The following is a 144179-nucleotide window of genomic DNA, read 5'->3' as shown; positions in this document are numbered from 1 at the left end:
GGTAAATGGCATATGATACATTCAATAGTGTGGTGTAAGTAATTCTCAAATAAACCCTTTTTTAAAAAAATCATCATGTGGAAGTCATGAAATAAAACAATGTACTTAGACATTGCTCTTTAAATTTTTTAACCTTAAGTTTTTAAAGAATCTAAGAAAACCAAAAAATCCCTTCTGGAGAAAAGTATACTTTGAAGAAAACTTTTGTATTGTAATGAATAGATTATTAAATAGTATTTATAAAGAATTATGTCTCTATAATTATTCGTTTTTTATAAAAATGAATATTCAACTTTTCAAATCAAATTTAAGCTAATAAGAAGAGGAAATTTAAATGTGATTAAAAAGTAAGTTTCAATGAACTGTGTTTGGTCATCAGGCAAGTTGATGTTTATTCATTCAGCAGGTATTGATGGAGTGTCTAATATGTGCTACTGTTCTAGGCACTAGAGCACTAGGCTCTAGGAGTGAACAAATAAATCTTTTCTTTATGGATCTTATGTTCCAGTGGAAGGAGACCACCATAAATACATAAATATAGCATGTTAGTTAGTGGAAGGACCATGAAGGAGCAGCGTAATGATGCAAGGTTTAGGGCAAGTATATAGGGTGGTCAGGGGACATTTGAGCAGAGATTTGAAAGAAGTGTGGGAGCAAACCGTATGAATACACTGAAAAAGAGGCTTGGTGTATGCAGGTGGTTGGGCTTATACTTTATGTGTTCCAGAGACTAGGAGGTTAGTTTGTTTGTAGTGAAATGATCAAAGGGGAAATTGTTAGAAGATATGGTTAGAAAGCTAGGTTAGCGAAAAATCACTTAGGGTCTTTTAGGTAATGGTCAAGAGAGAACTTCAGAGGATTAAGAATTTGTTTTTGGACATACTAAATTTGTGATGGCATATGTGGACATGTGAAGTAGACAACTGGATATACTAGTCTGAAATTCAGCAGCAAGAGATTATCATGGCTGTAGATGAAAATCGGTAAATCATCATGGTATTTAAAGTCTTTAGATTTAAAGATGAAATCACTTTATAAGTAGGTGTAGGCAGAGAATACATGACGTTGAGGACTGAGCCAGGAGACACTGCATTATCTAGAGGATTTGGCAAAGGATATAAGAAATGAGCAGGGAGATAAGAGGAATTGTCTCATGAGCCAAGTGGTAGGTGTTAGAAGGAAGAAGGAGTTATTATTAATCCTACTAGTAGATTAAGATGAGAACTGATAATTTAATATAGGACTTGGCAACATATAATAGATATCACTAATAACCTTTAGAAGAATAGTTTCTATGATGTGGAGAGGACAAAAATAGGTAAGTGGGAGATAAAGAAATGAAACATTAAGTAGAGCTATATTTTTTGAGTAGTTTTGCTATAAAGAGGAGCAGAGCAATGGGGCAAAGATTAGAATTGGATATGGGAAGAAATTTTCCCTTTAAGATGGGAGGTATTAGATCTTTGCATGATAATGAGAGCATCTGGTAGAGAGCAAATAATGGAAGATACAGGGAAGAGGAGACACAGTAGAAGAGAAATCCCTGATTAGGCAAGAGGGGAGGTATCCAGTGCAGAGTAGAGGGTTCGGCCTTAGAACAGAGGACAAACATTTCTTCTGCCAAAGGAAGAAGGAAGGAAGAACATGTGGTTTCAGATAGATCCAGGTAGGATGGTAGACTTGGTGTTTGGAGTTCGCGGATATTCTATTTTGATCCCTCCTGTATTCTCAGTGAAATAGGAAGCAGCTGAGAATTTAGAGGAAGACATGTTATAGATGTAAAGAAAGGGGAGTTATGAAATTGTTCTCTAGGACAGAAGAAAAGAGAATTGACTAAGCGATCAGTTTTCTAGTAAGTACTAAGAGTTCACATGGGGTAAAATGATTATGAATTTAAATGAGGCAAATTAGAAAGGTTGCTCGTTTTTTTCTCCAGCCATGTTTAGTTGTTTGGCCCAGATGCTGAATTGGCATAAGTTCTATTTCACTAGGGCTGGCATTTTGTACCGCCAATATGACTGAGAGTGAGGGCCAAGGGACTTCACAGTGTCTATGCAAGAGTGATTCTAATGACAGACCATGAGCTCTAATCAGGGTAAGCAGAGAACTGAGGAATTACTCCTTGAGCACTGCACTTGATTTTAACTGTATGTTGGAACACAAAACTGAAAATCTTGACTGATAATGGTATAGTAAGAGCAAACACAGCTAGAACCTCCACATTTCACTCTGTTACACAGGAATTCTCCATGTTTCTTTCAGCTGAATTCCTGTCTGTAATTTCTTGATCCTTAATTCAGTGACATTATCTGAGGTGACGTATGCATTTTTGATAAAGTCTTTCAGAAATGCATTTTACAAGACTACTTTTAATTTTAAAGTTGTTAGACTAGAAATAAGTTTAACAGAGCTTGCAATGTTTTCAAGTGCTTTGCTTTTCTCTAAAGAGACATTTGTTTGACTATTACACCTAGCTCCATCCTTCAGGTGTCCTTCCTCTAGCATTGAAAATAGGAGTAAAATGTAAAAATTAAACAAACATATTATCTTCAAACAGATATGTATCACTGTTTTCTTTCTAATATGGGCCAAATCTTGCTATTGACACCATGTCCATTTTTTTCCCAGTGTAACTAGTTTATTACTAGTTTTCCCTTCATTGTGTGTATGAGACATGTTTGCCCCCTCATGGATGAATCTGGAACTGTCACCATGAATTTTTTCTTGTGTTTATTAGGGAAAAATAGACTGAAAAGTGTAGATATAGTGGTCAATGGGAATTATTTTTGAAGAAATGTTGAGGCTGACCAAAAGAGGTTGAAATCACTAGATGTTTAACCTTCTTCCATTAGCTTCAAAACTTGGGATTATGTTAAGAACCACACTTTAACTGAATCTGGAAGAAGATGATAGTCAAAAAAGTTTAAATTTTGACATCCTTTTAAAATATGAGAACACAGAATTGTGAAGAAAGCTAGTCTCACTCTTATTTAAATATTAGAATGCTTAATGTTTGTAACTTAACTCAGAAGGATGAGATGGCTTTTCTTAAATTAGTTTAAGATTATATAAATATAAATAAAGGAAAACCTGCCATTGATTAATCTTCACTTGCTACATACAGAATTATACAAGTTATGAGAAAATCCATTCTTAGGACTGTGTGAACAACAATGAATCTGACTTTCCCTTAAGTGTTTTCCCTAACATTCTAGAAAAAATAACTTCAATGTGCTGAACTAGACATTTATGACTTATGTGCTTGGCGCTGTTTTAGTTTCTAGGAATAAGACCCAGTTTCTTTCCTCAAAAGAGTTGCAAGTTGATATAGAGAGAAAAATTGCAATAAAGCGTAATAAATTCCACTGCAGAAGTTTGTACTTGATATAAATTAGTATAAGTGCAAGCAATGTATTTTAAGTTCATTCTAGAGGAGTAGTTCAGAATAGCTTCATAGAGGAGAAGACCTGAGCTATCTTGGGAGATGTTTAAACAGATGAGGAGTGGAGCTGGAGTTGGGAAGGCAAAGGCAGTGTAGCCTTAGAATGCAAATGTTCACAGACATGATCTTGTGGCTTATTCACCATTCTTACCGACCTAATAAGGACATCTGCTGGTAGCTTCATCATCATCATCATCACCATCATCATCATCACCATCATGTTAATAAAGAATGGATATTTTTGCCAGGTAGTCAAACAAGCTCTTTACATGTAGCACCTAGATGTTTTCTACCATCCACCTTATGAGTTCAATCATTGTAATTATTCTCATTTTTCACATACAAAAATGAAGACTTAGAGAGATTAAGTTATTTGTTCAAATCTTGGTGTGTGCCCTTTCAACTCCATGCTCTGTACCTCTGTGCTTAACAGGTTAGGATGATTTGCCCATATTAAGGACTCAAATATTGGTTGATAAGTATAATAATCTCATAAAAGGTAAAGTGAAGTAATCTGCTTTGATGTTTATGATGCAGTTTGGTGAATGCACTTAAGTGCCAATAGATGAATAATAAAAGTGAGAAACAAACAAAAAATAGAGAATAAAGATTCATATATGTATGTCTGTTGGGAACAAAAAATCCTCTTGAATGTCTAACTTCTTAGTAAATATCAGGATATCACATACACATCATTAGGCAGCATCAATGGAGTATCCTCTGTACCTTGCAAGAGGGCAATGTTATAGATGCACAGAAAGAAAATTCATATTTCCTGCACATTATAAATAAGTATATACTATGATCACTCTTTAAGAATGAAGTAATTTGAATTTTTAAATTTTCCTTATCAATTGGTGTATATGAATCATGTTAGGTGAAGAATTATTGGTTGATTGGACATTTTATGTTTTAATTCTTTACAGAAAACAGTAAACAAATCCTTTTGGGCTTAAAGTATCACATTCAGCAAAAGAGTTATTATACTGAAGAAAGTGATGAATTCAGTAAAGTGTCTGGAATCTAAAATATTGTTATATAAGAAGTAACTGAAGGAACTGGGAATAGATGAGATGAAGCAAGACCAGGAGAGAAGTAGGTGGTCGTTCTAAACTATTTTAGGAGTTGTCCTATGAAAAAGGGATTAGACTGTCCCACACTGAAGATTTTAGACCAAGTAGACAGGCTTAGGTTGATAAAAGGATGACTATTTTGACAAGTAGAACCTTTCAACTATAAAATGGACCGACTGCATTTTAAACTCAAGGACTCCCTGTTACTGAAGTGCTTTAACAGAGGTTGAAGTTAAGCAGTTGGAAAAGTAAGAGCCTTTACAGTGAGAAAATTCTATGATTCTATGGTTTTTCAACTCATAAATTTGTGTAGTTCATCCATTTTACTCATTGTATACACTTAAGTATATAGTTCCTTGAAATGGCCATTCAAAGCTGTTTCCTGTGCCACACACTATGAATGTTAGGGTTGGTCCTGTGTAAATCTTACCCCCATTGAATTAGTATTAACCCTAAACAAGCAGCTTTCTTCCATAAGGAAACAAAAAAGAGGTTCAGAAATGCCCAAACTAAGTTTTTATAAAACTGTGTTATCAAATCTTATTTATCAAAAAACTTCAAACATAGCAGTATGAGTTCCCATATACCCTTTACTCAGCTTCCCCAAATGTTAACATTTTATATTACTAGAGTATAATTATTGAAACCAGAAAGTTTACATTGTCACAATGCTACTAACAATTTATAGACTCGTATTCAAATATTGCCTATTGTCTTGTGGTCCAGATTCAAATCTAGGATCCCTTGTTGCATTTGCTTGTCATATCTACCCATTCTTCTCTAATCTAGGGTAATTCCTCAGTCTTTTTTTGTCTTTTATGACCTTGAACTAATGGAAAATCCTAGCCAGTCATTTTGTAGAATTTTTCTCAAATAGGTTTGTTTGATATTTTCTCATGGTTAGACTGAGGATATGTATTTCTTGACAAGAACACTTCAGGAGAGATGTTATGCCATTTTCGGTACATATTAGAGTTACAAAAAAATCTGTATGTCTCACTACTGGTGATGCTAACTTTGATGACTTAGTTATAATGATAGCGGCAAAACTACTATTTTTCCCTTTGTAATTATTTGAGATTGTTCAAATATTCTGCTTCTTGTTTAATTTTCCCATACTAATTTTAGCAACCATCAATAATTTTTGGCTCCACCAATTACTGTGGTGTTTGATGATTGTTCATTTTCTATTCCCATCATTGCCTCTACATTTATTAACTATAATTTGACTATAAGAAAGAGCTGTTCTTCTCCTTCATTTATGTATTTATCTGGTTATTTTTTTATATATATACATATATCAGTGTGAACTTGTGGATATTTATTTTATTCTATGGGTTAAAATTTATTACTATCATTAATTATTTTGTTTCTCAAAGTGTTCCATATTTGGTCATTGGTTTTCCTTCAAGCTGTCTCCTATATTTTTCCTACATGGCCATACAATTTTTGGAGTAATATCTTACTTTCTGGCACCACAAAATGCTCCAGACCCATCTTTTACTTTCCTCTGTCTCAGCCTTGAATCAGTCATTTCTCCATGGAGTTCTTGTTCCTTGCATTAATAATGGTATTCAAAAACCAGAATCTTGGTATGAGGTGGACCCATTGCTATCCAAGCTACCTCATTGCGTTTTCAGCAGAGAGAGCTAAAAATATATATACCAATACATACAAATATACAAATATCTCTATTTTCGTATTATCTATCTGTGTGTGTGTGTATACATACACACACGTGTGCACACACACATTATCTATCATCTATCTATCTATCTACATATATATATAACTCCAAATTGATATATGAATTCAAATTGATACCTTGATTCCAATCCAACACCACAGGGTTTATTCTAGCCTCCCTTACCCTTTCCTTATTTGTAACTCTTTTCTTTAACAATTAGAAACCTGATTCTCATTATTTGCAGTCTATTTATTCATTTGCTCAATTCTGGAATACACATAAAATATTTAAAAATCATTAACCTGTACACGTGTGAAAAATAAATTTACTAACAAGTTCAATATTTGTGTACATTTCTTTTTGTCTTTAGCTTTTCAGTATATATTGTGCATGGTTAATTACAGTATATTAAAATACTGTTTTCCAAAGTGACTTAAGTTAGCTCTTTCCCACCTCCTTCAGTGTGGTTTTTTTCTTCTGCAGTGTGAGAAAATCCAGTACTTTGTGTTCAACTCAGACTACCGAACCAGAATTTCTAGGAGAAAAGGTGATAATCCATATGTGCAATAAGATCCCCAGGTGATTCTTTTCATTGGAGAAATTTGAGGAACACTGCTTGACGTCTCTACAATTAAGATGTCTAAAATGAAACTTCAATTATTCCTTCTTCCAAACTGTTCCATCCTGCAAATCTTTTCTTCCTCAGTGAATGGTGCCATGATTCGCACAATAACTAACTCAATGCAAAAACCTGGGAATGATCCTCAATTCCTTACTTTTCTTCACTTTCTGCATAGACTGCATCATTAGGTCCTCTGGAATCTCATCTCTCTCTCTCTCTCTCTCATCACATATATAATGTTTCTCTTCATCTTCATTTCCACCATCTTAACCACTACCATTTCTCCTTTGTTCTACTTGAACAGCCTAGTATCTACACAACTATCTTTTAAATGAAACTATCTTTTCATTTAATTGCTTTCTCTTGCATCTAAGATAAAGTCAAAATCCTTAGCCTTATGGATTCTGGCCTTGCCTTTTCTTGTAAGTTGTATTTTCATACTTATAAGTACATGCACACTCACACACACACACACACGTACATTTGGTATTGTTAGTTTAGGCTTTGTTTGCCCTCCCATCCTAGCATGAGAAAATTAAGAAACAAAGTCAAACCGAAAAAAAAATTTTTTTTTAAAATAAATTTGAATAATATCCTTTCCCTCCAGAATATTTCTCTAAAGTAGTATTATCATTAATGGCAGTACAGACCAGATTTTTTCCCTTAGACATAAAGGCATGGTGAAGAAGTCTCATTAGAAACTGGAATCTAAGCTTTCAATGTCAAATTCTGTCTCTAATCTTCTGCAGTATGCCATAATGATTAAAGTATAGGAATCTGAATCAGAGGTCTGGTTTAATATAATCTTGTTTTTTATAAGCTTTGTACCTTAGACAAGTCATTTATCTCTCCATTCCTTAATTTCTTCATTTATAAATGGAGATGTTAAGAGTATTGATATTCAAGGCTAATGAAAAAAGAATGCATCTAAATACTGTATCAAACACTTTAAAAAGTGACCAGTTTAGGTTCTCTGCCCATTTTTAAATTGGAATATTTGGGGGTTTTTGATATTAAATTGTATGATTTCTTTAGTTAATTTGGATATTAACCCCTTATCAGATATATCATTTGCAAAAATCTTCCATTCAGTAAGTTACCTTTTCATTTTGTGATGGTTTTCTCCTCTCTGCAAAAGCTTTTCAGTTTGCTATAATCACACTTGTTTAATTTTACTTTTGTTGGCCTTGCCTGAGGAGATAGACCCAAAAAAAATATTGCTAAGACCGATGCCAATGTATTTTTCCTAAGGGTTTTATGGTTTCAGGTCTTAAATGTGAGTCTTTAATCCATTTTAAATTTATTTTTATGTATGGTATAAGGAAATAATTTAGTTTCATACTTTTGCAAGTAGTTGTCCAGTTTTTCCAACACCATTTATTAAAGAGGCTTTTTTTCATTGTATGTACTTGCCTCCTTTGTTGTAGATTAATTGATCACATAACTGTGGGTTTATTTCTGGGCTCTCTATTCTATTCCATTGACCTATGTGTCTGTTGTTATGCTAATACCATACTGTTTTAATTACTATAGCTTTGTAGTATAGTCTGAGATCAGTGCATGTGATACCACCAGCTTTGTTTTTCTTTCTCAATATAGCTTTGGCTATTGGAGGTTTTTTGTTTGTTTGGATGATTCTATACAAATTTTAGGATTATTTGTTCTAATTCTGTGAAAAATACCATTGGTATTTTGATAGGGGTTACATTGCTTTGGGAATACATACAAATGACCAAAAGACACATGAAAAGATGCTCAATATCACTAATCATCTGGGAAATGCAAATCAAAACCACAATGAAATATCACCTTACACCTGTCAGAATGGGTATCATCAAAAAGACAACAAGTAACACGTGTTGAAAAGAATGTGAAAGAAAGGGAACCCTTGTACACTGTTAGTGGGAATGTAAATTGGTGCAGCCACTATGGAAAACAGTACAGAGGTTCCCCCAAAAGTTAAAAATAGAATTACCATATGATCCAACAATTCAACTTCTGGGTATCTATCCAAAGAAAATAAAAACATTAATAAGACAGGATTATGCACCCCTCTGTTCATTGGAGCATTACTTATCATAGCCAAGATATGGAAGAAACTAGTGTCCATAACTAGATGAATGGATAAAGAAGATGTGGTATATATATATACACATATATATAATGAAATATTACTTAGTCATAAAAAAGAATGAAATATCTTCACTTGCAACAACATGGATTGACCTAGAGTACTAGGTGTGCTAAGTGAAATAAGTCAGACAGAGAAGAATAAATACTGTATGATTTCACTTGTATGTGAAATCTAAAAAATAAAACAAAGAAAACAAAACAGAAACAAACTTGTAGTTACAGAGAACAAACTGGTGATTACTAGAGGGGAAGGGGGATAGGGGATTGGGAGAAATAGATGAAGGGGATTAAGTGGTACAAATTTCCAGTTATAAAATTAATGTCATGGGGATGCAATATACCGCATAAGGAATATAGTCAATAATACTGTAATAATTTTGTATGGTGATATATGGTTACTAGACTTATCGTGGCAACCAATTCAAATGTATTTAGATGTTGGATCACTATGGTGAACACTTGAAACTAACATAATATTGTATGTCAACTATACTTCAATAAAAAAGTGACCAGTTAACATTAATTGGTATTATAATTACATTTTCTCTGCATAAAGGCACATTTTATTGATTTTTTCATTATAAAGTATAAAAGTACCTTTTACCTTCAAGATGAGTTCTAAGATTAATTTTTAATGTTAATATGGTAATTTAAAATATGTCTAGATATAATTTAATTTTAATTGCCTAACACAAATATGTCTGATATTCACCATTATGAATTAAAACCTATTAGTAAAGATGTCAAATGAGTCACCAAAACATTTTTGTTTATTGCCTCTCATTGAACCCTAAATGCTAAGAAGACTTTTTGTTGGAATAAGGGATCAAAATTTTATACTCTTTAAGAACTAATGCCATAGCTGTTTTATTTTTATAAATAAAGCTATTTCCATTTACTTTGTAGTGTACAATTTTTGAATGGCCTGGAAAGAGAAAAATTATTCTTTGGGCTGACAAAAATGATAAAGAGACTCATTGCTGATGAAGGGAAGAAGACAAAGAAGAATAGAGAAAGAAGGATTAGTTCCTCTTTCAAAAGAGGGGCAAGATACTAGAGCTTTCTGTAGGGAAACTGAAGCACACCTTTCTTTCTGAGATTTGAAAGGAAGAGATGCCCTACATTTAAATATCTAGAGTATATCTTCCATTTAAAAATGAACCTAGCTAATCATCCAGTGAGGAAGAAGAGAGTAAAATAGCCTTTGATCAAGTCCTTTTTGTGGTGTTAAATGAAACTAATTATAATGAATATCACATATCTAATGAGTTCAAGATTTCCCCTTGGAAGAATTGGTCTGTCCTTTACAAAAAAGAGAGTTCAAGTGAGTTATTTGCATTTGGTAGGGAAGCTCTACTGTCTAAATCATACTCATTTAAAGGTCCAGTTCAAAGTCTGCCATAATTTGTTATTATATATGTAATTTTTGAATGTAATGTACAGTTATATATGTATATAACATCAACAAGAAATCTTATCTATACTTCTTTGATTAGGCTCCCTGTAGTGACATATTTCTCCTTCCTTTCCAAATACTGAGTGGTGATAGTCATTTTTAATTGAAGTGAAATAAATGATTGTGCATATCACAATACGGTGGAGGAACTTAGAGGAATATTAGAAAATTAGAATTTAGGATCATGATTACTCATTGACTTTCTTCATGAAGTTGTCAAAATTACTTATTACTAAAACTCCTATTTTCTGAGTATTGACAAGGTTCTTGTGACATTTATGTAGATTACATTAATGATTTTATAATTTTAACAGAAGTTGATGCTCTTTCCCATTATTTGCAGATATTTATTTTTCAAAACGCTTCAGTAAACAATAGTTTTATTTTAAATATATGAAACTTTTGAAATTATATTTTAAGTAAATAAGGCCATTAGGTTTGAGGATTGACCTAATTTTTCACTAATCTTTTCAGTTAGTGCTGTTTGTTCCAAATCATCCCCTTTATGCTAAAAAGCAAGGGCTCTTTGTTTTCTATTTTTAAGGAGACTGTGTAGAAAGTTTCTATGGGAAGGGTGGAAATTCTCTGAAAAACATGAAGTCTAGGCACCTATTTGCAGAAGTATTTCCCATCAGTATCCCTCATGTTCGTCTGTGCCCAATAGTCAGTTATCAGAACTTAATTTACAACCTGTTATGAGCATTGGACACAATCACTCCCTCCTTGAAGCACTTGCTTTGATACAACCCCCATTCCTAGTTTTCCTCTGGCCTCACTAATCATTTTATCTGAGTCTCCTATACTAGACATTCTTCCTCTTCCAGACGTTAAGACCTCTTCTCTTTACCCGGCAATCCTGCTCTGTGTAACCCGTGCGGTCTCCTGGAGAGTTGGTAAGATTTGCTATGCTGAGACAACGTTCTCAGTAAAACTATTGCTACCCATATTTTGAAGGGCAGCCATGGACCGGCTTAACCCGCATTTCCTATATGGAAGGAAATTTCAGAATGCTGTTGTATTGCTGTTTCTTGCTGCTATCAGTATAGTCTTTAGAAGAGAGATGAACTCAGGCTAGAGTTAACCAACCTGCAAACAGAGATGAAAGGAAATGTTGCTTTAATAATGGAGGTGCTATTTCCTGTGGCCTGTAATCTAAACTGATTGAGACTATGGTAAATTAGGACCATGCAGGGTAGAAAAATCCAACTGTTTCTCTGCTTGAAACGGAAGTGGTGACAAGACATGGCTGCCAAACAGCAGCCATTGCAGGAGATTTGACTGTGACCGCAAGTCTCTTTCAAGCATCTTTCTTTATGTTTTATTATATTTTAGACAGTGGAAGCCACTCCAGCGTCAAAGACTAGGTTAAGGACAATACATTCCCACGTGCCCAGTCATCTCCTATACTTTGCCTTACCTCCTCTGAACTTCACCTCTGACTATAGCCAAAGCTATAGTGAAAAATCCTGTGCAGGCTTTAACTCTCTTTGCCTGACAGTACCCTACCTCAAAGCATGTACAGGGTATTTTTCTTTTCCTGCCCCAGGGCTTTTCTAACTCTTTGGCATGAGACCCCAGTGGCAACCCCTTCAGCCTTACAGCTTGGGGAAATTCGGGTGACCTTAAACTAATAGGAGATGTGAGCCAGTTGCTGAATGCTTCTCCATGTCTCCTCAGACTGAAAAGTTTTGAGAATCATTTCATGAGGTTCTTTAGAAAGTCACACATAAAACCAGTCATCGGCCTTGCCTCTAGTGAAACCACTTTCTTTTCTCCCCTGTTCAGTCTCCAATCCCTCATGTCTGCTCCTTGCCAACAGACCTCCCAAATAAACTACTGGCACAAGAAGAATCTTGTGGGCTCTGTGTTAAGTATAAGGGCGACCTCATCTAAAACACCACCCAAACCCGTACCCTGAGAGGGCTCCCCGAGAGTTGAGATAGGATGGAATGAGCACCACACAGAGATCAGTCAGTGCACAACCACAGCTGTGAGGCTGAATAGTTACAACTAGATGAAAACTTTGGCAGTGGTAACTCACACATGGGGCTGGCAGGAAACAAACCTCAACTCTACCGAGTTTTTGATGGGCTTGTTTCACAAAGAACCCCCAAGCCTGACTTGAAATACTGTCTGGTCCCTAAACTTGCACCAGCAGGAAATGGCCCATGAAAGTCTCTAGGATACCCTTCTCTTTAAAGTTCATGTCAAGTAGGACTATGGAGGATAATGAACAAAAAGTTCTTTGCAGAGAAAGGAGTCAATGAAGGAATTGATTCTACTTACAGAGAGGAGCATGTTTGTTATCACTGCCCAGCAGGGTTAAAATTACTGTGGAACTTTTCCAAATGTGAACTTTTACTGTGCATTATTTGTTTTGGCAGCAGATAGCTTTAGTTTACAGATTACTGGCCCGTGAGGAGTTACATTTGCACTTTGTGGAGATGACTGAATCACGAAGGGATCCTGGATTTCTTGGTGAATGCACTACTGTCATAGGGCTTGGTGCTTGTTTCTCTCAGGAAAAGAATGAAAATGTTCTTTCCTTTTTTTTTTTTTAAACAGGTTCTGTTCTATGTTTATTTATTTATTTTATTTATGGCTGTGTTGGGTCTTCGTTTCTGTGCGAGGGCTTTCTCTCTAGTTGTGGCAAGCGGGGGCCACACTTCATCGTGGTGCGCGGGCCTCTCACTATCGAGGCCTCTCTTGTTGTGGAGCACATGCTCCAGACGCGCAGGCTCAGTAATTGTGGCTCACGGGCCCAGTTGCTCCGCGGCATGTGGGATCCTCCCAGACCAAGGCTCAAACCCGTGTCCCCTGCATTGGCAGGCAGACTCTCAACCACTGCGCCACCAGGGAAGCCCTGAAAATGTTCTTTTTGGTAGAAAGAAGGATGCATATTGATATTTGAATGGCTAAAGAGGAAGATTGACTGAGACTAATAGTTTTCCTGCAATATCTATTCTCTTCTTATACCTTAATAGAATTCCCCATTTTTACCCAGGCACAAATATACTCATAATAAAGATCTTTTCCTATGTTCTGGCCAATAGCGCATAAGCAGAAATGACTTGTGCAAGTTCTGGGATGTGTCCTTAAAGTGAGGATGATGCTCTTTCCTCTCCACTTCCTCTATCCTGGTGCAATATGGTTATGAAGTTTGGAGTGTCATCTCAGATTATGACGATCAGAGTCACATCCTAGGCACAGTGAAGTAAGAAGCTGAACTAGAGTCTGTCTTGTACAACATCAGAGCCATCAGAGTCTTGAACTGTCCACATCTGAATGCTTAAGTGAGAGAGAGAAAAAAACTACCTATAGAGACATATTATGTATTTTGGGTCTGTTATATGAAGCATAATTTACTCTCACACAGCTTGAGACTCAGTACAGTCCAGTGTGTCATGAAGGGCCATCTGGTATGAATATTCTAGGAAAAAGGTCCTCACTCCTAAGATCCTAAGAGAGCTGCAGGAATAGCTTTTTTTTTTTTTTTTTTTTAACTGTGAAGATTGTCATATCCGGAGTGATGCCTGGAACTGCTCTCATCATCTTGCTGCAGCCTAAGGACAAAGTCATCCCTGAAGCTGGCTCTGTGAATCAGAGTCCAGTCAGGAAAACGGAAGTGACTCAAGGTGTTCAAACAGAGGAGGATTTAATGCAGGAAATTAATTAGCAAGTCATCGGAAAGACTGGAATAGCAAAGAAAGAAAGAGCAAGGCTGGAGGAGCAAAAGGAAGAAGAAAGTGGGAACGCATATCAGAATGCTGCTCTCACCCTTTGGCTGAAGCCCTCGACCCTACACCTCCCAGCCATTTGCTGAAGGCAGTGCTAGTGCCACAGAGCAGTAACACAGGAGCCTGTGCTGTTGACCTCACTGCTGAAAACCCCACAAATGCCAATAAAGCCTGGAATTCTCTGCACTGGTCAGTTGTCTTCAAAGCACACTCACGGATGTTGCTACAGCAAAAAGCAACATCAGAAGACACATAAATTTCCTTCTCTTCCCATTTTACAATCTCCCATCAGGGGCTCCAATTGACATAGGTACCTTAGAAATGTAGTTTGAGACCTCCAGGCCCCTGCAACACAGAGTGGAGTACAAAGGTAGTGCAGAGGTCTGCTGACAGTCAACAGATAAAAACTGGCTGAATGACAGAGTCAAAAAATGGAAATAACTACATTCTTCGATCACATTGTTAATCCAATATGTCAATCAAATTAGAAGGCTGCCATATTTCTGGATTTCCTCTTATGTAAAGTAATTAATTTCATTATAATTTAAGATAGTTTGAGTTGAGGTTTCTACAATTTGTGGCTGAATCTATACTAAATTTTATACAGAAATATATGAAAATATATGAGGTTATGTTGCCTCTGTAGTTTCCCTAATATTTTCAGCTGATATTATGCATTTTTCACACCACTAAAATTATTTGTACTATGTTATTATATTTTAAAGGGCTTTGATATCTTTTGGAGACAAGTATTTTTAAAAAGCATATTATATGAATCTCATTTATTAAAATCTTATATTCATCTGAATAATTTTATTCTTTTTCCTCCTCTTTTCTAGTTCTAGAGGGTTACCACAATGTGATTTTAGGGCATGTTAGGATATGTCAACAAATTTTATATTGAATGCATTTCTACACTGCAGGGTTCCACAGTGTCTTTAACAGGACTTGACACATAATAGGCACTCTATAAACACCTGTGAATAAATAAATAAGTACATGAATGGATGATAAAAAGAATGAATGACTATGAATACAAGAGAGAATGGACTCTCTACTTTAAAATATTTGAGTCATGCTGTATCCTCATTAATGAAAAGGAACCGTGCCTGTTAGGTGACTACTATCAATCAGGTGTTTGATATATATTATGTATTTTAATCACCAATCTTTTAAGGTTGGAGTGATTAATATCACTGTATGGATGATGAAAATAAATAAAGTTAAGAAAAGTTTATTGTTTTGCCCAAGGGATGTTTAACTATATGTCCTGATGGATTCAAATTCATGTTTATTCAATTTCCAATCATTAAAATTTTTTGGTATAGAACAGACTCTATATGATAAATTTGTATGATGTTAAATTTTTATGAGGTTTATATTATACTTTGTTTATATTCTTATTTATATTTTTATTATCTATATTGCCATCTGGGGTTTACATTAAGATTGTTTTCTTGTATTGACTTGCTTTTTAAACAAACTTAAAAACTTTAAAACACTTTCCTATTCAACATGAAACAATTAATGGAAAATAAAACTCATAGTATTATTGTAGACAAATAATTTTTACCATCTTTTATCTATCTTTCCTTTATTATGCTGTTTCAAACTGTGCTCATCTATATAAAATATATATGATTTAATTGTGAATATTTGCATATGATATTATATTTTATTCCTACTTATCCTAATGGACAAGCACAGTATCATTTAGATGGATATGTGTGCTGACCTTAAGATCATTGAAAATAAGTTTAAATTTTAACCTGAAATAGCTTATTTTTCTTTGTCAAATCAAAATATAAATTTTAGAGGACAATTCTTACTTTACGTTTAAAAGCTTGTCAATAGAGCAGAAAAGCATACATGTGTTTGTTAATGAATCCTTCACAGGAAATGTGCTTTACATCCTGAAGCAATAAGGGAATTCATTACTGTCTTGATAAATAGATGAATAAAAATCTCTTGTTTACTGTTTCTCTGCCAAATTCACTGGACCAGCAAAGTAAACAATACAACAAACAATTGTACAAATCTTTGTTGATTCAAAAGAAAACAGAGTTTAACATTTTTATCAAACGTCTTATCATGCCCTTTGATTGTCTATAGTTTTACTGTAATTTAAATACTTCTTGGGGCTTCCCTGGTGGTGCAGTGGTTGAGAATCCTCCTGCCAATGCAGGGGACACCGGTTCGATCCCTGGTCTGGGAAGATCCCACATGCGGAGGAGCAACTAAGCCCGTGCACCACAACGACTGAGCCTGCGCTCTAGAGCCCATGAGCCACAACTACTGAGCCCACGTGTCAAAACTACTGAAGCCCGCGCACCTAGAGCCCGTGATCCACAACAAAGAGAAGCCACTGCAATGAGAAGCCCGCGCACCGAAACAAAGTGTAGCCCCCGCTCGCTGCAACTAGAGAAAGCCCGCACGCAGCAACGAAGACCCAACACAGCCCCAAATAAATAAGTACTTCCTGATGACCTTGTGAAATAGGTTTGCAAAATTTTATTGACTCTGTTATAATTAAGAATCTTTTGAAGACACATGGAGGAATCTAATATACCCACAAAGAGTAAGACATTCAGTAATAGTATGATATATTGGCTCTCTAATCTGATTAGATGCTAATGACTCTATCTCCAGTAGTAGAGAGCACTGAGAGTCCTTGGCTTGAATTGTTTAGAGATATGCAAAATATCTGCTTTGGTTACTCCTAATCAACCACTTATAAGAAGCAAGGAGCTAAGTAACTCCATATATGATACTTTTGAGCATTTTGGAAAACTAAGTAATATAGTGACATTTGTTGGTTGCTACTAATGCCACTGGACAAAGTGGTGAAACAAAAGAATGAGTTCAGGTATTTGACTTCCCAACTCAAGCCACAGAAATGACCTAAGAGCTTCCATGAGTGCTCTGAAGGAGACCCTTATCTCCTACAACCACAGGGCTGAAATTGCTGAAATTCAAGTTGAGCTCCCAGCCTCCTAAGGCACCTACTGTTAAAGTTAGGGCATTGATTGGGAAAAAATGGGATTCTTCAAGTTCTGTTGGGGATCTGTGGGAAGACCCTCATGAAGCTGAGCCCTAAATTATGATTAGTCTTCTGTGCCAGTGGGAGAGGTCTCCCCATCCTCAACGGCAAGGGGCATCCCTACCCCAGTGGTTTGCATCTTTCCACCTCTGTCTGAGGGGATTAATTCTGCATTGTCTGAGGGAACGTAATGGCCTCCCTGAGGCAGTTGCCATCCAAGACAATGCTGATTCTCCTCAGAACCCACCCTCACCATCCCTCTTTGCTTCTAGACCTATAACTAGACTCGAGTCCCAGCAGGCCCTTAGTGGTGAAGTAGAGTGTGACCCACGAAAAGGTAGCTACGCTCCAAAACAACTACTTGAGTTTTCTAATTTATACAAGTGGAAATCTGGGGAAAATGTGTGGGAATGTGTGTAAGGGTAGGGGCAACATCTGTCTTGTTTATTGTTTAATTGCAAATATCTAGTACTGTCTCTAGCACATAAAAGGTACTCAGTAAATATTCTGGAATAATTGAGTGGTTGCTAAAAATTAAATCCATTTCTCTTTTTTACACTTTTCATTTTTATACTATATAAATACTTATAAATAATATAGATGCCTCTATAGAGTCATATACATGTATATATGTATATATTTTTCACTGGTTCATATATATGTATATACATATGTGTATATATATATACACACACACACTGGCATCAAAGAAAGGAGGAAATACTGGAGCTTTCGTATCTGTTTGCCCAGATGTGGGACATAAAGGGAAGAGGAAGTGGTCGTCTTGAAAGCTGCCAGCAATCAAACATCAAAAATGGAGTCAGACTCTTTATTACATGTATTTACTTTTATGATAATTATTTTGGTATCTATCTGTTTCCCTCACTTGACCTGCATTACTATAAGGGTGAACACCACTTCTCTGTTTCTACCTGAACACCAAGCACCAATTGCAATATGTAGCATAGAGTAGGTTCTCAATAATGTCAAATAAATGAATAAAAAAAACTATTTTATAGTCAGAGGTATACACCTTCTAATAGCAGAAATGGCTTTAAAGCAATTTTAGAGGAACTTTTGAAGAGCAATTAATAAAATAATTCCATGGCAAGTGAAGCTTTTTATCACTGGTGAAGGAATTGTTGTGAATGTATGAAAAATATATATACAAGTCAAGAAAAAACACACAAGCAAATATAAGTTAAAAAAAACCAAATTTGTTATTTATTTATTTATTGTAAAAGAGGTTTTTGTGGAGAGGAAACCCAGAAAAAGTAAAACGTGCTTGCCCGGAAACTGAGAGACTTGCAGTCTGATTCCATTCTATCACTAATTATTTAGCAGAACTGAACAAGTGGCTTAATTTCTTGGATACTGTTTACTTATCTATGAAATGAAATGGCTGGAATTAATGATTTCTAAGATGTGTTGAAATTCTCAATTCCTATGAATTTATCTGACTCAGGTTTTTACCCTCACTTATAGTGGAAGAAATAGAAGGGCCTTGAGCTGTGTAGGGTCAGTAAAAATGTTTTTATTGCATTCAGGTATAAGTGGTTCTTATTACTGAACTGTGCTGGGGCTGTCTCATGGGGCAGAGAGTCTATGATGGTTTATGAATTTATCCTGTCTGGGAAGATTTACCACTGTGTATTTTATTGATTTTTCAATTCAGTAAACCTGATAAAGCAGGCTATTGCCCACTCAGAATTGGATAAAGTAAGACAAACTCACAGGTTGAAAACCGAGACTAAAAGGAATATGGAGTTAGAATGAATAAGCCAAAACTTCATGGTGAAGAGACAAGCTTGATGAAAAGCAAGATCTCACTTCAAAATTCTTGTCATATTAAAAAAAAGCTTTTGAAATTGAATATATCTTGAATTGAATAAAGTGTTAGAGTTTGGTTAGGCAGTGGGAAGTAGTTTGTGTTCTAGCTGCTACCTTAGTTCTCAGCTTTCAAAACGAGGACTATTTAAAAGTGTGGGCTAAAAACTGGTGGGGTAGGAATTTCTACCACTCATTTACCTGTCCCCATCCCTCCAAAGTTCCCCTCTCCTCTGACAGAAACATCAGTTTGAATAACTATCTGCTCAAGAAAATACCTTCACAAGAGCCAAGGATTCCAGGTAAGGGATTACAGCACCTGGGTGAAGCACAGAAATATGAAAGGATACAATGAAGATGGTAGGAAAGATAGGTTCACGACTCACGTTACCTCTCTCTCAAGTCCCAGCAGCCAGCGAGGAGAGAGATACCATCCACAGAAGAAGAGTGAAGTGAGTGCCAGACATTACCCTGAGCCCCAGAACTGGCTGCCCAGCACCAGGCTGACTCCTGCCAGAGTCCACCAATTCCACTTCTGGGCATATAGCTGAAGGAAATGAAAACACTGTCTTGAAGAGACATCTGCAACCCCATGTTCAGTGCAACATTATTCACAATAGCCAAGAGAGGGAAACTACCTACATGTCATCTAGAAGGATAGAGAAAATGTGAATATCATTCAGCCATCAAAAAGAAGGAAGTCCTGCCTTTTGTGACATCATGGATGGACCTTGAGGGTATTATGAGAACTGAAATAAGACAGAGAAAGACAAATACTGTATGATATCACTTATATGCAGAATCTAAAAGGTGGAAATCACAAATAAATAGAGGGTAGAATAGTGGTTGCTAGGGGCTTGGTGTGGGGTGGAAATGGAAAGATATTGGTGGAAGGGTACAAACTTCCAGTTATTTCTGGGGATCTAATTACAACATGGTGACTATAATGAACAGTACTGTATTATATACTTGAAACTTAAGAGAGTAGAACTTAAATGTTATCACCACACACACATATACACACACACAAAAAATGGTAATTATGTGAGGGGATAGAGGTGTTAACCTTATTGTGGTAATCATTTTGCCATATATACATGCATCAAATCACATTTCACATCTTAAATTTGCTTATGCTATATGTCAATAATATCTCAATAAACCTGGAAAAAGACTATGGGCCATTTAAATGTCACTATTATATTAAACCTATAAAAGGTTGTTATAAATAAAAATTGGTTACATATCTCAAAGAACACATTTGAAAAGTCATCAAACAAAGTAAAAAAAAAAAAGAGGTAATTCTGATTTTATTTTGTTTTAATTGTTTTTTTCTATTGTCTAATGTTCTTAATACTGATTAGGCATCAGTTTTGAATTGGGAATGATATTAGTTAATGTACATTGAGCGCTTACTCTGTACCAGGCTCCTTTATTTTTCACAATAAAGCTATGAACTGGAAGCTACTATTATTAAACCTTTTTATAGATAAGGACACTAAGACACAGAGAGGTTAATTTGCCTAAGTTTTAAAGTAAACAACCTAGTGTTATATGTCTAATATAAAAATTTAACATATATTTATGAGCACCTATCTTTGTGTCAGAAACTTTAGGAGACATTGATTATTGAATAGTAAACATGGAGTATTTGAAATTGAATATTTTAGTGAACAGCAATTAGAATTTTATTATTGGAATCTCAATGTTGAGATAATATGCTTTCAGCAGACATGTGAGTAATCATCATCGTGCTATTCCTTACAACAGATTTTTAAGTCAGTCAGGCCTGCATTTAAATCTTGCCCACATCATTAATTATATAACCTAGTGTACTAGAGCTCAACCTTTGAGTCTCAATATCTTCATCTGTAAAAATCATACCAGTCTTGTTGGGTTATTGTTAGGATTATAAAATATGCACATTAAATACAGTAGAATAATGGGTTCATAGGGGTTCCTCACTAATGACAGGGTGGCAGGCAGAGTTTGCTGTCAATCTCCCCCTTCCTGGATAAGAGAGTGTTCATTTTGCTCAGTTGACGGCAGGCCATGTGCTTCAGGACCTTTCTCCAGCCCTAGGAGTGAAGCTCTGTTAGTCCTAGCCAATTGTAATGATTCTGTTTTCTCTCTAGAGATTGGTTCAGCAATGGACTTGTGACATGATTTTGATCAGTAAGCCTGAGGGGGTTGTCTTCTGAGTGGTGGAAGGATTTCTTGAAAAGTTCTTTCTTGCTCCTTAAGTAAGAGCAAAAAGCAAGAGTTTTCTTTTTTCAACCTTTAATATTATTATATAAATATATATGTCTTGTTTTTCCTGGTGCCATCTCATCAGGCAAAAAGCTAACTCCCTGAATAGGACTGAATGAAAGATAGAACAATTCCAGGGCTTGATGATATTTCAAAACCACTATATTAACTGTGAAAATTCCCTAATTTTTGCTTTGTGAAATAATTCTTTCTACATTTTAGACTATTTTAGTTGGGTTTTGGGGGTAACTTTCAGGCAAGAACACCCCAACAGATGAGAATTATCATCATAATAATTATTATTAAAGAGAAGAATGTGCATTCCACTCAAAAATTTACATCATCCTAAAAAAGAAGGAAACTGCACAAATTTAGCACCTAGCTCCAAGCGCATACTTAATCCTCTCTGAGAGAGCAGTATGTAATTGGTCCGAGATTGATTTTTTTTGAACTATTGAGTTAGTGGTGGGATCCTTGTACCTAAGGGTTTTCAGGAAATGTCACCTTGCTTTTTTTCTTTCATTTCTGCCTCAGGTTTGGCAGATAGTCTTGTTTCCTGTTATCTGGTATGTCTATGTATTATTTATATATTTATTCAACAAATATTTATTGAGTGCTTACCATATACTATGCCTAATATAGGGTGCTAGTATCAGAGTAGACTTTCCTGAGAAGGGACAAGTGAAATAAGGTAAGAAGGATGAGTTGAAGCTGACTGGGTGAAGTGGGAGGAAATATCTGTGAAACAACAGGGATAATGGTGCACTTGAAAAGTGGAAAGCCCAAGGTTTTGAAACATAAATGGTAAGGGGCTTATAGGCACAAGATGAGGTTAGAGAAGTAGGTAGAGGGGATGTTAAGTACTTTGATTTTTACCCTAAGAGTAAGAGGAAGTCTTTGAAAACAGGTTTTAGTAATGAGAAACATGGTTAGGTTTTTATTTTGAAAATATCGCTTGGGTGCAACATGAAAAACAAATTGAAAGTAGGCAAAAGTGGATGTGGGGAGATGAGTTAAGAGGTTTCTGCAGTTTTCTGGGTGAGAGGTGTGTGGGTGACTTCAATTAGGGTAAGAGCAGTGGAAATAGATGAGTACAGATTTGAGAGTAATTTGGAGGTAAAATTGACCAGACTTCTATGGGGAATGAGATAGACTGAGATGCGCTGCTAGATATTTGGCTTGCTGAATAGTAGTTATGGTGATTTACTGAAAGAAAACTGTAGTAGTGGATTTGATTTGGCACGTAAAAATGTTATGGCTTTGGTTTTGAACATGTTTAGTTAAGCATCTTACCAGAGTGGAGGTGTTGAATAAGCAGCTGGATATAGGTATATGGAACTTAGAGAACAAATCTGTGCTAGAGGTGTACATTTCGGAGTTATCACTAAACAGGACAATTGAAATCATGAGGGTGGCTGAAATCATATGGGAGAAAGACTGGAGCATGAGATGATATCCTAGGACTGAGACCTGAGAAGCTGCAATATTTATTGATTTGGTAAAGAAAGATGAGCCTGAAAAGAAGATGAAGAAGAAAGATCCAGAATGGAAAAAAATCAAGAGAACTGGTATTACAAAAGAAAAATAAAAGATGGCTGCTGTAAGCAGAAGAGAGAGGAAAACCAGTGGTGAGTTTTCTGAGATTTAGGACTGACAGAAGTCTATAGGGTTCAGTTCCTTTAACAAGATCTCCTTTGATGGAGGGAAAGGGGTTTAAACCAGATTAGAGTATGTGGAGGAATAAGGAGAAGGAAATAGAGACAGTGAATAAAATTAATTGTTTAGGAGCTTGACTGTTAAGGAGAAAAAAAAAGATGGAATGGAGTTTGTAAGAAGGAATATGTGAGTAAAATAGTTTATTTATTTATTTTTTAAAATATTGAATAGAATTGAACATATTGGATTTGGGAAAGATCTAGCAGAAATGACTGAAAATATTATATAAAACACAGACCAGTTAAATGATGAAGTAAGTCTCTTTGGGAAACCAAATGGAGAGAGATTCAAATCACAACCTGAGTCATTTACTTGAGAAGGAACACCTTGTCTACTTTAAGAAGGAGGTAGGTGTAGAAAATGTATATAGATATGGGGAAAGTTACAGATCCGGTAAAAGATTTTGAGAGAGTTTCTGTCATATGGATTCTATTTCTCTATAAATTAGGAAGTGAAGTCATCTTCTGAAAGTAAGTTTGGAGTTGGGGTATGTTACATGTTTGAAGAGAGAATGAGATGTTTGAAATTGACATGGCTTACTTTGGCAGAAACCGACAGTCTCCTTCAATATGCTGGTTATTGGGTACGTGAGGTGTGTGTGTATGGACTTTGCTCTACCAACACAATCATCATTTAAAAACAGTTAGGGGGACTTCCCTGGTGGTCCAGGGGTTAAGACTCCACGCTCCCAATGCAGGAGGCCTGGGTTTGATCCCTGGTCAGGGAACTAGATTCCGCATGCTGCAACTAAGAGCCTGTATGCCGCAACTAAATGATTCCCGCATGATGCAACTAAAGATCCTGAACGCCACAACTAAAGATCCCACACGATGCAACTAAAGATCCTGCACATGGCAACGAAGATCCCAGGTGCTGCAACTAAGACCCGGCACAGCCAAATAAATAAATAACAAAACAAAAAAACCACCTAGGAATGTGGGTCTCAACACATAGAGTCAGAGCTGTAGGTATGAGAACTCCACCTTAGCCTCTTAACCAAGCCATATTCTCCAATGTAGTTTTTCTCAGAGTCCTAGGTTATCAGTTTTAGAATGCTCATTCAAGTCTTTAATGACTCATGCTTTGGTCCAAGTTACATCAATGATTCTTGTATTTTTCCTCCTCAACAAGGAACTCAGAAGGGAAAAGGGGTAACTTCCATCCTGAAATCCTAATCATCATACTAGCCAAAGGATTTTTTGTAGACAAGAACAAAATATCACGTGAAACATAAATGGATCATGTTTATTTTTGTCTAAGTTTATGTTGAATATGAGTCTATGTAAGTTTTTAAGTCTACTGTGTTCACTTTGTTACAGAATAACCTTAATTCTTTCATTTATTCAACAAATGTTTATTGAGCACCTACTTTGCCCTAGGCATTACCCTGGGCCCTAGAGATACAGTGATGAACCGCAAAATCAACAATACCTTCATACCTTCATGGAACTCATATTCTAGAAGATGGATTAGATTTTTAAAAAATAAACAAATATATAATATAATATCACTTCAACAGCAGGGTAAGAGGCTAAAAAGTGATGGAATATATGAAGAGAAAAGGCTGTGGATAATATAGATAGGGCCAGGAAGGGTCTATTTGTGGAGATGACATATGAACAGGAGCCTGAAAAAAATAATTGAATAAGTCATGAAAAATCTAGGGCAAAAGTTTCCAAGCAAGGAGAACAGTAAGCACAATACCCCTGAGATTGGAACAAGTTTGGTTCATTTTTGAAAGAATTAAGAACGTGGCTAAAGAAGGCTAAATCAGGAGAGAGTAGTAGGAGATAAGTTAGAGAAGTAGGAAATAGTAGAAGAGTTCAGTGAAGGTGGACATCAGGACCATGGTGAATTATTTAAATTTTATTCTAAAGAGGATGGAGAATGATTGAAGGTTTTGAGTAGATGAATGCTGTATTTTATTTTATTTATTTATTTATATTTATTTATTTTCGCTGCATTGTGTCTTCGTTGCTGCACGTGGGCTTTCTCTAGTTGTGGCAAGCGGGGCTACTCTTCGTTGCGATGAGCAGGCTTCTCATTGCAGTGGCTTCTCTTGTTGCGGAGCACGAGCTCTAGGCTTGCGGACTCAGTAGTTGTGGCTCGCGGGCTCTAGAGCGCAAGCTCAGTAGTTGTGACGCACGGGCTTAGTTGCTCCATGCGGCATGTGGGATCTTCCCGGACCAGGGCTCGAACCCGTGTCCCTTGCATTGGCAGGCGGATTCTTAACCACTGCGCCACCAGGGAAGTCCCGAATGGTGTATTTTAATTTTCCTTTTGCAAAGATCACTCTGGCACCTGTCTGAAGGTTTGACTTCAAATGTTTAGATTAGTTGGAGCTATTTTATTCATCTGGGCAAGAGTGGAAAGTGGTTTAGGCTAGGGTGGTAATGAGTAAGACGATGAGGAAATGTTGAGTAGGGTTATGCTTAGAAGATAGAGTTATGCTCTCTTATTCATTTGTCTTTGTAGAAATACGTATGCTTTATGTTGTAAATTCTCAAAGGACAACAGTTGGGCTAAGAAATCATTAAAACTTTTTTTTATCTTATTAAAGGAACTAAGTGCTTTAAAGTCTAATAACAGGTATAACATACCAAGATAATTAATGTCTTTGAGAGTATACTGAGCGCAAGAGCAGATAAGTCCACACGGGTTTGCGGTAGTCAGTGAACGTATACTGCTCTCCTTCCCATGTGAAGGTAAATGCAAACTTCTTTGATTATTTTTGTTGTTGTTGTTCATGGGGATTAAACAGAGCACATTCACCAGATTATTGGTCACATATCAAGTATCAGAGACTGTGTTGTTTTGTTCCAAAAACAATGACATATCCACTCAACAGCTGTGATTAGAGCTACCTCATGATCAAGTTTATGGTGGGCTATTGTCATTCTCCTCAGTCCAGCTCATTTTGCAGCAGAGGTACAGTTGTATTGAAAGAGCATATGAAGGGGATCACTACCCCAGAAACCTATAAATCTTTAGAAGTTCAGTATATGTCTGCAATTCCATCTGGATACCATATAGTTTGTGACAATATTTTTCCTGAGCAAGGGGAAGTTCTATGGACTTCCCTTTGACCATTTTTAGTACCATACCGGAGGACTAACCTGAGGTATATGTCATCCAGTAAGTATATCTCTCCCAATTTTGAATCCAGGAACCAGAAAAATGCCCACAGTGTAGGTCCACAGACCAATTAGTAATATTGTAAGGTCAGAATTCCATTTATTATCTGTCTCCATAAGCCACACTCTAACCTGAAGACTATAATGACATTTCAGTTCTCTCACTATCAGTTAGTCTATTGTATTCAGTAGACCTTAAAAGATCTTGGTATTCTTCTTCTCCTGCGTGCAATTACTACCAGTCACTTTGAAAATAAAGACTGAACATGCTATTGTTTATATTTGCCACAGCTTTACAGAATCCTTTCTCAAGAGACTCTAGACTCCTTTCAATTGATGAGCACTGAGTATGAGAAATGACAGATCTGGAAGCTAGGTGAATGGTTTTCATATTTTATTTGGATAACAGCAAACTTTTGCTTGCCAACTCTTGATTTTCTTTGTTATATAAATCGTGAAATATTGTATTCTGCTTCCCATCTATCTCACATCTAGGAACATGATGTTTTATTAGTAAATACCAAAGAAGTCTTCAGCCAAAGTACTATTCTGGCTTTGTTTCCTGTTATGGTAATTATAGCCATGTTGCCTCTGATATTTACATGCCTCTTACACTGGGCCTCTGACTATTCCAAGAATCTATCATCCTTATTCACATTAAGGACCCAGTAATGTGGCAGTATCATCAACTGTCAACCCTAGTATGAAAAGACAAGCTGCACTGGGTTTCTCAGCGATGACCATGCCCCTTTCACTGGTGCACTCTTTACTGCCTTAGTGGAGGAAACACATTTTGGGCCCTTCTGGTGATCATGGTCCCATGGTGGATTTTCTGTTCTTGTGTAACACATTTATTTTAATTTACCCACCGTCTTGACACTTCTGACACTTTCCTCAATTCTCTGCCAAGGCAGATCTACCATCTCGTGTCATTTACTTCACATTACCATCATCTTTAAGCTTGAAGAAGCCTTTCTCACATTGTATTAAGCTCAACTTCAGGTTAAATTCTGAGATATAAAAGAGTATTACCATGTCTATAAACTCTTCACTACTCAGTCTTATTATCTTCTCATTTCCTCCTGGTTTCTGACTGTATATATATTAACCAAGACATGCAATAATTTGTTGACTAAACTGTTTTTTTCCCCTAGTAAGGAAATGATTTCCCTGCTCTGCTGTAATGCTAAATATTGCCTGGAAGCTCTGAAGGGAGCTAGGGTGGTTTAAGAAAATAACAAGCATCTTTTGGTAAGGTATTCGACTCATGTGCGGTCTTTACTTATTTTCTAGGAAAAAGGAGGCTGTTCTCCTCTAGCAAGTGGAAAAGTATTCCACAAGGTTAAAAAAGAGAATTCTGGGTTCAAGATTCTCAGACATATCCTCCCAGTTTTCATCATGTCAGGTCTCTGCGTTCTACTATTTTCCTAGCAGTGTTCGGATTTCATTATAGGACACCTGTTGAGGCAACCTTCCTCATATCTGTTATTTAAGCCAAGATATAAGGCTATGCAAAAGCCAACAAGTACTTTGTCATGGATGACAATGCATATAGGTGATGTTGGTCTTGAAGATTTACATTAATCATTGCACATAAAAATCAACTCAATGGGCTTCCTTGGTGGCGCAGTGGTTGAGAATCTGCCTGCCAATGCAGGGGACACGGGTTCGAGCCCTGGTCTGGGAAGATCCCACATGCCGCGGAGCAACTAGGCCCATGAGCCACAACTACTGAGCCTGTGCGTCTGGAGCTTGTGCTCCACAACAAGAGAGGCCGCGATAGTGAGAGGCCCGCGCACCGCGATGAAGAGTGGCCCCCGCTTGCCGCAACTAGAAAGAAAAGCCCTCGCACAGAAACGAAGACCCAACACAGACAAAAATAAATAAATAAATAATTTAAAAAAAAATCAACTCAAAATTTTTTTCCAAAATACTTATGTCCAAACTCTTCCCCCAGATATTTTGTACCAATTGATCAAGAATGAGGCCTGGACATGAGCATATTTTGAAAGGCACTTAGAGATTTGGTATGCAACAAGGATCAAGAAGTTCTAATTTAGTTTATAAAACTGTATCCTACCTACCATGCTGAAGAAGAATATCTGAATATATAAGGACTGATTCTAAATTTGAAGGAAAGAAATTGGAGTGGACAACTATTTACACGTATAGAATTGATCAGATTTCTATTAAATAAATAAGTAAGCATGTAAACAAGTTTAAAATTCACATAAAAAACAAAACCTTGTACTTTTAAAAAGTGGGAAGAACAATAAAATATACGTCTGTAAAGAAAAAATGATGTTCCTAAATACAGAAAATTATTCAGTCCATCTTATTTTATTGTTCTGTAGCCCTAACCAATTTTAAGTGATGTCTTTCATCTTGTGGATTTTCTGTGTTCTTTATTTTTAATTAACTTTAAAAAATGACTTAGTGATTTGTATCCAGATTGCCTAGGGAAATCCTAGAACTGTATTCTCCTCTTGTCTATATTGTAAAGTGCTCAAGTTCAAATCATGTCAAATGCTATTTTGGCTAGTAAAGCCACAAATAAAGGTTGAATAGTAGGGGATTATATATTTTTCTCTCATAGAGGTGATTGGAAAATAGATTCCTCCCTTCTTATAGGTGATGATTCTGTGAAACTATGCGATAATAGATGACCTGGAAAAATATGTATATAACTCAGGAACCATTATTACTTCAGGCTTAATATATTGGAAGCTTTGATCCTGCCCTTGCCCCCCAAAATCAATTAGTCAGAGTAGAACTTTTTCTGTCTTTCTGTATCTCTGTCTTGCTGTCCCTCTCCAATTCCTCCTTTTCTGTCTGATTTTATGTCTTTTGATAGCACTATTTAAGGTGGCACCTTCTGAGATTTTACTACCTCTTGTCTGACATTCCTCTCTTTCTAAGTTTGCAAGAGCTAGATTTTGATTGACAAAAAAAGCTTATCATGTAAATAAATCAGTGTTTGAGGGTGGATATTATTGATTTTGACTTGAATATACAATCTGGGTTAATTTGTTCATTAATAACTATTAATGAACTATCATAATTTGGAAACAAAATTGTTGCACTCAATCATCACATGACTCACTTCATCATGTATTCAGCCATCATATGAAAGTATGTTTCTGTTTGTATTTTGTTAACAAATCTCTTTGTAAACTCACTGTCTTTTCTCATCCTCTGACAATGTGTGTATTGTCAAGACACTGCATTTGTGCTCCTTCAATGTGCACATTGTAGTCACTCTGAATTTTTGCATATTGTTATCACTTAGAATTCCTCCTTTGACACTAATTTATATTGAAAATTGAAAAGTGATTTTAGCACAGTTCCAGGATAAAAGATTAATACATAGACAATGAATAACTGGATATCAAAATATTCAAAAAATGCAGCATCATTTGAGATGGCATGATAACCAGGAAATTCTTAGGGGTACATGTGACAAAAGATATGAAAGAATTTTATCCTGAAAACTACAAAATATTGCTGGATAAATGAAAGGTGACATAAATAGAGAGATGTACCATGTTAATGGATAGGATAACATGGGTATAGTTAATATGTCAATTCTATACAAATTGATCTACGGATTCATCTCAATTCCAATCAAACTGCCAGCGGGCATTTTTTCCCCTAGAAATTGACAAGCAGATCCTAAAATGCCTATAGAAAGGCAAAGGATCTAGAATAACAAAATGACCTTTGTAAAAAAAAAAGTTGGAGTGCTTATATCACCTGACTTCAAGACTTAGTAAGTTACAACAAACAGGATAGAATTAAGTTAGACAAATACATTAGTGGAACAGAATAGAGTCCAAAAATAGACCTGCATATATATGGTCAAATGATGTGTGACAAAGTTGCAAAGGCAGTTCCATGGAGAAAGGATAGTCTTTTCCAAAAAAATATTGTTTCAGCAAATGTATATCCACATGTAGTGAACTTTGGTTAATACCTTGAACTGTATGCAAAAATTTATTCCAAATTGATCATGGATCTAAGCATAAAACCAAAACTTGTTAAACTTCTAAACTAAACAGAGGAGAAAGTGAAATTAGGTTAGGCAAAGATTTCTTAGATAAGACACCAAAAACATAATCCGTAAAAGAAAAAAATGTAAATTGGACTTTATAAAAATGAAGACATTTCATTCTTTGAAAGACATTGATAAGGACATGGAAAGATAATCACAGCCTGGAAGAAAATATTTTCAAATTAAATATATTATAAAAAAGTACCTTTGTCATATGTATGTCCTCATTATTTACAGTAGTTATAGTCTATAATATTATGTTTCTGTGAGCACTGAATTAGTCAATTCTGAGCCATTGCCCCCAGAAGAAACATAGGGTTAGGTTCCTGTGAGCCTCCAGTCACAATATATCCATCATCTAATGAGTACAAACCTTGTTTTGAGTGTGTTTCTGTTAAAGATGCCTCATTTAATATACATTGTTTATTCATTAATATTGAATTCATGGCCAACAGCACCTAAATTCATGACAAAACAGAGCTTATCTAACACACTATAAGGCACATCACAGCCTTCTTACACTTAGGAACAGTAAACAGCACTTGAGCACTGTGCTTGTGGTCATTTTAAATAGCAAAATTATCAAGGAAAAACCCCCAAATGTGAAAATATGATACTGAGCAGATCATGAAATGGACACTTGTTTACAGTATAAGAGTTGAAACAAGAAGGCAGAGTTTCACCTTGTTCAGCTTCAGATGGGAACACACACACTAGGGAACTCAAAATGTCCATCTCTTTGCACATGTAGATAACCAATTATATATATGTTACATGACAACATTTCTTTTTTGTCATGTTTAACTCATTTTGGGGAAGAAAAAGTTAGTATTGGGAGAAGTAGAACATTTGGGAGAAGTAATGTATTTTGGCTGTGGCAGACACAATTAAGATATGTTGTCTTTGTCTTTTGCTTGAGGGGACACATTTTTGCTTTTTGTTTCATATTCATTTTTTTAATTAAAAATATTTTATTGAGGTAAAATTGGTATATAACTTTAAATAAGTTTCAGGTGTACAACATTATAATTCGACATCTGTAAACACTACAAAGTGACTACCACCAGAAGTCTAGTTAACCATTCATCACCATAAAATTGACCCCCTTCACCCATTTTGCCCACCCAAATGGCAGTGTGATTTCACTCTCTTTTGTGGCTTAGTAGTGTTCCATGGATTATTATTTATTTATTTATTTATTTATTTACCACATCTTCTTTATACACTCATCCATCGATTGACACTTAGGTTGTTTCTTTACTTTAGCTTTTGTAAATAATGCTGCAATAATCATAGGAGTGCATGTATCTTTTCCAATTGGTTTTGTTTTTGTATTTTTCAGGTAAATATTCAGAAGTGGAATAGCTAGATTATGTGGTAGTTCTATTCTTATTTTTTAAAAGAATCTTCATACTGTTTCTTATAGTGGTGCATCAATTTACATTCCCACAGTGTAGGGTCTTCCCTTTTCTCCACATCCTCTCCAACACTTGTGATTTCTTGTATTTTTGATAATAGCCATTCTAACAGCTGTGAGGTGATATCTCATTGTGGTTGTCTCATTATGGACTTGCATTTCCATAATAATGAGTGATGTTGAACATCTTTTCGTGTGCCTGTTGGCCATCTGTATGTTTTCTTTGGAAAAATATCTGTTCAGATCCTCTGTCCATTTTTGGATTTTATTGTTTGTATTTTTGTTGTTGAGTACATGAGTTCTTTATATATTTTGGATATTAACCCCTTGTCAGAAATCATTTACAAATATCTTCTCCCATTCAGTAGGTTGACTTTTCACTTTCCTGATGTTTTCCTTTGCTGTGCAAGAAAATGTTTGGTTTGGTGTAGTCTCATTCATTTATTTTTGCTTTAGTTTCCCTTGCCTTTGGAGTCAGATCTACAAAAATATCGCTAAGAGAGATATCAAGGAGCTTACTGTCTATATTTTCTTCTAGGAATTTTATGGTTTCAGGTCTTATATTCTAGTCTTTAATCCATTTTGAGTTAATATTGGTGTATGGTGTAAAAAGTGGTTTAGTTTCATTCTTTAGCATGTGGCTGTCCAGTTTTACCAACACCATTTATTGAAGAGACTGTCCTTTCACCATTATATATTATTGGCTCCTTTGTCATAAGTTAATTATTTGTATATGCATGGGTTTATTTCTGGGCTCTCAATTCTGTTCCATTTATCTGTGTGTCCTTTTTTTAATATTTTATATTGTTTAATTACTATAGCTTTGTAGTATAGTTTGAAATCAGAGAGTTTGATACATCCAGCTTTGTTCTTTCTCAAGATTGCTCTGGCTATTTGGGATCTTTTGTGATTCCAGATAAATTTTAGAATTATTTGTTCTAGTTCTGTGAAAAATGGCATTGGAATTTTGATAGAAATTGTACTGAATCTATATATTGCTTTGGGAAGTATGGACATTTTAACAAGATTGTTTATTCTGATCCATGAGGCCAGACTATCTTCCATTTATTTATGTTGTCTTCAATTTCTTTCATCAGTATCTTGTAGTTTTCTGTGTATAGGTTTTTTACCTCCTTGGTTAAATTTATTCTTGGGTATTTTATGATTTTTGATGCAATTGTAAATGGGATTGCTTTCTTAATTTTTATTTCTGAAAGTTTGTTATTAATGTATAGAAATACTACAAATTTATGTATATTGATTTTGTGTCCTGCAACTTTACTAAAGTAATTTATTAGTTCTACAGTTTTTTTTTTTTTTTTTTTTTGGTACAGTCTTTAGGGCTCTCTCTATATAGTATCATGTCATCTGCAAATAGTGATGGTATTACTTCTTCCTTTTTTGATTTGGATGCCTAATTGCTGTGGCTATGTCCAATACTGTGTTGGATAAAAGTGGCAAAATTGGGCATCCTTGTCATGTTCTCGATCTTAGAGGAAAAGCTTTCAGGTTTTCACTGTTGAGTATGATGTCAACTGTGAGATTTTTATATATTGCCTTTATTATGTTGGGGTACTTTTCCTCTGTACCCACTTTGTTGAAAGTTTTTATCACAAATGGATGTTGAATTTTGTCACATGCTTTTTTTTGCATCTATTGAGATGATCATATGATTTTTATCCTTCATTTAGTTAATATGGTGCATCTTGCTGATTGATTGATTTGTGGATATTGAACCATCCTTGCTTCATTGAAATAAATTCCACTTAATCATGGTGTATGATCGTTTTAATATATTGTTGAATTTGGTTTGCTAATATTTTGTTGAGGATTTTTGAATCTATACTCATCAAGGATATTGGCCTATAATTTTCTTTTTTGTGGTATTCTTTTCTGATTTTGGTATTAAGATAATGTTGTCCTCATAAAATGAGTTTGGAAGTGTCCCCTCCTCTTCAATTTTTTTGGAAGAGTTTGAGAAGGACAGTTATTAAATCTTTTGTGAATGTTTGGTATAATTCACCAGTGAAACTGTCTGGTCCTAGACTTTAGCTAGTTGGGAGTTTTTAACTTACTGCTTCAATCTCCTTATTTGTTATTGGTCTGTTTAGATTTTATATTTCTTCATGATTTCCTTGGTAGGTTGTAAGTTTCTAGGAGTGTATCCATTTCGTTTAGGTTGCCCAATTTGTTGTCATATATTTGTTGATAATGGTCTCTTATGATCTTTTGTATCTCTGTGGTATCATTTGTAACTTCTCTTTCATTATCAATTCTGTTTATTTGAGGCATCACTCTTTTTCCTTGACTTGTCTAGCTAAAATTTTGTCAATTTTGTTAATCCTTTCAGAGAACCTGCTCTTAGTTTCATTGATCTTTTCTATTGTCTTTTTAGTCTCTATTTCATTTATTTCCACTCTTATCTTTATTATTTCCTCCCTTCTACTAACTTTGGGCTTCACTTGTTATTCTTTTTCTAGTTTTTTAAAGATGAAAATCTAAATTTTATTTGATGTTTTTCTTGTTTCTCAAGGTAGGCTGTATTGCTGTGAACTTCTCTCTTAGAACCGCTATCACTGTATCCCATAGATTTTGGTATGTTTACTTCTGTTTTCACTTGTCTCTAGGTATTTTTTGATCAATGACCCATTGGTTGTTCAGTAGCATGTTGCTTAATTTTGTGTTTTTTCCAGTTTTCTTCTTGTAATCAATTTCTAGTTTCACTTCTTTGTAGTGGGAGAAGATGCTTGATATGATTTCAATCTTTTTGAATTTATTGAGACTTGTTTTGTGGTGTAACATGTGATTTACACTGGAAATGTTCCATGTACATTTGAAAAAAATGTGTATTCTGCAGTTTTTGGATGTAACGTTCTCTCTCTATATATATCTGTTAAGTCTATTAGAGCTAATATGTCATTTAAGGCTGATATTTTCTTATTGATGTTCTGTCTGAATTTTCTATACATTGATGCACGTGGGTTGTTAAAGTCCCCTACTATTATTGTATTGCTTTTAATTCCTCCCTTTAAGTCTGTTAACATTTGCTCTTTATATTTTGGTGCTCCTCTGTTGGATGCATATACATTTATAAATATTATATCTTCTTCCTGGATTGACTCCTTTATCATTATGTAGCGCCCTTCTTTTTTTTTTATTACATTCTTTGTTTTAAAGTCTATTTTGTCAACTATGAGTATAGCTATACCAGTTTCTTTTTGTTTTCATTTGCATGAAATATCTTTCTTCAATCCTTCACTTTCAGGCTGTGTATGTTCTAAATTTTGAAGTGAGTCTCTTGTAGGCAGCATATAAATGCATCCTGTTTTTTTAATCTATTCAGCCACTCTATGTCTGTTGATTGCATAATCTACTCCATTTACATTTAAAGTAATTATTGATAGTATGTACTTAATGCCATTTTATTAATTATTTTCTGGCTGTTTTTATAGTTCCTCTCTGTTTCCTTCTTCTTCTTTTCTTTCTTTCCTTGTGGTTTGATGACTTTCTTTAGCATCATGTTTAGATTCCTTTCTCATTTTCTTTTTTGTATTTACTATAAGCTTTTGCTTTGTGGTTACTGTGAGGTTCACATATTACACCCTATATGTATAATGATTTGTTTTGAGTTGATAGCAACTTAAGTTTGAACACTTCCAAAACTTTACATTTTTAATCCACCCCCCCACGTTTTATATTTTTGATGTCACATTTTACATCTTTTTATTTTATGTATTCCTTAACTAATTATTGTAACTTTAGTTAATTTTAATACTTTTGCCTTTTAACCTTCATACTTGCTTTATAAGTGATAGTTCTACTACCTTTACTATGTATTTACATTTTGCAGTGAGATTTTGCTTTTGTATGTTTTCTTGTTAATTTGTGCAATTTCTTTTCAGTTTAGAGAGATTCTCTTTAACATTTCTTTTTCTTTAAATTGAAGTATAGTTGATGTACAATATTATATAAGTTACATGTATACAATATAGTGATTCACAATTTTTAAATGTTATACTCCATTTATAGTTCTTATAAAATATTGACTGTATTCCCCGTGTTGTACAATATATCCTAGTAGCTTATTTTATGCATAGTAGTTTGTACCTCATAATCCCCTACTCCTATATTGTCCCTCCCCTTTTCCTTCTCCTCACTGGTAACCACCAGTGTGTTCTCTATATCTGTGAGTCTGTTTCTTTTTTGTTATATTCAGTAGTTTGTTGTATTTTTTAGATTCCACACATAAGTGATATCATACAGTATTTGTCTTTCTCTGTCTGACTTATTTCACTTAGCATAATGCCCTCCAAGTCCATCCACGTTGCTGCAAATGGCAAATTTTCATTCTTTTTTTATGGTTGAGTAGTATTCCATTGTATATGTATACCATATATTCTTTATTCATTCATCTGTTGATGGACATTTAGGTTGCTTCCATATCTTGGCAACTGTAAATAATGCTGCTATGAATATTGGGGTGCATGTATATTTTTGACTTAGTGTTTTCATTTTTTTTCAGATATACATCCTGAAGTGAAATTGCTGAGTCGTATGGTAGTTCTGTTTTTAGTCTTTTGAGAAACCTCCATACTGTTTTCCATAGTGGCTATACCAATCTAAATCCCCACCAACAGTGCACCAGGGTTTCCTTTTCTCCACATCCACACCAACATTTGTTATTTGTGTTTTTAATTTTTTTGATGATTCTGACAGGTGCGGGGTGATATCTCATTGTGGGTTTGATTTGCGTTTCCCTGATGATTAGTGATGATGAGCATCTTTTCACGTGTCTGTTGGCCATCTGCACTTCCTCTTTGGAAAACTGTCTGTTCAGTTCTTCTGCCCATTTTTTAATTGAGTTTGTTTCTTTGATGTCAAGTTGTATGAGCCATTTATATATTTTAGAGATAAACCTCTTATCAATCATTTCATTTGAAAATCTTTACTCCCATTCAGTAAGTTGTCTTTTCATTTTGTCAATGATTTCCTTTGCTGTGCAAAAGCTTTTAAGTTTAATTAGGTCCCATTTGTTTATTTTTGCTTTTATTTTCTTTGCTTTAGGAAACAGATCCAAAAAATATTTCAATGATTTATGCCATAGAATGTTTTTTAACATTTCTTCTAAGGCTTGTTTAGTGGTGACGAACTCCTTCAGCTTTTGCTTATCTGGAAAACTCTCAATTTCTCCTTCAATTCTGAATGATAACTTTGCTGTGTAGAGAATTCTTTTCATAGTTTTTTCCTTTCAGCACTTTGAATATGTCATGCCACTCTCTTCTGGCCTGTAAACTTTCTGATGAAAAATCTGCCAAAATCCTTATGGGGTTTCCCTTGTATGTAACAAGTTGTTTTTCTCTTGCTGCTTTTAAAATTCTCTTTTTATCTTTAACTTTTATTATTTTGAATATAATGTGTCTTAGTGTGGATCTCTTTGGGTTCATCTCATTTGAAACTCTCTGGGTTCCATGAACCTAGATGTCTATTTTCCTCTCCAGATTAGGGAAATTTTCAGCCATTATTTCGTGAAATAAGTTCTTTGGCCCTTTCTCTCCCTTTTTTCCTTCTGGGACCCCTATAATGTGAATGTTATTCTACTTGATACTGTCCCAAAGGTCCCTTAAGTATCTTCACCTTTTAAAGTTTTTTTTGTTGTTGTTGTTGCTTTATCTGGTTGAGTTCCATTGTTTTGTCTTCCAGCTTGTGGATCCATTCTTCTGCTTCATCTACTCTGTTGTTGAACCCCTATAGTGTATTTTTCAGTTCAGTAATTATATTCTTTTGTTCTGTAACTTCTGTTTGGTACTTTCTTATATTTTCTCTTTCTTTATTGAGGCTCTTACTGTGCTCATCCATTCTTCTCCCAAGTTTGGTGAACATCTTTATGACCATTACTTTAACTCTTTATCAAGTAGGTTGCTTATCTCCATTTCATTAAGATCTTTTTCTGGGGTTTTGTCTTGTTCTTTCATTTGGAACATATTCCTCTGCCTGATCATTTTGCCTGACTCTCTGTGTTTGTTTCTTTGTATTAAGCAAATCAACTCCCTCTCCCAGTCTTGGAGGAGTGGCCTTGTGTAGATGTCCTGTGGGGTTCAGAAGTGCAATCCCCTCTGGCCACCAGAGCTAGGCACTCAAACGGTATTCCCTGAATGGGCTGCATGTGCTCATCTGCTATGGTGGGGCCATGGCTCCAGTGCAGCATTGGGCAGAGCCTTTGCCCAGCCAAGCTGGGCATGCATGTCTGTGGCCATAGTGGTGGCCAGGTCCTTGTCTGGCCTGGCTATGGTACATAGCTGCAACATAGGAGTGGGTGGGACTTCTAGCAAGGTGCACCCACTTGGCTCTAGCAGGTTAGAGAGATAGCTCCAAAATGGCACCTGTCAGCACTAGCTTAGCTGAATAGGCTGAGACTGCAAAAATGGTATCTACCTGTGTCTCTATCCCTGGAGAGGGTCCCAACAGTTTCCTGCCTCACTGGTAGATACCTTAAGATTAATAAACTGGTCTCCTTCACCTATGGTCTAAGTGCTTTTCAAACTGCTGTTTTTGTCCTGGGTCCCAGGGCAAGTGTGTCTGTGTGTGAGCCTTTAAGAGTGGGTTCTCTGGTCCCTACAGTTTCATGGTTTTTCTGAACATAATTGGTTTTCAGAGACAGGCATTTAGGGGGTCTCATCTCTCTTGTGCAGTATCTAAGGGTTGAGGTGCCTGATATGGAGTACAAACCCCTTGCTCCTCAGGGAAAAGTTCTGTATTTCAAGATCTCTCTTGATTGAGAATTTCTGTGGCTGGGATGATTGTTTGTTTTTTGTTTTGTTTTGTTTTTGTTTAGTGAGACTGTGTCTCTGCCTCTCCTACCCATCTTGTTGCTGCCTTTCTATCCTTTGTTGTGGAGGCTCTGTTCATTCAGTTTTTAGGTCTCTTCAAAAGAAATTATTCCATTAGTAGTTGTAGATTTATTGTGACTGTGGAGGAGGAGAGTTCAAGATCTTACTATATTGCCATCTGGAACCTCTTTCCCACATTCACTCTTGAGTTGAGATGAGGAGGAGGTCTCCTTTATCACTTTTATGGGACTATTTAGAATTTATATTTTCATTCAATAGACATTAATTAACAACTGCCAATCTGAGTCCCTGAAACATTCTTTCTTCTGGATTTCTACTCTTCTTTCTTCTTGCAATGTGGATGTGACTTCAAGTTTCTTCCTTTTTAAGCCCTCAAGTCCCTTCCTTTTCAAGCCACTCTGTCATGGGGAACATGTTTCAGAAATTATTCCATGGCCTGCCCACACCACTAGAGATCCCTATTCCAAATCAATCCAAGTTATAATTCCATGTAATGTCCAGACGTTTTCAACTAGGAGTAGCAGGCTTAAACACTGATTGAGTTGAAATAGTTTATGTGTTTCCCATGTCTTAAGTGTGCTTTCCTGCTCAAATTGTGGTTAAAGTAATTAAAGATAGTGTTTTCTAGGTCTGTGCCTTCCAATTTCAGACAAGTCCGTCCTTCGAGTGAATTCAGCTGAGATTTGCATATGTTCTTGGCATCCTCTCTCAATCTGGAATTAGTTGCACTGTATTTGGCAGCTATTATTCATAGATTATGTTGTAGGGTTAGGACTGTCTTTTAGTTTCATTACAAAAGGTGCATCTTGTCTATTTTCCTTTTTAATTGTGTTTTTATGTAGAAATATAACAGTAGACTTTATTGTTTTAATATTTATTTATTTATTTGGCTGCGTCAGGCCTTCATTGTTGTTCACAGGCTCTTCATTGCAGAGCACGTGTTTCTCTCTAGTTGTGGTGTGTGAGTTTTCTCTTCTCCAGTTGTGGCACGGGCTCCGGAGCACATGGGCTCTGTAGTTTGTGGCATGTGGGCTCGCTAGTTGAGGCTCACTGAGCTCAGTAGTTGTGGCGCACTGGCTTAGTTGCCCCATGGCATGTGGGATCTTAGTTCCTCGACCAGGGATTGAACCCACATCCCCTGCCTTGGAAGGCAGATTCTTTACCACTGGGCCACCAGGGAAGTCTCCTTCTTATTTGTTTTTAGTTGGCACAGATTAAAAGAAGAAAGACATCTTGCCTCAGACACCTTTGTGTGGAAATCACCAAGATTTCAATAATCTTTTTTTTAAATGAAAACAGATATGATATATTTTTATATATTTATTTGAAGTAGGGGAGGAGTATATTAGCCTTGTGTTTAGATTTATTATTTGTTCTACATTACTAACCTATAATTTTCCTTTCATTGTAATAGATATATCTACTAGATATCTAGCAGAATACTCCAGCTTCAGAATTAAATTTGCTTTATTCTTATTAGATTTCAGATTTGGAAGTGAATAAGCATCTGTATATCATATATGTGTTGGTGACTTAAATGAGAGTTTTTTTAAAAAAATTTTTATTAAAACATGGTTTTAAACATGTTCAGTAAAGTTTAAATTCTTCCTCTAGGAATTCAAAGCAAAGTTATTTTATTTGTAGTAGCTTGGAATTTTTAATTGCATCAGGAATCAGATTGTGAATACTCTTTGGATGAATTATTCTCAAGTTTATTCTTCAGAGAGTTCTGCAAGTTGGCTCTGATGTTCCAAATCCTAAACAGAATTGTATTGTAATTTCAGATAAATATTTATGTAATTATCAGTATTCTAACAAGTAAAACACACGTAGCTATTCACATTTGTGTGGGAACATTTTAAATCACTGCCAATATTAAACCCAGTCCTAAATATAATAAACAGATTATTAGGTCTACTGCTGAGAGCTTTGCCTGACTTTCAGAGCATTTGTCCAGAAGAACAGCCAATTTAAGCAACAAAGAGCAACATTCCCTTGTTGCCATCACTCCAGCTACTCTCTTGCTAAAATGCTAAAATGGTGATCCCTTTTCTATCTTACTTTTTTCTTTCTTATTTCCCTTTTGTACCAAGTCTATTGTGTATATGTTTTTGTGTGCATTTGTCTTTGGCCTCATACCTAAACAGCTGTTACTATTGATACTTAGTGAATACTAATAGTATGCTGACTGGTAACAGTCTATCTAAAGAGGAAGCATGATGTAGTCTGGTTGGTTCCACCCACCTGTTCGATTGGACAATTCAATTATTTAAATTTTCTGAACCTCAATTTTATAATCTGTAAAACTGGGAGATCAGATAATCTCTAATATCCATTGCAGTTTTGTCACCTATACTTCTGTAGTAATTTTCATGATATAGTCTTGTTTGAGTCTTACATAAAGGCAACGGAAGGTTACTTATGACCTGGTAAATAAGGAACAGAGGAGTGAATAGAAAAGCACTCTCCTGCTATATTCATAAAGAATCCTTTATACCCCTATTTTTTACCCTATAGTTCATGTGTAAATGATATCCATTACTTAAAATTTCAAAAGCAAAGACCATCTGGTCTTTATAAATTCTGTTTCTGCTTTACCAAATATTGATAAATTGTTCAGCTTTGTGCTGCCAAATACTTAGGTCTCATTGTCATGGCTTCATACCAATTTCGAAATGAATATTGAATATAATTATTTAGGGATGAAAGAGTCATAGTAAATAAAACCATACGCTTACTATTAAAGCCTTTTATTTGAATAACTCTTAGTAGCATATTTTCAAAACTTGGTCCACTTGTAATACTGGAAGAGTCCATTTTCTTTTGATTCCTGAAACTATAACTCTTGGGCAATAAGCCCATCTGTATTAATGGTCCACGCTGAATTGAGCTTGATTAGTATTTGAAATTGATTGTGTCCAGATACCAGATGGCCCAAGTTGGTATTTGATTTGTCACTTTCAAAGGAAAAACACTTTTTTTTTCTACCAGGAATGAACAGATTCAAGATGTTGACTGTTCTCCCCTAGTTTTACAAACAATTATTGAACATTAGTGCCTGCATAGATTGTTCCAACAGGACTCATAGTTAACTGATGACTCTACTCCAGCTATTTACGCACTGATTTGTTCTCTCAGTCGTGTCTCTTCTTTAGATTTTACCTTTTACTCTTACCTCTAAAATACTACAGCAAGTCCATGCTATGACTGTATTAATAACCTGTCTTTTAGAGAACACAGTGAAGAGTCAACTGGCTTATTGACTAGAGTGGAGGATTTATAAAATGGATGGTAGGAAGTAAGATGAGGACAGCTAATGGCAAGTTTTTGAAACTAAGCTAAAGAATCTAGATTTTTTTTCAATGTAGGAAATAGCAATTCTTCAAAAATTGTTTTCAACAGGAAAGTGGGAGAGAAGAGCAGGAAGTAGGGGTGGAGAGATGGGGGGTGATCAGGATTTCTGATTGGCAGTTGACTGTGGCAAAGCAAAGGAAGGAATGAATAAAAGCTCCTTTGGAAGAACTAGTGACAGATATGATATAGATGATGAGGGGGCTGTGCTGCCATCTTGGCTCCTCAGCTTCTCACACCCCCAGCAAAAATATCCAAAACTTGGACCCCCTTTTCCACAAGTTCCTGCAGGCATTTTGAAGGAAGTGTAGAACACTTTTAACAGTGAAAGTTGAAACTTAAGACACATTTTCTTTCCAACTCCAAATAAAAATATTCAAGTGGGAGCAGAGAGCTGGAATTCTCTCTTTCAAGCAAGGAGAGATTCAAATTCATGATTTACCCAATAATGTCTTCTATTTCATTTTATAAAATTCTCAAATCCTCCTAAAATAAAATAATAAAATAAAATAAAATAAAACAAATAAAATGCACAAATGAGGAAATATATTTGGATATAGTCTGAAAAATTCCAGAACATACATTTTGCCCCTCCTACCACTTCCTCACTCTGTTGAAATACCACTGCATAGGGCTTGGGATCTGTTTTACCCAGTAGTCACATGAAGGGATCTGATGTACAGGAGAGGTAATGGACCATGGGGTCAACATTAACAAATGAGGAAAAGTAAATGAAATTGGAAGACCTGTGAGCAGAGAACAGGAGAATACACAGAAGAATGGATATTGAGAGTCTTAAGATACTGATGGGAATGTGCAACATAAGACTGGACAGGGAGAATTCATTGATATGGGCTACTCATCATTAATTCAAGATTAAATGTATCAGTAAGAATATCTGGAGTTGTTTTTAATTGTTTCCTGAGATGACTCCTTGAATATAGGGATTAATGGCCTATATTAATAGAGATGTTAGAACTTTCTGGAAAATTATTGTAGAAGTGGACAGAAAGTGCAGAGAAGGTGGGAATATTGGAATGCATTTGTTGTGTAAGAGCTAAGAAACCTTTGAAAAGTCAGTGTAAAATACACACTAGATTTTGAAGACTTAATATGAAAAAAAAGAAAAAAAGACATAGGTTTCTTTCAAACCTAAAATTTCAAGAACAAAGAAGATAAAGAAAAAACACATTTAGTCCAGGTGTCTTACTGTCCTCTAGTGGTCATATATGGTATATGTGCACAGAGAGGAGAATGCCAGAGTTATTTACAGCAGAAAAGAATCTTTGGGAATATTTAGTTCAATGTTTCTAACATTAGGTGATTTATGAAATTCTTAAAAGGAGCAAAAAAAAATTCTTATGATTTCTTTGGTGTTGACAAACTATTTTTATTATCACATTTCCTAAATATGATTAAACATAAGCTAGTATACATTCCTGTAAAATTATATAACCAATACAAATTAGTAACACAAATAAAAATTTTATGGGCACTTCAAATTAATGACACTAGTGTGATGGATTACATATAACATTAATATGATAAATGTGGCTCTTCTGTTAAAGCTAAATTTTGGCTCAAACCTGGAAATGGTCCTGACTTTTACTGTGCATGTTTTGTCTTGTTTTTTTTTGTTTGTTTTTTGTTTTTTGCCTTAGACATATTCATATTGCCCACACTATTGATAATGTATAACATGAGGTCTCAATTCTTCCACAATATGTAAAAATGTGGGATGGATATAGATATGTGGAAGGGGACATACAGAAGGTGGAAAGGAATATTTAAAGTTGATCACACTTCATAGTCTTACTTTTCTCAGTAAAACCTGAAGCAAAAATATAACTATTGTTCACTTCTTAATTTCTTAACATTTTTGACTTTGAATAAAAAATAATTATTGATGTATTCCTATGTGATTTTTTGGATTTTATTATTAGAAAGTCTTCTATCCTGGGAGATATTTTTTATCTACTTTCCCATTAATTATAAAAACATTCATTAGGATTTTATATTTAACTCGTTTGTTTTAGAAGATGAAATAAAGAGGATTACATGATTTTCCCCTTGCAAATAAACTTCTCTTTCTCCAAACATTTTGCCTATAATTATTTTATTACCCATGAATTCATGGTACCTCCTTTACCATGATTTAAATATTTGTATATATTAACAACAATTTCTAAGATACCTATACTTTTTCTATATTTTTAATAAAATGTTTAAAGACCAGAAAGTAAACTGTAAAGAATAGTGCAAAGAATATCCGAATGTCTATTACTTACTTTTGTCAAGTCTTAATGTAGTAGGACTCCTCCAGCTCTCATTCCTCATTTTCTTCTCCACTGGTGACCTATTCCAGCTACTCTTGTTGAGTAACAAACCAGCCTAAATTTAGTGGTATGATCAACAACTATTTTGTATTGTTAATGGATTCTGTGTATCAGAAATTGGGAAAGGGCTCAGTGGGAATGGCTTGTCTCTGTTCCATCATGTCTGGAGCTCAGCTGGGAAGACTCGAAGTCTGAGGGTGACTACGAGTGGCTGAAATCATTTGAAGGCGTCTTCACTCATATGTCTGGTGGATGATGCTGACAGTCAGCTGAGACCTCAGCTGGGGCTCTGTGTTACCAGAGGTCCCTCCAAGAAACTGTATGGGCTTTTTTTTTTTTTTTTTTTTTTTTTTTTTAAACATCTTTATTGAAGTATAATTGCTTTACAATGGTGTGCTAGCTTCTGCTTTACAACAAAGTGAATCAGTTACACATATACATATGTTGCCATATCTCTTCCCTCTTGCATCTCCCTCCCTCCCACCCTCCCTATCCCACCCCTCTAGGTGGTCACAAAGCACCGAGCTGATCTCCCTGTGCTATGCGGCTGCTTCCCACTAGTTATCTATTTTACATTTGGTAGTGTATATATGTCCATGACACTCTCTCACCCTGTCACATCTCACCCCTCCCCCTCCCCATATCCTCAAGTCCATTCTCTAGTAGGTCTGTGTCTTTATTCCCATCTTGCCACTAGGTTCTTCATGACCTCTTTTTTTTTTTTTCCCTTAGATTCCATATATATGTGTTAGCATACTGTATTTGTTTTTCTCTTTCTGACTTACTTCACTCTGTATGACAGACTCTAACTCCATCCACCTCATTACAAACACCTCCATTTCATTTCTTTTTATGGCTGAGTAATATTCCATTGTATATATGTGCCACATCTTCTTTATCCATTCATCCGATGATGGACACCTAGGTTGCTTCCATGTCCTGGCTATTGTAAACAGAGCTGCAATGAATATTTTGGTACATGACTCTTTCTGAATTATGGTTTTCTCAGGGTATATGCCCAGTAGTGGGATTGCTGGGTCATATGGTAGTTCTATTTTTAGTTTTTTAAGGAACCTCCATACTGTTCTCCATAGTGGCTGTATCTATTTACAGTCCCACCAACAGTGCAAGAGTGTTCCCTTTTCTCCACACCCTCTCCAGCATTTATTGTTTCTAGATTTTTTGATGATGGCCATTCTGACCGGTGTGAGATGATACCTCATTGTAGTTTTGATTTGCATTTCTCTAATGATTAAAGATGTTGAGCATTCTTTCATGTGTCTGTTGGCAATCTGTATCTCTTCTTTGGAGAAATGTCTATTTAGGTCTTCTGCCCATTTTTGGATTGGGTTGTTTGTTTTTTTGTTATTGAGCTGCATGAGCTGCTTGTAAATCTTGGAGATTAATCCTTTGTCCGTATGGGCTTCTTTACAAGCTGGCAACTGGGCTGCAAGAGCAAGTATACTTAAAGCACAAGGCAGAAATGTGTGACACTTTTATCATCTAACCTCACAAGTCATAGAGAGTCACTTCTACTGTACTCTGTTGGTTAAGATAGTCACACAGGTCCACCTGTAATCATGGTAAGGGGCCACAGACCCAACATTCAATGAGTAAAATGACAAGGTCACATGTGAGGAGAACACGTGGGCTGGGGGTATTATTGTGGTCATTACTGGAATATACACTCTTCCACAGTATCACTACTTTGAATTTGATATTTAATATTTCCATGTGTTTTAAATTTTTTTCTGTATATGAATGAAGAAACGAAACTATAATACTCTTTTGTGTGTTTTAAAACTTTATGTGAATGCCATATATATATATATATATATATATAAATTATTTGTGGTGTCTCTTTCCCCCAATGTTGTTTTTATGATTGATACAGATTGACATATGTAGCTCTAATTCATTTATTTTAACTTCAGTACAATATCCTTTCATGTAACTATATCACAGTTTATTTGTTCCTACTCCACTGATAGATATTTAGGTACAGCTATACTGGATACTATATACTTTACAATATTGCCAAACTGATCTCCAAAAGTTGTGCTACTTCACACTCTTAATAACAGATGTGAAGATTAGTTTGTTTTTTGTTTGAAAGTAACAAAAATTGATTATAGAAAACATAGGTAGAAAGAAGCTTGTTAGAAAATTACTAACTCATGAAATAGAAGGAAAAACCAAATAACCATAACCAAGTCTTAGGAAAGACAGAGACCAGGGTTTGGGATTTCAGAACAAGGAATTAATGGTTGTGTTCTTTTCTTGATAATTCTTTTATTGTGGTAATTATATATATAATTATATATGTGTATATATATAATATATATATACACACACACACACACACACACACACACACACATATATATATATATATATATATATATATAAACTTCACTGTTTTAAAGCGTACAACCCAGTGGCATTCACAGTCTTTTGCAACTGTCACTGCTACCTAGTTTCATAACATCATCCCAGAGGAAACCCCTATCCATTAAGCAGTTACTCCTCTTACTTCCTCTCCCCACCAGCTCCTGCCAACCACTAATCTGCTTTCTACTTTATGGATTGGCATATTCTGTTTATTTCATATAAATGGAATCATACAATATGTAGTCTTTTGTGTTTTGCTTCTTTCACTTAGCATAATGTTTTCAAGGTTCATCCGTGCTTGAGCATGTATCACTGTTTCATTCCTTTTTATGGCTGAATAATATTTCACTTTATAGATATACCACATCTTATTTATTCATTCATCACTTGAGAGGCATTTAGGTTGTTACCATGGTTTACTTTTTAAAGTGTTGCCACTAGAAAACAGCATCAGTCACCTCCATCTAAAACCTCATAGTTACTTACAGTTCATATTCTTGGGAAAGTTGGTCTCACTGATGTTAAGCCATGTGTATAACTCTCTCACTGGAGAGTAAGATCCTGTGAGTGACAACCTTATGAGATTTACATGAAGTCGAGATGGCGGATGTGTGTGCAATTCCTCAAAATTTACAAAGCAAAATGAATCAAGAACCGATGTTCATTTTGTGTCTCTTGGACATTTTATCTAGAAGAATTTCCTCCAGTTTTCTAGCATGTTAATGGTACTCTATGATCATGTAATTTTTGATGATGATAATTTGCTCGCTATATACTCTGTGGCTTATTTCAGTGGGATTTTGGGTGTGGGGAGAGTGATGCCTGGGCTCAGATTATTAAATGCTCAAAAGTTATGATCTAATTATTTACAGAAAACAGTGATGATTTGTAAACCACATCTGTCTAGGAAAGGCACAGATGATCCCCAAAAGATCCTGGAAACCAATTGGAGTGCCTCCTAATTCTAGAAGAATCCTCTTCTGGAAACAAGAATGCATGAGGCTAACTTCAAAGATGTGAAGAATCAGATGAAAATTATTGACCTCTTTGTAGTTACTGAGGGGCAAACAGATGTGGGACTTCATAGGGGGCAGAATTAGGTTATGTATAAGGAAGAAATGTCTTTAACAATTGGAACTGACAAAGGAGTGAGCTGGCTGCTATAGGAAATATTCAGTGAGGGGTGATGAAGATCTATCACAGTAATGAAGATTTCTTGATTTGGAGGGAATCATGTGTCTCTCAGACGCGTATCAGCTCAATAATTCCAGTATGTCAGATGCAAGTTGGTTAGGGTTTCCTTGCTTATTTACTGGTCTTTTTAAAATGGCACATATTCAAATTTCAACTAGGAAAAGAGCATAAAAATCCATAGCATCAAAGGTGGCCGTTTATATCTGGCTTAGGCATCATTGCTAAATTGCTGAAACTTTGTAATTCCATTTTTTTCTAGACTACTGATACAGTAATTTCTTATTTAGTGAACTTTCAGGATCAGACCTATCAAAAACCATTATAAAATACATTTAATATGTGTTAAATCTTTTAAAATTAAAATGCACTATGTTTTAGGAGCTTACAAAACAAATTTCATAGTTAATTCATGAGAAGGTTTGTTGAGTACCTATGAAGTGCAGGAACAATGATAAGCACATTGTCTGTGCCTTTATGCTGCTCACTGGAAAACTTTACATCTGAATGAGTAATCATCATACTGTCTGATAGTCTAAGGAGGGATGAGTTAACTGTATAGAGAAGACTTCCCAGAGGAAATGGTAATTTACATGTGTTGAAAAATGAGGAGAAGTTATCCACAAGAATTAGTAGAGATATAGTCATTCAGGTAAAAGGAACAACATGGTCAATATAATTAATATGACATATTTTGAGGGCAGTATGCAATTTGATAATGTTTTAGTAAAAATGTGAAAGGGGAACAGTAGAGATGAGGCAGATAGGAGCCAGATCATGAAGAGCTTTTATGCTATTTTAACAAGATTAAATTTTGTTTTTTAAGTCTATGGGGAGCCAATGGATTACTGATGTTTATGTTACTATCAAGGCTGTTAACAATAAAAAACAAGCAACTTAGGTAGTTAGGTAACAATGAAGGAGCTCTGTGAAAAAACACAGGTACTATTCAGAATAAGAAAAGGATGGTGACTTAAAGAAGGGAGGAAGACAGATCCCAAACTGCCATGTATTGAGGTCAGAGAATATAATTTGCCTATTATAACTTAAAATGCTAACTACCATGGATAGTGTCAGAACAGAGCATAACCCACTTCCTTAACTATCCTCAGGTTGGGTTAAAAACAATTTAAGTATAGAAAAGGGAAGTATGCCATACAGAGTAATATACTGGAGAATGAATATTATAGAGGACCCATATTACAGACTTTTCATGCTAAAAGGAAAGAGATATTTCATTCATGCTGTGAAAAGGGAAGCAAACAATTTTGTTACGGTTTCTATTTAATGAATTTATAGTCTAGAGGGAAAATTAGAGAGATTACTACCAAAATAATTGAATCTTTATATTAAGTTTAAACTTCATAGGAATTATGCAAAAGATATCCTGAAAAAATTGTAATAGGAAATTGGAATTGGCTCTATTTAGAATGTATGTTTGTAAGTCTAGATATGTGTTTTACATTGCATTATGTGAAGTATCAATCCATCAAAAGATAATAGTCAAAATCAGTGATTATTTTGACGGTAGAAATAAAACAGAATATTTTATACAGTTAGTTAATAGGTTATAGAAATAGTGCACTAGAAATATGGGTCTGTTTTCTTAGGCTAAACATTTACTAAATTTATTAATTAAAATTAAAAAAAATTCAAGTATGATTATTAGTGGGACAAAAGTTCTTGAATAATGTCATTTAAAGATTATTCAATTGAAATAAAATAGCCTCAGAGTTATGATTTTGCTTTTGACTGCTCCCAATTTATCAAAAAATCAAAACTCTTTGCTGTGAACCATTAGAAATTGTGCTTTCATCACTGCTGGAAGATGTGCTTTCATTACTAGCAGCAGGGAATAAAATGGAAAGCTAATTTAGTTGAAAATTATTTTCACACTAACTCCATTTTAAGCAGAGAGAAAGAATAGTTTATCTTTTAAAAAGAGAAATTAATATTAATAAATTATATATTATACTTAATTGCAACGTATCAAAGAAATAAAAAATATTTATGTGCCATTTTTTGTAATAAAAGAAAGTCTTTTGATTGGAAAAACCAACCATGGATTATTTTAAAACGATAATGGCTAACACAAAAGGGAAGTATGTGAACTAGGGGAGGTATGTGCTAGGTATTTATAGCCTCTCAGGTTTTTCTCTTTTTCTTCTAACAAATACCCAACGAAGTGTTTTTTTCCTCCTTACCCAGGGTTCTGTGCCAGTCCTGAGTTAGTTTGACCCAGACCCATTCTTCCCGGTTCCTCTGTTCTGCTCCCTGTGTCAGGCAGGCTGACTCATGTAAGCTGTGTACCTCAAGCTCCCTTGTTGAAGGATTATGGTCAGTTTGCACACTGGCCAGAAATTGGAAGGCAGCAGGAAGGAGAAGAAAAGGAGGGAAAGCCTCAGGTGTACATATATGTCTGGAGCATAAATGGCTTCAGCTTCTTATGGAAAGGAGTGATATAGTTCCAACTTCTGCCAGGTGACGCTATCCCTGGACTTCTCCCACACTGTCTCACTCATTTGTCTCTTCTATTTAGGGATTAGTAGTGGCTCCCTGCTATTGACAATCTCTGAGTTTCTTCACTGTTCCCTCTATAACCTGTGTAACTAATTTTATGCATTAAATACTTTCTGTTATAATTAGACTCTTTTCTTAGATACCAACTGAATCAGATACTCAGTTCTTTCCTAAATTTCTTTCCCTTCCCCCAAAGTACATAATGAAGTAAAAGCAAGAGATGATGTCATTGGAATGGAAAGAAACCATCTCAGCATGTGAGATGAATAGAATTATGATGAGATGGCATTTAAATATTGGAACATTGTATAGCGTTTGACCTAGGAATAGTCTCGTCCTGCACCAAGGAGGTTATACGTGATCAGAGTACTCCTTTTCATATAGAATGACGGTGGCTCCCAAGCTTCCTCCCTCAGACTGGGGGCCTTTCAGAATTTTATCAGGGCAGAAACCATGTCTTTTTTGGTAACTCTTGCCAGTGAAAGGGGCCTTTGATGCTATTACAGTGGAGGAAGATTTAACTTCTCTTCATCCCTGGGATAATGTTAAAGATAATGATCCATCCTGAGCAATGTTACAGAGGCCAAATGAGGGCAACATATGCCCAAAGCCAAGCTGGGATTAGCACTGTGATTTTACTGAAAGAATGCTGGAGGCTGGGTCACAAAAGGAGATCACCACTGACTTTAAATGAGAGCAAATTATTACATTTCCACATATAAGATCTGTCTCTGAAACAAGAGAAATAAAAGAAAGCAATTCAGGCTGCCTTTATTATAACTGAAGTTGATGACAGTGTTTCTGAAAATATGATGGTAATTCTGAAAATATGGAAATACTGCATAAAAGTGTTAAGTATGAACAAGATGGGAAGAGGACACTCTAAGAACAAAAGCAGGTAAAAGCCAGTTCGGCAGTTTTATTTTTTGTCTGTCTGTGGCTTTTTTGTAAATAAGAAAAAAAACTGAGCTAAGCAAGACATATGCATAGTGAAACTTTCCATCCCTTAGACAGAGAATCCACACCTTACGCTTGAAATTTGTGGGACTTTTCAGTTTCTAAATGCCATGAAGGGCAAAATGAGAGCGAAGTGGATGGAATTTTGAGGACCAATGGGAAGAAATCAGATTTAGGCATCATCAGGCATCATTTAGGGACAATGTTTTCATCATATGAGAAAACTTTAACAATTCACACACACAGAATTATATGTACTGAGAAAGTAGATGATTAATGAATATTTTGTACCTCTATTGATGTACTTGTAAAATTAGGCTAAGAATGGACATAATAGGAACCAGGGATAATAACACAGATATAACACAAATAGTAAAACAAGGTATATTTGGTTGAGACTTTTAATAAAACATCTTTTTGTAATATTTTAGGTGTACTTTGCGGTCATGATTTCAAATACTGAATCACCTGAGAGTGATTTGTACTTTGGTTCATCTGGGTAAGAAGTTCTTAGATATTCATTAGCTATTCTTTCTAAAGCATTGCTTTGCCATATTCTTTCATTTGTTCAATTCCTAAAATAGCATATTCTCTTCTTGTAGTATCATAATATTGTGTTGGAGACTTCTGAGGTACTTTATCATACTACCCTATATGCTACCCTATAACACCATAGAGTAAAAAAAAATAAATACATAAAGCTAAGATATTGCTATGATTGGTTTAAAACACTCTGAAAGCTTTGGTTAATAGCTGTGAAACTTCAAAACATGAATATTTTATTAATTTTAAATTCACAGTTGTAATTTCACAGTTGCTTAAAAATTTAAGGTACATTTTTATTCCACTCAATGAACTACCTATGTAGACATATGAGCTATGATTTGTTGGTTGGAAGGTTTCAATTATAGTAAAGGTAATTATATTTCTTTCTGAAATAAACTTTCATTCTCTGGGTAATTACATTTTGAATGAAAAGAAAATATCAAAACCCTGGGTTACCCTGCAGATCTACTTTTCTCAGTACTTTGTCATTTTGGCCTCATGATGGCACCAAAGGGTAGGAAATTACTTTCTGAATTCCCATTTACTTACTGAATTGCAATAAAAAATGAATAAAATTAGCAAACGACAGGCGAGTTTGCTAAACCTTGCATATAAGGAAGGTTGGGGGAGCTGGTCTCAGTTTTGGGTATGCCCGCTTTGGTATAACTGTATACAGTTACTCTCCTACTTTTCTCTACGCAAGACATTTTCTCTCGTTTTTCTCAAATTATTTTGTCCCCTTCCCGTTATCCCTTCTTCCAATTCATATCCTCAGTTGCAGCCAGGAAAAGGTGTTGATGAAAAAAATTTGCTAGATCTTATCATAACAATAAACTTGTGTCTGAATAACTTTGAAAGATACATGATTAGCAAATGGCCAATAAGAAGACTACTGTAAAGGAAATATACATCATAAAATAGGGAAAAAAGTACCCTTTGAGTTGATATCTCACTCATTTTCCAATTTCTTAGATAATCGAAATTTAGAATCTAATCTGACACCATAATAAATCTTACTTAAGATTAATGGCAGCAGTCTCAGCTGTTGTCTTACATTTCTCATTGGTGGATGAGACATAGTTAATGTGTGCGTTCAAATGAATGCCCTGCTATGTGTGCACCTCCATATATCAAACCTGTGCTCTAGGTTCTGTTACACACTGAGAGGGAATAAAATAAATATAAGATATGTTTCTTTTCCTTTCAAAGAAACTTGTAACCCAGCTCAAGTGAAGATATCAGTATATCTAAAAATAACTAATATTAACGGTAGGTAACAACTTGAAGGCCTTGAATATTAGGAAATAAAAATAGTACAAAATGACTTTTGGTTAAGCAAAAACTTAAAGTGCTATATAAGGAATTCTTCTTCCTAAATGTAAAACAAAAACACGTTTTAAGATGAGCAAATTATGTTTTGTTACACAACATTTATAACCTGCAATTGACTATTTCAATCTATGGAATATAAAGATTTTTACATGTTAACTCTATTTCCTCAGTTTTCATAATCTTTTGGGTTAGTGCAAAGCATCACAAAAATAGATTATAACACAGCACCCAATCTTTTCTTTCTAGTTCCTGTGGGATTTGGGACCCTCTCGCAGTGTTTTTTTTACCTCCCATCTATAGCATCTCTGTCTTCTGCCCACAGCCAAACTTAGTAAAATGACGTACTTCCATGCTTCCCCAAAGACCTCTGGGTCTGCTTGTTCAGACAACTCCCTCGCTTTTATGTAAGGAGTATTGTTCTTCCTTTTTTTACTCCTACAGTCCCCGCAGTAAATAAAACATTCATTACTAAAATTTGTGAAAAACAATAGTTCTTTGCTCCTGGCTTCTTATCAAATCTTGCATTTGTAAATTTACATATTCTCTCACTTCCTAAAATCCCTGAGATCCTTGAGTTTGGGTTAGAAGATAATCTGAGAAGCATTACCTTGGGTCACTCTTCTGGATCAAGACTATCCCTTAACTAGGTTTTCCTTTTAAGTAAAGTTCCTTCTCTATTCACTGTAGTGACTGGGTAGCTAAGAGAAGAGCTTTGTCTCTCAATAGCCTGAATACCTTCATTTTGGGGGGTGTGGTTAGCTCTTAGCCTGTAAATCACCATATACGTGAGGTTTATTGCAATTCTCTTTAAAATTAATCTTTAGTAGGATCAGCTTGCCCAAGTGTATGTATGTGTGTGTGTATATATATATATATATATATATATATATATCCATATATCTGTTTGTTTGAACTCTCTCTCTACACACACACTCACACACACACAGATCTTCCTCGACTTAGAATGGGGTTACGTCCTGATAAACCCATTGTTAAGTTGAAAATATTGTAAGTTGAAAATATATTTAATACACCTAACCTACTGAACATCAAAGCTTAACCTATCCTACCTTAAATGTGCTCAGAACACTTAACATTAGCCTACACTTGGGCAAAATCGTCTAACACAAAGCCTACTTTATAATAAAGTGTTAAGTATCTCATGTAATTTATTGACTAGTGTACCGAAAGTGAAAAATAGAATGGTTGTATGAGTACAGAATGTTTTTAAGTGTATTGGTTGTTTACCCTTGTGATTGCCTCACTGACTGAGAGCTGCGGTTCCCTGGGGCAGCCCAGCATTAGAAGAAGAATATCATATTGCATGATAGCTGAGAAAAGATCAAAATTCAAAATTCGAATTATGGTTTCTAATGAATGTGTATTGCTTTTGTACCATAGTAGTCAAAAAATTGTAAGTTGAATCATCGTAAGTCTGGGGGTGTCTGTGTATATATATATACATTCAAAATTCTAAGAATATAATATATAATGAAATATAATATATCCTACTATATATATTACACTAAGAATATATAGGTATGTGCATACATATGTATGTATTTATGTATGCATTATATATATATATATAAAATATATATATATTCTTAGAGTGTTCATCTAGCTTAGACCCTCACTCTGGATTTTCTGTTTCATTGGAAATAATCTATAGTTCCAGATGATTAGTTAAGTAACACAACACAGAACATTACTAATTTAAAAAATTAGTTCCTTTTTCATAAGTCACTTATTTTAACAAAAAATGTAAAAAAGAAAAATGAGTTTGAAGACTTCTTTGCTGTGGGCTGACTTTTGATATAGGCATGGAGATATGTTCCTGCCATCTATTTGTTTCATAACATGTTTTTAACCAATATCTTTCAAATTCAAAGCCACATAATCCAGAAGCATGGAATAATAGCGGTATAAGTATGATTGTATTTGACTGAACTGCACAGAAAGCAATACGTTCACTGTTGGATGTTGAAAAGGCACCTAAAAAAGGTAGAGAATCCATTAGTCCAGAATAAATGTGGGATTTTTCCAAGGATATACCTAGCACAGAGGGAAGCACTTTAAAAGACATTTTTCTGCTTGTCTGCTTTAAATAATTTCCATTATCTTCAGCATGATGTCAATTTAGGAAATATTTACACCTACAAAAGGGTAATGTAGGTATAGATAGATTCCTATAATTTTATTTTAATCACTTCATCTTTATCAGCTTCTGGAAATGGAAATTTTTGCCTGGATTACATTAAGTTGTATAACTGTAGAAACTAATGATAGATATGGTTTAAAATCCTTTTGAATAGACTGTCTTCTATATGGACAAAATCATATATGGATTTTGAAATTTGAAATGGAGATAATACTGCTAGTTGAACTGGTGCCTCTCATCTCCAGATGAAGAAACCAAGGAACAGAAAGGTTAATACTTATAGCTAGTTGATGGTGATGCTGGACTAGAATCTAGGAGGACTCTTAGGTAATTGTCAAGTATTTTTTGTTTGTGTACACATTTTTTTCCCTCAGAAAAATAAAACCAACATGTTTTGTCTGCTGAATAAAAAGAAGAGGGTCCTCATTTCAGAAACAAAATCCAATTTTGTATTACTCTAAATATAATATATGGGTTTTTTTCCCTTCTAAAATTTTCATCAAAGATGGAAAATACTAAGATATACTGTGTTTCTTGTTGTTTATCAGTCTGTACCTTTATCTATTATAGAAGTGAGAAAAATAACATACATTCAATAATAAATTTGTAATTGTTAACAATTTATTGATGTCTTTTAATAAACTCCTGAATAAATATTGTTTTATTTCAATTTTACAATATGATATTCACATGAGAAAAACATGATTTAATACACGAATATATAAGTATACACACATACATATATACATATATAATCACACACATATACATATATACATATATAGTACATGCATATATGCACATACATATACCTCACACATATACATATACATACATATATTGTACTTGGGTACACACACAAATACATATATGCACATAAAATATTTATTATTAGACACCTAATATTCATAAAGTAGAGCTTTTAATATCTCTAAGGCTCTCAAAACAGTATCTGGCATACTGTAAGCATTACAGATGTGCTTCCTTTTAGTTATGATGATGTAGTCTATACAAAAGGATAAAAAAAGTCTCTACAATAGCTGCAACAATTCAGAAAATATTACATCTCTACCAGTCAGTAAATAATAAGTACTGAATGAGTGGTATGGAAAATAAGTCTTGTGGAAGTTTAGAAGAAGGAAAAATTGCTTCCAGATGAAATTGTCAGGGAATACTTTATAAGAGAAGCAGGATTTGAGCTGCACTTAGAAAAATGGGCAGGATTTGGATAAACAGAGCAAGAAGGGTTGGGTTGAGAAGTGTTGTTAACAGAAGTAAAGTGTAAAGGCAGAGCTTAATTTTCATTCTTCTCTGCCTCAGGGTTGATGAGAGGAGATAAATATCTTTAAGCATGAAGCCAACGGGGAAATCTCCTTTCTCTCTTTCCCTGACTTTTGAACTCTCTCCCAGTATCACTATATTTTTCAAAACAAAGATTCCTGGAAAATTCTCCTTTCTATTATACTCCCTGGGACAATGATATGTTCATATCTGTTGCTTTTAAAATAACATATTCCCATTGTTATGATAGAATTGTATATTTACCATGTTGAAATGAAAGCAAGTGTGTATGTGTGTGTGTGTTCTTTATAACCTGGGTTTCTCTAGTTCATAAAGAAACAAGGAAGCTGTACTTTTGTCTGTCAGAGTAGAGTGAAAGGTATCCTCCTTACTCAAGCAAAATAGCAGTCAAAGTATAGCTGGGCATCAGAAGCTGCAGAGCATACCGTGTTTAATAAACTTCATGGATGAGTAATATTCCATTGTATATATGTGCCACATCTTCTTTATCCATTCATCTATCGATGGACACTTAGGTTGCTTCCATGTCCTGGCTATTATAAACAGAGGCGGGGGAGGGAGATGCAAGAGGGAGGAGATATGGGGATATATGTATATGTATAGCTGATTTACTTTGTTATAAAGCAGAAACTAACACACCATTGTAAAGCAATTATACTCCAATAAAGATGTTAAAAAAATAAAATAAAATAAACTTCATGGAAATCTGGCCACAAGAGAGTGGCTATGGAGATAGTTCCTCGGAAAACAATACTCTACTCTCCATCTTCAAACAGCTCTGTTACCTATATCATCTTCACTGACAAGGGACATACTCTTGTATATATTGACTAATGAAAGGTATGTGACAATTTAATCATTAGTAAGGTGTATAATTCACAGAACCTTAACCTAAGGAAAATGAAATTAAGAATGGATGTCTGCTGAAAAAGAATTCTTAAATGCATATCCAAGCTGAAAATAAATGATTTGGGGATTTTCTGCTGTTTAGGATTATCTGCACCAGTGAGCCCCTCTATTACTGTTTGTAACAGAATGTTGACTTAGTTTGTCTGCTAGAACTACTCCAGTTGCAAGGATATGTAGTAGTTATAGTAGATTGGAGTTATCTGTCAATGTAAATCCCTGAATCAGTTATGTATACAAATAAAAGTATTTTATTTCCTATTATATTTGGTCAAAGTTGCTTTGAAACATACTTAAGGTGAATTTGGGGTTAATATAGGAAAAGAATGCTTTAACAAATACCAGATTGGTGAAAATTAGCTGGATTTCATTTTCTCTAAATAATGTAGCCTCATCTGTTAATATACACAAGTTCAATCTACAATATTTATTACACCCTTTTTGTGAGCAAAATCTTGTGATTGCATCACCTGAGGAGTTATTTAGTTGTGATTAAGCCTAGAATTTCAGCTGGACAAGCCCACAACGTTTGTGGCTCCACTTTGCACCTTAAAACTTGCATTTGCACCTGCAAAAGGCTGAAATGAATCACAAGTCAGCACATGTGTGTTCCATTATTCATTTTTTATGAGCAGATGTGGGTGATGTGGGCAAAGAGCTAGATGCATCTTTAATTGAGAAAACCTGTGGAAAAGTTATCCCTAAATCTCTTCTAGGGAATTGACTTTGAACACGACACACCATGATTTGGAAACTACAAGCCAGACCGAAATGTTGACCAGACAACCTAAACTTGAACGTAGGCTGTCAGAAATGAATATTAAGGACCTTAATCCTCAGATTTTCTTCCTTTCAAAATTTCTCTTTGAATAATGCTGTATCCATTAGGTTTTTCTGTTTTTGTTGTTTTAATGTTCACTTTAAAATAATATAAACCACCAAGATTAAAGACATAAGACCCAGTGGCATTCATTCGTAGAAAAGTATATTGGGTCCCAAACTTATTTTTCCATGCTTCATTAAGTTGTGTAATTTAAAGTTATTTTGCTGCCTTTACACTTAATTAACACATCTGAGTATTTATTCTATGGAAGACACTCCTCTAGTTGCTAGCAATGAGGAATGGAAGTAAAAATGAATGGGACACAGACCCTGACATAAAGAAAAAAGTATCATAGAAAGCACAGTTTATAAAGCTTGACTATTCTGGAAATTATAATAATGATGTAGTTCCTGATCAGATTAATTTGTATATGCAATTGAAAATTGGATGGATTGCTCCCCAAAACTGCTATACCTATATAAGCCACTGAAAGTGTTAGGTATTAGGGGAATAAGCCCTTAAGGAATTTATAAGACAATGAAGGAGAACAGAGTGATTAGTACTAGGGTAAAGTATGCGAGGGAGTGGTGGAAACCAACAGGAAAAGCACTTAACTCAGCACTGGGGAATTGGAGACAGAAAATGACATCAACAATGAGGCCTGAAAAATGAGTTGGTATTAGACACTTTGGAGGAGGCTTGGAAAGGAGATCTTGGTAGAGAAAGAAGCATATGAAAGACACATAGATGAGAAAATGTGGTGACTCAGGGGAACAGGAAGGAGATTTGTCATATACAAGCATAGAAAGGGAATTAGTAGGGAAGATGAAATTGGACAGACAATAATTACAGCTAGTATTCTTTTCTATTTCTATGTGTCAGGCGGTATCCTAAGAACATTAGAGAGTTTACCTTATTTAGTCTTCACCATAATCGTATGAAGAGATATCCCCATTTCAAAAATGAGAATTTGGAGACTTAGAGAAATTATGTATCTGCCCAAGACCCCCAGCTATTAGATGACAGAATTCAAACTGAAGCTCTAGACTCGATGTTCTTCATCACTGTACTGTGTGGCTTCAAAGGAATAAGTTGAGACATGTTGAGAGGTTTGTACTTTACAGGACATTTGGCAACCACTGAGGAGTTTTAGGTCTTGAATTTTAGCGAAGTGAAACCAATAATAAAGAGTGAGTACAAGATTGGAGAGAAATGATTCTGCAATCAGGATGCTATTTTAAGATTCTAGAGAAAGATAGGAGTATAACTAAGATAGTGGCAGAGATTCCAGAGAAAGATTGGAGTGTAAATAAGATAGGGAGAAAATTGGAAAATTTTGAATGATATTAAGGAGGCAAGAGGCAGCGTCAAGAGAACTCGTTGAGGGAAATGTTGAGGAATAAATTGGAGGGGCTGAGTTCTTGGCTTCCAGTTTAAACATTTTGATAGGTGATAGCACTACCGATTGCAATAGTGGTAGCTCAAGTCTTAAGTGCTCTTGGAGGCCTTTTCTCTATCTGCTTCCTTCACACACGTCTTCCACTACAGAGTTGAGAAGTAGATGCCTGTTTCTCTAGACATCTACTTTATAGCAACCCAGGGACAACATTATCCACACTAGTCATCATACTTCATGGCCTTTCCCACTTGACTCAGGTTCATTGAGATTATCTTTTATACTCAGTATTTCCAGAATATTGGACTATCAAAGACTTGTTTAAATACTTGTTGAATGAATACAGTGACATATAAAAGTGTAAGGTGAGTAAGGGCTCAGGAGATACTAAAGTCTATGTTATATCTGTTACTTCAGGAAATAAGGGAAGGAATTGGAAATTGGGGAGGCATTTTTCTCTATTCTTTCTCATAAAGCATGGGGTTTTGGAAGAGAAGGGAGAATGTTGGAAAAGATGACTGGTTATATATACTTTATTGAAGTATAAATTTTGCCTCTTTTTGATCGTGGTTTAAAATATTGCAAGAGGGGATTTTTTTTTTTTTCCCTGAGGATGAACTGCATCTTTATCAAGAGATATTTATCCAGACCTTTTCAAAATGAAACTTCAAAATCTGGATGGGGGAAATCTGTAAAATATTTTTATGGAAAACATTAGGAATGACCTGATAAGAGGATTAAAATGCAGGAAGTAGTGAGGATGAGATAGTTACAAAAGGGACCTGGAATAGTGAGACTGGACACGGTATGGGAGCAAAGCGTGGATTTGAAACCAAGCGAGATTGTGCTGGGCACTACGGTGGAACACAAGGAACACCTTACACGTGAGCTTGATGGTGCAAGACTCAGCATTGTCTCCTTCCATTAGGCATGCTCTTTGAGCTTAAGACCTCAAAAATTATTCCTACCTAGAAGTGGGGCAACTTCATTGACCAAACTTTCAGTTTGGAACTCTGTAGCTGACTGGCATCTTATTTGAACCCTCATCTCCCATCTTTTAAATCTTAATTATCTCTTTGTATCACTTGAATATATGTCCTTCTACGTCCTATTCACCTGGTTATACATTTATCTGTAAGTGCATTTATAGGTGGAAAGCAACTTTTTAGTGACTGTATGTTAGTTCTTTCTATCTTCCTAATGCTTCACATGAAGTCTTGCACATAAAAGGCATTTGAAAAGTGTTAAATATGTAATAGAAAAAAATGTGATGCAATAATTTTATAGTCACTTTGTAAGGAGGATGGATCAAGATAAATTGGAAGATATTTATTTGCTGCCCTTTTGTCAAGTTGAAGAGAGTATAAATGATGACTGTGGGATGTGATAGATTGGAGGAGATAAATTAATCTACATCTGAAAAAAGGAAAGATGCAAAGGGGCCAAGGTAGAAGTGGAGCATGTTGGGAGACGGGGCAAGGGAAGTTTCAAGGGGACACTTTAAAAGAGAGAGGAACTGGATGCTGTGGACCTAACTTGAAAACAGGAACTTGGAAGTAAAGGTTTATGCCCTGAGTTATGGAAAGCCCTTCGACTAATACCTTTAATAATCTTTAATAAAATACCTATTCCTGAGAAGAATATACTAGAGATTGTTTAGAATGGTAGTGAATGAGGAGAAGAACTGAGTCCTGGTCAAGGAGGCAAGAATAGAAACTTCCCATAGGGAAGAGAATCAGTATATTCAAAATGTAAAATTTGAGATACTGAAAGATTAAATATGTTAACATGTGAAAATACAAAACATAGGTACTTAGACCATAGCAAATACTCAAATAATGTTTACTTCTTTTCCTGAAACTTCAACTTTTCAGATAGCTGCTGAAATTCCTATTCATGTTTAAACAGGGAGAAGGTAGAATGATGGGACCCACTGTCAAACTAACTTTTAAAACAAAGGAAAATAAAGGAAAAAAAATTTTTTTTAAATAAATTTATGTATTTATTTATTTATTTTTGGCTGTGTTGGGTCTTCGTTGCTGTGCGCGGGCTTTCTCTAGTTGCGTCGAGCGGGAGCTACTCTTCGTTGTGGTGTGCGGGCTTCTCACTGAGGTGGCTTCTCTTGTTGCGGAGCACAGGTTCTAGGTACGTGGGCTTCAGTAGTTGTGGCACGTGGGCTCAGTAGTTGTGGCTCACAGTCTCTAGAGCGTAGGGTCTGTAGTTGTGGCACACGGGCTCCACGGCATGTGGGATCTTCCCTGGCTAAGGCTCGAACCCGTGTCCCCTGCACTGGCAGGCGGATTCTTAACCACTGCGCCACCAGGGAAGTCCCGGAAAATTGTTTTTTAATATGAGAATAATGGAGACCTTGTGGGAAGGGCTGTGTCACCTTAATGTTTCCAATTGTTAGTGAATGGAAATGCTCATCATAGTGAGACATGTGCCCAAAATACTATAAAAGGCAAGTTAAAATCCTTCAGTGGGAAGTAGTTCCCAGACAACATAAGCCTGGGTAAATGGTCCTGGTACTAGATAATCATTATCATCATCATCATCATCATCCCATTGCTCTTTGGCAGTATCTTTAAAATTACTACTTCTGGCAACTCTGACTTACCTTTTAGCTTCCAAGGTAGAAGAAGGTTGTTCCAGTTCCCTCTAACCTATTCCAATAACACTCTGTAACACTCAGCTACAATTTAAGAAATATACAAAGTGCAGTTTTGTTCCCTTCATCTTTGCTACCACCGCTGAAACTCCCTGACACTAGCTGTTTCTTCATTGACCATAAGGAGGTAGGCATTGTCAGAGATTGGGGTGCAATCACAATCACAGAACACATCTGTACCACTTTAATGGTCCTTTTTATGTGTATCCCCTGGGACTAATAGGATTAGAAACTAGATTGAACTCTATAGAGCTCATCCTATCTACACAGTTCCTTCCAGGAAACTGTTTTATTTACATTTCCAGACAGCTGGGTTTGTATAAGATGATTGGACTTAAGTCATATCATCTCTAAGCTTCCACCATAACAGATTTGATCCCACTTCTTGACCCTCTAAAAGGGAGGATGAGTTAAGAAGCCTAGGAGCCTCCAAAAAGGAATATCAGACTCCACAATTGCAACTGATTCAAATGAAAAAGAAAATGAGGAAGATAATACATAGAGATATGTATGGCTGCATAGAGATCAATTTAATAAAAAAATGATTTAAAAAAAATTGGTAGAAAAGATAGACTGGATGATATTTACCTAAGGATATATATTAGAGTGAAACAGAATGATACATGATGTACAATGAATGCTGAAATCTGCAATGAGAAAAATGTACAGACAATAGAAAGGCTTTTTTGTTTTTATTTTTTTGTTCAAGGCATGATAAGGATTAAGGTGTGACTGTACAGTAAATCCATAGGTGTAATGTAAAGAGCTGAGGAAAGTAGATGTGCTTAACCACATCCATTTCTTTTTCATGCAAACGGGAATAGGTTTTAGATGAGGAAGTTTAGGATAACCTTTGATGCAAAATCATAGTTGAGTGAAAAGACTGTAAGGGACAGTTTGGCAGCTCTTCCAACTCAGAACAATTGGAGCTCAGCTGCTATAAGAACTTGCATATGCACTTGAAATTTTCTGTGATCTCCAAAGATTCAGGGAAAAAAAGAAAATGCAAGAAGACAAGAGACAGGTACCTACTGTCCCCATTTTTATCGAGGCAAAACTGGAGGCTGGAATGTAAATCAATAAGTATGCCTTCAGCACTGGGCAAAATTCTAGAATGGCTTATTGTATAGCTGATTTGCAAGAATATTTAAGATTTAGAACAATGCTAGCCTAAATTCATCATATACTATATTCTAGGTTAGCCTCAATATTTCAGTAAATTAGATAAATGGTATTCAAGAAATGTATAGATATAGTTTTCAGATGTTAGTCAGGAATCTGAATGAGTTTTCCATTGCATCCTTTGGAAGAAAATGGAGAAATGAGATCTCTGTGATAGAAAAGTACATACTTTTGTAAATCTGTACTTTTTTGAAAAATTTACATAGAATGGACTAGGTCACACGTGTCTTGAAGAAAATGAGTATATTTTATTAATCTTGATATACCAGCATGGAGCACATTGTAGATAATCAAAAAAAAAAAGTTAATATCTTACTGAGTGCAGGGTTGAATATTGAATAGATCCATTCAATTTTAGTTGGTTGTCTAAGCACTTTTGAGCAGGGACTGTACTAAAAGAAACATTGCAAGGTAGCCTTGGTTAAGGTTCCATGGATACTTCCGGACTGAATACTTGCTGGCAGTGATAAGTGAATCTACTTTTTATTTACAAATATACTTATGATTATTATCAGTTAGACTGAGACATTTGTGTCAACTTTGTAAGTAATTATATCTATAAGGCACAGAAAGTAGAAGCTCAAAGATTGATATTCTCTTTTAAAATATTTTGAATGTGCCCAGATCTTTTGCAGAACTACCTTACATCATAAAAAGCTGGAAGTATTTGGGGCATTGTCTCTAGAACTGTAGTTATTTTCTGTATGTGATATGGTGACTAACTTGAGGTTGTATATTTAATGAGCTCGAAATACTTTAACTTAATACCTAGTTTCATTTTGCAATGAGCAAGGAAACTTTGACCTTACAATGAATGGACCTTACAATGAATGGATCAGAGTTGGCAAGAATTGTACATGGGACTTTTGTAATGCAGATTTCAGCTAATGGACCATGTAATTAAAATGACCAATTGCTAATGCAGTTGGAGAAATTCCAAGAACTCTGATATGAAGCCTACCAATTACATTGTGTTTCCCACTACTATCTAAAGGGATTAATAATTCTTTTCATTGGCTTTATTGAAATTCTTCAACAAATTTAAGAATATTTCAATTCATAATGGAAGAAATAGTATTATATCTACTTGTACAGTAAAGTACAGGAAATGAGAGAGGCATAGCTCATCTCTAAGTATCTATAATAGTTCTATCTGGTACTTCTTTGTGTAATAGTACTTTCATTATTGTATTTTATCTCAGTAATATTGAATGTATATAAATGAATTCACAATATATTGATTTTTTTTGTCAAGGATTAATAAATAATCCAGATAGAGGTAAAAGGCAGGGAATAGCATACATAGATGAATCAATTTTTTTTAGACAGTGTCAGTAAGGAATAAAGAAGTTTTCTCATAATTAGAGCATTTTCTTCCCCTTCTTTAATTTCACTGCTAGATTTTTCCTAGGTGTTCAATAAATGTTTATGGGACAAGACTGAATCATCAATAACACAGTCACAGTAAAATTTTATTTTAAAAGGCATAGTTCCATTATTGACCTAAACATAAGTGATTTAAATCTCCGTGCTAAGCATTGTATGTGATATTTAATTTTGAGTCAATGTATGTTAATTGAAAGAATGCATAAATAAATCCTCTACTCTTCAATTAGCTCTAACTGGAAGTTATTTTTTTTGGCAACATTGTATTACTCTAAAAGAAATTGAAGCATGTATAGAAGAATATCAACATTTATAATATCCGCGTTATCAGAACTTGGCTGTTTGTCTTATATCATTCTCTTTATTTTTCTATATGTTTAAAGCATTTAAAAATTAAAAGAAAATACTTAGTTTGTTTTATTTTTGTTGGTGTTTTGCTTCTGTCTGAGCAATTCTATAACATTTATTAAATAGTTTTGTGTTCATGCAGTACAAAGTGGTGAGAATATGGCTGTATGTAAAAACATAGTACATAGTTTTATGTCGTTTAAGTTCCTCCTCTGAAAAACATATAGGCACGAACCAGGCTAAAATAAATATGTTTTTAAATTCATAGCTGAGTTCTCAAGAAACCAAAGGAAATCTTTAAGTATAATACCTCCTTTTTCCCCAATAACACAGAAGGATTTAAAAGCTGAAATCAAAATTGCAAGCCAGTATGAAATCTGGGGCATTTCTTGGGACATAGAGAGGGAAAACATGATAAACAGCAAACTGGAATTTTAGGGAATAGCTAAATTGGGATGAGGATATTAGGTTTGGGCCTATGGAAGTAGAGAAAGTCAGGCAGAAGAATTTTCATAAAAGTTGTTTCTCCAAAGAGATATACCCTTAATGAAAGAGCATGATGAAAAAAAAACTACTGACCAGAAATGGAAAAGGATGTGAAAATCTGTCTGTTTTGACCACAGCTGCTGACAGGGGGATAAAGTGGCTCTTTAGAATGTGTGTCTTTGGCTCACCTCACACCAGTGTAGAGTTCTACTTTATACTACCTGTTTTATACTACTGGTCAGGGAAACCGGAAGAGGCTGAGAGATTAAATCACAATAATCTTAGTTTGTTGAGATGACTTGCAGCAGAAGTCTTTAAAAATCCTCTCTGGAGGGAATCATCCTTAAATCAGGTCCCTAATATTCTTCCACAGACTAATTCAATCAAATATGAACATACAACCAAAAAACCCCCAAAATTTTCAAATATATGCAGGAGAAAAAAACAACTAACAAATTTAAATCCCAAGAACATCAGGCATTGAAATTATTGCTTACAGAATATAAAATAAGAAAGGATAAAATATGTATATTTTTAAAAGTTTCCAAAGGATAAGAGAATATAAAAAATAACCAAATAAAATTGAAAAAGAATTAATTCAAAATTTGTATTAGGATAAGCCAGGTTGTGCCACAGCAAAATGCAACAGTGACAACTAAGATTACTTTCAAAATTTATTTTATTTTTATTAATTTTTTCTTCTAGTTCATTGAGATATAATTGACATATAGCACTGTATAAGTTTAGGTGTACAGAAAAATGGTTTGACTTACATACATCATGAAATAATTACCACAATAAGTTTAGTGAACATCCATCATCTTATATAGATACAAAATTAAAGAAATAGAAAAAAAAATCTTTTTCCTAGTGATGAGAACTCTTAGGATTTACTATCTTAACAACTTTCATATATAACATACAGCAGTATTAATTATATTCATCATGTTGTACATTACACCACTAGTACTTATTTATCGTATAAGTGGAAGTTTGCACTTTTTGACTGCCTTCTTCCAATTCCCCCTTCCCCTATCCCCTGACTCTGGTAACCACAGATCTGATCTATTTTTCTATGAGTTTTTTTGTTTGTTTGTTTGTTTTGAAGTATAATTTACCTATACTAGTATGTTAGTTCCTGTTATATAACACAGTAATTCAATACTTGTGTACATTACAAAATGATCACCAGGACTAGTCTAGTTACCGTCTGTCACCATACAAAGATATTACATAATTATTAACTGTATTTCCCACACTGTAATTTTCAGAGGAGAGGGAGTTGGGGGGAGGATACAAACAAGTGAGGGAGATTAAGAGGTACAAACTTTCTGTTGCAAAATAAGTGAGTCACAGGTAACAACTGTTACTTTTAGTCCCTCAAGGTTGACCAAGGACCAGGTGACTCTCTATGGTAACTGTCTTCTATGCAGCAACTTAGATATCCAGGTGGATTAAAAGTCATGGTTCTGCCATCACAATATATGGTCCTCTTTTTGGCTAAGGCTGAGGGACAGCTGAAGGGCAGCAAACAAACTTATCTGATATTCTTCTAGGAAGTGACTCACACCATGGGGGTTGAGAAATGTGTGGGAACATAAAGCATAATTTTCTAGAACTGAAAATTTTAATAATTTAAATCAATACCTCAACTGATGGGTTAAATATGATATAGCAGAAAAGATAAATCATAAACTGAAAGATAGATTATAACTGATGATAATAAATTATTATGCATAAATTAATAATAAAATAAGTAAATGCAACACAGAGATGCTAGGATATAGAAACCTTGAAAAACAGCTTAAGTGACATACAAAGAGAGAAAAAGAAGACTGAACACATGTATAATTAGAGTTCTAAAAGGAGACTAGAGAAAAAGGGGAAGAAACAATGATAACATTTTTGGTGAGTTCATGAAAAGTACAAATTCAAATTCAAAAACCATCTCATGAGCTAAACAGGTTAAATATGTAGAAATCCGTAGTCACAGCATAGTGAACGCACAGAACAGCAAAGACAAGGACTCACTATAAGAGTCGCCAAAAATAAAAGAAATGTCATTCATAAAGGAGTGACAATCAGGCTGAAATTGAACATTAAAAACCAGTAGAAGGACTTCCCTGGTGGTCCAGTGGTTCGACTTCACCTTCCAATGCAGGGGGTGCGGGTTCAATCCCCGGTTGGGGAGCTAAGATCCCACATGACCTGTAGCCAAAAAACCAAAACATAAAACAAAAGCAGTATTGTAACAAATTCAATAAAGACTTTAAAAATGGTCCACATCAAAAAAATCTTTTTAAAAAAAAAAGCCGGTAGAAACTGTATGTTATGGAGAAGTGTTTTCGTCAGGATTCTCTAGAGAAACAGAATCAATAGGATATATAAAGATGTATATAAAAGGATGTATTATAGGAATTGACTAACACAGTGACGGAAGTTTAGAAGTCCCATGATCTGCTTGCTGTCTGCAAGCTGGAACCGGAGAAACCAATGGTGTAAATCAGTCTGAGTCAGAAGACCTGAGAATTGGGACTTCTATGGTATAAGCCCCCATCTGAGTCTGGAAACACAAGAACCGGAAGCACCTATGTCTGAAGGCAGAAGAAGCTGAATGTCCCAGATCAAGTAGAGAGCAAAGTCACCCTTCCTCCACCTTTTTGTCCTATTTAGGCCCTCAAAGGATTGGATTATGCTTGCCCACATTCATGAGAGTGATCTTTACTCAGTCTACTGATTCAAATGCTAATCTCACAAACACAGCCAGAAATAATGTTTTACCAGTTATCTAGGCATCTAGGTCCAGTCAACTTGACACATAAAATTGACCATCACCAGAGGTAATTGTCAACAAAGAGTTGTGTACCCCAGGCAACACACTTTCTAAAAGAAGATCAAAGAAAGATATTTGCAAATAAATAAGTTGCTAGGAGAGTTTACCTTACCAAAAATACTCTAATTTATGTGATAGGAAAACAAAACAAAATGATACAGGGTAGAGATAAAACAGTGGGAAAAATAGCACATAAACACTCATATGAAATATTGAACATATGAAACATGTGAACCAGTAAACATAAGAAAAGACCCTCAACCTCATTAATAACCATGGAAACACATATTAAAACTACAATGAGATACTATTTTATCCCTAACCATGTGACAAAAATTAAGAAGTCTAATAAAACTAAGTATTGGTGGAACAATGTCAAGTCTTACACACTTCTGATGAGAATTTGTTTCTTTAAGACTACTTCTGGGAAACAATTTGGCATTGTTTAGTAATGTTAAAAATGTGAAATTCATTTGCTAGGTATAATCCTAAGAGAAATTCTTGCACATGTAGCACATGTATGCTAGAAGATATGAATGAATACATCTGTATTATTTATAATAGCAAAAAACCTGGAAACAATCTAAATATCCAAATATTCATTGACAGAGGAATGCATACAATTATAGGTATGAGACTTCATATACATCTACACAAATACTGGTATGCTATGCAGCGTTAAAAATGAGTGATTTCTCTATGACATAAATCACAGCAAGATCCTTTTTGCTCCTAGAGAAATGGAAATAAAAACAAAAATAAACAAATGGGACCTAATGAAACTTAAAAGCTTTTGCACAGCAAAGAAAACCATAAACAAGCTGAAAAGACAACCCTCAGGATGGGAGAAAATATTTACAAATGAAGCAACTGACAAAGGATTAATTTCCAAAATATACAAGCAGCTCATGCAGCTCAATACCAAAAAAACAAACAAGCCAGTCCAAAAATGCGCAGAAGACCTAAACAGACATTTCTCCAAAGAAGATATACAGATTGCCAACAAACACATGAAAGGATGCTCAACATCACTAGTCATTAGAGAAAAGCAAATCAAAACTACAAGGAGGTATCACCTCACACCAGTCAGAATGGCCAGCATCAAAAAATCTACAAACAGTAAATGCTGGAGAGGGTGTGGAGAAAAGGGAACCCTCTTGCACTGTTGGTGGGAATGTAAATTGATACAGCCACTATGGAGAACAGTATGGAGGGTCCTTAAAAAACTAAAAATAAAACTACCATGCAACCCAGCAATGCCACTACTGGGCATATACCCTGAGAAAACCATAATTCAAAAAGAGTCATGTACCACAATGTTCATTGCAGCTCTATTTACAATAGCCAGGATGTGGAAGCAACCTAAGTGTCCATCGACAGATGAATGGATAAAGAAGATGTGGCATATACAGACAATGGAATATTACTCAGCCATAGAAAGAAACGAAATTGAATTATTTGTAGTGAGGTGGATGGACCTAGAGTCTGTCATACAGAGTGAAATAAGTCAGAAAGAGAAAAACAAATACCGTATGCTAACACATATATATGGAATCTAAAAAAAAAAAAAAAAAAAAAAGGGTTTTGACGAACCTAGGGGCAGGACAGGAATAAAGAATAAAGACGCAGAAGTAGAGAATGGACTTGAGGACACGGGGAGGGTTAAGGGTAAGCTGGGACGGAGTGAGAGAGTGACATGGACATATATACACTACCAAATGTAAAATAGATAGCTAGTGGGAAGCAGCCGCATAGCACAGGGAGATCAGTTCGGTGCTTTGTGTCCATCTAGAGGGGTGGGATAGGGAGGGTGGGAGGGAGATGCAAGAGGGAGGAGATATGGGGATATATGTATATGTATAGCTGATTCACTTTGTTATAAAGCAGAAACTAACACACCATTGTAAAGCAATTATACTCCAATAAAGATGTTAAAAAAATGAGTGATTTATGTAAAGTCCTATAAGATAAAACTAAATACTATTTATTTGCCAATACATGTGTATGTCCTAAAATCACAATGGTAGAAAATAACACCTGTGAACAATAAGTGGTGGGAGAAAGAGGATACACTGAGTGAGAGGTGTGCATAAGGCTTCAATAATACTAGTAATGTTGTATTTCTTAAGCAGAGTGATAAGATTATTTATTTTTCATATAATATATTCAAATATATATCCTTTTCTTGTATAAAATATTTATACTCAAAGAAGTGCAAAAATTGCAGACAACCTCTACTCTCTGTGTAGAAACCCACACAAAGTAATGTAAAGTTTCAACCTTAATAAATACTATTAAGATAGGTGCCTGGTGCTACTATTTAAAATAAGGATGTGTGAATTTTGGAGCATAAAGAGACACAGAGGAAATCACCTACATATGGAAGGCTTGAAGACTTTCTCCTGCTCTAAAAATCGCTCTTTTATTCGCTGTTTTATTCTTCCTGCACTGCTCCTGAAACTTCCCTGATTTTTAGAGTAGTTTTTTCAAGGCCCAGGTAAATTCCATCACTATTATAATCCTAAAGATAAAACAAATGCCATTTTGCACTTCCCAAATATTAATTCCAAACTTTCCTACAGCCTCTATCCTTATCATTAGGGAAACTTTTCTACTACTTTGGAGAAGTTTTGAGATATAAATATCTTCCAATACTCAATTAAGTATATATTAATGTATTTATATTTGCATCCACCAATATCCTATACTTTAATCTAAAGGTGAGAAGAAAATTAACATTTCTTTCTGCTATTTGGCTGCTGTGTCAATTCATTGTATTGATGGCCCCAGATAATGGTCACCTATATCCGTGCTCTTTGTTTGTAATGTGATTTGGCAGTTTCTCCCATCTAACAGTGGTTGATCTATTTCTCCACTCCCTGAGTTTGGGTTCATCTTGTGACTTGTTTTCCATCCTGTCTCTGCCACAGAACAAGCCCATAGAACAAGGATAGCCTGCAAGAGATTGAGAGGCCATGTGGAGGAGAGCTGAGATACCCAGCTGACAACCAAATAACCAGCTGAAGCAGAGCCAACTAGCTGATGTGCAGTTGATTGCAGAAGCACGAATGAAAGAACTACCTCTGAAGATTCCAAGGTAGGAAGAAGCATGAACTCTAGAGAAAATGATGAGAATGCAAATGCGGGGCAGAGTAGAAAAAATTAAGCTGGTAATGTAGGCAAGAGTTCAATCATGTACAGCCTCATAGGTCATGTTTATTATTTTGTCCCAATGTTTTGAATAAGAGAGTGACATGATTAAATCTGCATTTAAACATATTATTCTTATGACTGTATGGAGAATGGATTGTACAGGGCTTAGGCATGAGTATGAGGAGACAAGTTAATCAACTATTGCAGAAGTCCAGGCTACATAGTGATTGCTCGACTAGATGTTAACAAAGGAGATGGAAAGAAGAGTACAGAGCCAAGAGATATGCAATTGCAAGGTCTGTAGATTTGGTGAAGGATTGGTTAGGGGAAATGAATAAGGTGAGCTTATAAATGACTCCAAACTGTCTGGTTAGAACAACAGATGGATTCATTGAGCTAGAGGGCTGTGGAGGAGAAACAACTGAGATGTGGAAGTCGGGTTCTTGAATTTAGTTTTGGTCATGTCTAATTTAAGAGGAGACATTCAAGAGGAACTATCAAGCAGGTAGCTTGAAACACAAAAGGAAAGTTTTAGCTAAAGATACAAATTTGATAGGCAGTTAGGCAAAGCAGTTTGGTGACTTTGGGGAGAGGACACTGAAGGCAGGGACATGTTCATTAATTCATTCACTCAATATTCAAGAAACAATCAAGGTTCAAGGTCGCAGGGATACAGCAATGGACAAAACAGATAATGTTCTTTTCCTCATGGGACGTATATCTAATAAGTGACATTCTATTTATTGTTTATAAGATGTCAAGTCAAAGGGTAAGGAGGTGGTGAGAGAAGGGGACTATATGAAGTAGAAAGGCCGAAAAAGTAGAGTTCACAAATGAAATGCTGCAGAACTGCTGTTGTAATAAGAGTATGAATAGAGGTGGAGATTGAAAAGTTGTGGGGCAAGACTAGAAGATTAGAACTGCAGAGGTAGCTTATAAGAGATGAAAGAACAATGGGCATGTAATAGACAAAAAAATGGAAAAGAATTGGTAAACCTTAGATACTGGGAGAATAGAAAGTGTCTAATGTAAAAATCTAATTGACCAAGCTAGAGGAAGACAAAAGTTTAGGGGAAAAAGCATAACAGAATAAGAACAAACAAGGTGAGAGACCATTTGGTATTAGAAGCAAGGGAGAAGAGATATTGAGTGCCTACTAAATACCAGGCATTATATTAAAATTTTATACATGCTTATCTTATTTAATCTACATTAACATAGTGAGTTTTTGCTTCCACTTTACAATGAAAGGAACTGAGGTACAGAGGAGCTAATAATTATTCAAGATCATGGTAAGAAGGCAAGTAGGGCAGTGATTCAAACCACAAGTAAGAGAAGTATTCTGGTATGGGAAGATTTATCACTTGCACTGTGTTAGCAAGGCAGAAGGTAAGGCATTTTGGGGGTTGAGATGTGGGAGGGAGGTTATCCTGAGAAGTTGAGAAAGTTCCTACCTGATGGTTTCTATATGTTGCATGAAGTGGTTGGGCTTCTTTGTTGAGCATGACGGGGTAATGAAATAAAATTCATATTTTAAAGGAAAACAAGAAAAATTTAAACATAAAAATTTTCTCTGCCCATTTAGGCCTCATACCTCCCCTCTAGTGTGCATTGTGCATCTGCATTGAGCATTAACCAGACCTCCCCAATGGCAGAAATACCTGCTCAACCATAAAGATAAATTTTTCTTCTTCTGACACCAGCCATGTATCTCCTTAGAAGATAACATTCCTTTCTCAATCCTGTAAGGGGGCATGATGACCCACCACTCACCTTGTACATGCAGGTATCTATGGTGAACTTTATGTATGATTCCAACATATCATGTCTCTTAAAGATAGCGATTGGTGCAGAGCAGACTGGGTTAGATGGTCTGGGGAGATACTGGGCCGCACCTAATGGAAGTTTTTCCCTTGAATACTTAACTTATGACCTTATTAATGTTACTAGGTATATTACTTGTAGTCTGCCTATTTTACAGAATTATTGCTTCTTGCATTACCAAATGTGTGACTAAGCCTCTGATAAAAAGAATAATGACTAGGCAAATTGAGACCATTGACCAAATATACAGTTCAATAAGATCAATGATTATAACAGTGTAACTCTAGATTTGGAAAGAAGTAATAAGTGGGAACCATTTCCTGGACCATAATAGACTAGTAAGACAGACCATCCAAGGGCTTTTGGCTACTGTTAACAGAGCCTAGTCCTGTAATAGCACATTGAGTGGCTTACTAACGAAATCCTCTCCTGACCTGGGAATAAGCATTCCTAGTGCCGTGGGACAAATTGGTCACAAAATGCTTGTCAGACCTCGGTTGAAATTAAGACCAAAAGGGAAGGGATTGTAAAATAAAGAATGTTGCCCACCATCCAGTTCTACAAGAATCAAGTCATTAGCCACTGAAGTTGCTGACCTACAATACACCCTAAAAGGAATTCAGAGCAAAGATCAAGATGAAGCATTTTGTGCTCTGGGAAAACTGGCAGAACTGGCCCTCAGATAGATATTTTCAGGAGAAAATCTTGTGAACCCAGTTTCTTGCATCTTCCTATACTTAGAAAAACACTAAAATCTTTCACTAATGTATCTGTTCCTTGCAAATAGCAGTAATCTTCTACCAATAGGTGTGCTCAATTGCATGGACCCCTTCTCTAAAATCACATATATATTGGCCTTCCCCTTTACCTCTTCAGAGCAGGCCTCAGAGCTTTCTGAAAGACTGTCTCCCAGGTCATAATTCTCAGGTCAGCTCAGATAAAATTTTCCATTTCTTTCTTAGATTGACTATTGATTAATTTTTTCATCAACAGGGGTAAGGTGGAAAGGATAGGGGCATGAGAAGAAAGAAAGGGATTGAAATAGCTGTGGTAAGGAACGAGTGAAGGACAGTAAAATAAACACATGCACAACCCAAATTCCCCTTTACGTCAAGCCTTTTCCCCAAGTTATGGCTCATCTTTCTTTTTTCCTTCAAAGTTAAGCTTCTGGAAAGAATAGACCATGCTTTCTCATTCCATTTTCTCCCTTCTCATTCTGTCCTCTTCTATTTCTCCTTCAAACTACTACATTTGGCTCTCTTCCTCAATACCTCACCGAACCTTCCTTACTGAGTCACCACTGACCTCTTTATCCAATAATGTAATGGACTCATCAGTTTTTACATTACATGCTATTGTCCCTGCATTTGAAACTGTTAATGACTCTGTCCTTCAAACTCCTCCTCCACTTTTGTTTCCAAGACTGTGCTCTTCTCTATTTCTCTTGTGTCTTTAGTCACTGATTCTTATTTCTCTTCAGTTACTTGTTTCTTAAATACTGATAGGTGCCAGTGTTCTGCTGAGACCTCTCTCTTCCCTTCCATCTCCCCACCCTACCCTTCTTCCCCCCCTCCCTTCCTCCTCTCCTCTATTCTATTTCTTCCTACTTAAGTTAATTCCATCAACTATCAAGACTTCAAAGTACCTGCAACATTTATAATGGCTATAATAAAATAAGTGCTTACTATGTGCTTGGCACTGTAATATCCAGGAACTAGACACATAGTCATACATATTTGATCCTCAACATAACTTTTAGGAAGAGATTTTGATTTCCCATTTTTCATATGAAGAAACTGTGGCACAGAGATTCTCGGTGAATATCCCCTAAGGTTACTCAGTTAATAAGTGACAGTAAAATTTCCAACTTGATTCCGTGTCTTTTTTTTTATAATCTATTTTTGTTTGTTTGCTTTTTATACATTTATTTATTATTTATTTATATTTGGCTGTTTTGGGTCTTTTTTGTTGCATGCGGGCTTTCTCTAGCTGCAGCGAGCGGGGGCTACTTGTTGCGGTGCATGGGCTTCTCATTGTGGTGGCTTCTCTTGTTGCAGAGCACGGGCTCTAGGCATGCGGGCTTCAGTAGTTGTGGCATGTGGGCTCAGTAGTTGTGGTTCGCGGGTTCTAGAGCACAGGCTCAGTAGTTGTTGCACATGGGTTAGTTGCTCCGTGGCATGTGGGATCTTCCTGGACCAGGGCACGAACCTGTGTCCCCTGCATTGGCAGGCAGATTCCCAACCACTGCACCACCAGGGAAGTCCCGATTCCATGTCTTCCTGAAGTGAAAGTCTATGCTTTTTTTAACCTCTGTCCCATAGATACACTCAAGGCTCCTAAATGTTTGACTCAAGGTTAGAACATTCTACTTAATCCTAGACCCACCTATTCATTCATTCATTCATTCATTTGCTCACTCATTCTTTCTTTAATTCAAGAAATATTTATTGAGCAATTGCTATGTGTCTGGCAAGCATGTCAGACATTGGGTAAACAGCAATGATAAAAGAGATAGGGCCTTTGCTCATGCAACTAACAGTCTAACAGGATAGATGGTAATTGTGGTATGTTGAATAATGCCTCCTTCCAAAGATGTCTATGCCCTAATCCCTGAAACCTATGACAATGTTATGCTACATGGCAAAGGGACTTTGCAAATGTGATTAAGGTTACTGACCTTGACATGGGGACATTACCTTAGACTATATGGGTAAGAACATCTAATCTCATGAAACTTTAAAAGCTGGAGAATCTTTCCTGGCTTAAGTCAGAGAGATGAGGAGCAGAAGAAAAGACAGGAGAGATGAAGCATGAAAAGGACTTGATCTGCAGTTACTGGCTTTAAAGTCAAAGGTGGCATGAGTCAAGGAGTGCAGTGGACTTTAGAAGCTGAGAGTAACAGCCAACAGTCATCAAGGAAATGGAGACCTCAGTCCTATAACTGCGTGGAACTCAGTTCAGCTCACATGAGCCTAGAAGCAGATTCTCCCTTATAGACTCTCCTTAGAGTTTTTATAAAGGAACACAGTCCTGTAGACATCTTGATTTCAGCCTTGTGCCACTCTAAGCAGAGACCCAGCCAAGCCCATCTGACTGCTGACCTGTGGAAACTGCGAGATCAAAATATGCATTGCTTTAAGCCACTACGTTTATGGTAATTTATCACATCAGTGACAGAAATTAATAGAGTAATAAACATGAAAACTCACAAATAAATACATTATTAACTATTGTGGTAACTGCTTAATGGGAAAGAACAGGACAGTATGAAAGATAATAATAGGGTATCTGCTTAAAGACATTTTGAGGAGGTAGACAAAAGGGTGAACTTGCTTTACATTTTGTTTTTATTCACTGTCCCTATAATTTGTCTCTATAATGCTAGTATTCACTTTGACAGGTACTTACAGAAGCACTCATTAAGTACTGCAGGGGTGGTAAAGATGAGTTTAGGAGATACCTTTTCTTACAAAACCCATAATCTAGAACACAGGTTGGCAAGCCACAGTTTGTGGGCCAAATCTGGTCTGCCACCTGATTTTGTATGGTCGGTGAGTAAAGAAGGATTTTTACATTTTTATATGGTTGAGAATGAAATCAAAAGGAGAATAATACTTATGGCATGCGAAAATTATATGAAATTCAGATTTCAGTGTCCATAAATAAAGTTTTATCGGAACACAGCCATGCGCCTTCATTTGTGTATTGTCTATGGTTGCTTTCACCTTAAAATAACAGAGCTGAGTAGCTGTGAAAGAGACCAAATGGCCAGTGAAGCCTAAAATATTTACCCTTCATAGAAAAACTATGCCAGGTCCTGATATAGAATGTAGATAAGTCAAGCATTCAAGTGATCTTGGAGATGAAGTACAATTGGAAAAATACCATCTAGAGAGCGTGTATTTCCTCATGGAGATCAGGAAAGACTGCACAAAACATTTAACATTTTAGATGATCTTTAAAGAAAATGGAGTTAAGATTGAGCTGCTCAGAAAGTAGGAAGAGGTTCACTAACAGGCCAGGTGCCAAAAGAAATTTTGCTGAATTTGTTCTTTGTTAGGTATTTTAAAAACTGAATTTACTTATTAAAATGGGAGAAAATTCCTTTTTTACTTTTCTTGACTCAAAGTCTTCAGGACAAAAACTTTGAAAATAATTTTATGATTTAAATTTTTTATATAAAATGAATTTCTGCTGAAGGTGAATCTCTTGCTGTCTAGAGCTCTTAAGTTGTTCTATACTTCCAGTGTCCTTGTTTTTATCCTGTCTTCTTTTAGTTTTACAAATACCTAATTTAAATTATTAGAGTGAATTACTTATCACCTCCATTTTGCTAAACACATTTGACTGTTCCCCTGTCCCCTCCCTTTACTGAAATTATTATCACCACTTGACTCCACCTCCCCCCAAATATATCTGGCCAGAGGCTGCTTTGCTTAAAGCAACAGTGTCCAGCAAGCCTTACGGGCAGCCCAGCTCCTTGCCTTGCAAATGCCCTCTTTAGACTCTAAGCATTTCCTTCTTTGTGTTAGCAAATATCTTTACTAATGTTTTAGCTGTTTATTGATGTAATTGAATCTCAAATTGGCTTTACTGTGTTCTGTAATACTGTGGGGATATTCTAAATACAGCAATAGTTATTAATATTAATAACTGGTGCTGTTTCACAGGTCAGTTGCTGAATTAAACTCAGTTATGGGTTCACAAATGTAAAATCATCAAAGCTTGCACAGTGGGAGACTCTGGTTTCTTTTCTCTGCCCCTGGTTTAGCAAGTTAACTCATCCTTACATTGTTCCTTGCTAATTGTGAAACAGATGCTTTGCATTTTTTTTTAGATCTCAGCTATATCTAAGAAAGTGGATTTCTTGATCAGATTCTCTAAAATTAGAGAGTTGTAGAATTATCTAGTAATATATGTCTTAATAATTCAACTTGTCATGGCGACATGCAATTAACATTTTCCTTTGGGACTAAAATGAAAAATCCCAGTTACTTCTAAAGAAGTTTAGCCAATACATAATGAGAAGAATAATTCAAGTAAATGGGACTGAGTTTCATAGAGAAAAGGAAAATAAAAGCAAACTTTTTAAACAAGGAAATTATTACTGCATTTGATTTTACAGTTTTTATCTCACTTGTTAGACCCTCTTTATATTATTCTCAATTAAAGCAGTACTATTATTATTTGCTAGAAAAAGAGGCATTGCATTTCTTTCATGAAACCACCACCCCAAATTATCCTTTCTTTGTAGAATAAGCATAACTGATACCAAATGTTACTTTGATTTAAAGGGAATATATGATACCACTAATACTACATTCTACTAATCTAGTGGAAGTATTTTGAACAAAGTTAATCAAAGAACAGGTTTATTTTTATATATTTATATCTATATCAATATCCATTTGGATATTTTTATATCCTTTGTATCTGATTATCTTATATAAACTTTTAAAATTCCTGTAGTAAGACAAGTCATTTTGTTTTATATAAGCTAGAATGTAAAATATTGAATTATAGCCCATGTAAACAATTTATTTTCTGTGTTTACTGTTATAACTAAATTGTCTATAGAACATTTACTGTATTTCATTGATTCTAAGATGCCCATTTCTTTTTTTCACATTTAACATCTCTGAAATAAGGAAGTACCTTATAGTAGGTGACCTATCAATCATAGTTAAATTGCTAGCATTTTTTATTTCTAGGTAGTTCAAAATATAATGTAATAATATACCTTTCACAATTAATAGTGACAGATTTAATGAAATGCTGAGACCACCTCGCAGAGTGTTGCGTAGTTTGGCAGAGACTGCCTGTTGTCCTACAATAATCATTTTCTTTTTTTTTCAAAATTTTAGCTAAACATAGCGCCAAAAAACTAAATTTTTCCGGACCACCTTAAAGGTTACTGTATTGGTTTGCTAGGGCTACCTTAACAAAATACTACAAACTGAGTGGCTTAAACAACAGAAATATATTGTCTCACAGTTCTAGAGGCTAGCGGTCCAAGATGAAGGTGTCAGCTGAGCCACGCTCCTACTGAAGTTGCCAGGAAAAGACCTGTTCCAGGCCTCTCTCCTAGCATCTGGTAGTTCCTCGGCTTATGCAGCTTAATTCCAGTCTTCACATGGTACCCTTCCTGTGTTCATGCCTGGCTCTGTGCATGGCATTCTTTTTATAAAGACACCAGTCATATTGGATCAGGGGCCCACCCTACTCCAGTATGACCTCATCTTAACTAATTACATCTTCAATGGCTCTATTTTTAAATGAAGTCATATTCTGAGGTACCGAGGATTAGGACTTCGACATGAATTTTGAAGGACACAATTCAACTCATAATAGTGACTAACTTATGGTCAATGAGATATAAGAAAATGTGTCAGTTTCCAGGAGTCTTCCTTAAGACATGGTTGTCAGGTATTCCTTACTACTCTTTTTGATTCTTCCTTCATCTTGCTCCCTGGAAGAGAGATATTGTTTTAGAATCTGAGGATAAAAGACACAGCCCAGGTTATGTTAGAGCAGTAATGTGGTTGGAATCTTGGTTCCTAAAAACTTTGTAGAGCACAGCTGCCAAACCAGCCTTGGGTTTCTTTTACTCGCAGCCAAACTTAATTTGACTTGATATTTGAGCTTTTCCAGCAGTGGTTAGAATTTTGGCTTTACCACTTTCTAGCTGTGGGCCATTCACATGTGTCTTAAACTTTATGTGCCTCATTTCCCCATTTGTAAAAGGAAAATAATCGTATCTACCTCCTCAATACTGGTATTAAAAGTTCTAAATGGGAAGGAAATCCAAAAAAGAGGGGATATATACATATATATATATATATGTATAGCTGATTCACTTTACTGTACAGCAGAAACTAACACAACATTGTAAAGCAACTATACTCCAATAAAAATTAATTAAAAAGAGTTCTACTGTATGCGTAGCAGTTAGCATAGTACTGACACAAAAGAGGTTGCTGCTGCTGTTGTTATGGAGATTTTCATTTGAGTGAAAAAATTGGAATAAAAGTTTATTAAGGGGCTTTCATTTCTCTGTTTTTTATTATTTTATTGAAACAATATTATAAGTATTTGAAAGGAATTAGATGTTATCAACTTGTAATAGTATTCACTCATTCATCTGACCATTCAACAAATCTTTATTCAGCACCTGCCCTGTACCAAGCACTGTATTAGGTAATGGACATGGAATAGGGAGCCTCTACAAAATAGTCCCTGTTCCTGCCTGCAGGAGGCTTACACTCAAGTTGAGTATAAAAGCTGCAGAAGAAAAACAATGTTGGTGATGGTGGTGATGTTACTCATGTGTCCTATGATCTCATCTACCTTGGAATGTGTTAAATTGTGGAAATGTGGAGCTGTGAGAGAAAGACACCATGCTTGACAGAATCAACCTGGGCCATGAATGCGGTAGCATGAGAAAGCATCAGATCTGCTGTCAGTCATAATGGAAGTAGCTTGCCAACACACTTGACATTTAACCTAGTGCATTTAAGTTTATATTTGCTCCAATTATTTTTTGATCATATTGATAACACTTATAACAAAGAAACATCCAGTGAAACACAACATGCCATCCATATCAGTAAACAGATATTCCAAGATTTTCTCTTGAAAAAGATGGCTTTTTTATTATCACTGACAATAAATACAGTAATTATGATTTTTCTTGAGTGTTTTATTCTGAATTCTTTTCCACCAATGCTGTACATACGTAGTTGTCTATATCATCTTTTTTTTTTAACTGATTTTTTAAAAAAATTTATTTATTTTTGGCTGTGTTGGGTCTTCGTTGCTGTGCATGGGCTTTCTCTAGTTGCGGCGAGCGGGGGCTACTCTTCGTTGTGGTACGCAGACTTCTCATTGTGGTGGCTTCCCTTGTTGCTGAGCACGGGCTCTAGGCACGTGGGCTTCAGTAGTTGTGGCACGCGGGTTCAGTAGTTGTGGCTCGCGGGCTCTACTAGAGTGCAGGCTTAGTAGTTGTGGCGCACAGGCTTAGTTGCTCCGCCACATGTGGGATCTTCCCGGACCAGGGCTCAAACCCGTGTCCCCTGCACTGGAAGGCAGATTCTTAACCACTGCACCACCAGGGAAGCCCTCTATATCATTTTTGAAGAGAGTTTTTGTCTGTCTCTAACTTTAAAGTTCATTATTTTTGCTATTTGCCTTTTCCTTCCAGTAGAGATTTTTTTCTTATGTTCTTGTGTTTTCCCAGCAGTAGTACTATTTTAAACAGATTGCTCTGTTCATATGTTCTGCCTCTGGAATTGGCATGATTATGTTTGTGTCTTAATGGGAGAATTGTTGGGAGTAAGGAAGGTTTCAGCTTGATACAGCTAGAAATTGCCTTTGACCATTTTGCAATGCGTAATAACGGTTTAGATTGTCATGTATCAGACCCTAACACTTCAAGCAACATATTTGTCATAAAAGATATATTTTCATAAAGAATTATTCAAATCATCCATATTAAATTACTTCCTAGTTAATAAAAGTGAAATGGGTTTATCTTTTGAATAATGTTATTGTAGAAACAGAAGAGCCAGAAAGTCAAACTCTCCAGTGAAAGCATAGTGGGAGACAGGACACCTGTGGCTTTATTCATACATAGTGTCTAAAAGTAAATAAAACATAATGCAATAAAGAAACTGCCTTGCTTATGTTTATATCTTCCTCAGTTTATTCAGTTCATCATCAGGACTGGGTTTTGCTCTTCTCAGTTACATACTTCGAATGTCAGAGCCTAAATATTTATAGAATGAATGTCTGTCCATACCAATTACAATAGCTAAGCTTGTCTTTCTACCAAGATAGAGGAGGTTTAGATACTATAAAAGTATATATTTATCTATTGTGCCAAAGGATATTTATGATTCATACTTACTTGTAATAAATATACTTTCAAAATTAACTGATTTTTAATATAGATCATGGGTTAGAACTATTGCACACTGTTTTTATTATTGTTTATTTGAAATTATATGGTCTGTGATCAACAACAGCAAAAAATCTGTAGGCTAATTTTTTAGCCCACAGATATGTTCAGATGTGTTCACTTCTTTTTCAGTGTAAGGAATGTCTGAAATATCTTCTGACACTCTATGCCTTGGGGGAAAAAAGTAAAATAATTTTAGAGTTGTAGTTTGTGTTGGGTATTAAAGCATTTGCCAGATCTGACTTATAATGACAATGTCCTATCGAATTTCAGCACCTCTTGATAGTCACTCAAAACAGAAGCTGTTTCTGAATCTACATGCAGTTTGGGTAACCACTCAGGGTGCACTTGAACCATTGAAGTGTTCCTGGCTATTGGCGCTTGGGATGACTGCATTAATGTGGTATGGAGACTAATTCATTTCAAACATTTCTCACTGTCACGACTGGAAAGAATTTCATGCTTTAATCACATGCTTTAGTTCATACAAATTAATGTTTTCTCTTCATAGTTCAAAAGAAAATTGCATAGATTTGATGTTCTCCCAAATTGACTTTAAACTGCTGATAGAGATGGCATTTGGAGAGAAGGAAATAGCCAGTATCCTCCTACAGCATCGTTCCTTTCTTAAACATTGTCATGTATAGCCCTCAAGGCATTTCACAAAGTCCGCTAATTGCAGTCCGCGATCAACAATATGTTGGAAGATGGAGTGTTTGTAGGGCTCTCCATCTCATCTTAGGGGCCAGAGGGTCCAACGGCAGAAGAGGGACAGCAAGGTGGATTCAGAGTAGCCTGGGTTCAGGGTCAACTTATAATTTTACTAGACTTGCAAACTTGAGAAATTTATGTACCCTCTCTAAGCCTCAGATTCTTTGCACGGCAATGATGATAGAGACAAGAGACAACACAGCCTTTTTGTTTGTTTAATGTGGAAATAGCAAGACACTGTAGAGTGTGGTCGTTAAGAAATGATAATTATTTTATGTCAAAGGGGTGCTAGCTAAAGCTACAATGGCAATCATACTGCAGTATATGAATGTATCAAATCAACATGTCATGCACCTTGAAATTACACAGTGTTATATGTCGAATATATTTCAATTAAAAAAATTTTTTTAACAAGAATGTGAGTTCTGGAGGCAGACTACCCTGGGTTTGAATCCTGGCTCCCTTCACCAGTGTGGGAAAATTACTTAACCTCTCTAGGCTTCACTTTATTCCTTTTAAAATTTATTTTAATGATAGTACTTTTTTCTTAGTGTGTTATTATAAGAAATAGATGAGATTATTCAGGTAGACTATTTAGAATGCCACGTGGAACAGAGTAAATCCTCAATAAATTTGATGTTTTAGTTATAATTGCCATATTCTCTATATGGCAAAGTTGAGAGTTCACTTTGAGAAGGAAGGCAAGGGCTAGATCCTTAAAGAATTATTTTCTTGTTATATGTAGAAATAGCCTGAAAATTGGCATTTCAGCAAGATCATACTAGCTGTTTAGAGAAGGGGTTGTGTGGAGGAGGGCTTATCTCACTGGCACAGTTCAACGTCCTCAACTAAGAAAGAACAAGTGGAAATGTAAATAAGAAAAACATGGATGGATTTCATGTTATTTTTCGGGTAGGACTGACAGCACTTGGTGACTAAATATATAGGCGGTGAAAGAAGTTGAAAATCTTTTTGTGCCTTGAGCAATAAAGTCATATCATGATGGTCATTTATATCATCAAGATAGATGATGGTCCCATTAATAAAGATGAGAGGGCTTCCCTGGTGGCGGCGCAGTGGTTAAGAATCTGCCTGCCAATGCAGGGCACACGGGTTCGAGCCCTGGTCTGGGAAGATCCCACATGCTGCGGAGCAACTAAGCCCGTGAGCCACAGCTACTGAGCCTGCGCGTCTGGAGCCTGTGCTCCGCAACAGGAGAGGCCGCGACAGTGAGAGGCCCGCGCACCGCGATGAAGGGTGGCCCCCACTCGCCGCAACTGGAGAAAGCCCCCGCACAGAAACGAAGACCCAACACAGCCATAAATAAATAAATAAATAAATAAATAAATTTATAAAAAATAAAGATGAGAAAAGCAGGAGAAGAATAAGGTTTGGAAGGGTAAAGATGATGAAAGTAGTTTTAGAAAATCTAGTATCTATTCTCCAAACCAATATTACATGATAGTGGAAGAAGTAGTAAAAGTTGTTTGGGGAACAGTTACACAGATTTCTCTGGGAATTAGTGAAGATGTTTGGAGAATCAGAGAGAGCCTGATTTCCTGCCAACCACAAAATGATTGCTCCTTTGAATAACTTAAGGTGTACTTGGAAACTCAGGCAGGGAAGAAAATACAAGTCTTAATTTCTGCTTCATTATGAATTAATTAAATAACATTCTCTAAAGTACATGGACTACTTGAGTTGAGTAATTATTGAAATAAGTGATTAATTTGGAGAATAAAGTCTGTTTAAAGGGCAAAATACTGGGTAGAATATTACACTAAAAAACAAGAGGGTACAAGGTATAAGGAAGAAGGGAGGAAGGATAGAGAAATGCAAGTGGCAACAAGACATTTTGCCTCTTTTGCACAGTTACTTAGGGTTGACTGTTAATTCTTCTAAAGGAAGTGATATAGGTCTTTCATTCATTCTATACACACATATTAGGTAACCACTATGTTCTGAGCTTTGTTAGGAGTTTAAGATATAGGGATGAACGAGAGAGTTAAAGGATCTGCCTCAAAGAGTCGACATGCTACTTTGAGGAGAAAGATTAAATGAACAAGTTATAAAATGATTATAATATGTTCAGACTGTAATTGGTAAAATAAAGGAAATTAACAATGAGACATGATAGAAAGCAGTGGAGGGTTCTTACCTTGGGTACTCAAGGAAAACCTCATCTAAGGAGATATGAAATGGTTTTCTTGTATCTCACAGTGATTGTTAGAAGAGACATAGATTTTATGGACAGAGATTTTAAACAAAGGAAACTTTTTTGGCAGAATGAAAGTTACTAATACATGCTTTAAAAATAAATAAAATGAGAGATATTAGGATATACTTATGTATTTTGGAGAATAATCAAGCATAAAGGAAGAAATTGATGATGCAGGACAAAAAGAGCTAGTTTCAAAAGTGGAATCTTGAGTGGTGAAATGGGATGGGACCCTGAGCACAAAGAGAGCAATAGCCTTTGGTAGGAAATGGACATTTCTTCCCTTTCAGAGAAGGGGAGCTGAGTATATTGGTACAGCTGCAGATAAGTTAATAGCTTTGTTGGTAGGCAAAAGAAGGACTTCCCTCCTAGGTCGAGTATTTTTTTTCCCCTGTTTCTTATTTTATTCCAAACCAAGTAGGGAGAGAAACATTTAAATTGTTCGCAAAGATGTCCTGCTGATTTCCAAACTTTTAAATACACTTAATTAAAGCTTTTCCCATGAGCAAAAAATTCATTTTAATGTAAATGTTGACATACTGAGTAGAGTTTATAGTTTGATTTCAACGTTTGAAGAAAAATGTCTCATATAAACTATTAGCTCTATAAGAAGGACTATGCCCAACACTGAGCAATTTCATGAATCATTGGTCTCTGCTATTGCACATAAGGACAATTCTTAGATTATATCTAAAGCACTGCTATGTAGCATTCTAGTCATGTTCGTCATGCCTACAGGGAAATATTACATATTTCTTTACAAATAAAATATCAGTATATAAAAAGAAAATATTGGAAAATCACTTTAAGAACACAAAATGTAAAATAAGCAAAAGTTTTCTGTACTGAGAAAACAGTTCTCCAAAATGTCAATCTCATCTTTACCTAAGTACAAAATTTTGATATAATGGAAAAGTAAACTCAAATTTCAGTGTAATTCTTCATTTGATTAACGTGGTAAATATTCTGAGAGGTCTGCATCTCATATGTCATTGGAATGAATTATGATTAGTCTAGAAATCATAATAATTCAGTATACTGATAAATTCTTAAGTTCTGTTTCTTAAATACTTAAATAGAGAATATAAATTTCTTTTGGTTCTCACTTTTCCTAGGACTCAGGTAACTTGAAATCTACATCTTCAGCTCCCTCTGCCATCACTTTTCTCTACTATTTGTTAACTCTATTGTATATAACATTTTGCATACCAAATTTTAAACAAATTATCACTATATAAAAATTGTGGAAATTCAATTCAAATTTTCCAACTTCCATTCTCTAGTTCAGTTGTCAGCCTGATAATGTAGGCTTCTCCATTCATTTATCATTAATTAACTCAGTCATTCAACAAATATTCTTTGGAACCTAATATGATAGTGTAGACATACAGAAGAAAATAAGACAGCAGATGTCCCTGGCCTAATGAACCTATTGTTTATTGAAGAAAATAGATATTTAACTAATAATTTCAAGTGTGATAAGTGCTAATAAATAGGGAAACACAGGCCTTGTGGAAGTACAAGCCTAGTCTGTGTTTCATAAAACAAAGATGGAAACAATCAGATGATAGAAACATAAGCATCATCCAACCAATCCTTGACCTTGATTTTCAAACGTTATTTTTTACATTTTTGGCTGAGAAATACACTTGTATAATTTTGAAGAATGATGTTTCCTGATGCTTGGCCTGAGTACATTAATAACTTAAGTTCACAGAGCAGAAATCATCCTGATTTATTCATAATTACAGCATATTTAGTTCAGTCTGATAATGAAACTTTATCTACAGTTGTCTAAACATCTTGAATTTAGAAATAGCTGTAGGTCTCCAAACAAATCATTTGTAATTTTTATGTGGTAAATGTAATGACAATTTGAGAACTAGCCTCTGAATGAATAATGTCAGAAGATGTATCAGTGTTTCTAATTTGTACTGTACTTTTTCATTTGCAAGATAAACATTTTCAATGGTAATGATGGAATCAGTGCAGACAACGCTTTTATTTAAAAAGAGGAATGAAAAGTATGCTTTTTAAACAAGTGGATTGGCAAATGGAATCAAACATTTTAAAAGATCTAGCTGTTGCCTGACTGATTTAAAGGTATAGATGTCTAGAATTTGGAAGACTCATTTTTAAACTTTTAAAAAAATATGAAATTACTGGAAGACAAAGCCTGATAACCTCCCTTTAATCAGTATCAAAATACATAAACCTTTCACACTGTTCCATGTCACAGGAGAATTCTTTGTGTGACCCCTGCTTAATGAGTAGAATTGTATGAAACTGTTTTACATTTTAATGAACCAATGTGGATGGCTGGATCTCTGTATAATACATGATATAGAAATCATTTTGAAAAGTATTCAAATAACTTAGTTTACCAATTGCAGTACTGCTGCTTTTTCTGGTTTATCTCCTAAAGGTAAATAGTTCAGGTCTAGCAAAAATATAAGAAATTGGAACAGATTATTAGTGGATTTCAAGTACTAAATAGCTCAATTCTTTTCCCCATCTTAAGTCACTCTTTACCTGTATAGCAAGTTCTATATATGAGATGATTTAAAAATTTCAGTTAACTAAAATTTGTATGTGTGCATATATCTATATATATATAGATATTTATAGATATATACAACATTGCTAGAATCAAATAATGTTAATGCTCTCAGTGGCAGAGAGAAAATGTAACTAGAAATTGCTAGTTAGAAAACGAAACCAAGAGAGGACACTACCATGCCAATGTGAAGTGGGAAAGAAGTATACGTTGGGACTAGAATCTAGGATTTATTACTTATTTATCTACTTATTTATTCCACAACCATTTATTTATTGAGAGTCTATTATGTGCTAAGCACCTTTCACGAAATCTAAAGAAATATAGATGAATGTGTATCACAGTTCCCAGCCCTTTGCCCTATGTGCTAGTGCTTCTAGGCATCCGTATTTCAACCCTTAAGCTTCTTTCTGAAAGCATTATAAACACACTAGAGAATAAGCAGAAAAAAATAGAAGATCTGGAAGATTAATTTGGAAAATCTATAAGAAATAGAACAAAAAGACAGATAAGTGGAAAAAAAGAGAGAAAATTGGAAAGCCCATTCAACAGATGCAATATCTGAATAATATGAGTTCCAGAAGGACATATCAGAGAAAACTTTTAGAAGGAGGAATTTTGGAAGTGGATTTCCTAACACAAAGAACATAAATGTCTTAATGGAAAGGATCTCCCAAATACCCAAGACAACAGATTAAATTAAGCATATCATTGTGAAGTTAGGAACAACCCTTAGGAACAAATATACGGTTCCATTTACTCACAAGAAGAGAGAAATTTTAAAAAAGACACATACATATATCATTAAGAGTCGTAATTGCTTCAGAATACTCAACAGCAATGCTGAAAGGTAGATTGATGGATTCATATATTCAATATTCTGAAGGAAAATGATATCTAACCTAGAGTTCTATACTTGCTTCTATTATTTAAGCAAAGGTTAGAATAAAGACTTGGATATGTGCACAATCTCAAAAAATATGCTTACTACATACTGTTTCTCACAAAACAACTGTACTGTATGTTCAACAAATATGAGATAGCAAACTAAAAATGAGGAAAATATGGGACACAGAAAACAAGAGATTCAATTAAGGAGAGAGGTAAAGCGAATCCCCAAGATGATATTAAAAGGCAGAGAGCAGCATGACTGCTGTACCCAAAGCATAGAAAAACCCAGACAGGATTTCAGCATGTTCATGAATGTGTAGATCCATATCGTTCAGAACCCCAGAGCCACACCATCCTTTTCCCTGAATGAGCAGATCAGCACAGTCAAAACCAATGAATCTCACTTTTACTGATGAGATGCAAAGATGATATTTGGATAAGAGAGAATGAGGAGATAATAAAGATCATACTGAAGCTAGCTTCTCTCTTTTTAACTCTCCTCTTAGCCAGAGACTTCAGAGACTTCCTGCATACTACAATTCAGAAAAAAAAAAAAAGCACACAAATTTACCCTAATAAGAGGAATTATCCTCTATATAGCACATGTTAATATATGCCTAAACTGCCCCTGAAAAATATAAAAGAAACTGGTAAAAATGATTACCTCTAGGAGGGGGAAATGGGTGGCTTCAGGAAAACTGTATAAAAGAATTACTTTTCATCCACTACTGTTACTTTTGAATTTTGCACCAAGAGCATGAATTATCTAGACATATGGTGAAATTAAAATGATGGCAATAAAATACATTCTCTCTCCAGAACCTTCAGTCTTGTTAAATGTCTCTTTGAGATGTTTAGAAGCTCACCAGTTCCACATATTCCACATAAATAGGGTGATGCTAGGCCCTGCCTAGTCCAGCATGCCAGAGCCTAAACTTCCCTGGGAGTCAGAATCAGCATCTGTGCCTTACTTCTTTGTTACCAGGAAATGAGTTCAGAAGAGGAGGCCTAAACATACCTAAATACAATAAGGGATGAAAGAAAAAATATCACTTAATCAATTTAACTGGGAAAAATGGGGGTGTGGGTAGAGAAAATAATGTGTGCACTGAAACCATTTAAAAGGCTAGAATAGTAATTATTTAGATGATTATCCAAAGCATGCATAATGTTTTATAGATTAGATAACTTATGTAGAAATAAGGCTGAAATTCTCAGAAGTATGTGTTTTCTTAGGAGTTTTTCAGAAGATGAGCAAACCAAAATTCACTATAAATTTTCTAAACAACATGTATATTGCTACTACATGAAGGAAATAAATATTTCTAAATAGTGTTTTTTTTAAAAAAAATAGAAGGCTAGAATAGCTTTCTGAACATACAATTTGTAAAATATTCATGAATTTTTCAGGGGGTGGGACAGATTTATTTTTCACAGGAAGCACAAAGCTCTGCTAATGGACTTTCATCTTCAAAAGTTCTGTGTTTTGGGTCAGGAATTAATGCAAAACTTACCATCCTTTCATTTAACTTATGCTAAGTTAAAAGCTAACTAATAAATACTGGAAAAAATGTGACAACTGATAATTAACCTTAACCTTATGTATCAGGAAAAAATATCATGACTTGAGGTTCATCTATTTTATCTTGCTACATAGTAGCACTGAATTTGCAGTGCCATTATTAGCATTGACCAAATATGCTCTTGAAATGGTCTCTAAACAAATAAACCTGTGTCTATAACTTCATAATCTTTAACACTTTAAAATTTGTACCATATAAGAGTAGATACTAAATGCTCACTTTGGCAACATATTTACTAGAGTTGGAATGATGCAGAGATTACCATGGCCATTGCAGAAGGATGACATGAAAATTTCAATACTTTTATTAAAAACTTAAGAGAATTTTTTCCTGTCAGACTTGTGCTACAAGAACTACTAAAGTGAGCCTTTCAGACAAAAATAAAAGCATAAGTCAGTAACTTAAATCCATATGAAGAGATAAAGAACATCAAGAAAGGTAACTGCAGAGGTAAATATAAAAAATAATATAAATGTATTTTATTCTAACTTTTTTTTCTATCTGATTTAAAAGGCACCTACATAAAGTAATCATTATAACTGTTTATAGGCATATAATGTATAAAGATGTAATTTTATATCAGTAACAGCACAAAGGAGGGCAATGTAAAGGAGGAGAAAAGTTTTTTATACTATTGAAATTAAGTTGGTATTAATCAAAACTAGATGCTTATACTTAAGATGTTATTTGTAATCCTTAGAGCAAGCATTAAGAATATAATTCAAAAATATAGTAAAAGATAAGGGGATTGAAATTGTACACTAAAAAATATCTCTTTAACAACAACAACAACAAATGAGTCAGTAATAGAGGAAGAGGAATTAGGAAAAAAAATGTGACTCTTGAAAAATAAATCACAAATGTTGGACATAAATCCTATATGAATTACACTTAATATAAAAATTACAAAATTAAATATTAATTATATTTAATATAAAAAGGTTAAACATTCCATCTAAAGACAGAAATTTCAGACTGGATAAAAAATTGAAAAACGTGATCCAAACATACGCTGCCTACAAGTGACCCACTTTAGAGTCAAGAAAATATATAGGTGAAGTGTAAAAGGATTGGAATAGATATACCATAACAGTAACAACAAAACAAAACAAAACAACAACAAAACAAAACAAAACAACAACAACAAAACTGGAGTGGCTAAGAAAATATCAGAAAAAAATATATTTTAAGATGAAAATTTTTAGTAGAGACAAAGACATTTTAAAGTGATAAAATGATTATTCCATCTAGAATGTATAATAATTATAAACTTATATGCACCTAACAGAACTTCAAAATATAATGAAGCAAAATCGACACAGTGGAAAAGAGAAACAGACAGTTCTACAATAATAGTTGGATACTTTAATACCCTTCTTTCAATAGCAGAACAGACAGAAAATCAACAAGAAAATAAAAAACTTGAACAACATTATCAATCAACTAGACCTAACAGCCATCTATAAAACATTCCACCCAACAGCATCAGAATATACATTCTTTCCAAATGCACATGGATATACTATATGCTAGGCCATAAAACAAATTTCAGTACATTTAAAAGGATATAAACAATACAAAGAGTGCTCTCAGATGACAACAGAATGCAATAAGAAATCGTTAACAGAAAGAAATCTGTTGAAAATCACAAATGGAAATTCAACAATATATTCCTAAATAATTCATGGGTCATGTAAGAAGTCATAAGGGGAATTAGAAATAATTTGAGATGAATTAAAATGAAAGTATAATATGTTAATACTTGATTGGTCCCACATACTCTTTTGAAAAGCAGAGGGGTTAGACAAAGAGATCTAAATTAATTTAAAAATCATTTATTATTCTGGGAATAAAAAGAACTGGGCTTAGTCTCAGTTGTGCCTTTATCTTTGTGTCTGTTGATCATCTTGGAATAGTCATTACATAGTCAAAATACAGTTGCCATCTCAGGAATCAAATACTGTCATCTCTAGGGCTACCATAACAAGATACCACAAACTTGTTAGCTTAAAAGAACAGAAATTTATTTTATCACAGCTTTAGAGGCCAGAAGGTCAAACTCAAAGTGTTGAGAGGGCCATGTTCTTTCTGACGCCTCAAGGGGAGCATCCTTCTTTGTCTTAACCAGCTACTGGTGGTGGCCATCAATCACTGGTGTTGGCATTTTTTGATTTGCAGCTGCATCACTCTGGTCTCTTCCACTATTGTCACATGGAATTGTCTCTGTCGCTGGAAACAATTTAAATAGAAATTTCTATTTTTAAAAAACAAACTGTTGATTACTATGCTCTATTTAGATAGTTCCTCTAACCCACACCCACCTCCATTTCCCCATATGTATTTGAGAAGGAAAGAGGAACTCCTGTGAGCTATCATATTGGAAAAAATCAATAATACAATGTTTTACTAGAGATGCGTCTTATCTAAAATATTTGAATTAAATATAAAATCTGGGGAAATTATCACCCAGTTTCCCTCTTCTAGAGGCATGTTCTAAATGATAGGCAGCAGAATATTTTATACCCATGAGGTTTGCTGACATTATTGATTTGATCCAGAATCTGTATTTTCTCTCTAAAGAAAACAGTATTCTCTCTTTACTTTCTTTTATATATAATGTTGATGTCTTAAGATTATTGTCAGAGAGGATGCTTGTAGTTCAAATGATTTGGTTGTATTTCACCAGTATTATTACAAGATAGTCAAACAATGGCTGGGCTCCAGTATAGACCTCGGTCCCTTTGTTCCACTGGGATACTGATCTGAAAGCCACTGTTTCCTTATATTCCAAAGACCAAATAAATAAAACAAATAAATAAACAGAAAAAACAAGTAAATGCAACTATTTTAAAAACCAACTCTCTTTTCTTCCTCATCCATGTTAATTCTCTTCTACCTAAAATTACTTCCTGGAAGTGATTTTTATGTTTCTTAGAGCCTCTTTATGTATATATCCACACTAATGCATATAAAACTGTTCCTTGTAGAACTTATACTTTTTCCATTTGAATTATTTTCACGTGTCATATAGAGTTTATCCATTGTCCTAGATATGCATTTTTCCTGTGCATTTGAGCATCATAGGAAGATAAATTCTACTCTTGAAAATGTTAACTGGTCACTGAGACACAGAAAGCTATTATTCTTACCATTTTTCAATAATGAGTAGATTCTGTAGGGGGTGGAATTTTAAGATGTAAGTATACTGTTTTTCCACACTCAAATTACGTTCCCCTTATCATGGAAATTGACCAGTGAAGTGTGCTGCTGACTTTTCAGAATCCATGTACATATAATCCATTAAGTTATTATATATAACATTGGTCAGAAAAGCATACTGTGAAATGTTGCTTTTATTTAAACTCCCACTATTTTCACTACATGGCTTCAAGATTTTACTTCTTTATTGCCCTCTGGTGGTGGGCTCTGTGAACTGCATATTTACAGTTCTGGAGTACATATCTTCCCGGAGGTATTCAACTCCTCAGGTACAAGCTAAAGAGTAGATGATAAGAAGCATTCAGATTTATTAAAACTAATTAAGAATAGTAGCCTGACTGTTGTTTCTAAAAATATAAAATATTTTTTCTTCTGTTGTCAAACAACCATATTTCATGAAAAGAAATATAAATCCTTTTTTGCTTGCAATAAAAGAATAATTGAAGATATTCTTCATTTGGACCAAATACCTTCTCTGAAAATATAAGTTAAAATAGGAGTTGAACTTTCCAAAATATTCTTTAGGAAATAAAACTCCACATATAATTTCAAATTATAATTTAATTTTACCTTAAATTTAAATATCTATATTGACATAAGTGCTGTACTCTGTAATTTCGGATGATTCCCTCCTTTATATCTTCTTCCTCTCTTCAACAAATAAAATACATGTGAATGCCTAACATGAGGTAGGGTATTCTCTGTGGAATAATGATGTTGGTAAACTTGATTTTGACTTAGCAGAGGGATTGAGCCTATGTGTTGGTGAATTCTCCCCAGATGGTGCGTGGGGAGAGGGTCAGGCATGTCTCTGTGCTCCTGAAGTTTTCTCTGTGAAACTGTCAACCTCCAATATCAGAAATAGCTTCCTTTGTCAGAAAGGATTTTCAGACATTAAAAGTTTTCTATTAAAGTGCAAGTATTTTTAAAATCTATAAAATATAGGGCATTATAAATTTTCTTTAGTTACTACAAGCTGAATTTTAACTGAGAAGACTGGGGACTCCATGTATGTGTACATGAATGCATGCGTGCATGTTTGTGTGCTACACACGTGTCTCTGTGTGTATGTATGTGTGTGTGTGTGTGTGTGTGTGTGTGTGTGTGTGTGTAGGCCTACTGAGGATACAGAACAGATTCTGGACAGGAAAGAGCAGTGGTATATCAGAAGGGAAAAGAATATAAAGGACCAGCTTCACCTACTTAATTTGTCCCCTGACCTGGTGTCGTCTTATTTTCCACCATCCTTTGCTGATCTGTATACTAAATACCCAGGGTTCCTAGGTACCCCTAGGTACCTCTGTAAGTTTTACAAGCCTATCAATATCCCATGTACAGTGGATGGAACCTGGACTTTTTGCCCATACAGTTTTCCTTTCCCTCAGAGTTTTCGTCTGAGCTATGTCGTGGGGTAGGTACTGTTGTGAAAATTTGTGCTCACTTGTTAAATAGAAACTACTCATTTAACTGTTTAAACAAATAAATAGTATCTTGAGTCAATTGCAGGGCACCTCCAGTCTCCACAAAGCAGAGTTACTTTGGGACAGGAAGGTCTTTTAGTTTCCCCTTAAATCAAAATACAAAGTTATTGAGCAATTCTAGGACCAACCCTATAGTTGCAAACTTTGGGAAGAGATCACAGGATTCTGTAATCGCCTGCTTATCCCCTTACTGGGACACCAAATAGCTCAATAGCTCTTATACTGAACTCAAAAGGAAGAATAATACTGGAACAAAGTCTGCATTTAAAGTCTGTGTCTTATTTTTATTTTCTCTTGGCACATAGTAGGTAACTGTTAAATGTTCTCTTGATAAATATTAAAAACACACAAGATACTTCATATACTAGGGGTCATAAAATTTCAACTTTTCTTTTGGTGTAGGGGTCGATGATGACAAGTTTGGAAACTTCTGATCCATGTTAATGTTCCTGCTTTGAGAACTGCAGGGCGCAGCTTTTAGATGGAAAAAGTTGCCAAGAGGACCAGAAGTAGAATAAAGGCATTTATGTAATTCTTCCTTATAATTTCATTTATTGGTTTTCAGCATCTAACTCTGAAAAGTTGCCTGAGGCTGCCTAGGGTCTGCAATAAGGATCACAGCTGTGCTGTCCTACCCCCTCCCCACACGTGGGAACAGAGCCTACCCAGCAGTGCTAATAGAGGCCCATGGCTTTCCGCCCACCTCGGTACTGCTCAAGGCAGCAGCTTTTTTCTACCAGCCTCACCCTTCTCCATTTGAATCTTTTTCTTCCTTCCAGTTTTATTGAGATATAATTGACATATAACACTGTATAAGTTTAAGGTGTACAACATCATAATTTGATACATGTATACATTGCAAAATGATTACCACAATAAGGTTAGTTAACGCATCCATGACCTTACACAATTACCTTTTGTGTGTGTGTGTGTGAAGAGAACATGTAAGATCTACTCAGAAACTTTTGAGTATGCAATAGAGTGTTGTTAACTACAGTCACCATGCTGTACATCAGACTTCCAGGATTTATTCATCTTATAACTGGAAGGTTATACCCTTTAACCAACAACTCCCCATTTCCTCCACTCCCCAGCCCTTGACGGCCACCATTCTACTCCGTTTCTGTGAGTGCAGCTTTTTTAGATTACACGTAAAAGTGAGATTATGCAGTGTTTGCCTTTTTCTCTCTGACTTATTTCACTTAGCATAATGCCCTCAAGGTTCATCCAAGTTGTTGCAAATGGCAAGATTCCTTTACTTTTTAAGGCTGAATAACATTCCATTCTACCTGTGTGCCATATTTTCTTTATCCATTTGTCTGTCAATGGACACTATAGAAACAGAAACTCAGTCAATTCCTACAAGTGTCCAAGGTAACGATAGACAAAATATGGATGTTGGTGGGTGTAGGTCCAGGCAGTAGATTAGACTACATCCCACAGGCAGGAAGGCCACTATTTTAGGAGGAGCCGCTTTGAATATGAATGAAATAATAATTGATTTATATATCACTAGTTCAGAGCTAACTCATCTGTTTTAGACACCTCACCATAGATATGAAATGAGAATGAGTGGAAAAGGAGGCTTCTGAAGGCAAACAGTCATAAAACCCATTATTATTCTGTAAAATGGAGAATATACAGTCTTACCTTTAGAACCTCAAATCAAACAAAGACATGTAGCAGCCTCAGTAGGATATAATTGCAACAGAAAAAATACAAGCAGAAGGCAGAGGAAAAAGAAATGCCATTTAGTATGGGAATAAATAGCTCTGTATGTCTCAGAAGCCTCCTATAAACATGTCTGGGTGTCAATATAGTGTAATAATTAATATCCATAAACCCTGAGTCTTAAGAAAAAAGAACTGTATCTTTTGCTTTCTTTTAGAAAGCGACAGAGAGGTAACTATATTTGCTTTAATAAATACAGAGATTTAGTACACTTAAATATTTGATCAAATAATTTAAAAAATGTTTCTTACAGTATACATCATTTTCTGATGAAACAGAGGTAAAATAAGGTTCTAGGGCGTGAGGTACTATACAAATTTTCTTTTCCGTCCTTTTTTAGCTGAATATAATTTTCCAGGCCTAAAGAAGTAGTAAAATCATGCATCTAAGATTGAATAAAAGGTTTCATAGACATATTTTACATATATGCCATTAGATTTCCACAGTTATTTCAGGCTGCTGACAGGCTGCTTGCTTGAGCTGAGACCCCTCTAAACAAAGCCCATGAAGAAACGAACAACTGTGAAAGCCAACTTATTTATTCTGTGAGTAACTTGGCTGCAGAACAGACCAATTACCCTTTTAACCACACTGTTTGAACTCATTGTACTTCTCTGGGAATCACTATTCTGAAAGTAGAGAAGGGGGCTAGGGAGGTTAAAAGAGACAGAAGATCTAAATGTGGTCTCTTTGCAGAATCTCAAAGGTCAGGCAACAGGTTTATTTCTAATGGTTTTAACAAGACAAGATGAGCTGTGGTTTAAAGGTCCACTTTGGAATCCAAATTCCACCTCAGGTGTAGCCTGAATGTTAGTGCACCTCGAGTGAATCACTGAAGGATCATTTCTCAGCACATAGCCAGTGTTTTTTCAATTTTCATATTATTTGATCCCAGTGAATAATATTGATGAGGGATTTTGAAACTATGAAATTCTGCCGAAGGACTTGATTTTGTAATGATACCAAACCTTGGAAAGTAAAAGAAGTAGAGATTGGTGAATCCTTGACAAATTATTAGAGTTATAATTGATTGTTTCATAAGGAAAGATAGGGAATGGATCATTTAGGAACCTGAATGAATACTTTGGATCTCATCTATTTCTGTTAAAACTACAGGTTAGTTGAGCTCAAAAATTGTAGGTATAAAAATTGTGTTTTTTGGTAATAAAATTTGTTTTAACCCTTCTCTCAATTATGCATTTAAATGTTGACCAATTCACAAGTAACTGTTTACAGTCAACGGATTGGCCAGTGGCTTTGGGATAATTCATGTTATAGTCTAAGATTTCCAGTGTTATCTTTATTTTCCCATTTATACTCTATTTCATACATTTTATTAGCAATAGTAGTAGAAATAGTAGTAGTAGTATCATTATTATTTAGTTAGAATAGAATTGTTTCTATAACTTATTACGGTCAAACATATACTAAGCAACACACATTTTGAAAACACTGGTGTTGGGGTAAATTCGACGTTGATGAAACTAGTCACTGCCCTTAAAGGAGCTTGTCTTCTAGTTGGAAAGATGTGACATATACAATAATCTGAGGCATTAAGTAAATACATGGGTCTGAGGGCAGAAGATCCTGAAGGAAGCAAGCTAAAGAACTCATTTTGAATCCTGGCATTAATATTGGCAGATCTCCTCACACCTTTTTAGCACTGGAGAATACACTACAATGGCCAAAATAAGATTTAATGTCATTTCAGCCTAGGAGATTATTTCTAGGCTTTGAGTATATGATAATTCAAATGCTACCTAAATAGTAAATTTACTTTAATGCTGACAATGTAGAAAAGATATTTTGCTGCAAAAGTATATACAGTAGTAACAAGTGGGTTTTGGAAGAAACTAATATTTTGTCTTATACTGATATTACACTATTGCCCTAGACCTAGCACCAGCCTTTACTCTTTGTTGTTTTCTTCTAAGACTAAAGAGCCTCTTTATTGTTTGTGCTGATTTTTTTTCACCAACAGATCTCAGAGCAATCTGAGTGCTCTGGCCAGTTGGGACAAAATTATCATTAGAATTCTTGGCTAGAGAAGAAAGCTCCTAACTTAAGAATGGCTTTTTGCCTTCTGCGAGCTCAGAAGAGCAAATTTCAAGCCATCTACATTTATAAAACATGTTTTAGTATGGAAAATTTCAAACATCTACAGAAGTAAAAAGAAAGAAGTAGAAACTTTCATCAATTGTTCTCATCAAATATCAATTGCAGGCCAATATATTTTCTCTATACCCTCTCTTACTACTACCACCATAATCTCCAGCAATTTTAAAGCAAATTCCAGATTTCTTTTTCTCAGTGAAAACGTCAGTATACATATTTCTAAAATGCAAGAACTGTCCTTTTTAAGCTCAACTATGTCATTATCACACATCCCCAAATAATAATAATTCCTTAATATCAACAAATAGCCAGTCAGTTCATGTTTCCTTGATTGTCCTATAAAAGTATTTTTATTTTAATAACCATTATTTATTTGATTGCTGATCCAAACACAATTTCTTTTAAAGTGTAGGTTTAAAAGAACTCAATTTGCTCATTTTTCTCGCAAGTATTTGTCATTGAATTCAAAGCATTCATCGAGTAGGGTTCCCAACTGTCTGGATTATGCTGATTGCATCCCCTTTATGCTTATATATTTATTATGCTACTTTGGCCCATGTATTTACTGTCAGTTGGTAGATAGATCTAGAGCACTGACATAATTCAGGTGTGATTTTTTAGCAAGTTTACTTCATAGATAATATTGATTAATTCCAAAAGGAACTATAAAGTGTCTGTCTTACTGTGATGTTGCAGCCATTAATGATCAATGTCTAGATCCATTAATTTATTAAGGGTACCAAATGGTGATATTCTACTAATTAGATTATTATTCATTTACTAGCTAGAATATTATTTCATCAACTATTTGGTTGCCCTGAGTTACAGTTTAATTAGGAAAGGAAGAATAAATGCTTCTTTTATTTTATTTACCAGTTTTACAAAAAAAGAAAAAAGAGAGAGAGAGAGGTTGACTCCAAAGTAGCTTCTGAAGATGACTAATGAGGTATTTTCTTTCTTTGTTGTTGTTTTCAGTGAGGTTGTTATAAATATCGATGCAGAGATTGTCCCCTCTTAGGTTCACGGATCCTATTCAAGTTGGCTCCTGAGTCCTTTCCACACAACCACAGTAGTATTTGAAGTCTTGCCAGCTCTCTTGTATGACAAGATGTAACAGGAACATCTTGTTCGTTTCTCATGCTGCATTTGAAATCAGCTATTTCTCCAAGGAGACATTATCCACTGTGTTTATTCAAACTTGTGTTCCTTCTAGTTTAACCTTCTTTCGAGACATGATTTTTTTTAAAACAAATTACTTACTGAATTCTTTCACCTTTTCAAATCTTCCTATTCTCCAATCACTTCATTTCTGAATTTTTCTACTTTCTTTCATGTTTTTCTTAAAACCAGTTTCTATTCCTTTTAAAATTTCTTTTACTTTTTTCAAAACATCAGGCAATAAATTTCATTTGTTCTGTGGACGTGTCTTTCTGTCACGCTTTCAGGATTTGCTGGAACTTTCTTTTCACCCTTCTTTTTTCTTTTATTTCTCACTGATTTTCTACAGGATGTGAATGGAATACTCTTCTGTCACTCATTTTTAAATGAAATAAGTTTCCACTTTAGGAGGGAAACATAGATCAGAATTTAATTTCTAGCTTCAAAACTCCAAGGCTCACTATCTTCTATTATTTTCATGACATAATTTAAAAAATGACCTTAAAATTTCTAAAATCTTCCTCCTCTGCCTTCCTATTCCCATTTAACCAGGCCTCCTCTTTCCTGTCCTTGTTGAGTATGGGGATTTGTTCTGGAATGGTGCTTTGGTTTGACAGGTGTCAAGGTTTCACAGACCACAGAACACTTGGCATCCTCAGAACATTTCAAAGTTCTTGCACTCAGCTGCAAAGTGGAGCCTGCAATGTTCACTCCCGGTTTCTACTGCTGTTCTCAGTGAGTTTTTCAATCTCAGTGCGTTCTTTAACCATAGTAACCTCTGGCTCTCCTGAAAGAGAGAGACAGTCCTTCCCTCGTGTCTTCCTCCCGCACACCTTGGGATACACATATGTAGGTCTTTTTCCTGTTGTTGATTTGTTCCTACCTGGCTGTATGTTGCAGTTCATGTGGACATCTTGTTGTAGATGTTGTCTGTGGGTTTTTGGTCTTGCTATCCTAGATGCTTTTCTTTTGCTTTTCTTTCTTTTTTTGGGGGGGGTGGGTGGTTGTGTATTTAGGGGAGGGGTGGCATATTCAGAGATAAAAATCTTCTCTGTAGCCACCATCATTTCCCCAGAATCCTCTGCCATTAATATTTAAAACAAAATCATAGGAATCATTATCCCGATCCTTAGGATAATCATTACATTGTATCTGTCTTTTTTCCGGGCTTCAAGCTGCCTGTGGCTCCCCACGTTAGTATACTGACATGACTGGGCAATGCCTAATTTGACGGGCTCTTTCTGTACTACCTACCTCCTAATCATGACAGTCTTGTATGCTATACATAGTCTTCTTTACTGATAGGGAATTTAGAAAATACAGGAAACCATGGGCTTAATAGCTGAAAGTGGAATTAATGTATTATTTTTCTCAGGTAAAATGTCTTAAGACTCCTTAGGCCAAAGTTTTAAAATGAAATCAAAAATTTCCTGGAATCATTTTGCAAAGGTGAATGCCCACGTAAAGTACACTAGGACTTGAATCCAAGGAATAACACATTTTTAGAGCCTCCAAATTTATAAACTTAGTACAATTCTGCATTACTTCTTAAGGCAACTGAAGAAAATAATTTTGTGATAAAATAAATATTGATTTTATTAACATAGTTATTTTAAAAGTTTATAAAACTTTTAAAAAATGTTAAGGCTCTATCAGCCTCATCAGTTGTTATTTCTTTTCTAGAATCTTGGATAAAGGAACATTCATTTGAGGGGAAACATGGTGTAAAATGGGAAGATAATCTAATAGTGAAGATAGTTATATCTCTTCCTGTGTGATGAACTACTCCTAAACTTGGTGGTTTAAAACAGCAGGCACTTTATCTCCTCACAATTTGTGAATCAGCAGAAAGGGCTGGGATCTCCTGGGTGGATCTATCTTGCTTTCACCTGAGGCGACTACTGAGGCTGCCATCATCTGGTTACTGGACTGAGGCTGGTTGCTTTCATATGTCTGGCCATTGGTGCTGGCTGTGGCCTGTGCCTAGTCTCCACTAGGTTAGCCAGGCTTCCTAACACGGCAGGTTTCCATGAGGACAAGCCCTAAAGCACGAGTACTATCCAAGCTTCAGCTCTTGATATGCCATTGGGCCAAAGCAAGTCACATGACCAAGCCCAGGTCAAGGTGGAACGAAACTACACAGGGTGAGAAAACGGGGGGGAGGGGCATTTGCACTGGGGGTCAGTAGTCTAACAAACTGCTGTAATAACTATATAAAGAAAAGCACCCCAGAGGACAACTGGTAATAAATAAATGTGTGCGGGGTGGGGGGGGGGGTGGTTTGGCATGGGGGGGGGCAAAGGCAGTAAACAGGGGCTACCAAAATCTGAAGATTCTGGAATTTTTGGAAAATCCACTGGGATTAAAGGAGTTACACAACCATGTTCTGACACCAGAAGAAAGGTCCCAGTTGAGCATCAGGGAAGTCTAGCACTCTTCCTCCATTGCTTCAGTTTTCATGTTTCTTTGACTCAGCATATTTTTAGAATGAATCATGACTTTCTATAAATGTTTAATTTAGTTTTTCAAAGAAATAGTGACCTCACTTCTATCTGCTGTGCCACAAAAATGCCGTAGAAAAAAATTCCTTCTGTTAAATCGCTCACCAGGTGAAATTGTATGTGTAACCCAGTAACGAAGAGGTATTAAGAATCGCCACAGCCGAGCCGGCCCTCCGCACCACGCAGCCAGTGGGTGAGCCGGGAGCCGAGGAGGTCACCGTGGGAAGGAGGGGCGGGGGCAGCGTGGCAGCCTCCTTACGTCTCCGTGGAGCCGCCTCCGGCCTCTGGTACAGGAGTCGTCCGCAGCAGCCGGCAGTGGCCAGCCTTGCAGCGTTGTGTTCTAGGTCAGTAGCTTCTAAGACTCCAGTTGGATTCATTGGAGTAGGCAACGTGGGGAATCCAATGGCAAAAGATCTCATGAAACATGGCTAGCCACTCATTATTGATGATGTGTTCCCTGATGCATGCAAAGAGCTTCTAGATGCGGGTGAAGCCGGTGGTGTCTTGCGCAGCAGATGTAGCCAAAAAAGCTGACAGAATTATTACAATGCATCAATGCGCTAGAAGTTTGTTCTGGAGCAAATGGAATTCAAAAAAAAGTGAAGAAAGACTCACTATTAATAGATTCCAGTACTGTTGATCTTATGGTTTTGAGAGAATTGGCCAAAGAAGTTGAGAAAATGGGAGCAGTTTTCACGGATGCCCCTGTTTCTGGTGGTGTGGGAACTGCTCGGTCTGGCAACCTCACATTTAGGATGGGAGGAGTTGAGCTGCTGTGGTGCGTGGGCTCCCACGTGGTGCATCGTGGAGCTGTTGGGACTGGCCAGGCTTCGAAGATGTGCAAAAACTTGCTGTTAGCTATTAGTAGGATTGGAACTGCTGAAGCTATGAATCTGGGAATCAGTTTAGGGCTTGACCCAAAACTCTTGGCTAAAATCCTAAATACGAGCTCAGGACGATGTTGGTCAAGTGACACTTATAATCCTGTACCTGGGGTGATGGATGGAGTTCCCTCGGCTAATTACTATCAGGGCGGATTTGGAGCAACACTCATGGCTAAGGCTCTGGGATTAGCATGAGGCTCTGCTACCAGCACGAGGAGCCCAATCCTTCTGGGCAGTCAAGCCCATCAGATCTACAGGGATGATGTGTGTGAAGGGCTACTCAAAAAAAGACTTCTCATCCGTGTTCCAGTTTCTACAAGAGGAGGAGACATTCTGAGTTTGCCCTCTGGCTGTGAACACTTTTGAAACCAAACTGTGTCTTGGAGCCCCTTATAGCTCACTCCACAGGAAAATGGGCTTAATCAAAGGTCAACTGTCTGCTTTTGAGTGTCTAGGTCAGGGGTCCGCAACCCCTTGGCCTCGGACAGGTACCAGTCCGCAGCCTCTTAGGAACCGGGCTGCACGGCAGGAGGTGAGTCACAAGCAAGCCAGCTAAGCTTCATCTCCCGCTCCCTATGGCTCACATTACCGCCTGAACCTCACACACCCAGCCCCCCCTCCCTGGAAAAATTTGCTTCCAGGAAACCGGTCCCTGGTTCCAAAAAGGTTAGGGACCTCTGGTCTAGGTCACAATAAATCCTGGGATTTTTCACCCATTTTAAACTGCTTATTCTTTTTATCTATTTAGCAAACATATCATCTGTAATTTTTTTTTCTGCAAGCCACTGATGGTAACTGCTAGCTAGCTAGTTGATTGGCCTTTTTCAAAAGTTTGATTCCTGAGCATCTTCAGCTAAAACGCTGCCTACTTCAATCAGGATATTATTTACTCCACTTTACAAATAAAACCAAAATTTTTTTCAACAGGATAAAATCTATCCTCGAGGAAAGAAAAGAAATTGGTGTAAGAAAAGGTGTTAGAGAAAGGGGAAGTATAGTGAATTACTACCTGTGTCCCTCAGAAAATTTGTCCTGTTGATATTCTTGCATTGAGGTTACTGGTTTATTTTCTAGGAGTTGATAAAGCAAGAGAACTCCTTGCTGCATGTTATGTAATTTGGACTCTGTTACATTATCTCGGTGTGCCCCTCTTGTAACAACTTCCGATACTCAGCAAACTTTTTTTTTATATTTTTGCTTCCTTGTACATTTTTACTGCATATTTTTTGACTTCAAAAGAATGACATCTTTAGAACTGTTTCAGAGCCAACGATGATATGTGCTTTAGATAATTATTACACTATGCTAAATATAACCATATTATTTTGAATTCAAATAAGTTTCTATGCTGATAAAAAAAGAAGCACATTTCATCAATGTTTAAATAGTATCCTTCCTCCTCTAAAACTTAAAATAGGATTCAATCTGATTCCTAAAGGGTTATTTTCTTCAACAACAAGAGCTGACTTAGGCCATTTCTTGGCAGTGGAATCTGAGCATAGCGGTCCCTGTCTGACTGTCCTTTGATTCTCACTCACATCCTCCTGGGTGAATGTGATGGATGGGCATGCCCTTGTGACTTAGCTCACTGATACTGCTCCTGATGAGGGTTAACGGCGTGGGCCACTTTAAATCTTGCCCAGCAAAGTGCTGACATATGGGGTTTCCTATCAAGTATACCAGATATTCCACAGTAATTTCATAATTTACACAACATAAAAGCACTGATATTGAGCTTAGGAAAGCATTTCATTGAAACAGATACAGAACACTACTCTACAAAATTGTTTAAAATTTGTGAGCAGTTGCATTAAATAAACTCTAATATAAATTAATCTAATAGAAGTAAACTAAGAGTTACAAAGCTATTGGTTGCTTCAGAAGCAGTGGCTACGGATAACTTCAAAGTTGTTTCCTCAATTCATTAAGAGGAGCAACTATTTGCTGTCAACTTATTCTTGGGGAAGCTTATTCCTTAGTTTGATGCTGATTCGCGTTATGAATATATAGGAACCATTACTGGTTCTTCCTTTCCATATTCAGTGCACCATTATACTTCTATCCTCTTAAGATCTGGATATCTGTTACTGCTACTGTTGGCTGGAGCCTGGGAGGGGGAAAGCTATCAACAAAAAAGATAAACAAGTGTTAAAGATTTGTAGCATACTACTGAGACTTTTTATCTACTATAATCATAAGAAATAATAATTAAAACTACTTATAGCCTGGTCAGTGAGACCTTGAGTAAATTTTGGAAGCATCCATGTTTCATAGAGTTTCAGGGGATGGATATTTCCTGTTATTAACTCTATATCCTCTTCACCTGGAACAGAGAGACCTTTCTCTGTTGAAGCAGTTTTGTCTTTTTCCTGGGCATTTTCAGTTTTCTCTTACTAGAGACTTGTAAAGCTTACATATACAAACTTACACATACACGTATAAAACAAAGAAGGGGTAGAGTAGTCTTGAGAGGACATTGTTTTGTAGCAGGCACACAAGACAGATATAATATTCCCTGATTGCATTTGCCTCCCTAGACCCATCTCCTTTGTGGAAAGCATCAGCATTCTGACTGGTCTCTGCACCCCACTAACTGGACGGAACACTGCATTGGCATTCTTAGGGAGCACTGATGGTCACTCCGGAAACTGTGGTTAGAGCTTGTGCAGCCAAAGTGCACAGGAAAGAAACAAATATACTTAATATAACATGCTTACTCTGTTTTTCTTAATTAGCACTTATTCCCTGTAAGAGGTTGATTTCTCTGTTTTGACAGGGAGTAATCGAACTCTGTATTCGCCCAAACCATAAAATTAGAGTTAACATACCTCAGCTTTTCATCCTACTGGAAGAAACGTATGAAATTTAAAGTTATTTTTTAATTGCTGCTGTTTAGAATGCCTGAAGCCCATTCGCTGAACTTGTTAAAGAACAGTGTTAATGAGGGTATTTTTCATTTCTTTTTTTCCCTACCACAGCATGAAGTCTCAGCCCAAAGTGTGCCCTGTTTCCCACAATAGAGACAGGGGAAAAAGTGCAAGTCTCTCATCACAAAGCGTGAGACAACTACAAATACTTCTCTCCCAGAGTTAACATTGATGAGAGTCTTTGTGGAAAAGAACTTCCTTTTTTTGCGGGAATACAGTAGAAATGCAAGTTGTATTCTCCACAATTTCACTACTAGAAAAATAATTTCATAGTCCATACTTTTTATTGGTCTTCTTAAAAACATATACAGTGTTTACAATAAGGAGTAAAAGAGAAGATTTTCAATGCAATGTTTCAAGGAGCATTTTCTAAAGGCAGGATCCAGTCCCAACTTTGGAAAATTAACACACACCTATGAGATCAAAGAGTCACCTGCAAAAAAATTTTATTATGTTTTTCTTTCATACTAGTTTCCTAAAGATGCATTGTTACTTCTTGGTAATGTAATAGTGAGAAATGACTATATGGTGGCCATTTGAGGAAGAAGTAGCTCTTGCATAAGTGTCTAGTGACCTTATCTCTTTTGATACAATACCTCTTGGTTTCAGAGGCTTGCACAGATTACCTCTGAATGAATAAACTTAGGAAGATTTTTCTAACTATCAATTAGTCTAAAAGTAGATTTAGAAATCTACTTCTGAAGCAGTTTTGTTAAGTAATTATTGGTCAATTCTCTTTCTGATTGGTACTTCTTTCTGCAAAACAAATCCCTGTACTTAGAACAATTAATACCACCATCCCTGGCTCCTTGATTATTACACAGTGATGTTTCTTGAGAAAAAAGCTTACCCTTTCTTTGGGGAAACTTCAGTCCATGAAATAAAACTTCATTAAAACTAGATCTGCTTCTAATGCCAGTGTTATGCAAATCAGTATCCCCTTTCTTTTGACTTTCCAGGCTGTGTGAAGAGAATGGTATGGTTTGGTTTAGGAAAGCTTGTAGCTTAAGAGGATTGCATTATGTTTCTGTGTCACTGGGGGATTTTATTTCAATACTACCTTATATCCTGTTCTGGAAAAACACCATAGTCATTCTCTTACTTATTATTAAATAATTAAACACTGCCCTTTGTTTACTTTCCCCTTTTGATCAGAAGACTCCTCTCCACCCTAGGCCTTGATCTGAGTTCCAATTCATCAGCTTGTAGTAGCTACACTTCTGATTTCTGAAGTCAGACAGATATGGGTCCCATTTCTGGCTTCATCAGTTATAATTTAGCCTCTGATATATGCATACCAGAGCTGGCAATGACAAACATTTTGCTTCTCCTTATTTTCCCAGGGTTCTTTGCATTTTAATAGAGGATCACACTATTTTAAGTAGAGTTGGGATGGGGTGGAAAGAAAGAGCAGGAAAACATGCTTTTAGGAAGATCTGAAATACAAATCACATGGAGGTAACTGCTTGAGAGAAAACCACCCCTACCTGAGTATTGTCAATAAAGTAGCACAGGGAGGCAAACGAATAAATTGTTCACTAAATATATTCTTCTTTAGAAGAATAAAATTCACAAGAAAGCCTCATTGCAAATAAAATATATTTGTTTTCCTAAAGGAAGATATTTGAAAAGCAGTAGTAAATACCTACTTTGACCTTCTGTGTCCCTAGTGTTCTATTTCCACTAAGTTTTATGAACACTGCATAGAGGAGGAGCCTGAATCTCAAAGACCGTAAGTAAGAGATGGATTCCAGAGCCTTTGCAAGGTCCATTATGCCCCATGACTTCCCGTTGCTTGTGCTGTTCATCCAGATAAGTGCTCGGGATACCAGAATGAATACATCTCTTTCAAGAGGTTTTTAACAGACATTAGATAATAAACAAGTACAACACCTAACAAATAGAACAGAATGCTTTATTTAAAGCGGAAACAGAATAAATGCTCACCTAGTATCGTTTAAATCCCCTTTAAATTATTTTTTGAATCAACATGTTTATATTTGAGGGTATTTTCTTATTTTTTCCTAGTTCCTTTTCCTTGCACCTCCTTTGTTTTTCTCTTTTCCCAACTGAAATGTTTATGGTTTCCAAAGTAATTACTTCTTGAAGGAAGTTTTCATGTATACTAAGTGCTACCTAATGGAAGCCATAAGCATAGAGTCTGCTAGCATTTAGAGTGGTATAATACATATGCCAGGTTGAATCAAGTGAGAGAGAAGGTTAATCATTCTTTTAAATTGGCAGTGTTGCCGGAGGTGGATTAATATGCTTTTTGAATCTCTTATGTGCTGTAAGGCTCCTTGATCACAATCACTATGTTCATTCTTTAGGTTTTGAATTAGAGGTGTCTCCTGGGGTCAGCTGGGCCAACTCCCTTAATCTCTCTGGCCATATTAAGTGATAGTTTTCTCATTTCAATGCATGATCTATGTTAGAAGGAGTGTTGACTATACCAGACTCTTAACGTGGGCACCCAGAAAGTGGAAGAATCTCTCTACTGGTGATTAATCATAACTCTTTTCATTGTGAATATAGTCCTTCCCTTAGGTAAGGCAGGAACACCATGAAAAATAGAAAGTTCTCGGGTGTCTGTGGAAGCTGGAGTGCTCTCGACCTGTCAGCTCACTGGCAGAGCAGGCTTCGTCCAGACACTAGAGAACAAAATGTGAAATTGGCACCAGCCAGCCTCTCCATTGCACAGGATATCCCTATTTAAATTTGACAACCAGGATATTTCACAATTTGAAATTCTTGTCATCTGGTTTTCTTTAGTTTCTTCTTTGGGATGAAAAGACTGAGAAGCTTGTTAAAAAATCTGGAATTCTGATGGTGAGGCTTAACCAGATCTACTGAGTCATCAATCAGCAAACATTGACCAACGCTTACCATTCCCCCAGGTACTATACTAAGGACCCAGACATGTCTCAGATAGTGGCCTTGCTCATTCACTGTATTTACAGTACTTTTTTCTAAATGTAACCAGAGCTCAGGTAAAGACAAGACATTGATTTGAGTCTGAAGTAAACAAAGCTGACTGGTCTGATCCCTTCAGTTCCCAGAATTATTTTGTTTCAGGTAGTAATTTTCCCAGACCAATAGAACAAAGTCCTATCGTCTATTTATTTAATATTTTATCACAATAGTCCTTGCCCCTTTGACCTCTAGTGAGGAAACTTGCATAAGAAACTGAAATATGCTTAGGTTCTATGCGTAAGTGCAGATAATGATATGAATGCAATTGAAAATGAAGGCCAAAGGTAGAAAAGGCAGTTCTGAATAGATTAAGTAAGACAGAAGGTATTTGAAAAATCAAGTAGAAAAGATACAATAAGGAATGGAGAGCTTCTGGAAGTTTTCCAATAGGTGAGGGGTTGGTACATCTTTTTTTTTAAGAACATGTCTGGCAGTTGTATGCCAGAGAAAGTTATAAGGGGGTTGACTATATGCATGAAGTCCAGTGAGAACACTATTTCTGTAGGCCACTGACGGTGTTCTGAGTGTACATTCTATAGTACTAGAAATTAAGTTAGGAAAGAAAGGGTAATCTGATGTCATTTTAAACGAAATTTCACAAATTATTAGAGCTAAAAGGTGTCTTTATTCACTCAGCCAACACGTTGAGCACGTACTATGGGGCGAGCACTGTGCTTATGGGTAAGAGATAACAGAAAACAATAAAGGCCAGAGGAACTCAAAAGAGAGTGTGAGAGATGCATAAACAACTCATTACGATCGAATAGGGATAGGCTATTAAATAAATAGATCATAAAAATGTAACTTTGTAAAACAGAACTTGGAGTAAATAACCCTGCTAGGGGATATTGAAGAGGATGTCAACAATGAGGAGGTCTTGGAATTAGGTTTTGAAGGTCAGTAGGAATTTTCCACGTGGAGAGAAAGTCAGGGGCATACCAAGCAGAAGGAACATCCTGGACTTGAGAACCAACACAGTATATTTAAGAGATTATAAATGAGATTTTTTTGACTAGAGCATAGGGTATAAGTTGCCAAATGGTAGAAAATAAAGTATAAAAGTTAGGCTGGAATAAAAGTATAAAGTGTCGTAATTCTTATGATGAAAGATTAGTGTTTTCCTACAAAATGGGTTACTTATAAATATTTTAAAAATAGAGACCGTTGTGTAAGGCTTGAAAAAACACTAAATCAGAGTTGTACTGAGCTCGGGCTTAGTGGTGAAAATTTCTGTATTTTGTTTTCCAGGTTGGATACTGTTACAATTCTTTAACATTTCTTTTTCTTAAGTAAAGGCATCTGGTGAAAATATGGGATCCATTTTATCCTGGGGAAGTTTTGTCTTAACCTTTCTTCTATGTATTTTTTCTATTTAAAATGCTTTTGCATAATCTAATCATATGAAGTTCGGATACTTGAAGTACCTGCTCATATTCTCTCTTTGACATAATTGGGAAGTCTTCTCTAATCTTGAGACTACCATGACTGCTCTCTTATGTTGGTTATTCCTGTAGATGAACCAATTTTACGTTCATATGAGTGATTAGTTAAACTTAATCCTCACAGATTGATTCAGCAGGTCTGAGAAGATATCTCAGAATATGTATATAGAGAGATACACAATAAGAACTTACAGTAAGCACAAAAACAGATAAAGATCATTCATAATTTTTCATAAGATCTTATTTTCTCTCATTTCTCTCTTATTGTTTTCATAACTTTTCTTTAATCATATGGAAAAGAAGGGAATTTACATGGCATAACAAAAGATATGCAAAACTTAAGGAAACACAATTTTCTTAAATTTCTCAAACTTATTTGTATAGGATTCAGAATACACTTAAAATGATTAAATGACTTAAGCTAATTCTTTTTTATTGCAAACTGTTTTAACCCCAGTTAACCAAGCAAGAAACTGAGAGTCATTCTTTACTCTTCTCCCCTCCCTTAAACTCTGATTGGAACAATCCCTAAGAGTTGTCATAATTATACTATATATATATATATATATATATATATATATATATATATATACACACACACACACACACATATATGTCCATTCTTCTCTATGTCCATGGTCATATCTTTTACATTTCTTACTCAGATGCAACATCCCAGTTCACTTTTTCCCTGACTCCAGTATTATTTCTGTCTTATTTATTCTCTGCATCGCAACCTAAATTTCGCTCAACGGCTTAGAGCTCTTCGATAGTTTCTCTTTAATTCTGGGGAAAAGGCTTCAAGCACTGTGCTCTTGCCTACGAGTCCACCCTTATCTGGTTCCTCTATCCTTACTTAGCATCTCCTTCTTCCATAAATTTTCAGCAACACTCAGTAGACTTCAGGGTTAGACTTCTCTTAATGCTGAACTTTCTCCAGGTTATATCATCAATTTGTATCATTCTTTACCCATTCAATCCTTGGTTAATGCACTCTCATCATATAAGTTTCAAAATAAACATTGAATCTCTGGCTTTTCGTGACTTCCATTAGAGATTAAATTCCGTTTCAATGTGTTCTTATAAAACCTGGCTGTCCAGTTACCTATGAGAGGTATAGTTATATTTTATAGTTCATTTCCCCTGCTACATTGTAAACTCCATGTGAACCATGTCCTTATTTACCAGTGTTGTAGGTACTCAATGGATATTTATTCTGTTAAAAGATTTATTCTGTTAAAAGTTAAGAGACTGTTTTATGTTCCATAAATAAGAGAAAATGTAGCTCAGAACCAAGTAGTGGCAAGAGGGTTGAATAAAAGTGGACAATATTGAGAGATAGTAGGAATTTAGGTTAGATAGTACTTGGTTACTGAATTAATTGTGAAGGTGAGGGATGATTATACAGAGTCCAGAGTTTTATTATTTTTTTAAATTAATTTTTATTAGAGTATAGTTGCTTTACAATGTTGTGTTAGTTTCTGCTGTACAGCAAAGTGAATTAGTTATACCTATACATATATTCCCTCTTTTTTATATTTCTACCCATTTAGGTCACCAGAGAGCACTGAGTAGAGTTCCCTGTGCTATACCATAGGTTCTCATTAGTTATCTATTTTATACATAGTAGTGTATATATGTCAATCCAAATCTCCCAGTTCATCCCCCCCTTCCCCCACCCCCTTGGTATCCATGTGTTTGTTCTCTACATCTGTGTCTCTATTTCTGCTTTGCGAATAAGTTCATCTGTACCATTTTTCTAGATTCCACATATAAGTGATATTATACGATATTTGTTTTTCTCTTTCTGACTTACTTCACTCTATATGACAGTCTCTAGGTCCATCCATGTCTCTGCAAATGGCACTATTTCATTCCTTATTATGGCTGAGTAATATTCCATTGTATATATGTACCACATTTTCTTTATCCATTTCTCTGTTGATGGACATTTAGGTTGCTTCAATGTCCTGGCTATTGTAAATAGTGCTGCAATGAATATTAGGGTGCATGCATCTTTTTGAATTATGCTTTTATCCAGGTATATGCCCAGAAGTGGGATTGCTGGGTCACATGGTAGTTCTATTTTTAGTTTTTTAAGGAACTCCATACTGTTCTCCATAGTGGCTGTACCAATTTACATTCCCAACAACAGTGTAGGAGGGTTCCGTTTTCTCCACATCCTCTCCAGCATTTATTGTTTGTAGATTTTTTGATGATGGTCATTCTGACCGGTGTGAGGTGATACCTCCTTGTAGTTGTGATTTGCATTTCTCTCATAATTAGTGATGTTGAGCATCTTTTCATGTGTTTGTTGGCCATCTTTGGAGAAATGTCTATTTAGGTCTTCCATCCATTTTTTCATTGGGTTGTTTTTTTTTGATATTGAGCTGCATGAGTTGTTTATATATTTTACAAATTTATTTATGTTTATATATTTTGGAGATTAATCCCTTGTCAGTTGCTTCATTTGCAAATATTTTCTCCCATTCTGAGGGTTGTCAGAGTCCAGAGTCTTCAGTGTTTCCCCAGTATCCAACTTGGACAACTGTACAAATAGTGGTGGTATAAATGATGTAGAGAGATGAATAGTGGAAGTAAGTTTTGAAGGTAAAATTAATCGTTCAGTAACATCACATAGTTAATTTTAAGTGTCCAGGTTATATTTGGGCAGAGTTTTTCAGTTGGCAATTAATTAGGTTTGTAAGAGACTCAGGAGAGAGATAGGTAAGCTTTAGGTCAAGATATGTGATATATATGGTGGCTGGAATCACAAGAGTAGATGAGACCATCTATCAAGGGCTGAAGAGAGCTTCTGAGAAATACACATCTCTTGGGAGAGGGCAAAGTGAGAGTGCCCAATGAAAGAGTTAAGGATGTCCAGAGGCAGGAGGAAGACGTAGCAGATTAAGATGCTGCTGTTAAGGTGAAAGATTTTTCTGAGATGACAAGTTTGATCAACAAAATCAAATATTGATGAAAGGTGACATAATGACCAAACAATATTCATTCAATTTAATCACAAATTAAATGTTGGTGAATGCAATTACAGTGCAGTTAAGTAAGAAGAAAATAGCAAAATTGTGTGAGTCATGAGGTACATAAAGAAAATACAGACAATGAGAATAAATACAATTTTTGATAAACTGTACTGTGAAATTAGGAAGAGAAAAGGTAGCTAGAGAATTATTTGGCATCAAGCAAGAGTAATTTTTAATGGGAGGGGGCCAAAATAAAATTGCTAAAGAGGAAAACCTTGACAATACCAATGAGATGGGAAAATGAATGGAAGATATTGAGCAAGTGAGAATAGGTATTTATAAACTATGTAGAAAAGCTATCCTTGTAAGTAAAGAGAAAAAGTTAGTTAGGGGTGTTTTTGCTTTATAGTCTGTGTTTTCTCTGTGAAATAAAAGTTTGATGGGAGGTGATGTCACCTCGAGATAGTGCTCATCAAATATCCTAGGTGCTTATCTACATTTTTCATCCTCCTTTGTAGTTAGACTGTTGTCCTTTGATTAGTTGTGGCCAGTGGCAAATAAGCAGAATAAAGTGTATCACTTCTGAGCTGAGGTTATTAGGAGCCAATGTCCCTCTTGTCTGGTCCTCTGCTATGGTGACATTGGAGGCCACATAGTCCAGATGACGTGGCTGCAAGATGGATCAGGACCATGTGATCTGTAAGGGCTTTACTTAGTAGAGAAATAACTTACTAGTATTTCACACTGAGATTCCTGTGTTAAATAGATCTCCCTGTGAGAGCTCAGAGAGAATAGCGAAGGCTGAAATGACAAAGACAGAGGGAGAGATGTTGGTAACATAAGGATGGTGCCTGGCAGATAATATATTAAGTGGTAAACAAAGCTGCTGCAGTAAGAGAGAGAGTATATAAGAGATGAGAAGAAGACCAACTGTATGTAGTATCTAGCGCTAAGGAGTGAGGAGAGAAACAACTGAAAAAAAAAAAAAAAGGAATGATCGGAAAGAAGTTAGGTGGTATGCCAACAGAAATCATAAGATTGCTATAAAACATAAAGGAAGGTAGTTTTAAAAGAAGCACCATTTAATGGAGTCAGTTGTTTCCCAAAGGGAAAATCCTATGGGAACTGAAAATAAACCATCTGATTTGATGACTAAACTTTTATGAACAAAAGTGGAACCATTTCAGGAAAGTCATGGGAGAAGACGCTGTGTTACAGTGGGGAGAGTAATCAATACATTGTGAGGAAAGGTGCCTTCATTTCCAAGAAATGCCAATTAAGAAGTGAAGAGAGCATTTAAAGGGAAGGGATAATGTAAGAAAATTAAAAAAAAAATTTTAATTAAGGAAACTTGAATAATTCCTAGACAAAGAGGAAGGTATTAGTGAGAGACTGAAAATCAGAGAAAGCTATCTTAAGATGTTGTTATGGACTGAATTGTGTCCCCCCAAAAATTATATGTTGAAGCCCCTCTCAATTTTACTGTAGAAGATAGGAGATAGGTCCTTTAGGGAGGTAACTGAAGTTAAACGAAGTCATAAGGCTGGGGTAATAATCTGACAGGGACTGATGGTGTCCTTATAAGAAGAGGAATAGATTCCAGAGATCTCTCTCCCTCTGCTCATAGAGGAAAGGCCGTGTGAGGACACCGCGAGAAGACAGCCATCAGCAAGCCAGGAAGATTGTTCTCACCAGAAACCAATTCTGATGGTATTCAATACCTTAATCTTGGACTTCCACCCTCCAGAACTCTGAGAAAATAAATTTCTGCTGTTTAAGTCATTCAGTCTATAGTATTTCACTATAACAGCCCAACCAGACTAATACAGACCTTCATGTACACTGCAATATACAGAAGCTAAACAATGACTGTGAGCCAGAGATTACATCTTGAACAGAAGTGTAATGACGCTTGTGGTACTCATAACTTCACGAATTTTGTCAGAAAGATGTGAAAAAAAGTCAGTCAAACAACAGTTCTGATAGTGGATATTTTCTTTATGTTTTTTCCTTATAAAACTGACCTAGAGGAATGGAGGATGCACCCTTAAAATATAATAGCCCTCAAAAATTATAATAACTATTACACTAAATAATTATAAATAATAAAATAATTAAAAATAGCCCTCAAAAATATTAAAGGAACAATTGCTTTATTAGCCAGACCAGGTACCATGCTGCATGCACTTTATATCACTTTCTGTATTTTCCCATAAGTTCTATATGATAATTATTTCCATGTTTCAGATTAAGAAATTGAGACACAATATGACACTTGTGGTAGCTAAACCAGATATTAAACCCAAGTCTTTCAATTTCCAAAGCATATGCTCTTTCAGTCCACCATGCCACAAACTTCTGTGTGTCTCACTTTGGACCGAAGTCAAAAGAACACTTGAACAATTGTTTTTTTGATGTCAAAGTGTGTTTTGATTTGTTGTGTATTTTGTTTTTTAGAGTATGTAGACATTTTTTCCTTTCCTGTTCAACCGCAGTTGTCTTTTTCACTTTTAAAATTTGCCAAAGATAGCAGAGGTGGAAAACACCGGAAAAGGGGCATTACTTTAAAGTTTCCTCAAATAAAAGTATTATTTGTAGTTTGTGAAAAATGTTGTTGGTGACAGACACTGTGTCTTTTTATTATACATATAGTGCTGCTTTTTCTTTGTATCACCTTCTTTTGCATTTCATCCACGATTAAAATCAGGATGAATTTGTGGTAAGGCCCACTCCCATGACTCTTTCCACCTTCACCCAAACCAGTAGACACTGCAATTTCTTTTCAAAATGTGTTATTAGGTGAGAGATATAGTTTAAATTTCCAGATCAAAAAAAAAAAAAAAATGCTGAAAAGAGGCAATCTTCAGGGTGTTTTACTGAGCATCCAAACCCTTGGAGTTTTTCTGCCACTTGCTTTGTGTCTTTCTACACATTTCCTTGTATTTCAAATTTTCTTCCTAGGCCTTTTATAGTTTGTAATCTGTCCTAGGAGAATTTTCTCTGGAAGAACAGAAAAAAAATTCCACAAAAGAAGAGTAGGGGCAAAATCTTCTCTTTTTTTCTTTGCTTTTAAATTGTTTATTTTATCATTAACACTTTCTTACAGTTCAAATGTGGTTAAGGAGCTTGAAGTATATTTACAGCTGGGCAAAAGGTCAAAGGAAGGAGGAATAAAACTGTGAAATATTAGAAACATTATGATATACTGCAATGATTATTTTGACAACTTGAGCACTGAAAGTAATTATACATTTTAAGATAAGAGGCAGCTAATTTAAAATTAATTATAAACATATGAATATATGTGGTAAATAATTGGCTTGTATGAAATATGGAAAATGTGTGCAATTGTGAAGAAATAATAGCAATGAGGTTAGAATTGGCCCAAAGTGCATTACTGAGCAGGGAAATCCATTCATGAGGGAAAACAGGCAATCCCAATAAGAGTTAAAGTAATTTAAACATCTATGATAAAAAAACTACTAAATGAGGCAAACTGTTTAAGCATCAGAGTAGCTAGTTGTACTAGAGACATATAAATGATCCACAAATTAAGTATATTTCTCAGAATAACACAAAATGAATCCATTTCAATGATAGAACAAAATAAACATCAACTGAAATTATGTGAATTTTAGACATACCCAGTAAAGGCAGTATAATACACATATACAAAGTAATTTGTAACTGAAATGGCACAATATTCTCAAAGTTAAAACTATGTAGACATAGAAAAAGGACACTTATGTTTAGTGTGTGACTAAATTATGCAGATAACTTTCATAGTATTCTCTATTTCTTTAAAAAATCGTGAGGTAGAAGAAACAAAACAGACTGCAGACTGAGATACAATCTCTTCTGTAGCTGTTATACTTTAAAAATCTAGTATGTGCTGGCTATTGCACAGAACTGAGGTTTCTAAAAATCAGATTCTGTTCTTAACTAGCTATCCCTTTCAAAGACAAAGCAAGGCCAAGGGAGATTTTACACTTAATGTAGGAGAATGGCTCAAAGTCCCAGGAAAGAATGCCAGTGAACATGACTGGACTGGTATACAGACCTCCTTTGTCTAGAGGATTTTGATATAAATGGCCTAGGAAAAGGCCAGACAAAATGTTACTATGCCTACTTCTACCCTAGAGGCCAAACTTAATTTTGAATATTACTGTCTTCAGGTTGAGGAACTGTCAGCATGTTCCTAGACATTAGAAAAGCACAACAAAAGAGTAGTTTGTGTATGTTTATGTATGTGTGTGCATATGGGTAAGGGCAACGAAAAAGGGAGTGATAGAGATGTAATGGAGACAGAGAGAAACTGGGAGAGAGAGAGAGAGAGAGAGAGAGAGAGAGAGAAAGAGAAGCAGCACGTAAGCTGGATATTTACCCATTTGCCATAAAGATGTGTATTCCAGGCCTCCTTCCTTCTCTACTTTTCTAGGAGTTGGGATTTGCAAAATATAGTCATACTCAGACCTTAGCTGTATGCTTTAACTAAATGTTCTTGTGATCAAGCAAAGCAATTCTTCCTTTACAGAGTAAGGCAAGAAAGGAATAGGAGAGAAGACTGAGCTCCTTCAATAGGTCAACAGATAAATTTGTCATTTCTGTTTACAAATGAGGAAGCCAACAGAGTTTTATAATTTCCATTTGTCAACAAAAGAAACCAACAAACAAAAACCAAGTATTTATTCTTAGGTACTTGTTATGGACTGAATGTTTGTGTCCCTACCCCACCAAATTCATATGCTGAAATCTAATCCCCAGTGTATTTGGAGGTGGGGCTTTTGGGGGGTAATTAGATCACAGGGACGGAACCCTTATAAATGGAATTAGTGCCCTTATAAGTAGAGGCCAGAGAGCTAGCTAAATCTCTTTTTGCCTTGTGAGGGCACAGAGAGAAGTTGGCAGCCTGCAAACTGGAGTAGGGTTCTCATCAAGAACCCTATTATGCTGTCACTGTGTTCTTGGACTTCCAGCCTCCAGAACTGTGCAAAATAAATTTCTGTTGTTTATAAACCAGCCAGTATATGGTACTTTGTTATAGTAGCCCAAACTGACTAATACAGTTCTTATTCAAGACATGTCTTATATCCAAGATTATCTATATATCTATGTATATATATATATATATATATATATAATTTGTGGAAATAGAATATACTATTGATCAAAATAGAAACTTGTGGAAGTTTTAGTCAACAAATATTTACTGCATGTCTACAATGTTGGATATTAATTTAGACCTGGGATGATGTTGGGAAATAATTCTCTATGGGTTTCTTGTGTTTCTGCATATCTTGCCAGTAGAGGCACTGACAGATATTGTTCCAGACTATCTTGTCAAGAATGTTTGTACAGCAAATAGCCTTCGAAGATAGATAGTGCCTCCCTCCAGAACAAAAGGAAGCTTTGGTTGTATAATCAAAGTAATGATTTTCTCTGGGGGGCAAAGGGCAGATTTGCTTGCATCTCATTGTAAAAGATTTAAATTCTTAACCTTGGGGTTCCTCATCTATGATGCAAATTTACCATGTGCACATCATCTACCTGGGGCACATTGCATTGTTCCTGTGGAACTTGAGAGGCAACGGGAATTGATGTGAACATGAGCTTATGCTTCTTGCTGTGCAGTGATTCAATGTCTTTGAACCAGGAGTCTTCTGTCTCTGTCACACTCCATGAAACCGTGGCAGGCAAACTTGTTAAATAGCAGATAGGACAAAATCTCAGATCCTTCACAATTAATGACAGTAGAATAAACAAGGCAGCGCCCTCTTCCTGTAGCTTAAATTATAATTGGAAGTTGACAGTTCTAATTGGAAGTTGATGATTGACAAAAACAACTAAATAATCAGTAATTTCACTTCAGATGAGAGCTTGAAAAAACATTTAATGGATAACTGCTATGAAAAAATAAAGCAGGTAGTGCTTCACTTCTGGAATGGCAGAGTAAGGACCTCCAAATATATACTCCTCCATAGAAGTAATGAGAACACTGGCAAAAACTGTCAAAATCCATATTTTCAGAACCTTGAAACTTAACCAATGTTTTGCAACAATCCAGGGAATGATTATCCAAGAAAAATGGTTGAATCTTGAAATGAACAGCAAGCCTTGTAGGGCTTTAACTTGCTCTATCCCCCTGTCCTTAACTCTGTGGTAGTCTTGAAAATGGAACAGCCTTACAACTACTATAGTTGGAAAGCCACCAATCTAGCAGCAACTTTTGAGGGAGAAGAATCAATTTGAAGTATTCCAAAAGCCCCCCACACATAGAATTATTACTATTTGACTTACCTGGCAGGTCTATGAAAAGCTCTATTCTCATGTCTTGATTTGATCTGACAGAGTCCTTACCTTGTATAAACAGGCCTATCTACAGGGAAATTTTCAAGAAAAATTAATGACAATTGTTTAATGTCAATCTGTCTGAAGTAACGTTACTGGTTGGGGCTACTAAGAAGTTCACCAAATAACCTAAAAGGAAAAACTGGGAAGTAAGATGTCAAAATGTTGCAGGAGGGGAACCCCTTCCAGGGTCTGAGAGTGGGCTCTTGTCTAACACTCGGAAATGAAGTGTCTGAGGAGACACATGTGCTGACAAAACAAGAGACTTTAGTATTGGAAAGGGGCACTGGGCAGAGAGCAGCAGTGTAGGGGAAACTAGGAGAACTGCTCTGCCATGTGGCTTGCAGTCTCAGGTTTTATGGTAGTAGGGTTACTTTCTGGGTTGCCTCTAGCCAATCATCTTGCTTGGCCCATAGTCTGACTCAGGGTCCTACCTGGTGGCACGCATGTCTCTCAGCCAAGATGGATTCCAGTGTGAAGGACTCTGGGAGGTTGGCTGTCTCCTCCCTCTTTTGACCCCTCCCAAATTCTTCTGGTTAATTTTCAGCACCATGTTCCTTATCTGGACCTCCTGTTGTGAGACAACTCAGGTAACTGGCCCTGGCCAAAGTGGGTGGTTTCAGTCAGTGATCTCCTAACAACCAGAGGCTTTGAAAAACTTCAACATATTTCTGGAAAATGAGAAGATCACTTTGTATGCATAGGGCTGTGCACACAAAGGCTGTATACATGCCTGGGAAAGGCCCCAGAGGCCCTAAGCTCTCCTTTCACCTGACCTGGAAATTCTGCAAAAACAGAAGTGAAGTCTAAGGTGGAGTTAGAAAATGTCTGTCTAAGAGTTAAAGGCATGCCCCATACACATGGAGAGACCCTTGGCGAAAGCTGGGATATTTAAAGATATTTAAAGAAATCTGTTCAGTCATTAGCTGACCATTAAGCTAATTGAGTAGTGACTTCAGTGACCACACAGGAAAGTAATATATACGTTATAGAATTAGTACAAGAAAGTCACTAAAAAACAAACAGCTATAACAACAAACTTTGAGTGGGAGTTCTGATTTCCAAAACTGATACATTAATGAAACTCTAAAGCTTTCAATACAAATTATGAGACATGTAAAATAACGAGAAAGTATGGTGCTCACACAGGAAAAAGTAGTCAACAAGAAGCTATAATATATATGTTAAAAAAAAAAAGAACTAAAGGGAAAGCGTATATAAAGAATTAAAGGAAAGAATGAGAACAATGTGTGACCAAATAGAGAACACCCACCTGCAGCCCTCTCTAGGCTTCCTGCTCGGCCTAAGAGGGAGAAAATTGAGAAATACCACTGAAAGTCATAGGCAGGGACACAGACTCACCAAAAGACCAAGACCTTACCATACAGCCATAGAACACTTCCTCTCCCGCACACCTTACCACCACATCATTAAAACTGTATAATAACAGGAAATACAAGTGAAAGAACTGCATGTCTCAGACCTCATTTAAGAAGTATCTAAGGAAACCTGAAGATTACAAGAGTGACAAAAACAAGGACATCAGAGGAAATTTTAACCTCTCACTCCTACAGCTACAGCAAGCAGTAAGCACAACATAAATCCCAGTCAGGTAAACATAAAACCTCACACTAGAGGCCAATTTATCTCAGTTCCTTTTACCCAGTACATCATTTCCAGCCTGTAACAAAAATTACAAGAAGTACTATAAGACAAAAAACAAACAACAACAAAAAAAACAACAAAAAAACACAGCATGATAAGATGAGCAAATATCAGAACTAGACTCATATTGGCAGAGATGTTGGTATTATCAGACAGGGAATTTAAAATAACTAATAAATGTGGTAATGGCTCTAATGGAAAAAGTGGACAACATGCGAGGATGGATGCATAATGTAAGCAGACAGATGGAAACTCTAAGGAAGAATCAAAAGGAAATGCTAGAAGTCAAAAACACTAACAGAAATGAAGTGTGCCTTTGATAGACTCATCAATAGACTGGACACAGCTGAGGAAAGAATCAGCAAGTTTGAAGAAATGTCAATAGAAACTTTCAAAATTTAAATGCAAAGAGAAAAAATAATGAAAAAGAACAGAATATGCAAGAACTGAGGGACAATTACAAAAGGTGTAACCTATGCATAATGGGAATACCAGATGGCAGAGGAAGAAAGGAATGGAAGAAATGTTTGAAGCAATAATGACTGAGAACTTCCTGACATTAACGATAGGCACCACACCACAAATCCAGGAAACTCAGAACAGAAAGAAGAATAAATTAAAAAAAAAAAAAAAAAAAAGCTAGGCATATCATATTCAAACTTCATAAAATTAAAGATAGAGGGCTTCCCTGGTGGCGCAGTGGTTGAGAATCTGCCTGCCAATGCAGGGGACACGGGTTCGAGCCCTGGTCTGGGAAGATCCCACATGCTGCGGAGCAACTAGGCCCGTGAGCCACAATTACTGAGCCTGCGCGTCTGGAGCCTGTGCTCCGCAACAAGAGAGGCTGCGATAATGAGAGGCCCGCGCACCGCGATGAAGAGTGGCCCCCACTTGCCGCAACTAGAGCAAGCCCTCGCACAGAAACGAAGACCCAACACAGCCATAAATAAATAAATAAATAAATAAATAACCCCCAAAAGTTTAAAAAAAAAATTAAAGACAGAGAAAATCTTAAAAGAAGCAAAAGAGAAAAACACCTTACCTATAGAAGGACAAGATAAGACTTATATAGAACTTTTATTCAGAAACCATGCAAGCAAGAAGAGACTGGAGTGAAATATTTAAACTTTTGAGAGAAAGAACCCAAAGATCTGGAATTCTGTACCCAGAAAAATTATCCTACAAAAATGAAAGAGAAATAATTTTCACAGACAAACAAAAATTGGGGAAATTTGTAGCCAATAGACCTGCCTTGAAAGAAATGGTAAAGAAGTTCTTCAGAAAGAAGGAAAATGATAAAGGTCTGAAACTTGTATCTACATAAAGAAAGAAAGAGCAGAGAAGAAATATGAGGTCATGATGGTAATTTGAAATCAGCCACAATGGAAGTATGTACATTTGCATGTTAGTAATCAGCCATACAGCTGCAATTAACATTCCCAAATAGTTTGTTAAACATTTACCAAACCCCCATGTGATATCAGCCTTATTCCTTTTTTTTAAAAGGTGATCGTCTTTCAGGGCAAAACATGATGAGCTAATAATTTTACTTCAATGTCTGATTTTATCAGTCACATTAAATAATTTGGGACTCCGTCTCCAAATTATGGCAATAGTAATGGGTTGCCATATTTATAATTCAGTAATGAGTTTCTGCCCTTTTCCTTACTCTTAAGTTTTAATATGTTATTGTTTTTGTTATAATTATGGTAATTGCTTTTCTTCTTATTTTCCTCCTCCTTCATCTACTTCTTATTTTTGTCTTTTTCTTTTATTATTGTTTCTTCAAGAGACAGTGGTATATATGTGGAGATACTGTATCAGGGACTGTCAGCTATACACATTTTTAAAACAGAATTTCTCCCTATATCTTTTAAAGCATTTATTTTTATCTAAAAAATGCATTCACATTGTACAAACACCAGAAATTATAAACTATAGTGAATATATTCCTCTTTTGCTCCCAATCTTTGCCCAATTAATTTCTATCCTCTCCTTCCAACAGGTAACTCTTATTATTACTTGTTTTCTGCTTCCTACACACTTCATATAAATTTTTTAAATGTGTGTACTAGCCAGTGCAAATATCTATTTTGTTCTCTCCCTTTTTAAACATGAATCCTAAATGCTATATTGGATACCAAGTACCTTGCTTTTTCACTTACTATATTTTGAGATATTTCCATATAAGTACATTAAAAGTTTATGTTTTGTACATCTACATAGTATTTAATTGTATGGATAAACCGTAAACTACTTCTCCTATAGTTTTCCTTCTCAGTAATCGACACTATCTTTTCATTTGCTAGAGTCAGACACTTTAGTGTCATATTTGACTCCTCTCTTTCAAATTCCACGTCCAATTCTTCCACAATTCTTGTTGGCTCTACCTTCAAAATATATTCTGCATCAATTCTTTTCTTACTAATTTCACCACTTCTACTTCTATCCCAAGCTATCACTGTATTCCTTGACATCTTTGAGTATCACAGAGCCCCAGAGGCTTACCTGTGAGTCCCTCTGCTTTTGCTAATATGCCCCATACTCAGTGGGAAAGACTTCACACCCAGGTAGTTCCCCTGTTAACCAGACCAGCTGTACCCCATCTGGATCTGAACCTAATATATTTTACTCCTCTGCCAGCCTGTAAAATTATTCAGACAAACCAATCACATCCTCAAGATGTGAACTGGGATGGGGGGTGGTCCACTTCTCTCTGGTTACTACAAAGCCTGCCTTCAACAGCCCCTGCTGATTCACTCTCTTCCCAAGTGTAACTCTTGTGTTGCCCTGCATAGTGTGTGGAGTCCTCCTCTCCCAGGTTATAAGTATGTTTGACTAATAAACTGCTGTCAATCTCATCTGTTCAGAGTTGAATGTCATATCTTCAGCCATTTTGTGCTATTTAGGGTATGGGACTCATCCTTCACCAATGGCGTGAATAGGAGGTAGTGAGAACAATCACCATCTAGTTTAGTTTTCTCTTTCATAACTATCACATTCCCCTCCCGAAGTCTATTTTCAATACTGCAATCAATGTGTTGAAAACATGAGTAATATCTTGAAAACCCTCTACTCTAACCCATCCAATGGCTTTCCATCTTGTAGAGTAAAAGCTCAAGTCCAAACAGAGCTTACAAAGCCCTACATATTCTAGCCATGCTATTGATCATTGACCCACTCATCTACAGCTCCTGTTCCCATTCAATCTGATCCAGACACACTTGTCCCGTGCTGTTGCTTCTTGATATGTTTACAAAGATGGGCCAGTGGCAACAGGCCATTGATCTCAATAGAAACCACAGCAGTTGTTTAGATCTTAGATCAATAGACTATTTTTTTTTTTAGGGAGGAGTATTTTATCACTGATATTGTTTACACTTGTCAGTTCATGAAGATAATAAACATTTAATCAGTCTTATTATTGATTTAAGATTTTCTGTAGACAGTGCACACCTTATTGACTACAACCATGGTGAACTACTTCCACTGACCACACCCTCCTTTGCTATACCTCTGTTTCCGTCTTAGGGTGTTTGCAATGGTTATTCCCTTTACCTGAAATCTCTCTTCTGAGTTTCATATGGCTTATATATTCACTTTTATCAAGCCTTTACTCAGATGACATTTTCTTATTAAGGCCTCTGTTACTGCCGTGTTTAAAATGGAAATCTTATTCCCATTCTCTACGTGATTGACATTAAATAGGAAAGGTTTCAAATTCAGAATAAAATGTTTTGTAAATATTTATGTTTTCTCAAAATTCAGTTTAGTTTTATTCTACAGCCCCAATTTTATACCCACTTCTAAGAAATCATAAAAGACAAGAATTTTTATAAAACATTTGTGTTAAATCCAAATGGCTGTCAATTTAATTACATACCTCATTAGACACAAGTTAACCTTCAGACATTTAACTTTAGAAATGAAGCTGAGATGAGAATATGTGAAGAATAAGGTATGTTTTGCCTCTCCTTTGAGAATTTTGATGCCACTTTCTATTATGGAAACTCCCAGAATGTATTGATAATGATAATTATGATGATAATAATTGAGTTAGTTACCATAGGCTAGATACATTTTTATATACTTTATTGAATTATTATAATAATTCCATGAGACTGGTATTATTATGTCCCTATTATAGATGAGAAAAATGAGACCAGAGTTATAAAGTCATTTAACTAAGGTCACCCAGCTGGTAATTGGCTATTAGGGTTTTCATTTAGGTCTACTTCCATCAAAAGCCCTTGCTCTTAATTAGAGCACTATGCATCCCCTTCGTGGAAGCAAACATACCAGAAGACCAAAAGGTTTGTGTCAATAATATTAGAATATTATGATGGAGTAAATGAGAACACATCTATATTCAGTTTAAGGTGGAAAAACAAAATGTAAAATCTTTTGTTCATAGATTTGGGACTAGCAGTGCAGAGGTCTGTGAACTGCAGTCTATTTATTGATGATATGACCTACAAATGTTAGTCATTTGACAGGTAGAAATACAGCTCCTGATCCAATGTTAATGTAATAAATTTAAATGCTACTAAACATTACTTTGGTAACTGCAAACCAAAGGTCTGCAGTCATTTGCATGAAATGTATAAATAAGCATTTTGACTTACATGTTGTCACAAGCATAAATTCAGTTTACTCTTTCTAAAAGTCAGAACTTGGCTATGAACATTAAAGATGACTTGTATGACCATGTTAATCTTTCCACCTCATATTTCAATTTTTATGGGAACTTTATTACTAAATAATATATCTCCAAGCTCTCCTTTTGTAGCACTGCTGCCCATTACTTGCCTAAACTACACTCTGTCATTACTTTTAGCAGTTTTATGCCTCATATACTGTACAGCCTGTGATGGCTGTCTTCCTAATAAATTCTTCATCACTTTCAATATAATCATCTGCATTGCAGCTTCATTAATATCCTTTCATTCAAAGATCCAGGTAGGCAGCATCCCTCTGAGTAAAAGGTTTTAAAAAACTTAATTGGGCCACAGGAACCTGCTTCTGGGCTTTAGTCAGTGTCATGAAATATTGCAGTTACTAATATAATACTGGTGGCTTTTGAATAACAGATTAATTAGGAAGATCCTTATGTAGAGAAATAAATGGAGTATTCATGACATGATTTTCACTACAACAATAAAATGCAAAAACTCAATACTCAACCAAGTTTAAACCTAACCTTGTTACCTTGATGTGTGCAGGTTTCTGAGACTCAGAAACACACTCCTGCCAGAACCTCTTCATTTAAAATTAACTCATATACCTGTGGCTCCATCTACTACAGTAATTGAAGGTAATGTACTCACAGGTTTTGTCTTATATCTCAGCTACCCTAGTTAATTATGGTCATTGTTTGGGGCAGAATCCCTTATCATCTAAACTGTGTGTGAACTGAGAGCCAACACTCCTCTTCCTTTTCTTTCAGGGAGTATCTTGATGATGTTTGGGGAGAATGCCAAGACTACCATAATCTAAGAGACAAATATTCTGAAATTATTGACTGTCATAAATGGGAAGGGTGATAGTATCTCCAGCTCTAAATTAGAAAATCCATGAAGAAGAAAGAAATTCCACTGATGGAGGAAATTCTAGGAGTGGGTAGGTAGTGGCAAATCAGATGTGATAATATTTAGGGGTAAACCCAAACTGACCAAATGATAAAGGGGATTTTTCAATAAAAAAGTCAATGCATGGTATGGATACATACTGAGTTTTAATGTCTGCTTAAGAGGCGACTTGGTAAGGAAAGTCCCATTTAGATTTTGTAGGGCTTAACTAAGACTTAAATAACAATTTAAAAATAAGAATTTTAAGAATCTAACTAAAAAAGAATTTTAGCCAATTAGGCTGTTATATTGTAATTTTAAAATGTGAGTGTGACATCAGCAGTCAATTTGATAAGTAAATCATGACATAGTTATGCATAGAATACTATAAAAATGAGAATGAACAAATGATATCTCTGTACAAGAATATGGATGAAGATCACAAATGTACTGCTGACCAAAAGGAACAAGACCTGAAAAAAGATATACTATATTATCCCATTTATAAAAAGTTCAAAACAAGGCAAAGCTGATTGACTCCTTCAGCCCCAGCTCCTGGAAACCGATTATCTGATTTCAACCCCTATACAGTAGTTTTGCCTTCTATAAAATGTCATACAAATAGAATCACATAGTACTTAGATTTTTGTATCTGGCTTCTCTCACCTACAATAGTGTTTTTGAGGTTGATCCATATTGTTGCATATATCAGTAGTTTGGTTCTATTTATTGCTCATTTAACTCTGTCTCATTGCTGAGAATCTTATCGTATGGATGTGCCATGAGTTATTTATCTATATATTTACCTGTTGATGGATGTTTGGCTTCATTCTAGATTTTGGCTACTATGAATAAATCTGCTCTAAACATTTGTGGGGACCTGTGTTTTTGGTTTTCTTGGGTAAATACCCAGGGCTTGGATTGCTGGATCATATGTTTAACTTTTATTTATTTATTTATTTATTTATTTATTTATTTATTTATTTATTTATTTATTTATTTATGGCTGCACTGCTTGGCTTGCGGGGTCTTAGTTCCCCGACCAGGGTTTGAACCCACTGCCCTTGGCAGTGAAAGCACAAAGTCCTAACCACTTGACCTCCAGGGAATTCCCTATGTCTCTCTTTAGAAGAAACAGCCAAACTCTTTCCCAAAGTGTTACATTTTGCATTCCCACCAGAAATGTATGTGTTCCAGTGGCACTTCATCTTTGTAAACTCTTTGTATCACTTGCTTTTCCTTTGTTTGTTTGTTTTCTTAAGTTATTTTAGAAGCTGTGTAGTGGTATCTCCTTGTGGTTTCAATGGAAATTTTCTTAATGAGTAAAATTATTTTAAGCATATTTTTAGGCGATTATCTGCCACTCACATTTCTTCTTTGGTGAAATGTCTGTTGAAATATTTTACCCATTTAAAAAATTGTGTTGTTTGTTTAATTATTATTGTGGTAAATGTTTAAATATTTTAAATCAAAGTTATTTAATAGATAGATATATGTTTTGTAAATATTTTCTCCCAGTAAGCGTCTTATCTTTCCATTTGCTTAACAGTGGTCTTTCGAAGATTAGAAGTTTCAAATTTTATTAAGTTCAACTTACCAACGATTTTTTTTTATTATTTATTATTAAAGTATACGATCCATTTCAAGTTAGTTTTTTATATGGTAAAAAAGTAAGGGTTGACGGTTATTTTATTTATCTTATTTTTTGCATATGGATGTCTAATTGTTGCAGCACAGTTTTTGGAAAGACTATCCTTGCTCCATTGAATTATTTTGATATCATTGTCAAAATCAATTGACTATACACACGTTGGTCTACTTGGAAACTATTCTATTCCACTGATAGATGTATATAACCTATTGCATTTTCTTGATTATTGTAACTTCATGGCAAGTTTTGAGATCAACTAGTGTGTGTCCTCAAACTTTGTTCTCTTTTAGAAATATTTTACCTATTTTAAGTACTTCTTCAAAAAAAAATATATGGGATTTTGATTGATATTTCTTTGAATCCATAGATACACTTAGGAAGAGTTCACATGTAAACAATGTCTTCCAACCCATGAATATAGTATCTCTCTTCATCTCTGTAAGTCTTTAATTTCTCTCATCAAGATTTTGCAGATTTTGGTGTAAAAAGTTTTGTATATATTTTGTTGTCCTTAACTATTTCAGATATTTGACATTGCTGTAAATGGCATTTTTAAATTTAAATTACAAATTGTTCGTAGCTAGCACGTAGATATGCATTTGTTTTTTGTGTATTCACCTTGTTTCCTCTCACTTTTCTAAACCACTTAGTAATTCTAGTAGCTGTTTTTGTAGATTCTTTGGAATTTTTTTCTATAGATAATAATATCATCTTTAAATAAAGACAGTTCTATTTCTTCCTTTCCAATTCCTATGTTTATTACTTTCTCATTTTTCTTTTTTATTGAACTGTCTATGACCTATAGTAAAATGTTGAATAGGAGTGGTGAAAGTGGATATCTTTGTCCCTTTTCTTATCTTAGGGAAAAGGGATTCACTTGTTTACTAGTAAGTAAATAGTAATAACTAGAGCAGCTTAATGCTATGACTGCAGAATTGAGTAGTTACAATAGGGACCCCCAAAGTCTAAGATATTTACTACCTGACGCATTATAGGAAAAGTGTGCTGATCCAAGTTGTTGATCTTATGGCCACAGTGTTGTTCACAATACAGGCATACCTTGGAAATATTGTGTGTTTTGTTCCAGACCACCACAATAAAGTGAACATTGCAGTAAAGTAAGTCACAAAATTGTTGGTTTCCCAGTGCATGTAAAAATTATGTTTATACTATATTGTAGTTTATTACATACGTAGTAGCGTTATGTCTAAAAAAATGTACACACCTTAATTAAAAAATACTTTATTGCTAAAAAATGCTAGACATCATTTGAGCCTTTAGCAAGTCATGGTAGTAACACCAAAGATCACTGATCACATATCACCATAACAAATATAACAATAATGAAAAAGTTTGAAATATTGTGATAATTACTAAAATGTGACAGAGACATGAAGTGAGCAAATGCTGTTGGAAAAATAGTCTCAATAGACTTGCTTGATTCAAGGTTGCCATAAAACTTCAACATGTAAAAAATGCATCATCTGAGAAATGCAATAAAATGAAGAGCAAAATTTAATGTCTGTGAGATCAGTAGTGATGCCCCATGTTCATTCCTGATGTTAATTGGTGTATTCTCTCTCTCTCTCTTTGGTCAGTCTATATAAGGATTCATCAATTTTTTATAAGACAACATTTTGTTTTATTGATTTTCTTTTTTGTTATATTTTCAAGTTCATTGACTTGTACTCTTTATTATTTCCTTCTGTTTAGTTTGGGTTTAATTTGCTTTTCTTTAATTTCCAAATATTTGAAGATTTTTCAGTTATCTTTCTGTTATTGATTTCTTATTTAAGTATTTTGTGGTCAGAAAATCTTTCTTTGAAATTTATTTTATGGGCTAGAATTTAGTCTATCTTGGTCAATGTTCCATGTGAAAAGTTGTATTATATTGTTCTTAGGTAGTTGCCTTATAAATGTCAGTTAGGTCAATTTCACAATAGCAGTGTTCAGATCTTCTACAATATTACTGATTTTCTGCATATGTTGTATAACAATTACTAAAAAAAGAGGGTTGAACTTTTCAATTAACATTGTGGATTTGCCTGTTTCTACTTTTAGAGCTATCAGAATATGTTTTATATACTTTAGAGTTCTTTTGTTAGGGGCAGAGGCAGATTATGTGCTTCTGATGAATTATCTCCTTTATCATGTTGTAATGTTCATCTTTACATCTGATAACATTCCTAGTTTTGAAGTATATATATATGTATTTAAATATATATACACACACACTTTTTAAAGAGGAAATGAAACTATTTACAGTTTATTTTGAAAGTCTAATTTTAATCCAGACTGAACAAACAAGCAGAAAAGTTAGAAAATTAACTTTATTAGCAGAAACAGATGTACCAAATGTAAAACAATGAGTTATTAACAGAACTATTTACATATATATTTACAAGCAATCCTTTTGCACATTAAGTTTTACTTTTAGTTAGTTGGAAAAATATTTTTGACATTAGGTAAAAATATTACTTAGATAGGGCTGAGGTGGTATCACATTATAGTAAAAGTATACATATATTTCTTTTTACACTCAATGTAGTTATACCTTTATGTTTGTATTCCTTTCTTGTAATCAGCAAAGAGTGAAGTCTTGACATGGCAATCTCTGCCTTTAAATTGGTTTGTGTCAACCTTTATATTTAATAAAATCATCCATATTGTTCGATTTAAGTCTCCTATCTTGCTAGTTACTTTCTGAATCTTCCAACTGTTCTTGCTTTCCCCCTTCTTTCCCTTCCTTATTTTGAATTAAGAATTTTTTTTTTACTGTTCTATTTTATGTCCACCATGGGTTCATTAGATTTATTTATTTAGTGGTTGTTCCAGAGTTTCCAATATGCATCTTTGCCTTATCAAATGATATACCACTTCATGTATACTATGAATATACTTATATTTCCTTCATTTAATCCATTGTACAAATTTTGCCATACATCTTGCTTCTAAGTATATTATAAACCTCATAATAAATGGTTAGCAGTTTACCTGTACACAACAAATTATTTTAAACTGATTAAAAATCAGAAATTAATTAATTCATTTAAAAATCATTTCTAGTGTTCTTCATTTATTTGTGTTAATTCAACTTTTTCAACTGGTATCATAATTCTTTTGTCTAAAGAACTTTAATTTTTTTTTATTACAAATCCACTTGCAATGGATTCTCTCAGATTTTTCTTGTCTAAAATATTTTATTCTACCCTAATTTTTAAAGTTTTTTTCCCCATTGGGTATAGAATCTTTGGCTAAACATTTTTTGTTTGTTTGTTTTCTTTAAACACTTTAAAGTATCACTCCATTATCTTCTGACTTGTGTGGTTTCTGACAAGGATTCTTAGTTTTTACCTTTGTTCATCTTTGTGTAATATTTCTTTCTTTTCTGGCTGCTTTCAGGATTTCCTCTTGATCTTTGATTTGACTCTGGATGTGTGTGTCTGTGTGCATGCGTGTGTGTGTGTGTGTGTGTGTGTGTTTATCCTACTTTTGGGGTTCTCTGAGGTTCTTGGATGGTTGATGTCTTCCATTAGTTTTGGAAAATTCACAGCTCTCTTCAAGTATTTCTTCTGGCCCATTTTCTCTCTCTTCTCCTGGAACTCTAATTTCTTGTATGTCAGATCATTTGTTTTTGTCTCAGAGCTCTTCAGGTCTATGTCTCTCTCCTCTGTCTCTTTATTTTTCATTTTGGTTAATTTCCATTGTTGCATCTTCATGTAACCATGTGTGTTCACTTAACTGTGTTCACTTTTCTTATAAATCTGCCAAATGAATTCTTTATCTCTGATTTAGATAAACTTAGATGAATTTTACAAATTTCTAACATTTCCATTTAACTTTTATTTTATAGTTTCCAACTCTGCTGAAACTCATCATACATTCACGCGTGTTGTTCATCTTTTCTACTAAAACATTATATTTTTAGTTTTAATTATTATTATTAATTATTTTAATTGTTCTTTTTCTGTTTTTGAAAAAAAATATTGTGCTAACATATATTTAATACATAAAATTTTGTAGTAATAGTTATTTTAATGTCCTTGTCTGATAATTCCAACATCTGTGTCATTACTGAGTCTACCTTTGGTGATTGGTTTATCACTAGATGATGGGTCATTTTTTTCTGGCTTTTTAAAAATTTTACATTTGCATTGTATGTAGAATGACTGTGGAGACAAATAAATATTATTTATGATTTGATATGGACAAGCTTTTTTTTAGGTTCTGTGTGCCTTAATTCTATGTAATCAGTAGTTGAGCTTGGTTTGAGTTTGATTGTTGCTATTTTTACCCAGAATCCACCACAGCCTTCAAATCCCTTCAGTGGCAGTGTTAAAAGATAAACTGAGGCATATTAAAAATTTTAAGAGTCTATTTTGAGCAAAAATCAATTAAAATCAGGTAGTGCCAAGTCAGAAGTAGTGAGTGCTCCACCTGCAGGAGCTCCGGAGAGACTTTGATATAGAAAAGGCAGAAGCAAAGCAATAAAATTATTGATTGACTATAGATGAAAGCCTAGTTTAACAACCTTGAGACATTTACGGACTTAGATTTTTGTTTGCTTAGGTAAGCTATCGTGGCATTAGAGTCAACCTAGCCTAATGGCCTCCTCGTTTAATTAAACAGTGGGTTGCTACTACCTTACATTTAGTGAGGGTCCTTGGGTGCCACAGGAGTCTCTCAGTGTTCCCTCTCTATCCTCTGTTTTCTGTAGTTCCCCAAGACTGACTGCCCTGCAGAAGGGTCTCTCCCTTCTGACAGGTAGGTAGACCATTAGTCTTTTAACTTGGTCCTAGAATCCTGGTGGGGGAGGAGGGCTTCTTAGTTCATGTTGTTATCTCTGTCTTAGGCAGTGCCTGTGTGCTTAAGCTTTTTCAGAATTCCTATATTCCCCTTCTTTCACAAGGCAGCCACACTGTGCCTTGTCTTTGGGATCTGTGGGAATCTTGGGTGAGACAGTTTCTGCCCTTTCACAAGTGATAGCAGGTATCTGCTCTGTAATGTATTTATAATGTCAGGATCCTAAGCCCAAGAAGTTTTCTGCCCCTCCTCTAGTGACATACAGTTTCTATTTTTGCCCTTCCCCAGAAGCAGTGGATCTTTGCTTGGTTCTTGAGAGTGGGAAGGAGATTTCCCTATCTCTCCCCAAAGTGCAGATACATATATTTGCTTCAACCATGTTGCATGGCCCTAAGGACAATTAGCTATAATATTGCCCCTCCTCCAATGATTTAAGTCTTTTCCTTCCCATAGTAGGAGGGTTCTGGGAAAGGGGAGGGAGTGTGATTTTCCCTAGTGGTAGTTGATCACCTTTTGCATGCCTGTTGAGAATTTTTAAAAGGTATTATCTGAGACACTACATTCTCTCTTTTAAAATGTTTTGACATAAAAATATTAATATTTTAACTATTTTAAATAACTGCTTAGTCTGTATTAATATTCCAGCTTGGGAAGGGGCATTATCTCATTTATTTAATTTATTTATTTTACTCAAACTGGCAAAATTTTGTGTATCTTATTAATTTATGCAAAGAAAAAAATTTTTCATTTTATTGTTGCCTTATATTGAATTTTTTCCCTGTTTTGTTTCTGTAATTTCTACTCCTGTCTTTATCACTTCCTTCCTTCTACTACTCTAGATCAGCATGGTTGTATTTTCTGAACTTAAGTTAGATACATTATTGATGTTTCTTCTTTTTTCTAATATAAGCATTTAAGCAATGTGTTTACTTCTAAGTACCATATTAGTTGCCTCCACAGTTTTTCTTTCTGTTTTATTCTTTTCCTTTTCTTTCCCTTTTTTACTCTTTATTTTGAGATATGACATACAAACAGTGTGCTGCTGAACTTTTAAGTGTATAGCACTCCCTCAAATCACTTTATAAGAATCAATGTCTCAGGCTCTGCTTCCACAGACCCCAAATTAACACAGTTCATGTCTATAGTTAACTGACATCTCTTCCTAAATAATACAATGACTTTGAATGCTTTAACTTCTATAATTTTCTTCTCACTTATATTGTCAAACATTTAGTTCTACCTTATTTTATGAATTCCCTGTATTCAAAATTATTGTTACTATGTTATAAAGTAAATGTATGTTTAGATTTACACAGATGTTTACCAATTTCTTTACTCATTAAACTTCTGTAATATTACAACTTCCTCCTGGAATTATTTTCCTCCGCTTTAAATTTCATTCTTCAGAAATCCTCTTGATAAGGCCTCTTATTGGTGAATTTTCTGTTTTTGCTTCCCTGAAAGGGTCGTTATTTTCACATTCTTTCTTTAGTGACAGTTCACCTCAGTGGACTCTAAGATATACTTAGAATTTATCCTTTCCTTACATTTTGAAGATATTTTCTTCATTGTGTTGTAGCTGCTATTATTGCTATTGAAAAGCTACCATTGTTATTATTTGTGGTAATCTAGTAGTTTTAGGCTTCTTGTTAAAACTTCTTTTTATCTTTTCTGCCCTCATTATTCATATGCCCATGTGTTTTTTTGTTTTTGTTTTGTTTTGTTTTTTCTTGGAATTTATTTGGTTTCCTGACTTGAAAGATACCTGTCTTTTCTCAATTCTGGAAAATTCTCAACCATTATATGATTTAAATTCAGCCTAACCTTCTCTCTCTATTCTCTTCTCTGGAACATCAATTAAACTTCAACTTTTTATACTATTCTCCATATATTTTAACATCTATTTTTTTTCCCATCTCATTGTCTAAGTCTTTGTAATTTCTTTAAATTTACTACACTTGAATTGTGCTTCCAGTTAAGTAATTTTTCCTTATGCTTTATATGATTTGCTATTTCACTTGTCAACACTACAGTTTCATTAATTATATTTTTAGGTCCTAGAAAGATAAGTTTGTTCTTTTTCAAATTTTATCAAATTTTTATTTGATAGTATTCATTCAACAAATTTGCCTACCAAGCCAGGTACTTTTTAGGCACTTGGGATATTTTAATGAAAAATAAAAAGAGAAAAAAAAACCCCAAGATCTTTGTCCATATGAAATATAGTGGGACAAGGCAGGCAGTAAACAATAGATATAAGTAAGTCCTTTGGAGGCTAGAAGTGTTACATAAGAGAAAATGCACAGTAAAGCCTGAGTATGGTGTAGGATATTGGTGGTGCTGTGGTTGAAAGTTGGTTATCATTTTAAAATGGGTGGCAATGGAAAGTGTCATTAAGAAGGTGAAGTTTTAGCAAGATTCTAAAGATGTGAGGAATTGAAAATGTGGATACCTGGGAGAAGAAAGTTCCAAGCAGAAGTGTTAGCCAATGCAAAGTTACTAAAATGGGGTCAACAAAAGCAAGGAGGCCAGTCTGGCTAGAGCATGTATGTGAGGGAGAACTGGTAGGAGAGGTAATGGTGGTGAGATCATGTAGGGTCTTGTAGGCCATTGTGCGGACTTCAAGTTTATTCTGAAGTCCTCACAAACAAAGCAAAACAAAAGCAGTTTTTCTAGTCTTTGCTTTATGTGAGGGTCCTGACTTTGTGTGATCTACATTCTGGTTATAGACTTTGGATAGGCCTAAGGTTTGTCTTCTGGATCTTGGACTTTTTAATGTTCAATCCCATTGCTTCTGGGAATAAACAAGCACCCCCAGAAAACACATGGTTAGAATTTCAGTTTCATACTCTGGTTTCTATTTCTTCTTAATTTTTATCCCTAAGGGATTTTCCTTATTTTTGTGTCAGTTTAGCAATGCCTTTTAAAAGATGTTTACTCCATTTTATTCTTGCTGTTATTAAGAGGTCTTTTAAGACATTTAGTCTGCTATATGGGAAGAAACACGATCATAGAAGTTATTTTAAATATTAAAGGGAAGTCAAAAATATAATAAACACATTTTAAACATAAAAATTAAAGTAAAAAAACAAAATGCTAGAACTATAAATGGTGAAATCAAATGCAGATTAAATGTTTTTATTTATAAAATAAAAGAAACAAAATATTTATATAATTCATCAAAACAAAATGTAGAAAGATTAGAATAAATATGTAATAACATTAATGGAATTAAATCTTAAGTATTAAAACTGAAAAGGAAAAGTGCTCAATATAATTCCAGCATGGAAAGGAAACATTGCTATAAGATAAGGTTATGAAATTAATTTTATCTATAAACATACCTAAACATACCTTTGTGGTTTAAAGTCTCTATACTGGGGTTAAACTCCCAAGTTTAAACCCCTGCTCATTCATATTTCTGTCTGTGTGCACTTTAAAAAGTACTTAATTACTTTGTGGTTCAGTTTCCTAATAGGGAAAATATCATTATCAACCTCATAACTTGTTTAGGAGAATGAATGAGACAATATTTAGAAAGGAAACAGCCCAATTAGTAGCACATAGTAAATGTTCAGTAAATGTTAGACATTGGTTTTATCATTAATTAACTTAGAAAATGAGAAAGCAGTAAATTTTGGCAACAAAATTCAGGGATTCATGCTTCTATGTAGAGTTAGACACATTTGTACCAGGTCTGAAACAGGAACAGATAACCAGCTGGCTTTCTGCACTAATTTCCCAGTTGAAAGTGTCCTGATGGTGAGTCCCTGAGGTTTACCAATAGTGGCAGGCAGACCAATTGGGAAGCTTCAATGGTATTTTTCTCTTTAAATTCTGACAGGACTGAAAGGATGGAGAATGTTATAAAATCCTTTGTTCCCTGTACTTCTGGCATTCTGTTGATCTTGTTTACCTCTCTGCATCAAAACCAGTAGGATAAGGGGCTTTTGCAGTTTTCCTTGTGTTGAAACACTTGTTTACTCAAAGAAGAACTTCAGATGTTCTTTGGCAAAGTATTCAAAAGACACACATTGCAATGATCTCTCATTGAACTAATGCTACTCCTTGGTCAGTCAGCTGCATTTGTTGATTCCTCCATTCATTACCTTGGGGAAGCATTTCTGTGGTCACCGGAATGTGATGATGAACACTTTTTGTGCCTAAAATTTTGGTGGCCCTTTCTTCCCAGTTAGGTATGCAAGTGAACATTGATCTTTGTTCTCTCTTCAGGTCTTAATTTTATATATTCATTGAATCTACTTTCACTATCTACCAGTTTGTAGATTTCTGGCATTATTATATGATAGCGTTTGCACTGTGGTAGAGTTATATTCTGTCTCAAAAGCAGTTATTTACTCTAGCTTACATTTCCACAGAATAGCAATACGACAAATGAACAACGTTGTCAAGGAGAAATTTTTAAAAAGCAAAATAACAATTCTATCTCTTTAAAGTTCACTTTACAATTTTCTTTCTGGTTACCCCATGCTAATCTATATGTTTAAATGCAGCAGCCCCCTGCTACAGAAATCTTTTCTCTATATATTTGTTAATGGAAGCTCTAACAGCAAAAAATAAAAGCAAAACTTTATTAAGATATGAAACATCATTATGAACTAGAAGTCAACAGTCTTAGGCTAACAAAACATTAAAATATACTAACATGCAAAAAGTGAAATTGGCTACTGTTTGATAATAATTCTAATTGGAGGTGAACTGCTTTAGTTTAAGTTGAAGTCTATATATACTTGTAAATAATATCATTCCTATGAGAATTTGCTACCATGTAATTGTTAATAGAAGGTAGAGTTTACTGAAAATGTAAGTTTGATGCATTTTATATACTGGGAGTTTCTCATTTAATAAAACCCCTTACCCCTCCTCATCCCCCCAGAAAAACCTCTCCTCTTTCCCTTTCTGGGTATCACCCTAGAGAGTCCTTGATCTTCCCAATGAAATGTATTAACATGATTGGCTACTCTTGTGATTTTTCATTTCCATTTCCCCAACTCCTACTCCTTATTTTAATCCCAATCTGGTTCCTTTTCCTATTACTCCAGCAAAATAGCTCTTGCTGAGGTCACCAATGATCTTCAGAGCACTGATTCCTTGGGCCACTTTTTCAGGTTTTATTTTATGTGACCTCTCAGCAGCATTCAACATTGTTGACTACTCCCTTCTTCCTGAGAGACTATTTGACTTCCCTGACACCAAACTCTCTAGATTTTCCTTCTCCTCTCTGGCTGTTCCTTCTATATTTCTTCTATCTGTCCTTTACAGATGCATTTTCTTCTAAGCCAGAAATATATGGAGTTCCATAGGTAGATGACTCTACATTTGTCTTCTCAGCCTAGATCTCTTTTCTGAGCTCCAGACTCATGTATTCTATGATGGCTCCTTGAAATCTTCTCATAGATTTCTCAAAGGCATTGCAAACTCATTATATTCAGAATACATTCATGGTCTTCTTTTCCTACTCCTAACCTGATTCTTTTCTATTGACCCCAATCTTGGTGAATGCCCCACACTCCATTCAGTTGCAAAAAATCCAAAAACAAGGATTCATCCACAACACTTCCATCTCCCTACATCCTTTCTTTAATCTATTCGCAAGTTCTTTAGATTTTTACTTTGTAACTATCTCTCAAATCTGATAACATTTCTCCATCCCCTCCAATATCTCACTAATCCAAGCTGCAATAATTCTTTTCCTAAATGGTTACTGATGTATCTGCGGAAGTGCCTCCACTTAGTGTTTCCAATTCCATATTTACTCTGAAGCTAAAGTAACATTTTATGAATGTAAATTTTATCATAATAGTCTCCTCCATACCAACTGGCAACCCTTCAGCAGCTCATCGTTAATCTTGGTACAAAGCTAAAAGATATAAAATTTGGCCAAGAAGTACTCTATCCTGTCTGCTAGTGATTCTTCCAGGTTTATCTTCCGTTTGTTCCTCCAGGAACTCTCCCCTATTTTATACTTACTATCAAAACAAGATATCACTTAATATTTGAAACAAACAAAAAACCTAAAAAGCATAGTTTATTCTTTGCCAAGCAAGGGAGAGTTGCGATTTCAAAGCACAGTGTCTCTTAAGGAAAATGCTGATCTTATAGGGTTTTAGGAAACAAGGAGTTCTGGAAGTGGAGAATTTTCAGAAGCATAAATCTTTAGGTATTGGCTGACTGTCAGCTGTGGAAACATGCTTTCTGATTGTGGCTGCCGCTGATTGACTTTCTGAAGTGTAAGCGCTAGAGACTGTTGCTGATTGGCTTTCAGAAAAGTGTCCCTGTTGCTGATTGGTTGGCGTTCAGAGGCATTGTTGCTGAAACAAAGGCATGATCACAGTTGGATTGGGATAGATTTAAAGTCAGTTCCTGTGGCTAATAATTCACAGCTTGGGACAATGGCCAGAGAACAATCTTTTCTTGAATTTGGAGAATAGAAAGTTTTTATTTTTAGCATATGATTTATTCTGCCCCATATCTATTGCATATGCTAATGCTTCTTCCTGGAAGTTTCTTCCTATTTCTTCCTCATTTCTCATTATAAACAAATTGCCTGAGAAATTAGAAGGCTTTTCCTTTATGGTCATAGAATGGTTGCCTGACCCTGCCGCCCTCCAGTTGTTTTCCTTCCAAAAAGAAAAATGAAGATAGGGAAGAAACAGAACAAGAAGACTTCTGTGTACACCTCTTTGTCCTGCACTATGTCATATGGTTTATTCTCTTGCTGAAAGGAAAGATGGTGATTTAGATTGTTGGCTTTTACATCCTCTATAATGAAGTCAGACAAGGGAGAAAGGGCTGGAAATAGAAATTGAGTCAGGTAACCTACAGTGACTACCACATGAGATAAAGCAGTTAATAGAGCAAGAGATTTTTTCCACAGGAAGCTGAAGGACATTAAATTTTGTCCATATAACTGCAACTTTACGTCTGTTAAGAGCGTGGTTCCTAATGTGTGTGTAAGTGTGAGAGAGTGACTGATGACATTCATTTTGACATGAAGTAATCACAGGCAGAATTAATTTTTATACTATGTCCCGTAGATGAATCTGAGCAATACTTACTATGGTGGAATGAAGCAAACAAACAAAACTTAACCAACAATCTCAAACAGTCAAAAATAACTTGTTATTCCATGTAACTTAGAATCTTGGGAACAAGATGTGAGAGCTGACAATTGTTGAGAGTTTCAATGTATAAGACACAACTCTAAAAGTTTTGTAAATATTTAACTTTATAAATCCTAAAAACCAGCCTATGAGATATGTACTATTGCTATTCTCTTATAAAAATGAATAAACTCAGATACAGAAAGGTTAGATAATCTGCCAAAGTCACATAGCTAGTAAGTGTGAAGCCAGGATTTGAATCCAGTTGTGTGACAGACAGAGATACCCAGATTTACAGGAATAAAGAAAAAAATTTGTGTAATATGTCTAAGTAACAAATGACCACAGACAGTTCCCCAGAATTTTCCACAGCCCAGTGTGGCCCATAAGCTTCAGAAAGTGTGCTGTGTTGCTGTGAATGTCCCAGAAATCATTGAGAGAAAACAGCCTCAGAACAAAATCTGGAAGGAGTTTGGGACAACACAGCATTGATTAGTGGACTGAGGCACAGATGCGAACACAGACATCTTAGAAGACACCTTACAGAGATAAAGAGTTGACCCCTTGAACTGCTCAGGTGTTAGAGGGACCCACCCTCCTCATAGTCGAAAATCCGTGCATAATTTATATTTGGCCCTCCCTTGTGAGGTTCCTCTCTATCTGCAGTTACCCATTAGTGGAACAACCAACTGTAGTATTTACTATTCAAAAAAAATCTGATTATAAGCAGATCCCTGCAGTTCAAATGGTTGTTCAAGGTTCAACTGTATACATATATTGATAAGTATAAGATACTTCTGCTCCAACACCTTGACAGTCTGTCCCTCCACAACGTCCATCTAACAGATATAACAGAAATGATGGGAGGAGGGAATACTGAAATGACTAAGATAACATTTTTAATACTTAAAACTTAAAAGTTTTCTAATAACTGAATACAGCATTAGTTTTCATATTGATAATGAAATTAATCAAAATAAACTAAAAAAATTAGTTATTCAATGGTCATAGCCAAATTTCAATTTCTCAATAGCAACGTGACAACTAGTGGCTACTATATTGGAAACACAGATATAGGGTGTTTCTGTCATTGCCCAATGACTCCTGGCCATTCACTAGTATTTATCACATTATCTTGTTAGCTTGTCTCTGAACTTTTGTTCATAATTTTCTCTTCAATTATGACAATTTCTCCAATTCCTATTCTGGCAAATGTTGTCCCTTTTTATTTTCAAATATGAAAATATTTTCATTTTTTCTAATCAGGTGGAAAGGTTTATTTGAAAGAAAGGACTCAGCTTGGTGTGCTTGTCTCATCACAAAGACACAAAACCTGTGCTACAAATGAATAAACTGAAACTGACGGAGATCATGTAATTTGTATGGGTTTTGATAACTAGAACATAGAATGCAAGAGGGACTATTTATGTTCATGTATGTATTTTTCCATTTGAAGAAATCTTGTTTTGTATATGTTGCGTGGCAAAACCATTTTTATGATTAATAATCAGTACTAAACATAAAAGAACAGAAACTAATTTCATTTAAATACTATACTAAAAAATAGTTAACTGACTCTTCCTTGCAGACTCACTTTATTTTCACTCTGTAATTCTAAGCTGATTGAGGAAAGAAGGTATCATAACATATACTGTCAGGTGACTTATAGGTGTAAGTAATTGCTAATTAATCATCAGTGGTAATTATTAACTGTTGATGACATTCAGCGTCACTAGTTCTTAGCGTAATGTTTGGCAAACAGTACACAATCTGTAAATTTTGTTGAATTATATTGATACAGTTTATAATATTTGGAAAATTTTTCCAATAAATAATAAATATGTCCTAGAAATTGATGTTTCTCTACTAAAGCTTTTGGCACTGTCACAATTGGAATTAAGTAACTCATTAGAAGTTCACAAAATTATTTAAATATGTTATTCGACTTAAGCTACATATAAAAGCACACTGTTCCCTAAATTAAAATTATTGTTTATAGGCAAAGTATTTTACATATCATCTATTTTTGAAAAAAATACAGTGAGTTAATAACTGATCAGAAAGAAGATAAAAGATGTACTGACAACATTTCCTTCTTTGTTTCAATGATTTTAAATGAATATACAAATGTTTGTGGCAATCATACTCAATTTTATTGAAATAAACACATGATTTAAAAAATAAGGTCGGCCATATTGTTACCCAAAGTGGGGGTCCGGCTGCTCGCTGCTCAAAAGCAAATAAAAAGGCAAGGTTGGTGGAAAGGAGAGTTTGCTTTATTTTTGAGGCTGGCAATGGGGGGATGGCGTGGAGGGTGGACTCCTGTCCAAAGGCCAACCTCCCCCCCACTGACAATGGGCAAGAGCTTTTATAGACGGAGGGAGGGCGCTACATGCAGGAACAGTGCGGTCAGCTCTGACAGTCATCTTGAAATTAGTCCTGCAGTGGTCTGATCAGTGTCATCTTGATTGCTTTAAGTACCATTAATCTTCAGTTCCAGGGTCAGTTTGTTCCCATTTCTTCGAGGCCAGTTCTCGGAATTGTGGCCACTTATGTCACGGCTACAGTCTGGTCATCATGTAGCTAATTTCTTCTACGTGCTGGGGGTTTCAGTTTCTATAAGTCAGCTCAAAGGATAGGGCTCAGAATATTATATATAGCCCTTGAGAAGGAACTAAATGTCCTCGACTTTGCTTAATGACGACACTATTATTATTTGGCCTTGCTTGACGGTTTTCCTTCGTTTCTGCATTTTCTCACTTCTATGATTAAATTTTCTTTTGTTAAAGTTCTTCTACAGACAAAAGGCAGGCAGAGGACATGGTGGGCAAGGACCATGGGGTCCTGCTCCGTTTCAATATGAAGTGCATTTCAAAACATGAGGCACTCTAGTTTTTGTTTTTAACAAAACTTTATTCAAGATTGCATTCCATTTGTTCTCCATTTAAGAATGTGGTTATTGTTGTTGGTTAGTTTTTGGACCCTTGTGACTTTTATCAACTCCATTTAATTTTATTTCAGCTCCACTTGGAAACTGTCAAAATGATAAACTTCTTTTGGACTAAAAGGAAACTTCTCTAATCTTTTTTCTTCTCTATGCACTCACCTCCTTCACCCCTCACTTTAGGTTTAACCCAATAATAAATGAGACAACCCTATTTTTAGAGG

At 35.4% G+C, this 144179-nt stretch overlaps 1 non-coding gene and 1 pseudogene across 1 annotated transcript; both read left to right on the top strand.

The window, feature by feature from the left end:
* Positions 1 to 60452: 60452 nt before the first annotated feature.
* On the top strand, positions 60453 to 103867 carry LOC133077012 (3-hydroxyisobutyrate dehydrogenase, mitochondrial-like; annotated as a pseudogene).
* LOC133077496 (U6 spliceosomal RNA) lies at positions 90653 to 90757 on the top strand. The gene has a single exon (XR_009697765.1). It is a non-coding gene; the product is annotated as a U6 spliceosomal RNA (small nuclear RNA).
* Positions 103868 to 144179: the final 40312 nt, after the last annotated feature.

The sequence above is a fragment of the Eubalaena glacialis genome, chromosome 17 (assembly GCF_028564815.1).
Source record: "Eubalaena glacialis isolate mEubGla1 chromosome 17, mEubGla1.1.hap2.+ XY, whole genome shotgun sequence".
Lineage (NCBI taxonomy): Eukaryota > Metazoa > Chordata > Mammalia > Artiodactyla > Balaenidae > Eubalaena > Eubalaena glacialis.
Note: the sequence above shows the minus strand (reverse complement) of the source record. Positions and strands in the feature narration are given on the sequence as shown.